Below are 143,447 nucleotides of genomic sequence, written 5' to 3' on the forward strand. Positions count from 1 at the left end.
ACATTTCGCCGGGAGAACTGCCAGTCAAGTGGAATGGCATGCTGGCCAAGATGTTTAATTAACTGAGAGTTAATCCTTAATTAACTGAGAGTTAATCCGTTGATGAAGTTCTCCTACCCTGCAGGTGTGTGAGTCACTCACCAGCACAACTGGCTTTAATTGTACTTCTTCTTCTCCCACACTGTGGCCAGGATTCAAAGCAATGGCTGGAGGAGAAAAGAGCTTGAACTGCTTGATGTCTGTACAGAAGTTGACGGCTCCCCAGTTTTTTGACATGCACACAAAGTCTCTGAATCCCAGTGCAAAGCCAGTTAGCTGGCTACATTAGATTCCTTTAACAGTTGGGTAGAAGAGGAAATGTAACATTGCTAGAGGGTTGCATCCCCTCTATCTTGCTTGAGAGTTCAAGCTCGTGCAAGAACTCTTACAAGAAGTTGAGACCAATGTGCCTGAAGTTTGTGGTCAGTAGCTCATCTAGGAACAGAATCAATGTAGCAACATAGGTTTCAACTTAATGGGCCTGAGGTTTGCAGTCAGTAGCTCATCTAAAAACAGATTTGAAGATTAATCAATGCAACAACATAGGTTTCGACCCAGCCAGCTTTTTCACTAAATTTTGTTCAATTCCCTTTCTTGCTACAGACTTGGTGTCATTGTTACTCATATGGGTCCCATGACCTCCAGCAAAGCCTTTTGGGTGATCAAAGAGGACCTCCCTCCCTCTTTCACTTGTGGAAAAGCCGGTTGATGCAACCCATAATCTGTTGTCAGACCATTCTCTGGGTTCTGAAGAAGGAACATGACCATCACCTCACCTCAGAAGTGGGCCTGTGGTTCAGTGATAGAGCATCTGCTTTGCAAGCCAAAGGTCCCAGGCTCAATCCCCAGCATCTCCAGCGAAAGAATCTGGCAGCAGATAGTGTAAAAAGTAGTCTGAGACCCTTGAAAGCTGCTGCCACTCTGAATAAGTGTTGACTTTGATGGACCAAAGGTCTGATTCAGCATAAGGTGGCTTCATGTGTTCATACCTGAGCCTGACATTCGAAAGGAAAGCCTATCCTTGGTTCTGTGACTAGAACAATCTGAGAGACATCTTTGCCAAGGATTCCTTGAGCAATTCATCATGCTTTCTTAAACTCAATGCCCTGTCTATCCAAAAAGGAAATAGGATCATCGTGGCACTATGAACAGTAATAAAGATTTCATGTCATTTGCTTCATGATTCTCTCATTGAGAGTCAAGGCAAATTCTAATTCAATCCTTGTAAATTAGTTTGATAATAATAATAATATTTTTATTGTTTCCCGCTCTTCTGATATTGCTCAGGGAGGGTAACAACGTTCAAACAATATACAAAAGTTAAAACATTAACAGTATTATTAATACCCCCAACTAAAATTCCCAGATGGGGAGGCAAGGTTTGTAAAGGAGCCAGATTGTCCAACTCTCCACCTCCCCACGGTGAGGCCAGCCTTTATTGGTGAATGTTATTTTAGGCCTTGACCATAAACCTGAAGGAGCTCTGTCTTACAGGCCCTGCAGAACTGTCCCACAGGGCCCTGATCTCTCCCAGGAGCGCATTCCACCAGGCTGGGGCCATATGCTGAAGAAATAAACAACCTCCACAGCAGAAACAACAGAGAAAAGGCAGATAGACAGAATGACCAAGTGGATTCCAGTGCCTGTGGATCAACTGCCAAGAAAATCAGGAGTGAGGTGAACATACAGATGTGTTCTTACGCTCCCCCACCACACACATTACCTTCACGTTCCATATTGTACATTTTTTACCTCCATGTTCCCTTGACTCAAGTGCTTCCATTTTGTCCCTTATCAGAATCTCGGCTCTCTGTATGCCCTTTCTTCCGGTTTCCTACTATTCGCCATTAGCAAAATCTCTTTTTCTGTCTCCTGTGTGGTTATTCTCCTGTGTGGTTATTGCTTTAGGATGCTTTGGACTGATCCTGCATTGAGCAGGGGGTTGGACTAGATGTCCTGTATGGCCCCTTCCAACTCTATGATTCTGTGATTCTATGATTCTATTCCTAATACATTTCATTTAAGGGTGGAACAGCATATGGCAACAATGGCAGGTTATTTCTGAAAATTGCAAGCCCACATTTAACCCCCCACTAATACTGTTCCCTGTAATTATAGAAATACATGAGAAGACGTCAACGTCATTGTATTGTGTATTTTTCCCAGCACACTCTACATTGCCGATTGCCTCAGGGGAAGGCAAGGAAATAAAGTTCATATCAAACCTTTCCAAAGCTAATACACAGTCCTAGCAATTTAATCCCCCCTGAGTAGCCAGCACTGCAGTTTCGGTAATGCACCTTATACTGCCTCTCTTTGCTTTGTTTGCTTTTCATGTGATCCGGATATCCTCGTAGTGAATAGACTGATTGTGTTAAACTAGGGAAAGTACTTTTGCTGGAGAATCCCATGGCTGTGATAAAAATTGTGAAATCACTGCTTTTATTTTTAGAAAAAGAAGAAGAGTTGGTTCTTATATGCCACTTTTCCCTACCCGAAGGAGGCTCAAAGCGGCTTACAGTCAGTCGCCTTCCCATTCCTCTCCCCACAACAGACACCCTGTGGGGGAGGTGAGGCTGAGAGAGCCCTGATATCACTGCCTTCCCTTTCCTCTCCCCACAACAGACACCCTGTGGGGTAGGTGAGGCTGAGAGAGCTCTGATATCACTGCTCAGTCAGAACAGCTTTATCAGTGCCATGGTGAGCCCAAGGTCACCCAGCTGGCTGCATGTGGGGGAGTGCAGAATCGAACCCGGCATGCCAGATTAGAAGTCCGCACTCCCAACCACTACACCAAACTGGCCAGTGAAGAAACACCCACTTACGTTTGCTGTCATGTTATGAAATCTGTACTGAATAGCAGCAGACAAGCAAGAGATGGGAAAGATAGTGGCCTCTGATGATTGAAATGGTCCTAATGCCACGTGAATGATTAATGAGCATTACCTGAATAACATTACCCTCAGAAGCAGAAACCAATGGATTTTAGAAGGGTGTAATTCTGTTTAGACATGCATGGTCAGAAAGAATCCTCAACAGATCTACTCAGGCCTAATCAATGGGGCTTACACCCAGGAAAGTGATTGTAGGATTGCACTGTGACAGAAATATAAGCTAGTGTATGTTACTTGTGTCTGATATTTTAAGGTTTGTATTGAAATCACAGAATGCTTTTAAAATTTCAACTGCAATTATGACACTAGAAGTGTGAGAAGCAAATTAGGGAATAAAAGTATTTTTTTTTTAAAGCCCTTTGCCGGAGAAGGATCTTGGGCATTAGAGAAGCAAAACACAGTTTGATTTTGCCCACTATACTCCCCTCTGAGTATAGTACTGTTGAGGATTAATCAAGTCAATTGTAATGCAAATATTTACATTTCACATTTTAATTTTGTATTAGGTGTTCTTAGGAATCTCTGGCCAGTTATACATGGGTGTTTTCCCTTGCTTTCACCATGCATGTCCATCAGGGTTTGTGTGTGTGTGTCATTTTACATTGATTTCTCTCCCTTCAGCACTCAGTTTGCTTTCTAGCTTTCCCCAGGTATTCTGAGAGTGCTTTTGTGCTGATTTTCCCCTTGTTTCACTTCCAAGCCAAAGGTAATTCAAAAGCACACAGATTCCCTTGGATTTCCCTCCACACACACACACACACATACTTTTTGCTGCCCCTTGAAGGTCACTTCCCACCCAAACCAAGGTCATTTTGCCCACTCTGCTTGCCAGTTGTTTTGAAAAATCTTGTCAGTTTCAATATTGGGTTTCCCTCCTTGGTTTGTGTTCCTTTCTGTTCCCTTTCATTCAGTGAATGAACGCTAAAACACATGCACAAAACCTGAAGCATGATGATTTAAATGGAAGGTGCTTGCTGAATGGTATTGCTGTGATAGAGCAATTGTATAATTTTTTAAAAGAAAAACTTTGGACACTTCCCCATACATCATGTGACATTCTATCCCGATTTAGAAAAGTACATGGTTTCTTTTATTCTGGCTCCACAATAAATACACTGGAGGGAAAAGAATGGTGTGTAAGATGGCCACAGAATCCCACAGCAAGGTTAAAGGCTTACTACTCTGAAAATCTGCAGTAAGATGTGCATGAATGATGGGCCTCTGTGAGAAATATTCCTAAATTTATTGAAACCATATTGGGATCCCTCAGAATACCTTATATGTTTCATCTCCAGATTAACTTAAAATTTTTGCATGTGGGAACCAGCACTAACCTCAGGATGTACAGAAGTTCCTTGAGATATTTCACTGACTGCTATGCATTTCATGAACTTTTGTTGTACCCTTGGCTTCCTTAAAAGGGGCAATTTACGAAATCCCCAGATGATTATGAGCATTTTGCCAAGGTGATACTACAACTACTACTATGACAGTATATTGGAAGAGCAACCACTGACGAAGATAAAACAGAAAGCGGGTCACTTAACCTAGGATCCCGTTTTGGTTGACTCTTTATGTTTGACCATTTAGACCAGGGGTAGTCAAACTGCGGCCCTCCAGATGTCCATGGACTACAATTCCCAGGAGTCCCCTGCCAGCGAATGCTGGCAGAGGGCTCCTGGGAATTGTAGTCCATGGACATCTGGAGGGCCGCAGTTTGACTACCCCTGATTTAGACTTTATGTTATAACCTTTTCACTTATAAACATAGAGAAGACTGCTATATCATTGTGCCTCGTGATTTCCTTTTTTCTTCCGAGTCAACATTGAGGAATCCACGGTTCTATACTTGATTCCTTAAAATTCCCCCATCATGAGGAGGAATCCCAAATGTGCTTCTTGTTAGTAGTTAAAATTTCCTTAGCGACCCCAGCACAGGTATTTTAATGTTGACATTTAGTTATTTGTCTTGTATGAATACACATTTTAAAGACAGATATCATGTTCTGATATCTCATAGTAAAACATCAAGTGTCCAATCTTCAAACCTGAGATTCATTAATACCTACTTTCAAAAAGCTTTGCCACTGATTAATGTTTGACTGAGATGACTTATACTGACTTAGCACTAATACGTGTAGCATACAAGGGCTGCAATTCTAAGAGCACTTCCCTAGAAGTAGACCCTGTTGAGTCAAAGGGCACTTACTTCTGAGTAGCTATGCTTAGGCTTGCTCTCAATAGAAGATGTTGATTGTTTTTATTACTGGCAGTTTCGAGCATGTATCCTGAATTGCTGTTTAATTAGGCATGTGGTGAAATTAAGTGAAGGGCTTAAGTGAAGGGCATTAACGCTTCAGAACTTGGTGATACAGCAGTTGCTCACCACTGCCGTAAAACAAATAACAGACCTTTGTAACAAACACACCGCTGTCTAATAATTGTGTGACGCAGTGAAGGGAGGTGCTGAAGGCACTTAGAGGAGCTTTAAACTGTTAGAGCACATGATTCCTGGCACCATTCTACACAGCAGTAAAATTTCCATACCAGCTTCAACGAACTGAGCCAATGGGCTTCATCTTGGGGTCAAATCACAGCTCAGTCGTGAAGCTCAGTGGCTGGCTTTGGCAGGGCCACCACAGGGACTCCCCTGTGACCCAGAGGTAGTAACCATTCACCCACCTCTCATCTTCCTAAAACCTGGCAAACTACTGCACACCCTCTTGCCCCTTTACCATGGGAGGAAATGGTTGCCCACCTTTTCCCCCCACAGTGAGGCAAGGCAAAGCATGGCACAGGGAAGTCATTGACTATCCCTTGCCCCCCCCCCCTTGTAGGAGTGAGTGGAGGCAGGTAGCCACCACCTGCCCTCCTCACTGCAAGGTGGAAAGGTGGAAGAAAGGAAGAAGAGGGCCATGCTGGGCTCCTCTCAACCCACCACCCTGACAGAAGGCTTGAAAGAGCAGGTGCCCTAAGCCACCCACTGGGGCCAGAAAGTAACTTTCAGGGCAGTCCCTGGAGCTGTGAGTAGGCAGAAAATGTAGCAACAGGGCTTGCAGCCCTCCACCTCTGGTGCCCAAGTCATCAATGAGCAATGGATGGACCAGCCCCAGGCCTTTTAAATTGGGAATGAAAGGGACTTACACTGCAGTTACCAGAAGAAGTTAGATGCATGCTGGTATCTACCATGTACTCTAAAAGGGCACATAAATGACCAGCATTGTAATCACCAATGTATACGCATGGCAACTTGATAAAATCATTTGTATACACCGTGTTTGTGTGTTTCCAGTGAAAATCTAAGAAAAGTAGATCAGAGGTCCCTACCCTTTTTAAGCCTGTGGGCACTTTTGGAATTCTGACCCAGAGGGGTGGGCACAACTATAACATGGTGGCTGCAGGAGGCAGGGCCAACCATAAAATAGCTGCCAGGGAAGATGGAGTCACACACACAGGAAGCCCAAGTGCAAGGGAGAAAAGAGGTGATGCACCACAAAAGAGGAAGAGTAATGGAGAATAAAACCACAACTGTGGTGGCAGGTGCTTCTGAAACAATTTTATTTTAATACGTACGGCAATCTAGTGGACAATCAGAACTTCTTCTAGGTAAGCACCCCACATGGCCTCACCTACTTTCTAAAAACACTTGGTGGATGCCAGGAAAGATTTGGAGCCCCTGAGCTAGAGGATAAGCCTAGCTTCTTCTTAGTCTCTTTGAACTTAAGGCTACTCTGATCACATTGATATAGCCTCAGAAGTACATAGTAGAGCCCATGCACTGCCAAGTTCATCGCACATATCAATTGGGACTGGCTCTTCCCTCCAAATGTGCATGTTTTCTGGGGAGGAGAGGTGTTGTTGCTGGTCCTGCCCAGTAGGCACATCAAGCAGAGAGACAAATTTCTAGAATCAAACTGGAAAACAAGGGATATGTACAGGGGTGGCCAATAATTCCCATAAACCCCTGCAAGCATATGCTTGGGAATTGACTCATGTGAATTGTAGCCCATGGACATCTGGAGAGCCAGTTTGACCACCCCTGGTCTAGTGTTTCTCTCTCTATCCTCACATTCTCTATCCAGCGATCTCTTATTGGTGGTCAGTATTACTGGTAGACTATTACAAGTGACCTCCAGATAACCAAGTTCAGCTCGGGGGGGGGGGGGATGGCTGCTCTGGAAAGTGGGCTGTATGGCATTATACCCTGATGAGGTCCCTCACCTCCCCAAACCCCTGGGCTCCGCCATCAAAATCTCTAAGCATTTCCCAACCTAAAGTTGGAAACTTTATCCATTGCCCCTCAGTTTCCCGGAATGAAGTAATCTGAATCAGTGACATCCTTTTGACCACTCCAATGAGCAAAGTCTGAAGATCTCCTGCAGTCTAAGGAGCTTTCCTGCAGGGGAAGAACTACTTAAATTAAAGCAAGACTCCTCCGTCTTAAGATGTAGTGCCCTTAGGCTGGAGAAACTTCCTCCAACTTAATAAACTTCCTCTAGCCGAAGATTGGAACATGCAAGTTAATGGGTTGCCTTTGGGGGCCACAACACTATGACCTTGACATGTTCAACCAATCTCCCCATGATTCAGTAACATTTGCTACCAAGATGAAAACTGAGACACTCTGTCTTCTGCAGTTGTCAGGGCAACCTCATCCCACCTCCAAGTGCTGGACCGGTGACAAATCCTCTTTGTTCTTCACTGCCCACACATCCCACAAGGCCTTGTCAGTATCTTCAACTCCATCACTGGTAAGCCTCACAATCAATAAGACCATCAAGAGCCAGGTGGGAGAGCTGAAGAAGAGCAGTTGGAGGTGGGGATTTTGTAGCTGGCCACTTGATGAAAGTGGAGCACGCCCACCTCAGACTATCTTAGCAAAATGGATCCATAAACCTAGTTGCTCAGTGGAGGTTTAAAATGGCATGCAGCTAATCACAGTCTGCTATATGAAGAAGACCCTGCAGGAAGAAGACAATTAAGACAGTGAAGTCAGCTCCTTCTTTCCTCTTATGTGTCATTTCTTGTCTATTTTCAGATCGCTACTCTTAGGGCATATCCTCCTCAGAGTTTTGCACTCATTTATTCCCTCTCTGTCAGCTAGTGATGTAATTAGGACACTGTCTTTGGCCTATTATGCATCGGTGTTTTTCCTTGCTTTTACCATGCATGTCTGTTGGGTTTTCTTTTTCATTCTGCACTGATTTTCCTCTTTTCAGCACTCAATTCGCTTTCTGGTCACTTTTTCACTGGGTTTGGTGGTTTGGTGCCGGGTTTTCCCCTTTGCTTTGTTTCCAAGGTCAAGGTCAAGGTAATTCAAAAACATATCGATTCCGTCAGATTTCAAAAACACACACACACATATTCTGTCCTTCAGAGGCCACTTCTCCCCCACCCGCATTGAGGTTGTTCCTCTCACATTGCAGTTTACACCATCCTCCCCCCTTCACCAATGCTTTTATGTTAACAGATGGAATGAGTTTCATACTATGAGTTTATTACTAAAATTGGGTTGCTGGGGGGGAGTGGAATTATTCCTAGGGAGCCAATCCTGCAGGCTGTGCTGGGCAGTCCAGTTTAGACTGTTCAAAATAGTTCTCCCCTCAGACTCAGCTGGGACTCTGTATGTATAAATAATTTGGTAAATTTCAGGATGTTCTTTGCCTGTGTTCCTCTGTGTTCCCTTCCATTCAAAGAACTGAGCCATGAGGATTGAAATGGAAGGTGCTTACTTGCCACTACTGTGCAGCTGTGATAGGGCAATTGTGTAACTTTAAGAAAACCTTAGATGCCACTCCCGCATGTCATGTGACATTCTCACACCAATTAAGAAAAACTGCACTTTTGGGGTATAGCTGCAGAATAAATACATTGGAGACAAAAGAACGGCACATAGGGCTGGAGCAGAAATCCAAAGTCAAGCTTTAAGGCTCGACCGCTCAGATTCACTGCAGTAAGCCGTGTGTGCATAATGGGCCTTTGCCTCAGCTCTTTGCTATCAAGTATGCTAGTTCCTAATACACCTTTATCTGCACTTTTATTAGGTTGTGCACTTTTGTTGCATTACTTTCTCTGCCAATAGCTTGGTATGGTGGTTAAGACTGACAGCTTCTAATCTGGCAAGCTGGATTTGATTCCCACTCCTCCACATGCAGCCAGCTGGGTGACCTTGGGTTAATTGCAGTCCTTTTAGAGCAGGGGTAGTCAACCTGTGGTCCTCCAGATGTCCATGGACTACAATTCCCATGAGCCCCTGCCAGCGTTTGCTGGCAGGGGCTCATGGGAATTGTAGTCCATGGACATCTGGAGGACCACAGGTTGACTACCCCTGTTTTAGAGCTGTCCTCACAGAGTAGTCCTGTTAAATCCCCCTCAGCCCCACATACCTCACAAGGTGTCTGTTGTGGGAGGAAGGTGGGGAAGGCAATTGTAAGCCCTTTGAGGCTCCTTTGGGTAGTGAAAAGCAGGGTATAAAAAACAACTTTTCTTCTTCTAACTCCCCATTTTCACACCAGATTGACTGACTGTGTCAGTCTCTTTAATATTTATGGGTCCCCCAGCATGAACAATTTTAACCTGAACAGCAAATAACATTTTGTACAACAGTCTCTAAGCCTTTTCTTCAGACAAAATAAAGCCCTGTGTTCTGAAGCAAGTCCATAAATTAACACTTCTTTCACAGGGTGACATATAAGGGAACATCTTTATTTTTTAAAATTCTGTCACCAGGTTTTGTATTACAGAATGCTAAAATCACCACTGCTTACTGTATTAATTAACTCTGCCCGCCCTCCATTGACTTGAAAGCCTAAGAAACTGGCATTTGTCCTACCTTAGGCTGAAGGAACTTCCTTCTCCAAGAACCCTTTCTTCAACCTAAGTAGCTCTTCTGTTCGTGGAGGAGGCATTTAGGGGAGAGGAAGATTCCTTAGGCTGCAGTAAGGCTTCAGAACTTGACAAGCAGAGTGGTAGGATGCATGTCAGTGTTTTCTCCATTGCTTAAAGATATATAAGAATAGCATATTGTCTGATGCTATGCAAACACCCTTCAAAATAGACCTCAGCATCTGCAGCATAATGAGTGTTAAGTTATGGACCATCTTAGTATACAAGCATATGTACACAACATGTACAAATGGAGACAAAATGCATCCACATATCCACTCAGTCTGAAGACCCCAGGAAGGCTACCTTAGATTGCTAAGTCACAATAAGAAAAATGTTAAAGGGAGTCCCGAAAAGGGAAAAGCAGGCAAAAATAATGCCAATGGATCAGATCCAGGAGAAAATTTCTGCTGAGGGGAAAGTGATTTTATCCAGTTCTTCTCCCCTCCCCTCCCCCATTCCTGGGATCCTCTTGAACCCAGGAGTAGCACATCAGGAAACATTTGTGGCTGTAGTGGGAAGTGGAAATAGAAAAAGGGTTGCTGTTTATACTCTGCTTTTCACTGCCAAAAGGAGTCTCAAAGCAGCTTACAATCGCCTCCCCTTCCTCTCCCCACAACAGCTTGAACAGCACTATCAGCTGGTTGCATGTGGAGGAGCAAAGAATCAAACCCAGCTCACCAGATTAGAAGCTGCTGCTCTCAACCACTACACTATGCTGGCTCTCTGGTGTTGGCAGAGTTTAAATATGTAAGAAGGTAGAGTACCAAGTTGCTTAAAATAATAACATAGTTTTATTTAGAAGAGGAATGGAGAGAGAGAGAACGGGTCTTAACTAACTGTTTTCACTCAGTCTGTTGTGGAAGCAGGCAGGGAGGAAATGTGCTCAAAGGAGCAGGAAGTTGCCAATTGAACCAATCAAGACTCGAGGAGATTATTCGGGGAAAATCAGGAAGTTCCTATTCTAACTATGCTAAATATGCAACTCCCCAGATGCCCACTGTAGGATTTTCTTCATATGCTTTTGAATCATGCACACTACAGATCTTGCAACAGTAGGGACACCCGACTTGTGCTGTAGCCCTGCCCTGTGATATTCTAGGAATCCCCCAAACTCTGGGTAAACATTAATGGGTGGAGTAAGACAAATGGTAATTTTGTGTCTCCCTTGTGTGTCCCTCCCCCTTTGTCTGAGGACAGGCAACAGAGGGCAAGAGAGGGAATTTCTGTACCTTCAATGGGCACCCGGCAACCCTAGGTTGAATGAGGGGAATCCCATTCAGCTGATTGAAATTCCCGGTCAAAAGAGATTACCCAAACCAGTGACTTACCTGCAGCAGCTCACCTACGAGAAAAACGCTCTCCCTGATACATAGGGTTGGAGAGTCTATTATCTCTCTATCATTCTCTACCTTGTTCGTTACCAGCTTGGTGTTTTTTCCCTCCTTGAATTTTGCAAGGCATTGTATTGTTCCCAGTGAGGGAAAATGGCCAAGCTCTCAAGATCTCTTTCCTAAGTGGTGACAGATGAATAACTCCCAAAGGGCCTTGTTCTCCACTAACTTCGACTTGTTTCCGAGTTAGTGTGCCTTTACCTTTCAAGTTCGCTTCGTTCCACCTGTGCTGTGGAGAAACACCTTGCTGCAAAAACATCTTGGACCAGCCTCTGTTTACTTTTCATGCTTGTCTGGTTAATTGGTTTTTATTGCTCAGGAAATGGAGCCGGGATTCTCACCTGTGAGGAATGAGGACCTGTCACATAAAAGAAACATCAGCCTGCCCTTAATGTCTGACCTTGGGGGTGATGACAGGCAGGGTCAAGTTAAGGACACCTGTATGGCGGCTTGGCAAGTTTAACCCATGCTGGTGTTAGGGCTCGGACACAGGTACCCAAGTGCATTGAGCACAGGAGATTTTGTCTTGGCAGGATAGGGATGAAGATCTTACAATTTAGAAAGCCCTTTAGAAAGCAACAGGATGCCAGTCCCCCTTTGGAGTTATACCTCATCTCCAGGTGAGGCGGCTCCTGCGGCCAGGAGAAGCCAGAGATCCCTCCACCCCCCCAGCGGAGCCTGGCCGGGGCTTCTGCCTACGACGCAGCGCGGCCGCTTGTTACCCACGTGTCACGTATTGACACGTTCATAGCTGGATGGGGAACGTGCCAATACAGACTGGTATCCCCATCCCTATGTGAGCCTGTGGCCAGTATTATACTATTAATATATATAAGGACTTGTCACTGATGAAAGAACTGAAAACGGAGATTACCTGGATTCCGTTTTGACAGAAGTCCTAAAGAATAAAGAAACAAGGAGAACCACAAAAATAGGACATTTTTCTTTATTTATCATATTGCCAGTGGATAGGTCTGTTTCTCTCTGATTACTTAGAAATACTTAGACAAGACATCCTTCTTTGGCCAACCACTAAATGAGCACAAGCTGGCACTGCTTGTGCAATGAGTGGACCTTAAAACGTATTCCCAGTATTCTCTGCAACAAAGTTGGGATTTCATGACAGATGCTAAATTTTTACTCAGCTGATGAATCAACATGGAAGAACATTAGAACATAAGAAGAACCCTACTGGATTAGACCAGTGGTCCATCTAGTCCAGCATACTGTTTTACACAGTGGCCAACCAGTTCCTCTGGAGGTCAAGGGACAGGACAAAGAGGTCTATGCCTACTCCTGGATGATGCCTCCTGTTTATATTATATAGAAGTTTGCTACCTCTGAACATGGAGGTTCCCTTTCATCAAAACAGCTAGTAGTCACTGAAATCTGTATAATCTCTTATAAAGCAGTTCTTCAAACATCACTACCTCCTCTGGCAGCAAATTCCACATTTTACTCAATTGCTGTGTGAAGAAGTATTTTCTTTTGTCTGTTCTGAATCTACGGCCCATCAGCTTCACTGGATGCCCTTTAGGAAGATTTTCAAAGTCAGTGATGGAAGAACTGGTGACCATATTCAAAGTTTTGATGAGATACAGGAGCCATCTATGAGCACATAGCATAAATGCTCTTTGAATAGCCAAGCATATAGTTAACTCTTGCTTGTGTTTTTATCATGGAACGGCCATGATTTTTATGAGGCCACCAGGGGATCTCTACGTCATCACCTTGGATAGCTTAATACCTTTTTGATATTGAAATGAATTGACTGATGTGGATGAAAACCCAGCCAATAATTTACTATTGCTGACACTGAATCTAAACATATGACCTTTCTGGCAGCTGGCTAAAGTCTCTGCACTGTACCCACACTAAAGTTCAGGGCGTTTCTGCCCGTAGGCCTTGCCCATTGTATGATCCCTTTGTTTAACTGCCACCTAAAGGCTTTGGAAACAATATCCTGCTGGAACGGGACAGGCCTTTAATAAGTAGGTGTATTATGCGTGCCAGTGATAAAGAAAACTTCCTGAACATCTCAGCAAAACTGGCATCGTTTCCACAACAAATCTGAGCCGCAGTTTTTAAGTTCATGGCGCCATTGCTGTGGGGATCTCAGGGTCACGTCACATAGGACACCTGTATCATGGGATTTCCGGTCCCATGCATCCAGCTCAGATCTGGAAAAGTTAAAGATCACCGTTTTAGAGAATGAGCCGTGATATGGGAGATCCTGAGTTCACTTCCCACCTCTGATGTGATTCTACTAAGTGACTTAAAGGCAATCCACTTTCTCTTTTTCCCTGCCTGAGCCCAATACATGCACTTTGGGGATAAAGGTAATGGCCTCTTCAATTCAGCATCCAACCTGCGTGGGTATGTATGTATGTATGTATGTATGTATGTATGTATGTATGTATGTATGTATGGATGGATGGATGGATGGATGGATGGATGGATGGATGGATGGATGGATGGATGGATGGATGGATGGATGGATGGGCGGGTGGGCAGATGGATTGATGGATAGATTGCATTTCTATACCGCCCTCTCTTGTGGCTCAGGGCAGTATACACAAAACACAGGGATAGTACAGCATAATTCATAACATCAGGTAAACAACAATAAACAGTGTTTTCCGTAACTGAAGATAACATTTCCTATAACATTTCCAATGACAACATTAATTTGTTAACTATGATTCCATAGGTTAGACGGTTTGGGATTCAGTTCATGGGGAGGGTTTTCTGGGAACCCAGAAGATGCTGTTGGTTCAGTCAACCTCAACCAAATGCCTGGGGGAAGAGCTTCATTTGTGAATGAATGTGGAACTGTGCTAGCTCTGGCAAGGCTCTGATCTCTACAGGGAGCTCATTCCACTGTTAGATCTGTCGGTCACCTTTGATGTGGTCGACCATGAACTGCTGGCCCACCACTTTGCCAGGACGGGGAAATGGGGCATTTATTGGTTTGTCACCCCTTAATGTAGAACTGAAGCATCTTCCTTTGGTGATTCTACAGGCTCTAAAACAAGCCATCATCTTTGAGCTGAAGTCTTATCTTCTCCTGCCTCCCAGAAGCTTACTGCCAACTTGGAGAAACATCTTAGCAGGTCATCAATGGAGAAAGGCACCAAGTAGTAGGAGATGCCGAGTACCAGGAAAGTCAACCTCTGGATTCAAGTATTGAACCTCAGCCCTTTTATCTGCTCCAAAAGATGGGCTTGGTCACACAGGGGCAATGAGGAGTCATTGCATTTATAAGCCTGTTTATGTGCAGTATAAAGCTTCACAAGGTGTTTTCCTAATGCTGCCTTTTGTTGGCAATACAGTTCTGTAAACCTAATAAAAGAATTGACTAAGATAGCCAGGTCATCATGATCCTCCAAGATACCAGGTTTGCTTGAATTTTATTAATGTTTCAGCAGTAGCAATCTATCTAATAAGGGAAATATGGCTTGAGAGACTCATAGAACGCTAATAGATTGGCAGCCAGTGAAGCTTCTTCAAAATAGGTGACACATTTTCCAGCAACAGACCCCTTGACAACAGTCTATTTCAAGTCATACTTTATTGCACTAGGCCATAGACCAGGGGTAGTCAAACTGCGGCCCTCCAGATGTCCATGGGCTACAATTCCCAGGAGCCCCTGCCAGCATTCGCTGGCAGGGGCTCCTGGGAATTGTAGTCCATGGACATCTGGAGGGCCGCAGTTTGACTACCCCTGCCATAGACCATCACAAGATCAGATAACACTAAAATTGTTCAAAACAAACACAGATCTGTCATGGTTATCACTTAACCAGAATAAAAATTACACTTAACCCATACATTCTGCTCACTATCCCACAGTATTTGCCACAAGGCCAACTCGAATCTTTCTTGCGGCCAAAGCAAAGGTGGCAATCTGTTGTGTCACAAATGGGTCCATATCAGAGAGCAAATGCCTTAATTTATCATGAGCTGAAGAAAATACCCCTGGAATAATTTTATTTAGAAATTTCTTGCTTGGATCTGCGTAAAGTGGACATGCCGATAGTTAGTGTGGCAGATCTTCAACTACTGGGTTCTCACAGATACATAGACGTTGTAAAAAAAGGAATTTGAGCATATCTCCCAGTCAGAACAGGGAATTGACTGAAATCTCAAGGCTGAAAACGCTACCCTTCCTTGACAACAATCAGGTTTCCACATTCTGGACCAGTTGTCATTTCTGGGTTAACCAATAACATTACAAGGAAACAAAAACCCTACTTGGGAAACAGGAGAGAACCAAAAAGGTTAGGGATAAGACCATGTGTACAAGAATAAAACAATTTATTATTAGAGCTCAAAAATGTTTTAAAGACATAAAATAATAGCTCTAATACCCAGAGGAGGAATAAGAAATATTTGCCAGTTGAGGATTCTGCAGGACCAGAACTAGCCATACCAGACAAAAGATGGGGGGTTTTTATCCCCCTGTTGAAAACTGTAAAAACAAAAACCCAAAAAACTGTTATATACAACTGTATATTGACCTCTGATGAAGATCAATATGATCAAAAGGTGCTAGGTCTCAACTTGCTGGCATTCTAAACATTTTTGTAGTTTCTTTGTCTGCAAGGGCAGCCCCACTTCACATGTATTGCAGTAATCCAGCCAGGAGGTTACATGAACAAAGAGTTTCATTTTAGATACAAGAAAGAGGATTTTAAGAATGGATGACAAACCCAATCAGCATAGGACCTCATCAGGAGTTCCTAATTTAGAATATCACTCTGATTTAGGCCAGGTATAAACATCAAGATACTGGCCTCCCTTTTGGAGAACCCATCCACCAATATAAGGCCCCTCCAAGCCCTGATCAACTTCAGTTGTTACTAGGAGGAGGCGGTTCATTGTTTTAATGCTTTTATTGATTTAGATGTTTTTTAAGTTGGTTGTTGTTTTTAAGTTGATAGAAATTTTATTATTATTATTATTATTATTATTATTATTATTATCATCATCATCATCATTATCATTATCATTATTATTAAACCAAATTTCCCTGAAAGATTTCCTGTATCCCATGGCAACCTGGTTGTGTCTGTCAAAAAAGGAGAGGCAGGGAGCCCCACTACATCTGTCATAATGCTTTGTGTGATGTAACTGTATCGTCATGGCAATGCTGAGACTAAGCATTTGGCTTGGTTCCATCATACTCACACATTTCCTCCAATGGGGACACAAAGCAGCTGACATTCTTCTCTTCTCCATTTTATCTTTACAAGAATCCTCTGAGAAGGTAGGTAATGCTGAGAGTGTGTGACTGGACCAAAATTACCCAGCAAGTTACCACAGTGGAGTACAGATGCCAAGGCTAGAGAGAAAGGAATATGGGCAGAGAATGAGAGAACTGCACCCTGGGAGCAAGCTGGGCTTCTACAGGATGAAATACAGCAGAATGAAAACTAAGGTAGCTCTTTGACTGTTAGATAAGATCCCAAACAAGAAGCTAGATTTTGGGGGGGGAAGAGATGGATCAGTGATAGAGCCTCTGCTTTGCATGTGGAAGGTCCCAGGTTCAATCCCTGGCATCTCCAGCAAAAGTTTCAGACAGTTGAATATCTGCTTGCCCAACTCCCTCCCCTGACTCTGGGTCTTCCCTTTGTTCTGCACAAGGGTTTCTGAGATGGGGGAGCTCTATGTAGACCAGAGAACTACTGCCAGCTTCAAATTTATAAAGGATTTATAAATAGAACTAGGTTCATAAGCATATCTTTGGCACAGCACAGATTTAAGCAAATGTGTCAAAAGAAATTGGATAAACCACAATCCTTCTTATCCCACTACTAAAACATAACTATCTGATGTTAAAATTTGAGTAGACACCTCACTCCAAAAGCTTCCCTAGCAGCCACAAGGTCCAAGATGGCTGACTACCTCTTCCCAAACCAGAACAAACTGCGTTTTTGATGGTCAGCAGGCAAAAGAGCTCCCCCTGGTTCCAGCGGCTTAAAATCACCTGTGTCCTACCTCCTCCAGGGCATTCTGGAAAGAAGACAACCTGTTCGCCTTTCAAATGCCTGCCTCCAGGAAGTGGAAGCAGCTGGAAGAACCCCTGTGTATCCTGATTAGATCAACCCGCAGCTGAAGGAAGGTGAGCAAGTGATTAATGTCACCTCTCTCCAGAGCTCAGAGAAGAAGAAGAAAACACTTCCCAGTGGTCATTTTGAAATAGTCTAGAAGGGGGCATTTTGCTCCAGGATGTATGTATGAAGTCGTCTTAAGACTGAGTCAGGTTGTGGGAAAGAGACTCAGCCTCCATGGCAGAGTATCTATTTGGCACACGGGAGGTCCCAGGTTCATTCCTCGACATCTCTACTTGAAAGGATCAGGCCATAGATATTGTGAAAGACTTCGGCCTGAGTCCATGGACAGCCATTCCCAGTCTCAGGAGACAATCAAGATACTGACCTTGATGGACCAAGGGTCTGGATCCGTAGAAGGCAGCTTCACATGTTCACGGGTCTGTCTAAGGCAATATGTTCAGCTGGCACTGGCACCAGCACTCTGGCATAGAAAGGTCTTTCCCAGTCACCTAGATTGATCTTTTATACACAATGCATAGGTTCCACCATACAGCAACAACCATTCCTCCAAGAGGACAGGTGAAGCAGGGCAGACACATCTCCAGGGTATGGAGGGAGCACTGCAATCCCAATCAGGTCTGTTTCTAAAAGGGCTGCATATACTTATGATCTCTGCATTGTATATTCCCCCCAGGGCCACCACAGGTATTTTGCCCAGAAAATTCTATTCTCTGGGACTCAGTTCTTGAGCACACAGGGTCCCAATTCAAATTAAGACCATGGCGCATTGGGAGATGGCGCTTAAGCTTTTTCCCCACACTGCTTTCCTGAACTGCAAAAATGATATCTATGTTTTAGGTTATTTCCTCTTTCGAATTCAAATGTGGTTAAATGACACAGCAAAGTTATCTGTTTTATATATGTTTTATAACTTTTCTCCAGACAACTGTGCAGAGAAAACAATCTGCTTTGAGGGGTAGACTGTATGGCAAAGTACCCCTCTGAGATCCCTCCCTCCTGAAATCCTGCCTTCAACAGGCTCCACCCCCAAATCTCCTAGAATTTCCCAATCCCCAGGTTGGCACCTATATGAGGACCTCGGGACCCTGACAATTCTCTGAGCCCAGCACACACAAATCACACCCAATCAAAAGGACTTGTGGCTGAGTCTCTCTTTTTAAAAAATGGGGCTGAATGTGGCTGCCATGTTGGGGAAGAAAGGTGGGAGGAGGAACCAGAATGAGTGACAGCTGCTAAGAACGCTTTGTTGCCATGGAGACAAAAGACTGTTGGAGGGAGGGGCTGGACAATGGCAGTTGGTGCCTAGAAAGGAACAGGGCTGGAGAGGGGAGAGCCAAGAGGGCAGGGAGGAGATGGAGGCGGAAATAAAAAGAGAAACAAAAACAATGGAGATCTTCTGGTAATTCATCTCCTTCCCTCTACAAGATGAATCCCTGCCTCTGAGCCTAAGTAAGCCTTTCTCAACTTTTTTACCCTTGAGAAACGCCTAAAACCTTCTTCAGGCTTCAAGAAACCCCAGAAGTGGACAAAGCGTGAAGAATCTGGTTGGGAAACTTAGCTGTGGACACGCCCACCCGGGGCCCCTCCCCTTCCACCCCCCTCAGGCCCATCACTGGCCATTTGGGGAGGCTGGGTCAACATGACCATATACAGTCATAGCACCCCAATAACATTTAACAAATTTAAAAATATATTAAAACTAGTAGTAGAGCCCGTTGAAACCAAAATTCAGCGGGCGCTAGGGGCCTGGGGAGCTGTTTTCTCCCCCCCCCCGTTCCGGAAAAAAGCTCCCCAGGCCCCGGGGAAGGCGCTCCGCTGACCTTGTGGCAGCTCCGCGGGAGTGGGAGCGGACGTCTTCGGGGGCTTGTCCGGGTGAGGCGTCCGCAACGTGCGGGAGAAGGCTGCAGGGCCCCCGCCCCGGCAAGGGTAGCCATCTTCTGGCGGCTCCCGGAGCAGCCATCCAGTTTTCGAAGGAGAAGCCGGCCAGGGAGGATTCTCTTTAAAAAGGCTCTCTGGCTCTCTCGGGCGGCAGCCTGACGTGGCGAGAGGCGCTTTGCGCCTCTTACCGCGTCAGGCCAGGAGCAACTGCGAGCCGCGCGCAGCGCGGATCGCAGTTGCTGGGGCTGGGAATCAGAGGGACCAATCGGCAGGCGCTTTGCGCCTGCCGATTGGTCCCTCCGATTGTCTGTCATGAGGAAGGGTCCGGATCATCCCAGACACATCCCGCCCTAGAACGTCTTACTCCTTTATTTAGTCCGTGGCGCCCGCAGCGCCACGGGCGGTTTACAGATTAATTAATTCCAACCCATTTGGGAAACCCTATTAGAACGATCAAGAAATTCCCTGGTTTCCATGAAACCCTGATTGAGACAACCCAGCCTAAGTAGACACCATTATTTATTTATTTATTTAGATTTATATACCGCCCTTCCCGAAGGCTCAGGGCGGTTTACATTAAAACTAGTCAACGATACATGAAACGATACATCTCAGAGGAATCGCCAGTAGTGGGGACGGACATGGGCCCTACCCCCATGGGCCCTACCCCATGACATTTACATTTCTCTTTATCAATGGGAGCAGGGCCACTAGGGGGGTGGGGGGACAAAGATCCCAGGGCCCATGTCAGCTGGAGGGCCTCTGGATAAGGGTTGGCAGGAGCCTCCAGGCCCCTGGTGGAGGATGGTAGGGAAGGGTTGCCAGATCCAGGCTGCGATACTCCTGGAGATTTGGGAGTGATGGATCTTAGGGAGAACGGTAACCTTGGTGGGGTGCAGTGACACAGACTCTACCCTCCAACAGGATCATTTTCTCAAAGGGAACAATCTTTAGTCTGGAGATGAGCTGTAATTCCAGGGGATGCCCAGGCCCCACCTGGAGGCTGGCATCCCTACCCTGGCGCCACAGGCAGCATCTGTCAAAATAACAAAAATGTAGTTTACTTCTACTGCAGTTCTGCACTGCAGCCACTGGGGGCTCACGGAAGGCTGAGCACAGTCAAGAGCAGGGACAGCTCTGGCTATCTACTCAGCAGGGCTGCCAAGAGCAACCCTGAGCCCCTGGCAAAAATGGCACCAGGGCCCACCAGTGGAACCCTGATCCAAAGCACAAATCAGAACAAAACAAATCAATTGGTTTGGGGTTACCAGGAATCCGTAGTGCTAAAAGATTGGGCCTGATTGTCCGCCTGCTTAATTGATATGCCTCCATTCTCCCAGTGGGGAGAGGGTTGCTAGCTATATGTTGGGAAATACCTGGAGATTTTGGGGGGTGAAGCCTGGTGAAGGCAGGAACCTCAGCAGGGTATAATGCCATAGAGTCCACCTCCAAAGCCGCCATTTTCTCCAGGGGAAATGATTTGGGTCATTTGTAATAGCAGGAAATCTACAGGTACCACCTGAAGGTTGGTAACCCATTCTTAAACTTAAAAAAAAACTTTTTAAAAAAGGGGGGAAATCTTAAAATCCAGCATAAAATAAAGTTTGTATAAAAATAATAACAAAGAAGAAGAGTTGTTTTTGATATCCCCCTTTTCACTACCGGAAGGAGTCTCAAAGCGACTTACAATCGCCTTGCTTTCCTCTCCCTGTGAGGTAGGTGGGGCTGAGCAGAGAACTGCTACCTTGGACTGCTTTACCTGCAAATGCCAGGGCGTTGAGCCTGAGATATTGTACCCACACATTGAGAAGGAAATAGAGATTAGTATTCCATTAACATGCATGTAAAGGGTGGGGGGAGCATCTTTGTATTCCTTGGTTAGATCCTGGAGAAATATTAACTGCCCCCCCCCACCGGCTCATAATAATATTAAGAGAGGTTTGCTACTGTACTAGAATTAAGTGCTTTCTGCTGCCTAGCAAGATAGGGATGAGAAAGGCTGGAGACCAAGACTTGAAAATAAATGGGTGGGGACATGGAAAAATTAAGTGGAGGGAGGGAGAAATGCATGAGAAAAGTGTTGGAAAGGTAGAGACAAATTAAGGTAAAGAAAGGTACAACAGCCTAACTCACTCTCTGCAATATCTGGCTGAGCTGGGTGCAAAGGAAGGAAGAGGAAAAGGCTAGATCAGCCCTTTTCAACCTTTGCACCATGAAGGAGCTCCTGAAATTATTTTTCAGATTTTGAGGAGCCCTGCAAGTGATGTCAGCGGATCATGCCTCCCTGCATAACCCTGTCCCAAAGAAGTTAACCCACATTAACAGGTAGGCTCAAGGAGGATGGGGGGGGGGGGGCGGGAGAGATGGGAGGTGGTTTCAGCGGGGAGTAGGATGAAGGTTCTGCTCTCTCCCAGATGCGGAAACCATGAGAGAACTCTCTCACACAAGTCCATTAAGGCAGGAGGGAAAGGCTGCAGACCCCTTCCAGAGGTCCTGTGAACCCCTAGTTGGGAACCCCTGGGCTAGACTGAGAAAATGACCTGTTGCTGGCTGAGAATTACTGTATTGCTTCAGAGTTGTCTGGCTTGATGATCTATTAGACAAATGTGCTTCAGTCTTGGAGAAGGCCAAGACTGGCCTATGATAGAGTACCATTAACTGTCTCAGACTTCCCAAAGCATCTAGTGGGTGCCGCCAGGCCAGAGATGCTTAAAAATGGCTTGATTCTAGAAGTTTTCTACTAGTGTTCTGTTCTGCTGAGCTCATCAACCAAGTCAGCATGGGAGCAAGACAAAATCCGTACAGCTCTTGGCTTCTACAGTAATTGTTAGTCTCCAGCGTCCTAACAAAAGAATAACTCCATTATTTCCTACGAACAGACGAGAGAGTCTGTCCCCCCCCCCCCATCTTATGAAATAATGGAAATCAGATAGGACATCCTCTTGGGTTGCCCCTAGAATTGGACCACCTGGTCCGATCTTTTTGTAACTTGGGAGTTCTTTTGAGAAGAGGCCTCTGCAGCTATGCCACAGGTTTGCTACTTTTATCTCCACCACGCCCCCTCCCCCAAGCCCAGGAAAGGGAAAAAGGGGAACTTTTCCCGCTTTCTCTTTCTCTTTAAAGTTTAATTTGACGATCTGAGCAAGATTTATTCAGCCTTTTATATGTATTGGTAAGTGGCTATTTGGACTGATGTTGGCTGATTCAGGCACTTTTGGGCCAGATCAAATCAAATTGCACATGCCTAAATTGTGTACCACAAGCCTAATGTGCACCAGTATAAAATTACAAAATTACTTGCATGGTTTGGATCAGGGGCCTATGGGGGGAGGGAGTTGGAATCTTTCTCCAGGGACCCATGGTGGTCCTTCGCAGGCCTGAATGGCAGGGAACCTGGCCAAGGGGGCAAGTCAGGCTGGATAAGTACTTAAAAACTGGTGAGCAGGGCAGGAAATCAGGATGCTGTCTCTCCCAGGGAAGGAAGGAAGGGACAATATTGCCCAAACCAGGCTTTTTTCTCCAAAACCAATACATACGACGCTTGTTCTGTATTAACAGTCCTAAGACTGTGACTCCTCCAAACCATAATGTCAATAATTAGTAGTTGGAAATGTCCAGGAAGATCCTACTTTCTCTTTCTGTACAAACAGGAAGGGGCTGGCTTGTTGGGGACTGAGGGGGGGATGTCACAATGAGCAACCAACAGCTGGGAAGTGTTGTTTCCCATACAGCCCAAAGAACATTGTAGGGAGTGACAGTTGGTGAATGCTTTGGAAGTAGGTTGAAGAGAGAGTAGCCAAAAGAACAGCAGGGGCTGAGAAGGGGAAAGAGGAGGAGGAGGAGGAGGAGACAGAGCACCTAAGTGGAGTAGAAAGAGAAGTATGGGACTCTAAAAGGCAGATTGTGAAAAGGGTGTTTATTCCTTGGCTGAGTAATAATTGATAGCATCCCCAGTGTCATCTGAGTTACTTCCCTAGCAACCAAACTATCTGAAATTAGTATTCTAGGAGGGGATAGGTTCATATCTCAACCTGGGCTGGGGAAAGAGGGGAAATTTCCCCAACAGATAGCCCCCTACAGGATGCTATCGGTTCCCAAATGGAGGGGAAGGTATTTAAAAGTATGTGTGTGTGTGGTTTTTTTTTCTCTGCCAACACTCAGAAGGAGGGACAGGCCAACTGCCAAATCCAGGAAAAGCAGCAGGGGAGGCTGACCGTGGCAGATTACAGCGTAAGAGTTCAAGCAACTGGCACAGGACCTTCAGTGGAACACCTCAGCACTCTGAGGTCAATACCTGGAGGATTTCAATGAGGGTGTTCTGGATGAGGAGGCCACCTTGACTGACTTGATGGTTCTGTGTCTCTGCATAGATAGATAGACTGTTGGAGAAATGACAGTGGACCAGGGGCAGAACTAGGATGTAGGTTTGAAACTGTACCACCCCAGTCCCATCTGTCACTGCCCCAAGAACCAACAGAACCTATGCAGTTTGGGGCTGCCTGGCCACACCTCACACCAGAGGAAAAGGAACACGAGTGGGGCTGGACACTTTGCTCATGCCTGCCCCAAGGAGCAATGGCATCTGTTAAACAACTGGCCCCAAGTGAATGTGAGCCTCTTAGCTTGGGGAGACTCATCATGCCAGAGGCTCTGACTCCTGCAGCCTCTAGCACACCCTGATATCAGTCTGGATTCTGCTCCCTGAAAACCATTGGCTCAGCTCAGGCCCTCATTTATTCTGACGCTTCCCAGATGTATATGGATGTCTCCTTCACCAAACAACACCAGTACCTCTGAAGGTGAAGAAACAGGTGATCAAAGTGGAAGTCAACAATGGATGGCTCCTCGTCAGGCCTGGCAACCCAGGAAACTGTACCTATCACCCTGTGTGTGCAGCAACAGAAGGAACAGATGTCCCTGGACACTACCTCACATGCCGTGCTTTCACTTGATTTTATGCATGAACTGACTGATCCAGAACAACCCCTGGATCAACTGGGAGAGCCAGGAACTCAAGTTCCTCCCACTGCCAATATGTGTGTGTTACTCAGTACTGAGTGTTACTGAGTGTTACTGAGCTCAAACCAACCTGAGATAGAGGCTCAGCTACCTCAAAATATCTAAGCTACAAAGACATATTTGAAGACCAAGGGGTGGACCAATTGCTGTGACATCGCCCATACGATTGTAGGATCAACCTCAAGCCTGATGTCCCCTTACTAGTGGGGTGCTTGTATTCCCAAATGCACTGCCCACTGTGAAAGTCTGATCCATACCACACTGGCAAGCACCAAGCAACTTGAAGGAATTTCAAGCGTTCTTGGGGTTCTTGGCCATTTGCAGAACAGCCTCACTCATTGACCCAGATTTTCCAAGCAAAGATTCCCTACCACTAGACCCCTGAAACCAAGAAAGCCTTCTACTCATTGAAGGATTGTTTTGCCTGTGAACCAATTATGGCCCAACCAGATCCAGTGTTCTTTTCATGGTCAAGATTGATGCCTTCAACCAGGTGATAGAGGCCCACTTGCCCCAACTAGCAGCTGATATCATAACCCAGTGACCAAGTATATTCCATTCCTGGCAACGCTCCTCAGTGAAGAAGAACTATACAATCTGGGAGAAGGAACTCCTCACCATCAAGGTGGTGTGTGATGTCTGGTGCCACCACCTACAGGTCTCCTTGGAATCCATCACTGTCCCGATGGAGCATAAAAACTTGAAACACCTACAGATACACACTGCCTCAGCCAAAGCCTGGTTAGCTGGTCCCTGTTCTTAACCCAGTTTAATAGGATCTAATATATCCCAGAGACTAAGAACAAATCAGCAGATGCTCTCTCCCAAAAGAGTGACTTTGGAAAAAGCCAGTCTCATGATCTCCCAATTGTACCTGTCTGGCTCCAGAGGTCTTTGCCACCACAGGTGAAGCCCAGATACTAGAAGACTGAATCTGGGCACAGCAATGGGTAGAACTCCATACTCAGGCCAAAGTCAAGGAGCTTCAAGAGAACCTCAGAAAGACCTCTGATTTTACCATAGAGGGGAATGATGTGGTTATCCACTGCAATACGTGCCCCCAGCTCCTTGTGGAAAGATCATCCTGCTGCACCAGGACACATCTGCAGCCAGACATTTTGGCCATTTCAAGACCACTCATCTGATCAGCAATGCAGTCAACTGGTGAAGCCTGCAGAAGGATGACTTCCGACACATCCAGAGGTATTCCACTTGTCACCAGACCAAGTACACTGTCAGGAAACCATCCAGTTTACTAGAGCCACTTCCAGTTCTGCTACAGCCATGGCATACTCTGAACTTCATCACAGACCTCCAAAAAGTCCAGATGCACACTATCATCCAAGAAGTGGTGGAATACTTCACAAGAGGGCACACTTTGTCCCATGCACTGGATTCAGTTTACCTCACATTTCTGGAGAGCCCTGCACAAGCATCCAGAAATTCAACTATATCTCTCCTTGGCCCACCATCCACAAACTGATGGGCAGACCTTCCTGGAACAGTACCTCCAACGCTACAGTAATTCTTAGTAGGACAATTGGGTGCAACTGTTACCCCACCCCCTGAATTCACATACAGCAATGTGGAGCACACCTCCATTGGACAATCGCCATTTTATGCCAACTTTGGCTATCATCCTAATTTCTGGCAAGCAGCATCCATGACCTACTTTGTGCCTCTGGTCAAGAGTTCAAAGCCCAGCATGCCTTGTTATGAGAACATTTAAACAGGGCCAAGGATGTCTTCTATCAAGTTGAGACACCACCTCCAGAACAACCAGTACTGGTTGACAGGCAAGAAGAGTTTTAAGTAGTACATAACCTGGAATCCTGGATGTGATAGGGAGTCCAGCAGTGCCTGGTAGATTGGAATGGTTATGGCCCAGATTATCACTCCTACTAAGGCCTCCTCTCAGGTGGTGCAGATCCCATGAGGGTCTGAGCTGCCACTGGCTCCCCTCTTAGGATATGTGGGTGAGAGAGTCAATCAGAGCTGCCACTGGTCCCCTTCCCAGGTGGTGCAGAGCAGATGAGAGTCTGAGATGCCACTGGCTCTCCTCCCAGGATATGAGAGAGTTAATCTGAGCAGCCATTGTCCCCCTGTGAGGTGGGGCAGAGCAGATGGGAGTCTGAGATGCCCCTGGCTCTCCTCCCAGGATATGAGAGAGTTAATCTGAGCAGCCATTGTCCCCCTGTGAGGTGGGGCAGAGCAGATGGGAGTCTGAGATGCCACTGGCTCTCCTCCCAGGATATGAGAGAGTCAATCTGACGTGCCATTGGTCCCCCTCCCAGGTGGTGCAGAGCAGATGAGAGTCCGAGAAGCACGAAGTGGGTGAGAGAGTCAGTCCAAACGGCCATTGGTCCCCCTCCCAGCTGGTACAAAGTGGTTGATACAATCAGTCTCAGTTGCCACTCCTACTTGTTGGCACAAAGCTATTTAGTCAGTCCAAATTCCTACTCGACCCCCTCCCAGATGTTGTAATGTGGGCGAAGAGTCCTTCTGAGCTGCCTTTGGGCAGCCTCCCTTTTGGTGCAAAGTAGGCAAGAGAGTAAATCTGAGCTACCCATGGGGCCTCTCCCTAATGGTACAAACCAGGTGAGAAAGTTAGACTAAGCAGCCAGGGGGTTTCTTCCTTAGCGGCATAAAGCAGGTAAGAGTGTAAGGCTAAGCTGAAACTCAGCCGACCTTCTGGAGGTGCAAAGCAGTAGAGAGCAGCCACTGCCCTAGTGGTACTAAGCAGGAGTGTCACTCTGATATGCCATTGGGACCCCTCCCAGGTGGTGCAAAGCACATAAGAAGGCTGACCTGTAACTAGGATCACTTCCTGGTGGTACAAAGCAGTTGAGAGGGTCACTGCGAGCAACCACTGCAACTCGGCCCCTTCCCTGGCGGTAGAAAGGTACTGAGAGAGTCTGAGCACCCACTAGTAGTGCAATTCAGCAGAAACATTGGGCCCCTTCCCAGGTGGTCCCAAGAGGAAGGAAGATAAGGGTGAGCTGCCTCTTGGTCCCCTCCCTGGTGCTGCAATTCAGGAGAGATGGTCAGTCTGATATGCTCCCTCCCAGGTGGGGCAAAGAATGTAAGGCTGAGCTTCAACTAGGACCCCTTCTGGGTGGGTCGAAAAGTGGTTGAGAGTCACTGAGAGCGATCACTAAGCCCCCTTCCTGGTGGTTATTTATTATTTCAATTTATATACCGCCGCATTTCCTAGGAACCCGCAGCGGTTCACAGAATAAAACATTAAAATACAAAAAAAACCCCATAAAACCCCAATTTACAATAAAACAAGCAGGTGGTGAAAACACAAATAATCCATCCCATCCCACCTCGTTCAGACGGTTCCGATGGAGGCTGAGTCTTCTTCCACTAGGGGTGAGTGGGTGCTGGTCTAATAGACAGGGGTAGTCAAACTGCAGCCCTCCAGATGTCCATGGACTACAATTCCCAGGAGCCCCCTGCCAGCACTCGCTGGCAGGGGGCTCCTGGGAATTGTAGTCCATGGACATCTGGAGGGCCGCAGTTTGACTACCCCTGCTCTAGTGGACTTTGATAGACTTTGCCAAGTAGGTAATAGCATAAGGCTGAGCAGCAGCTAGATCCACTTAATGGGGGTAAAAACCAATTCTGAGTGTCACTCAGAGAACCACTGGGCCTTTTCCCTGATGGTATAAAGAAAGAAACAGCAAAAGGCTAACCTGCAACATGGCCACACTCCTGCAAGTGCAAATCGGAGGCCACTGGCCCCCTCCAGAGTGCTATAAAGAAGGCAAGAGCATAGCGCTCTATGTACCATCACTGGTAGTGCTAAATTGTTGAGACAGAGAGTCCGAACACCCACTGGTAGTGTTCTTCAGCAGAGAGTGTCACTCCTATATTGGGTTGTGCCCCTTCATAGGTGGTGCAATGAGGCAGGAGCATAATGCTGAGCTGCAACTAGGGCACATTCCTGGTGGAACAAAGCACTTGAGTCACAGAGGGGCCACAGGGCCCCAACCTGGTGATTCAGGGCGGTAAAGAGAGACAGACACTCAGCACCTACTGTTATTCAGCAGAGACTATTACTCTATATCAGTGGGCCATAATGCGGGTAGAGAAAAAAGGGTAAGAGAGTAAGGCTGAGCTGCCACTAAGACCCCTTCCTGGTGGTACAAAATGGCTGAGAGACTCGTTGAGAGCAGTCATCCCGATTCTGGAGGAGCTGTCACTCTGAGAAGCGAACAGGTCCTTTCCCACGTTGTGCAAAGCAGGGAATAGAGTAAGCCTCAGCTGCAACTAGAACGCCATCATGATGGTGCAAAATAGTTGATAGACTCACTGAGAACAGTCACTGGGCCCCCTCAGGAGACATTGTCACACCGCTATGCCCATGGTCTCCTTCCAGGAGATCCAAATGAAGAAAAAGTATAATGCTGAGCTACAACTAAGACACCTTGGTAGTGGTGCACGAGGATAAAAGACACACATAGAGAGGCCAATAGGAACCATGCTTAGGGGTAAAATTCAGGAGTAGGACCCATTCTTAGTGGTACAAAGCGGAAGAAAGTCACTCAGAGATAGGCCAGTGAGCCTTCTCCTTAAGGGTGAAATTTTGGAAAGATTATCACCTTAATATGCCCATTTCCCCATTCTGGAGGTCCACAGGAGGTAAGAATTTTAGGCTGAGCTGAAAGTAGGACACCTTCTTAGTGGTACAAAGCAGAACAAATTCACACAGAGATAGGCAACTGACCATTAACCTTAAGGGTGAAATTTTGGAAATACTGATACCCTAATATGCCCATTTCCCCATTCTGGAGATCCACAGCAGGTAAGAATTTTAGGCTGAGCTGAAAGCAGGACCCCTTGTTAGTGTTACAAAGCAGAAGAAAGTCACTCTGAGATAGCCCAGTGATCCTTCACCTTAATGGTGAAATTCGGGAAAGATTGTCACCCTAATATCCCCATTTATCCTTCCTGGAGTTCAAAAGCAGGTAAGAATTTTAGGCTGAGCTGAAAGTAGGACCCCTTTTAGTTGTACAAAGCGGAAGAAATTCACTCAGAGATATGGCAGTGAGCCTATACCTTAAGGGTGAAATTCTGGAAAGATGGTCACACTAATATCCCCGTTTCAGTTCCTGGAATTCCAAAGCAAGTAACAATTTTAGGCTGAGCTGAAAGCTGGACCCCTTCTTAGTGTTACAAAGCAGAAGAAATACACTCAGAGATAGGCCATTGAGCCTTCAACTTAATGGTGAAATTCTGGAGAGATTGTCACCCTAATATCCCTATTTCCCCTTCCTGGAGTTCCAAAGCAGGTAAGCATTTTAGGCTGAGCTGAAAGCAGGACCCCTTCTTAGAATTACAAAGCAGAAGAAAGTCACTCAGAGATAGGCCAGTGAGTCTTCAGTTTAAGGGTGAAATTCGGGAGAGATTGTGACCCTAATAAGCCCATTTCGCCTTCCTGGAGTTCCAAAGCAGGTAAGAATTTTGGACTGCGCTGCAAATAGGACCCCTTCTTAGTGTTACAAAGCAGAAGAAAGTCACTCAGGGCAGCGAGCCTTCACCTTCAGGGTGACATTCTGGAAAGATTGTCACCCTAATACACCCTTTCCCCTTCCTGGAATTCCAAAGCAGGTAAGAATTTTACGATTGTGGGCCAAAGGGCCAATTAGAGTGACAATCTTTACAGAATTGCACTCTTAATTGGGGGGGGGGGCAGTGGCATCTACCAGTCTTTCTTCGAATTTTCACCACTAAGAAAGTCACTCAGAAAGTCACTCACCTTCTTACTGGTACAAAGGGGAAGAAAGTCACTCAGAGATAGGGCAGTGAACCTATATCTTAAGGGTGAAATTCTGGAAAGATTGTCACCCTAATATCCCCATTTCCTTCTCCTGGAATTCCAAAGCAGGTAAGAATTTCAGGCTGACCTGAAAGTAGGACCCCTTCTTAGTTGTACAAAGCGGAAAAAAGTCACTCAGATATAGGCCAGTGAGCCTATAACTTAAGGGTGAAATTCCGGAAAGATTGTCACCCTTATATACCCATTTCCCCTTCCTGGAGTTCCAAAGCAGGTAAGAATTTTAGGCTGCGTTGCAAATAGGACCCCTTCTTAGTTGAACAAAGGAGAAGAAAGTCACTCAGAGATAGGCCAGTGAGCCTTCACCTTAAGGGTGAAATTCTAAAAAAATTGTCACCCAGATATCCCCATTTAACCTTCCTGGAGTTCCGAAGCAGGTAAGAATTTTAGGGTGAGCTATAAGCAGGACCCATACTTAGTGGTACAAAGTGGAAGAAAGTCACTCAGATATAGGCCAGTGAGCATTCACCTTAAGGGTGAAATCATTTAAAGATTGTCACCCTTATATGCCCATTTTGCCTTCCTAGAGTTCCAAAGCAGGTAAGAATTTTAGGCTGCGCTGCAAATAGGACCCCTTCTTAGTTGTACAAAGCAGAAGAATCTTACTCAGAGATAGGCCAGTGAGCCTTCACCTTAAGGGTGAAATTCTGGAGAGATAGTCAACCTAATATTCCCATTGCCCCTTCCTGGAATACCAAACAGGTAAGAATTTTAGGCTGAGCTGCAAATAGGACCCCTTCTTAGTGGTACAGAGCAGAAGAAGGTCATTCAGATATAGGGCAGAGAGCCTATACCTTAAGGGTGAAATTCTGGAAAGATTGTCACCCTAATATCTCCATTTACCCTTCCTGGAGTTCCAAAGCAGGTAAGAATTTTAGGCTGAGCTGAAAGCAGGACCCCTTCTTAGTGGTACAGAGCAGAAGAAAGACACTCAGAGATAGGCCAGTAACCCTTCACCTTACGGGTTAAATCCTGGAGAGATTGTCACCCTAACATGCCCATTTCCCCATCCTGCAGTTCCAAAGCTGGTAACAATTTTAGTCTGAGCTGAAAGTAGGACCTTTTCTTAGTTGAACAAAGGGGAAGAAAGTCACTCAGGCCACTGAGCCTTCACTTTAATGGTGAAATTCTGGAGAGATTGTCACCCTCATATGCCCATTTCCCCTTCCTGGAGTTCCAAAGCAGGTAAGAAGTTTAGGCTGAACTGAAAGCAGGACCCCTTCTTAATGGTACAGAGCAGAAGAAACTTACTCAGAGATAGGCCAGTGAGCATTCACCTTAATGATGAAATTCTGGAAAGATTGTCACCCAAATATCCCCATTTAACCTTCCTGGAGTTCCAAAGCAGGTAAGAATTTTAGGCTGCGCTGAAAGCAGGACCCCTTCTTAGTGGGACAAATCAGAAGGAAGTCACTCAGAGATAGGCCAGTGAGCCTTCACCTTAATAGTGAAATTCTGGAAACATTGTGACCCTAATATCCCCATTTCCCCTTCCTGGAGTTCCGAAGCAGGTAAGAATTTTAGGCTGAGCTGAAAGTAGGACCCCTTATTAGTGGTACAAAGTGGAAGAAAGTCACTCAGAGATAGGCCAGTGAGCCTTCAGCTTAATGGTGAAATCCTGGGGAGATTGTCACCCTAATATCCCCATTTCCCCTTCCTGGAGTTCCGAAGCAGGTAAGAATTTTAGGCTGAGCTGAAAGTAGGACCCCTTCTTAGTGGTACAAAGCGGAAGAAAGTCACTCAGAGATAGGCCAGTGAGCCTTCACATTAAGGGTGAAATTCCGGAAAGATTGGCACCCTTATATGCCCATTTCCCCTTCCTGGAGTTCCAAAGCAGGTAAGCATTTTAGGCTGAGCTGAAAGTAGGACCCCTTCTTAGTGGTACAAAGCAGAAGAAAGTCACTCAGAGATAGGCCAGTGAGCCTTCAGCTTAAGGGGCAAATTCTGAAGAGATTCTCAACCTAATATGCCCATTGCCCCTTTCTGGAATACCAAACAGGTTAGAATTTTAGGCTGAGCGGCAACTAGGACCCCTTCTTAGTTGTACAAAGGGGAAGAAAGTGCCACAGAGGTAGGCCAGTGAGCCTTCACCTTGACGGTGAAATTCTGGAAGGAGTGTCACCCTAATATCCCCATTTAACCTTCCTGGCCCCCTTCAAGGACCCCTGCAAACTTAAATGGACTCCGGGGAATGGTAGAGGACAGGAAGGCCTGGAGGATCATTGTCCATAGGGTCGCGATGGGTCGGACACGACTTCGCACCTAACAACAACAACAACAACCTTCCTGGAGGTCCAAAGCCGGTAAGAATTTTAGGCTGCGCTGAAAGTAGGACCCTTCTTAGTGTTACAAAGGGGAAGAAAGTGCCACAGAGGTAGGCCAGTGAGCCTTCACCTTAATGTTGAAATTCTGGAAAGATTGTTACCCAAATATCCCCATTTCCCCTTCCTGGAATTCCAAAGCAGGTAAGAATCTTAGGCTGCGCTTCAAATAGGACCCCTTCTTAGTGGTACAAATCAGAAGAAAGTCACTCAGAGATATGCTAGTGAGCCTTCACCTTAATGCTTAAATACTGGAGAGATTGTCACCCTAATATGCCCATTTCCACTTCCTGGAGTTCCAAAGCAGGTAAGAATTTTAGGCTGCGTTGCAAATAGGACCCCTTCTTAGTTGAACAAAGGGGAAGAAAGTCACTCAGAGATAGGCCAGTGAGCCTTCACCTTAAGGGTATAATTCTGGAAAGATTGTCACCCTAATATCCCCATTTCTCCATCCTGGAAGTCCAAAGCAGGTAAGAATTTTAGACTTAGCTGAAAGCAGGACCCCTTCTTAGTGGTCCAAAGCGGAAGAAAGTAACTCAGAGATAGGGCAGTGAGCCTATACCTTAAGGGTGAAATTCTGGAAAGATGGTCACCCTCATATGCCCATTTCCCCTTCCTGGATTTCCAAAGCAGGTAAGAATTTTAGGCTGATCTGCAACTAGGACCCATTCTCACTGGTACAAAGCGGAAGAAAGTCACTCAGAGATAGGCCAGTGAGCCTTCACCTTAAAGGTGAAATAGTGGAGAGATTGTCACCCTAATATCCCCATTTCCCCTTCCTGGAGTTCCAAAGCAGGTAACAATTTTAGCCTGAGCTGAAAGCAGGACCACTTCTTAGTGGTACAAAGCGGAAGAACTTCACTAAGAGATAGGGCTGTGAGCCTATAACTTAAGGGTGAAATTCCGGAAAGATTGTCACCCTTATATGCCCATTTCCCCTTCCTGGAGTTCCAAAGCAGGTAAGAATTTTAGGCTGCGTTGCAAATAGGACCCCTTCTTAGTGGTACAAAGCAGAAGAAAGTCATTCAGAGATAGGCCAGTGACCCTATACCTTAACGGTGAAATGCTGGAGAGATTGTCACCCTAATATGCCCATTTCCACTTCCTGGAGTTCCAAAGCAGGTAAGAATTTTAGGCTGAGCTGAAAGTAGGACCCTTCTTAGTGTTACAAAGGGGAAGAAAGTGCCACAGAGGTAGGCCAGTGAGCCTTCACCTTAATGTTGAAATTCTGGAAAGATTGTTACCCAAATATCCCCATTTAACCTTCCTGGAGGTCCAAAGCAGGTAAGAATCTTAGGCTGCGTTGCAAATAGGAACCCTTCTTAGTGGTACAAAGCGGAAGAAAGTCATTCAGAGATAGGGCAGTGAGCATTCACCTTAAGGGTTAAATTCTGGAAAGACTGTCGACCTAATATCTCCATTTACCCTTCCTGGAGTTCCAAAGCAGGTAAGAATTTTAGGCTGAGCTGCAACTAGGACCCCTTCTTAGCGGTACAGAGCGGAAGAAATTCAGTCAGAGATAGGGCAGTGAGCCTATACCTTAAGGGTGAAATTCTGGAAAGGTTGTCACCCTAATATCCCCATTTACCCTTCCTGGAGTTCCAAAGCAGATAAGCATTTAAGGCTTAGCTGAAAGTAGGACCCCTTTTTAGTGGTACAGAGCGGAAGAAAGTCACTCAGATATAGGCCAGTGAGCCTATAACTTAAGGGGGAAATTCCGGAAAGATTGTCACCCTTATATGCCCATTTCCCCTTCCTGGAGTTCCAAAGCAGGTAAGAATTTTAGGCTGCGTTGCAAATAGGACCCCTTCTTAGTTGAACAAAGGGGAAGAAAGTCACTCAGAGATAGGCCAGTGAGCCTTCACCTTAAGGGTATAATTCTGGAAAGATTGTCACCCTAATATCCCCATTTCTCCATCCTGGAAGTCCAAAGCAGGTAAGAATTTTAGACTTAGCTGAAAGCAGGACCCCTTCTTAGTGGTCCAAAGCGGAAGAAAGTAACTCAGAGATAGGGCAGTGAGCCTATACCTTAAGGGTGAAATTCTGGAAAGATGGTCACCCTCATATGCCCATTTCCCCTTCCTGGATTTCCAAAGCAGGTAAGAATTTTAGGCTGAGCTGAAAGTAGGACCCCTTCTTAGTTGTACAAAGGGGAAGAAAGTCACTCAGAGAGAGGCCAGTGAGCCTTCACCTTAAGGGTATAATTCTGGAAAGATTGTCACCCTAATATCCCCATTTCTCCTTCCTGGAAGTCCAAAGCAGGTAAGAATTTTAGGCTGAGCTGAAAGTAGGACGCCTTCTTAGTTGTACAAAGGGGAAGAAAGTCACTCAGAGATAGGCCAGTGAGCCTTCACCTTAAAGGTGAAATAGTGGAGAGATTGTCACCCTAATATCCCCATTTCCCCTTCCTGGAGTTCCAAAGCAGGTAAGAATTTTAGGCTGAGCTGAAAGCAGGACCACTTCTTAGTGGTACAAAGCGGAAGAACTTCACTAAGAGATAGGGCTGTGAGCCTATAACTTAAGGGTGAAATTCCGGAAAGATTGTCACCCTTATATGCCCATTTCCCCTTCCTGGAGTTCCAAAGCAGGTAAGAATTTTAGGCTGATCTGCAACTAGGACCCATTCTCACTGGTACAAAGCGGAAGAAAGTCACTCAGAGATAGGCCAGTGAGCCTTCACCTTAAAGGTGAAATAGTGGAGAGATTGTCACCCTAATATCCCCATTTCCCCTTCCTGGAGTTCCAAAGCAGGTAACAATTTTAGCCTGAGCTGAAAGCAGGACCACTTCTTAGTGGTACAAAGCGGAAGAACTTCACTAAGAGATAGGGCTGTGAGCCTATAACTTAAGGGTGAAATTCCGGAAAGATTGTCACCCTTATATGCCCATTTCCCCTTCCTGGAGTTCCAAAGCAGGTAAGAATTTTAGGCTGCGTTGCAAATAGGACCCCTTCTTAGTGGTACAAAGCAGAAGAAAGTCATTCAGAGATAGGCCAGTGACCCTATACCTTAACGGTGAAATGCTGGAGAGATTGTCACCCTAATATTCCCATTTCCCCTTCCTGGAATTCCAAAGCAGGTAAGAATTTAAGGCTGAGCTGAAAGTAGGACCCCTTCTTAGTGGTACAAAGCAGAAGAAAGTCATTCAGAGATAGGGCAGTGAGCCTATACTTTAAGGGTGGAATTCTGGAACGATTGTCATCCTTATATGCCCATTTACCCTTCCTGGAGTTCCAAAGCAGATAAGAATTTTAGGCTGGGTTGCAAATAGGACCCCTTCTTAGTGGTAGAAAGCGGAAGAAAGTCACTCAGATATAGGCCAGTGAGCATTCAACTTAATGGGGAAATTCTGGAGAGATTGTCACCCTCATATGCCCATTTCCCCTTCCTGGATTTCCGAAGCAGGTAAGAATTTCAGGCTGATCTGCAACTAGGACCCCTTCTCACTGGTACAAAGCAGAAGAAAGTCACTCAGAGATAGGCTAGTGAGCCTTCACCTTAAAGGTGAAATAGTGGAGAGATTGTCACCCTAATATCCCCATTTCCCCTTCCTGGATTTCCAAAGCAGGTAAGAATTTTAGGCTGAACTGAAAGCAGGACCACTTCTTAGTGGTACAAAGCGGAAGAACTTCACTAAGAGATAGGGCTGTGAGCCTATACCTTAAGGGTGAAATTCCGGAAAGATTATCACCCTTAGATGCCCATTTCCCCTTCCTGGAGTTCCAAAGCAGGTAAGAATTTTAGGCTGCGTTGCAAATAGGACCCCTTCTTAGTGGTACAAAGCAGAAGAAAGTCATTCAGAGATAGGCCAGTGAGCCTTCACCTTAAGGGTGACATTCTGGAAGGATTGTCACCCTAATATCCCCATTACCCCTTGCTGGAGTTCCAAAGCAGGTAAGAATTTTAGGCTGAGCTGAAAGCAGGACCCCTTCTTAGGGGTCCAAAGCGGAAGAAAGTAACTCAGAGATAGGGCAGTGAGCCTATACCTTAAGGGTGAAATTCTGGAAAGATTATCATCCTTAGATGCCCATTCCCCCTTCCTGGAGTTCCAAAGCAGGTAAGAATTTTAGGCTGAGCTGAAAGTAGGACCCCTTCTTAGTGTTACAAAGCGGAAGAAAATCATTCAGAGATAGGGCAGTGAGCCTATATCTTAAGGGTGAAAATCTGGAAAGATTGTCACCCTATTATCCCCATTTCCTTCTCCTGGAATTCCAAAGCAGGTAAGAATTTTAGGCTGCGTTGCAAATAGGAACCCTTCTTAGTTGAACAAAGGGGAAGAAAGTCACTCACAGATAGGCCAGTGAGCCTTCACGTTAAGGGTATAATTCTGGAAGGATTGTCACCCTAATATCCCCATTTCCCCTTCCTGGAGTTCCAAAGCAGGTAAGAATTTTAGGCTGAGCTGAAAGTAGGACCCCTTCTTATTTATTTATTTATTTATTTATCATACTTTTATACCGCCCTCCCCGGAGGCTCAGGGCGGTTTACATTATAACAGAGAACCATACATAAAACAGTTGTAGAACAAGTACACCAATAACCAACAATTGCAACCAAACACAACACAGTATAAACAAAGTTGAACAAAGGGGAAGAAAGTCACTCAGAGATAGGCCAGTGAGCCTTCACCTTAAAGGTGAAATAGTGGAGAGTTTGTCACCCTAATATCCCCATTTCCCCTTCCTGGAGTTCCAAAGCAGGTAAGAATTTTAGGCTGAGCTGAAAGCAGGACCCCTTCTTAGTTGTATAACGGGGAAGAAAGTTACTCAGAGATAAGCCAGTGAGCCTTCACCTTAAGGGTGAAATTCTGGAAAGATTATCATCCTTAGATGCCCATTCCCCCTTCCTGGAGTTCCAAAGCAGGTAAGAATTTTAGGCTGAGCTGAAAGCAGGACCCCTTCTTAGTTGTATAACGGGGAAGAAAGTCACTCAGAGATAAGCCAGTGAGCCTTCACCTTAAGGGTGAAATTCTGGAAAGATTATCATCCTTAGATGCCCATTCCCCCTTCCTGGAGTTCCAAAGCAGGTAAGAATTTTAGGCTGAGCTGAACGTACGACCCCTTCTTAGTTGTACAAAAGGGAAGAAAGTCACTCAGAGATAAGCCAGTGAGCCTTCACCTTAAGGGTGAAATTCTGGAAAGATTATCATCCTTAGATGCCCATTCCCCCTTCCTGGAGTTCCAAAGCAGGTAAGAATTTTAGGCTGAGCTGAAAGTAGGACCCCTTCTTAGTGTTACAAAGCGGAAGAAAATCATTCAGAGATAGGGCAGTGAGCCTATATCTTAAGGGTGAAAATCTGGAAAGATTGTCACCCTATTATCCCCATTTCCTTCTCCTGGAATTCCAAAGCAGGTAAGAATTTTAGGCTGCGTTGCAAATAGGAACCCTTCTTAGTTGAACAAAGGGGAAGAAAGTCACTCAGAGATAGGCCAGTGAGCCTTCACGTTAAGGGTATAATTCTGGAAGGATTGTCACCCTAATATCCCCATTTCCCCTTCCTGGAGTTCCAAAGCAGGTAAGAATTTTAGGCTGAGCTGAAAGTAGGACGCCTTCTTATTTATTTATTTATTTATTTATTTATCATACTTTTATACCCCCCTCCCCGGAGGCTCAGGGCGGTTTACATTATAACAGAGAACCATACATAAAACAGTTGTAGAACAAGTACACCAATAACCAACAATTGCAACCAAACACAACACAGTATAAACAAAGTTGAACAAAGGGGAAGAAAGTCACTCAGAGATAGGCCAGTGAGCCTTCACCTTAAAGGTGAAATAGTGGAGAGATTGTCACCCTAATATCCCCATTTCCCCTTCCTGGAGTTCCAAAGCAGGTAAGAATTTTAGGCTGAGCTGAAAGCAGGACCCCTTCTTAGTTGTATAACGGGGAAGAAAGTCACTCAGAGATAAGCCAGTGAGCCTTCACCTTAAGGGTGAAATTCTGGAAAGATTATCATCCTTAGATGCCCATTCCCCCTTCCTGGAGTTCCAAAGCAGGTAAGAATTTTAGGCTGAGCTGAAAGCAGGACCCCTTCTTAGTTGTATAACGGGGAAGAAAGTCACTCAGAGATAAGCCAGTGAGCCTTCACCTTAAGGGTGAAATTCTGGAAAGATTATCATCCTTAGATGCCCATTCCCCCTTCCTGGAGTTCCAAAGCAGGTAAGAATTTTAGGCTGAGCTGAACGTAGGACCCCTTCTTAGTTGTACAAAGGGGAAGAAAGTCACTCAGAGATAAGCCAGTGAGCCTTCACCTTAAGGGTGAAATTCTGGAAAGATTATCATCCTTAGATGCCCATTCCCCCTTCCTGGAGTTCCAAAGCAGGTAAGAATTTTAGGCTGAGCTGAACGTAGGACTCCTTCTTAGTTGTACAAAGGGGAAGAAAGTCACTCAGAGATAAGCCAGTGAGCCTTCACCTTAAGGGTGAAATTCTGGAAAGATTATCATCCTTAGATGCCCATTCCCCCTTCCTGGAGTTCCAAAGCAGGTAAGAATTTTAGGCTGAGATGAAAGTAGGACCCCTTCTTAGTGTTACAAAGCGGAAGAAAGTCACTCAGAGATAGGCCAGTGAGCCTTCACCCTAATGGTGAAATTCTGGAAAGATTGTCACCAAAATATCCCCATTTACCCTTCCTAGAGTTCCAAAGCAGGTAAGAATTTTAGGCTGAGCTGAAAGTAGGACCCCTTCTTAGTTGTACAAAGGGAAAGAAAGTCACTCAGAGATAGGGCTGTGAGCATTCACATTAAAGGTATAATTCTGGAAAGATTCTCACCCTGATATGCCCATTTCCCCTTCCTGGAGTTCCAAAGCAGGTAAGCATTATAGGCAGAGCTGAAAGCAGGACCCCTTCTTAGGGGTACAGAGCGGAAGAAAGTCATTAAGATATAGGGCAGTGAGCCTATAACTTAAGGGTGAAATTCTGGAAAGATTGTCACCCTTATATGCCCATTTCCCCTTCCTGGAGTTCCAAAGCAGGTAAGAATTTTAGGCTGAGCTGAACGTAGGACCCCTTCTTAGTTGTACAAAGGGAAAGAAAGTCACTCAGAGATAGGCCAGTGAGCCTTCACCTTAAGGGTGAAATTCTGGAAAGATTGTCATCCTAATATCCCCCTTCCCCCTTCCTGGAGTTCCAAAGCAGGTAAGAATTTTAGGCTGAGCTGAAAGCAGGACCCCTTCTTAGTGGTACAGATCGAAAGAAAGTCACTCAGAGATAGGCTAGTGAGCCTTCACCTTAATGGTGAAATTCTGGAAAGATTGTCACCCAAATATCCCCATTTACCCTTCCTGGAGTTCCGAAGCAGGTAAGAATTTTAGGCTGAGCTGAAAGTAGGACCCCTTCTTAGTGTTACTAAGCGGAAGAAAGTCATTCAGATATAGGGCAGTGAGCCTATAGATTAAGGGTGAAATTCGGAAAGATTGTCACCCTAATATGCCCATTTCCCCTTCCTGGAATTCCAAAGCAGGTAAGAATTTTAGGCGGAGCTGAAAGTAGGACCCCGTCTTAGTTGTATAACGGGGAAGAATGTCACTCAGAGATAGGCCAGTGAGCCTTCACCTTAAGGGTGAAATTCTGGAACGATTGTCACCCAAATATCCTCATTTACCCTTCTATGAGTTCCAAAGCAGGTAAGAATTTTAGGCTGAGCTGAAAGCAGGACCCCTTCTTAGTGGTACAGAGCAGAAGAAAGACACTCAGGGATAGGCCAGTGACCCTATACATTAATGGTGAAATTCTCTAAACATTGTCACCCAAATATCCCCATTTCCCCTTCCTGGAGGTCCAAAGCAGGTAAGCATTATAGGCTGAGCTGAAAGCAGGACCCCTTCTTAGTGGTACAGAGCGGAAGAAAGTCACTCAGAGATAGGCCAGTGAGCATTCACCTTAAGGGTTAAATTCTGAGAAGATTGTCACCCTAATATCCCCATTTCCCGTTCCTGGAGTTCCGAAGCAGGTAAGAATTTTAGGCTGAGCTGAAAGTAGGACCCCTTCTTAGTTGTACAAAGGGAAAGAAAGTCACTCAGAGATAGGGCTGTGAGCCTATACCTTAATGGTGAAATTCTGAAGAGATTGTCACCCTAATATCCCCATTTCCCCTTCCTGGAATTCCAAAACAGGTAAGAATTTTAGGCTGAGCTCCAACTAGGACCCCTTCTTAGTGTTACAAAGCAGAGGAATGTCATTCAGATATAGGGCAGAGAGCCTATACCTTAAGGGTGAAATTCTGGAAAGATTGTCACCCTAATATCCCCATTTCCCCTTCCTGGAATTCCAAAGCAGGTAAGAATTTTAGGCTGAGCTGAAAGCAGGAACCCTTCTTATTGGTACAGAGCAGAAGAAAGACACTCAGGGATAGGCCAGTGACCCTATACCTTAAGGGTGAAACATTGTCACCCAAATATCCCAATTTCCCCTTCCTGGAGGTCCAAAGCAGGTAACCATTATAGGCTGAGCTGAAAGCAGGATCCCTTCTTAGTGTTACAAAGCGGAAGAAACTCACTCAGAGATAGGCCAGTGAGCCTTCAACTTAATGGTGAAATTCTGAAGAGATTGTCACCCAAATATCCCCATTTCCCCTTCCTGGAATTCCAAAGCAGGTAAGCATTTTAGGCGTAGCTGAAAGTAGGACCCCTTCTTAGTGGTACAGAGCAGGAGAAAGTCACTCAGGGATAGGCCAGTGATCCTATACCTTAAGGGTGAAATTCTGGAAACATTGTTACCCAAATATCCCCATTTCCCCTTCCTGGAGGTCCAAAGCAGGTAAGCATTATAGGCAGAGCTGAAAGCAGGACCCCTTCTTAGTGGTATAGAGCGGAAGAAAGTCACTCAGAGATAGGCCAGTGAGCATTCACCTTAAAGGTATAATTCTGGAAAGATTCTCACCCTGATATCCCCATTAACCCTACCTGGAGTTCCAAAGCAGGTAAGAATTTTAGGCTGAGCTGAAAGTAGGACCCCTTCTTAGTTGTATAACGGGGAAGAATGTCACTCAGAGATAGGCCAGTGAGCCTTCACTTTAAGGGTGAAATTCTGGAAGGATTGTCACCCTAATATCCCCATTTCCCCTTCCTGGAATTCCAAAGCAGGTAAGCATTTTAGTCTGAGCTGAAAGCAGGACCCCTTCTTAGTGGTACAGATCGAAAGAAAGTCACTCAGAGATAGGCCAGTGAGCATTCACCTTAAGGGTGAAATTCTGAGAAGATTGTCACCCTAATATCCCCATTTCCCTGGAGTTCCGAAGCAGGTAAGAATTTTAGGCTGAGCTGAAAGCAGGACCCCTTCTTAGTGGTACAAAGCAGAAGAAAGAAACTCAGGGATAGGCCAGTGACCCTATACCTTAAGGGTGAAACATTGTCACCCAAATATCCCCATTTCCCCTTCCTGGAATTCCAAAGCAGGTAAGAATTTTAGGCTGAGCTGAAAGCAGGACCCCTTCTTAGTGGTACAGAGCGGAAGAAAGTCACTCAGAGATAGGCCAGTGAGCATTCACATTAAAGGTATAATTCTGGAAAGATTCTCACCCTGATATGCCCATTTCCCCATCCTGGAGTTCCAAAGCAGGTAAGCATTATAGGCAGAGCTGAAAGCAGGACCCCTTCTTAGTGGTACAGAGCGGAAGAAAGTCACTCAGAGATAGGCCAGTGAGCATTCACATTAAAGGTATAATTCTGGAAAGATTCTCACCCTGATATGCCCATTTCCCCTTCCTGGAGTTCCAAAGCAGGTAAGCATTATAGGCAGAGCTGAAAGCAGGACCCCTTCTTAGTGGTACAGAGCGGAAGAAAGTCATTAAGATATAGGGCAGTGAGCCTATACCTTAAGGGTGAAATTCTGGAAAGATTGTCACCCTTATATGCCCATTTCCCCTTCCTGGAGTTCCAAAGCAGATAAGAATTTTAGGATGAGCTGAACGTAGGACCCTTCTTAGTGGTACAAAGCAGAAGAAAGTCATTCAGAGATAGGCCAGTGAGCCTTCACTTTAAGGGTGAAATTCTGGAAGGATTGTCACCCTAATATGCCCATTTCCCCTTCCTGGAATTCCAAAGCAGGTAAGCATTTTAGGCTGAGCTGAAAGCAGGACCCCTTCTTAGTGGTACAGAGCGGAAGAAAGTCACTCAGAGATAGGCCAGTGAGCCTTCACCTTAATGGTGAAATTCTGGAAAGATTGTCACCCAAATATCCCCATTTACCCTTCCTGGAGTTCCAAAGCAGGTAAGAATTTTAGGCTGAGCTGAAAGTAGGACCCCTTCTTAGTTGTATAACGGGGAAGAATGTCACTCAGAGATAGGCCAGTGAGCCTTCACCTTAATGGTGAAATTCTGGAAGGATTGTCACCCTAATATCCCCATTTCCCCTTCCTGGAGTTCCGAAGCAGGTAAGAATTTTAGGCTGAGCTGAAAGTAGGACCCCTTCTTAGTGTTACATAGCGGAAGAAAGTCATTCAGAGATAGGGCTGTGAGCCTATACCTTAAGGGTGAAATTCTGGAAAGATTGTCACCCTTATATGCCCATTTCCCCTTCCTGGAGTTCCAAAGCAGGTAAGAATTTTAGGATGAGCTGAAAGCAGGACCCCTTCTTAGTTGTATAACGGGGAAGAATGTCACTCAGAGATAGGCCAGTGAGCCTTCACTTTAAGGGTGAAATTCTGGAAGGATTATCACCCTAATATCCCCCTTCCCCCTTCCTGGATTTCCAAAGCAGGTAAGAATTTTAGGCTGAGCTGAAAGCAGGACCCCTTCTTAGTGGTACAAAGCGGAAGAAAGTCATTCAGAGATAGGGCTGTGAGCCTATAACTTAAGGGTGAAATTCGGGAAAGATTGTCACCCTAATATGCCCATTTCCCGTTCCTGGAATTCCAAACAGGTAAGCATTTTAGGCTGAGCTGAAAGCAGGACCCCTTCTTAGTTGTATAACGGGGAAGAATGTCACTCAGAGATAGGCCAGTGAGCTTTCACCTTAATGGTGAAATTCTGGAAGGATTGTCACCCAAATATCCCCATTTCCCCTTCCTGGAGTTCCGAAGCAGGTAAGAATTTTAGGCTGAGCTGAAAGTAGGACCCCTTCTTTGTGTTACTAAGCGGAAGAAAGTCATTCAGAGATAGGGCAGTGAGCCTATAGCTTAAGGGTGAAATTCTGGAAAGATAGTCACCCAAATATCCCCATTTACCCTTCCTGGAGTTCCAAAGCAGGTAAGAATTTTCGGCTGAGCTGCAAGCAGGACCCCTTCTTAGTGGTACAGAGCAGAAGAAAGACACTCAGGGATAGGCCAGTGACCCTGTACATTAATGGTGAAATTCTGGAAACATTGTCACCCAAATATCCCCATTTCTGCTTCCTGGAGGTCCAAAGCAGGTAAGCATTATAGGCTGAGCTGAAAGCAGGATCCCTTCTTAGTGTTACAAAGCGGAAGAAACTCACTCAGAGATAGGCCAGTGAGCCTTCACCTTAAGGGTGAAATTCTGGAAAGATTATCATCCTTAGATGCCCATTCCCCCTTCCTGGAGTTCCAAAGCAGGTAAGAATTTTAGGCTGAGCTGAAAGCAGGACCCCTTCTTAGTTGTATAACGGGGAAGAAAGTCACTCAGAGATAAGCCAGTGAGCCTTCACCTTAAGGGTGAAATTCTGGAAAGATTATCATCCTTAGATGCCCATTCCCCCTTCCTGGAGTTCCAAAGCAGGTAAGAATTTTAGGCTGAGCTGAACGTAGGACCCCTTCTTAGTTGTACAAAGGGGAAGAAAGTCACTCAGAGATAAGCCAGTGAGCCTTCACCTTAAGGGTGAAATTCTGGAAAGATTATCATCCTTAGATGCCCATTCCCCCTTCCTGGAGTTCCAAAGCAGGTAAGAATTTTAGGCTGAGCTGAACGTAGGACTCCTTCTTAGTTGTACAAAGGGGAAGAAAGTCACTCAGAGATAAGCCAGTGAGCCTTCACCTTAAGGGTGAAATTCTGGAAAGATTATCATCCTTAGATGCCCATTCCCCCTTCCTGGAGTTCCAAAGCAGGTAAGAATTTTAGGCTGAGATGAAAGTAGGACCCCTTCTTAGTGTTACAAAGCGGAAGAAAGTCACTCAGAGATAGGCCAGTGAGCCTTCACCCTAATGGTGAAATTCTGGAAAGATTGTCACCAAAATATCCCCATTTACCCTTCCTAGAGTTCCAAAGCAGGTAAGAATTTTAGGCTGAGCTGAAAGTAGGACCCCTTCTTAGTTGTACAAAGGGAAAGAAAGTCACTCAGAGATAGGGCTGTGAGCATTCACATTAAAGGTATAATTCTGGAAAGATTCTCACCCTGATATGCCCATTTCCCCTTCCTGGAGTTCCAAAGCAGGTAAGCATTATAGGCAGAGCTGAAAGCAGGACCCCTTCTTAGGGGTACAGAGCGGAAGAAAGTCATTAAGATATAGGGCAGTGAGCCTATAACTTAAGGGTGAAATTCTGGAAAGATTGTCACCCTTATATGCCCATTTCCCCTTCCTGGAGTTCCAAAGCAGGTAAGAATTTTAGGCTGAGCTGAACGTAGGACCCCTTCTTAGTTGTACAAAGGGAAAGAAAGTCACTCAGAGATAGGCCAGTGAGCCTTCACCTTAAGGGTGAAATTCTGGAAAGATTGTCATCCTAATATCCCCCTTCCCCCTTCCTGGAGTTCCAAAGCAGGTAAGAATTTTAGGCTGAGCTGAAAGCAGGACCCCTTCTTAGTGGTACAGATCGAAAGAAAGTCACTCAGAGATAGGCTAGTGAGCCTTCACCTTAATGGTGAAATTCTGGAAAGATTGTCACCCAAATATCCCCATTTACCCTTCCTGGAGTTCCGAAGCAGGTAAGAATTTTAGGCTGAGCTGAAAGTAGGACCCCTTCTTAGTGTTACTAAGCGGAAGAAAGTCATTCAGATATAGGGCAGTGAGCCTATAGATTAAGGGTGAAATTCGGAAAGATTGTCACCCTAATATGCCCATTTCCCCTTCCTGGAGGTCCAAAGCAGGTAAGCATTATAGGCAGAGCTGAAAGCAGGACCCCTTCTTAGTGGTACAGAGCGGAAGAAAGTCACTCAGAGATAGGCCAGTGAGCATTCACCTTAAAGGTATAATTCTCGAAAGATTCTCACCCTGATATCCCCATTAACCCTACCTGGAGTTCCAAAGCAGGTAAGAATTTTAGGCTGAGCTGAAAGTAGGACCCCTTCTTAGTTGTATAACGGGGAAGAATGTCACTCAGAGATAGGCCAGTGAGCCTTCACTTTAAGGGTGAAATTCTGGAAGGATTGTCACCCAAAAATCCCCATTTCCCCTTCCTGGAGGTCCAAAGCAGGTAAGCATTATAGGCAGAGCTGAAAGCAGGACCCCTTCTTAGTGGTACAGATCGAAAGAAAGTCACTCAGAGATAGGCCAGTGAGCATTCACCTTAAGGGTTAAATTCTGAGAAGATTGTCACCCTAATATCCCCATTTCCCCTTCCTGGAGTTCCGAAGCAGGTAAGAGTTTTAGGCTGAGCTGAAAGTAGGACCCCTTCTTAGTTGTACAAAGGGAAAGAAAGTCACTCAGAGATAGGGCTGTGAGCCTATACCTTAATGGTGAAATTCTGAAGAGATTGTCACCCTAATATCCCCATTTCCCCTTCCTGGAATTCCAAAACAGGTAAGAATTTTAGGCTGAGCTCCAACTAGGACCCCTTCTTAGTGTTACAAAGCAGAGGAATGTCATTCAGATATAGGGCAGAGAGCCTATACCTTAAGGGTGAAATTCTGGAAAGATTGTCACCCTAATATCCCCATTTCCCCTTCCTGGAATTCCAAAGCAGGTAAGAATTTTAGGCTGAGCTGAAAGCAGGAACCCTTCTTATTGGTACAGAGCAGAAGAAAGACACTCAGGGATAGGCCAGTGACCCTATACCTTAAGGGTGAAACATTGTCACCCAAATATCCCAATTTCCCCTTCCTGGAGGTCCAAAGCAGGTAACCATTATAGGCTGAGCTGAAAGCAGGATCCCTTCTTAGTGTTACAAAGCGGAAGAAACTCACTCAGAGATAGGCCAGTGAGCCTTCAACTTAATGGTGAAATTCTGAAGAGATTGTCACCCAAATATCCCCATTTCCCCTTCCTGGAATTCCAAAGCAGATAAGCATTTTAGGCGTAGCTGAAAGTAGGACCCCTTCTTAGTGGTACAGAGCAGGAGAAAGTCACTCAGGGATAGGCCAGTGATCCTATACCTTAAGGGTGAAATTCTGGAAACATTGTTACCCAAATATCCCCATTTCCCCTTCCTGGAGGTCCAAAGCAGGTAAGCATTATAGGCAGAGCTGAAAGCAGGACCCCTTCTTAGTGGTATAGAGCGGAAGAAAGTCACTCAGAGATAGGCCAGTGAGCATTCACCTTAAAGGTATAATTCTGGAAAGATTCTCACCCTGATATCCCCATTAACCCTACCTGGAGTTCCAAAGCAGGTAAGAATTTTAGGCTGAGCTGAAAGTAGGACCCCTTCTTAGTTGTATAACGGGGAAGAATGTCACTCAGAGATAGGCCAGTGAGCCTTCACTTTAAGGGTGAAATTCTGGAAGGATTGTCACCCTAATATCCCCATTTCCCTGGAGTTCCGAAGCAGGTAAGAATTTTAGGCTGAGCTGAAAGCAGGACCCCTTCTTAGTGGTACAAAGCAGAAGAAAGAAACTCAGGGATAGGCCAGTGACCCTATACCTTAAGGGTGAAACATTGTCACCCAAATATCCCCATTTCCCCTTCCTGGAATTCCAAAGCAGGTAAGAATTTTAGGCTGAGCTGAAAGCAGGACCCCTTCTTAGTGGTACAGAGCAGAAGAAAGAAACTCAGGGATAGGCCAGTGACCCTATACCTTAAGGGTGAAACATTGTCACCCAAATATCCCCATTTCCCCTTCCTGGAGGTCCAAAGAAGGTAAGCATTATAGGCTGAGCTGAAAGCAGGACCCCTTCTTAGTGGTACAGAGGGGAAGAAAGTCACTCAGAGATAGGCCAGTGAGCATTCACATTAAAGGTATAATTCTGGAAAGATTCTCACCCTGATATGCCCATTTCCCCATCCTGGAGTTCCAAAGCAGGTAAGCATTATAGGCAGAGCTGAAAGCAGGACCCCTTCTTAGTGGTACAGACCGGAAGAAAGTCACTCAGAGATAGGCCAGTGAGCATTCACATTAAAGGTATAATTCTGGAAAGATTCTCACCCTGATATGCCCATTTCCCCTTCCTGGAGTTCCAAAGCAGGTAAGCATTATAGGCAGAGCTGAAAGCAGGACCCCTTCTTAGTGGTACAGAGCGGAAGAAAGTCATTAAGATATAGGGCAGCGAGCCTATACCTTAAGGGTGAAATTCTGGAAAGATTGTCACCCTTATATGCCCATTTCCCCTTCCTGGAGTTCCAAAGCAGATAAGAATTTTAGGATGAGCTGAACGTAGGACCCTTCTTAGTGGTACAAAGCAGAAGAAAGTCATTCAGAGATAGGCCAGTGAGCCTTCACTTTAAGGGTGAAATTCTGGAAGGATTGTCACCCTAATATGCCCATTTCCCCTTCCTGGAATTCCAAAGCAGGTAAGCATTTTAGGCTGAGCTGAAAGCAGGACCCCTTCTTAGTGGTACAGAGCGGAAGAAAGTCACTCAGAGATAGGCCAGTGAGCCTTCACCTTAATGGTGAAATTCTGGAAGGATTGTCACCCTAATATCCCCATTTCCCCTTCCTGGAGTTCCGAAGCAGGTAAGAATTTTAGGCTGAGCTGAAAGTAGGACCCCTTCTTAGTGTTACATAGCGGAAGAAAGTAATTCAGAGATAGGGCTGTGAGCCTATACCTTAAGGGTGAAATTCTGGAAAGATTGTCACCCTTATATGCCCATTTCCCCTTCCTGGAGTTCCAAAGCAGGTAAGAATTTTAGGATGAGCTGAAAGCAGGACCCCTTCTTAGTTGTATAACGGGGAAGAATGTCACTCAGAGATAGGCCAGTGAGCCTTAACTTTAAGGGTGAAATTCTGGAAGGATTATCACCCTAATATCCCCCTTCCCCCTTCCTGGATTTCCAAAGCAGGTAAGAATTTTAGGCTGAGCTGAAAGCAGGACCCCTTCTTAGTGGTACAAAGCGGAAGAAAGTCATTCAGAGATAGGGCTGTGAGCCTATAACTTAAGGGTGAAATTCGGGAAAGATTGTCACCCTAATATGCCCATTTCCCGTTCCTGGAATTCCAAACAGGTAAGCATTTTAGGCTGAGCTGAAAGCAGGACCCCTTCTTAGTTGTATAACGGGGAAGAATGTCACTCAGAGATAGGCCAGTGAGCCTTCACCTTAATGGTGAAATTCTGGAAGGATTGTCACCCAAATATCCCCATTTCCCCTTCCTGGAGTTCCGAAGCAGGTAAGAATTTTAGGCTGAGCTGAAAGTAGGACCCCTTCTTTGTGTTACTAAGCGGAAGAAAGTCATTCAGAGATAGGGCAGTGAGCCTATAGCTTAAGGGTGAAATTCTGGAAAGATAGTCACCCAAATATCCCCATTTACCCTTCCTGGAGTTCCAAAGCAGGTAAGAATTTTAGGCTGAGCTGCAAGCAGGACCCCTTCTTAGTGGTACAGAGCAGAAGAAAGACACTCAGGGATAGGCCAGTGACCCTGTACATTAATGGTGAAATTCTGGAAACATTGTCACCCAAATATCCCCATTTCCGCTTCCTGGAGGTCCAAAGCAGGTAAGCATTATAGGCTGAGCTGAAAGCAGGATCCCTTCTTAGTGTTACAAAGCGGAAGAAACTCACTCAGAGATAGGCCAGTGAGACTTCAACTTAATGGTGAAATTCTGAAGAGATTGTCACCCAAATATCCCCATTTCCCCTTCCTGGAATTCCAAAGCAGGTAAGCATTTTAGGCGTAGCTGAAAGGAGGACCCCTTCTTAGTGGTACAGAGCAGGAGAAAGTCACTCAGCGATAGGCCAGTGACCCTATACCTTAAGGGTGAAATTCTGGAAACATTGTCACCCAAATATCCCCATTTCCCCTTCCTGGAGGTCCAAAGCAGGTAAGCATTATAGGCAGAGCTGAAAGCAGGACCCCTTCTTAGTGGTACAGAGCGGAAGAAAGTCACTCAGAGATAGGCCAGTGAGCATTCACCTTAAAGGTATAATTCTGGAAAGATTCTCACCCTGATATCCCCATTAACCCTACCTGGAGTTCCAAAGCAGGTAAGAATTTTAGGCTGAGCTGAAAGTAGGACCCCTTCTTAGTTGTATAACGGGGAAGAATGTCACTCAGAGATAGGCCAGTGAGCCTTCACTTTAAGGGTGAAATTCTGGAAGGATTGTCACCCAAATATCCCCATTTCCCCTTCCTGGAGGTCCAAAGCAGGTAAGCATTATAGGCAGAGCTGAAAGCAGGACCCCTTCTTAGTGGTACAGAGCGGAAGAAAGTCACTCAGAGATAGGCCAGTGAGCATTCACCTTAAGGGTATAATTCTGGAAAGATTCTCACCTTGATATCCCCATTAACCCTACCTGGAGTTCCAAAGCAGGTAAGAATTTTAGGCTGAGCTGAAAGTAGGACCCCTTCTTAGTTGTATAACGGGGAAGAATGTCACTCAGAGATAGGCCAGTGAGCCTTCACTTTAAGGGTGAAATTCTGGAAGGATTGTCACCCTAATATCCCCATTTCCCCTTCCTGGAATTCCAAAGCAGGTAAGCATTTTAGTCTGAGCTGAAAGCAGCACCCCTTCTTAGTGGTAAAGATCGAAAGAAAGTCACTCAGAGATAGGCCAGTGAGCATTCACCTTAAGGGTGAAATTCTGAGAAGATTGTCACCCTAATATCCCCATTTCCCCTTCCTGGAGTTCCGAAGCAGGTAAGAATTTTAGGCTGAGCTGAAAGCAGGACCCCTTGTTAGTGGTACAATGCGGAAGGAAGTCACTCAGAGATACGGCTGTGAGCCTATACCTAAATGGTGAAATTCTGAAGAGATTGTCATCCTAATATCCCCATTTCCCCTTCCTGGAATTCCAAAACAGGTAAGAATTTTAGGCTGAGCTCCAACTAGGACCCCTTCTTAGTGTTACAAAGCAGAAGAATGTCATTCAAATATAGGGCAGAGAACCTATAACTTAAGGGTGAAATTCTGGAAAGAATGTCACCCTAATATCCCCATTTCCCCTTCCTGGAATTCCAAAGCAGGTAAGAATTTTAGGCTGAGCTGAAAGCAGGACCCCTTCTTAGTGGTACAGAGCAGAAGAAAAACACTCAGGGATAGGCCAGTGACCCTATACCTTAAGGGTGAAATTCTGAAGAGATTGTCACCCAAATATCCCCATTTCCCCTTCCTGGAGGTCCAAAGCAGGTAAGCATTATAGGCTGAGCTGAAAGCAGGATCCCTTCTTAGTGTTACAAAGCGGAAGAAACTCACTCAGAGATAGGCCAGTGAGCCTTCAACTTAATGGTGAAATTCTGAAGAGATTGTCACCCTAATATCCCCATTTCCCCTTCCTGGAGTTCCAAAGCAGGTAAGAATTTTAGGCAGAGCTGAAAGCAGGACCCCTTCTTAGTTGTATAACGGGGAAGAATGTCACTCAGAGATAGGCCAGTGAGCCTTCACCTTAATGGTGAAATTCTGGAAGGATTGTCACCCTAATATCCCCATTTCCCCTTCCTGGATTTCCAAAGCTGGTAAGAATTTTAGGCTGAGCTGAAAGTAGGACCCCTTCTTAGTTGTATAACGGGGAAGAATGTCACTCAGAGATAGGCCAGTGAGCCTTCACCTTAATGGTGAAATTCTGGAAGGATTGTCACCCTAATATCCCCATTTCCCCTTCCTGGAGTTCCGAAGCAAGTAAGAATTTTAGGCTGAGCTGAAAGTAGGACACCTTCTTAGTGTTACATAGCGGAAGAAAGTCATTCAGAGATAGGGCTGTGAGCCTATACCTTAAGGGTGAAATTCTGGAAAGATTGTCACCCTTATATGCCCATCTCCCCATCCTGGAGTTCCAAAGCAGGTAAGAATTTTAGGCTGAGCTGAAAGTAGGACCCCTTCTTAGTTGTACAAAGGGAAAGAAAGTCACTCAGAAATAGGGCTGTGAGCCTATACCTTAATGGTGAAATTCTGAAGAGATTGTCACCCTAATATCCCCATTTCCCCTTCCTGGAATTCCAAAACAGGTAAGAATTTTAGGCTGAGCTCCAACTAGGACCCCTTCTTAGTGTTACAAAGCAGAAGAAGGTCATTCAGATAGAGGGCAGTGAGCCTATACCTTAAGGGTGAAATTCTGGAAAGATTGTCACCCTAATATCCCCATTTCCCCTTCCTGGAATTCCAAAGCAGGTAAGAATTTTAGGCTGAGCTGAAAGCAGGACCCCTTCTTAGTGGTACAGAGCAGAAGAAAGACACTCAGGGATAGGCCAGTGACCCTATACCTTAAGGGTGAAACATTGTCACCCAAATATCCCCATTTCCCCTTCCTGGAGGTCCAAAACAGGTAAGCATTATAGGCTGAGCTGAAAGCAGGATCCCTTCTTAGTGGTACAGAGGGGAAGAAAGTCACTCAGAGATAGGCCAGTGAGCATTCACATTAAAGGTATAATTGTGGAAAGATTCTCACCCTGATATGCCCATTTCCCCTTCCTGGAGTTCCAAAGCAGGTAAGCATTATAGGCAGAGCTGAAAGCAGGACCCCTTCTTAGTGGTACAGAGCGGAAGAAAGTCATTAAGATATAAGGAAAGCATTATAGGCTGAGCTGAAAGCAGGATCCCTTCTTAGTGTTACAAAGCGGAAGAAACTCACTCAGAGAGAGGCCAGTGAGCCTTCAACTTAATGGTGAAATTCTGAAGAGATTGTCACCCTAATATCCCCATTTCCCCTTCCTGGAATTCCAAAGCAGGTAAGCATTTTAGGTGTAGCTGAAAGTAGGACCCCTTCTTAGTGGTACAGAGCAGGAGAAAGTCACTCAGCAATAGGCCAGTGACCCTATAACTTAAGGGTGAAATTCTGGAAACATTGTCACCCAAATATCCCCATTTCCCCTTCCTGGAGGTCCAAAGCAGGTAAGCATTATAGGCAGAGCTGAAAGTAGGACCCCTTCTTAGTGTTACAAAGCAGAAGAATGTCATTCAGATATAGGGCAGAGAGCCTATACCTTAAGGGTGAAATTCTGGAAAGATTGTCACCCTAATATCCCCATTTCCCCTTCCTGGAATTCCAAAGCAGGTAAGAATTTTAGGCTGAGCTGAAAGCAGGACCCCTTCTTAGTGGTACAGAGCAGAAGAAAGACACTCAGTGATAGGCCAGTGAGCCTTCAAATTAATGGTGAAATTCTGAAGAGATTGTCACCCTAATATCCCCATTTCCCCTTCCTGGAGATCCAAAGCAGGTAAGCATTATAGGCAGAGCTGAAAGCAGGACCCCTTCTTAGTGGTACAGAGCGGAAGAAAGTCATTAAGATATAGGGCAGTGAGCCTATACCTTAAGGGTGAAATTCTGGAAAGATTGTCACCCTTATATGCCCATTTCCCCTTCCTGGAGTTCCAAAGCAGGTAAGAATTTTAGGCTGAGCTGAAAGTAGGACCCCTTCTTAGTTGTATAACGGGGAAGAATGTCACTCAGAGATAGACCAGTGAGCCTTCAACTTAATGGTGAAATTCTGAAGAGATTGTCACCCTAATATCCCCCTTCCCCCTTCCTGGAGTTCCAAAGCAGGTAACAATTTTAGGCTGAGCTGAAAGCAGGACCCCTTCTTAGTGGTACAGATCGAAAGAAAGTCACTCAGAGATAGGCCAGTGAGCATTCACCTTAAGGGTTAAATTCTGGAAAGATTGTCACCCAAATATCCCCATTTACTCTTCCTGGAGTTCCAAAGCAGGTAAGAATTTTAGGCTGAGCTGAAAGCAGGACCCCTTCTTAGTGGTACAGAGCAGAAGAAAGACACTCAGGGATAGGCCAGTGACCCTATACCTTAAGGGTGAAACATTGTCACCCAAATATGCCCATTTCCCCTTCCTGGAGGTCCAAAGCAGGTAAGCATTATAGGCTGAGCTGAAAGCAGGATCCCTTCTTAGTGTTACAAAGCGGAAGAAACTCACTCAGAGATAGGCCAGTGAGCCTTCAACTTAATGGTGAAATTCTGAAGAGATTGTCACCCTAATATCCCCATTTCCCCTTCCTGGAATTCCAAAGCAGGTAAGCATTTTAGGCGTAGCTGAAAGCAGGACCCCTTCTTAGTTGTACAAAGGGAAAGAAAGTCACTCAGAGATAGGCCAGTGAGCCTTCACCTTAATGGTTAAATTCTGGAAGGATTGTCACCCTAATATCCCCATTTCCCCTTCCTGGAATTCCAAAGCAGGTAAGCATTTTAGTCTGAGCTGAAAGCAGGACCCCTTCTTAGTGGTACAGATCGAAAGAAAGTCACTCAGAGATAGGCCAGTGAGCATTCACCTTAAGGGTGAAATTCTGAGAAGATTGTCACCCTAATATCCCCATTTCCCCTTCCTGGAGTTCCGAAGCAGGTAAGAATTTTAGGCTGAGCTGAAAGCAGGACCCCTTATTAGTGGTACAAAGCGGAAGGAAGTCACTCAGAGATAGGGCTGTGAGCCTATACCTTAATGGTGAAATTCTGAAGAGATTGACACCTTATTAGTGGTACAAAGCGGAAGGAAGTCACTCAGAGATAGGGCTGTGAGCCTATACCTTAATGGTGAAATTCTGAAGAGATTGACACCCTAATATCCCCATTTCCCCTTCCTGGAATTCCAAAACAGGTAAGAATTTTAGGCTGAGCTCCAACTAGGACCCCTTCTTAGTGTTACAAAGCAAAAGAATGTCATTCAGATATAGGGCAGAGAGCCTATACCTTAAGGGTGAAATTCTGGAAAGATTGTCACCCTAATATCCCCATTTCCCCTTCCTGGAATTCCAAAGCAGGTAAGAATTTTAGGCTGAGCTGAAAGCAGGACCCCTTCTTAGTGGTACAGAGCAGAAGAAAGACACTCAGGGATAGGCCAGTGACCCTATACCTTAAGGGTGAAACATTGTCACCCAAATATCCCCATTTCCCCTTCCTGGAGTTCCAAAGCAGGTAACAATTTTAGGCTGAGCTGAAAGTAGGACCCCTTCTTAGTTGTACAAAGGGAAAGAAAGTCACTCAGAAATAGGGCTGTGAGCCTATACCTTAATGGTGAAATTCTGAAGAGATTGTCACCCTAATATCCCCATTTCCCCTTCCTGGAATTCCAAAACAGGTAAGAATTTTAGGCTGAGCTCCAACTAGGACCCCTTCTTAGTGTTACAAAGCAGAAGAAGGTCATTCAGATAGAGGGCAGTGAGCCTATACCTTAAGGGTGAAATTCTGGAAAGATTGTCACCCTAATATCCCCATTTCCCCTTCCTGGAATTCCAAAGCAGGTAAGAATTTTAGGCTGAGCTGAAAGCAGGACCCCTTCTTAGTGGTACAGAGCAGAAGAAAGACACTCAGGGATAGGCCAGTGACCCTATACCTTAAGGGTGAAACATTGTCACCCAAATATCCCCATTTCCCCTTCCTGGAGGTCCAAAACAGGTAAGCATTATAGGCTGAGCTGAAAGCAGGATCCCTTCTTAGTGGTACAGAGGGGAAGAAAGTCACTCAGAGATAGGCCAGTGAGCATTCACATTAAAGGTATAATTGTGGAAAGATTCTCACCCTGATATGCCCATTTCCCCTTCCTGGAGTTCCAAAGCAGGTAAGCATTATAGGCAGAGCTGAAAGCAGGACCCCTTCTTAGTGGTACAGAGCGGAAGAAAGTCATTAAGATATAAGGAAAGCATTATAGGCTGAGCTGAAAGCAGGATCCCTTCTTAGTGTTACAAAGCGGAAGAAACTCACTCAGAGAGAGGCCAGTGAGCCTTCAACTTAATGGTGAAATTCTGAAGAGATTGTCACCCTAATATCCCCATTTCCCCTTCCTGGAATTCCAAAGCAGGTAAGCATTTTAGGTGTAGCTGAAAGTAGGACCCCTTCTTAGTGGTACAGAGCAGGAGAAAGTCACTCAGCAATAGGCCAGTGACCCTATAACTTAAGGGTGAAATTCTGGAAACATTGTCACCCAAATATCCCCATTTCCCCTTCCTGGAGGTCCAAAGCAGGTAAGCATTATAGGCAGAGCTGAAAGTAGGACCCCTTCTTAGTGTTACAAAGCAGAAGAATGTCATTCAGATATAGGGCAGAGAGCCTATACCTTAAGGGTGAAATTCTGGAAAGATTGTCACCCTAATATCCCCATTTCCCCTTCCTGGAATTCCAAAGCAGGTAAGAATTTTAGGCTGAGCTGAAAGCAGGACCCCTTCTTAGTGGTACAGAGCAGAAGAAAGACACTCAGTGATAGGCCAGTGAGCCTTCAAATTAATGGTGAAATTCTGAAGAGATTGTCACCCTAATATCCCCATTTCCCCTTCCTGGAGATCCAAAGCAGGTAAGCATTATAGGCAGAGCTGAAAGCAGGACCCCTTCTTAGTGGTACAGAGCGGAAGAAAGTCATTAAGATATAGGGCAGTGAGCCTATACCTTAAGGGTGAAATTCTGGAAAGATTGTCACCCTTATATGCCCATTTCCCCTTCCTGGAGTTCCAAAGCAGGTAAGAATTTTAGGCTGAGCTGAAAGTAGGACCCCTTCTTAGTTGTATAACGGGGAAGAATGTCACTCAGAGATAGACCAGTGAGCCTTCAACTTAATGGTGAAATTCTGAAGAGATTGTCACCCTAATATCCCCCTTCCCCCTTCCTGGAGTTCCAAAGCAGGTAACAATTTTAGGCTGAGCTGAAAGCAGGACCCCTTCTTAGTGGTACAGATCGAAAGAAAGTCACTCAGAGATAGGCCAGTGAGCATTCACCTTAAGGGTTAAATTCTGGAAAGATTGTCACCCAAATATCCCCATTTACTCTTCCTGGAGTTCCAAAGCAGGTAAGAATTTTAGGCTGAGCTGAAAGCAGGACCCCTTCTTAGTGGTACAGAGCAGAAGAAAGACACTCAGGGATAGGCCAGTGACCCTATACCTTAAGGGTGAAACATTGTCACCCAAATATGCCCATTTCCCCTTCCTGGAGGTCCAAAGCAGGTAAGCATTATAGGCTGAGCTGAAAGCAGGATCCCTTCTTAGTGTTACAAAGCGGAAGAAACTCACTCAGAGATAGGCCAGTGAGCCTTCAACTTAATGGTGAAATTCTGAAGAGATTGTCACCCTAATATCCCCATTTCCCCTTCCTGGAATTCCAAAGCAGGTAAGCATTTTAGGCGTAGCTGAAAGCAGGACCCCTTCTTAGTTGTACAAAGGGAAAGAAAGTCACTCAGAGATAGGCCAGTGAGCCTTCACCTTAATGGTTAAATTCTGGAAGGATTGTCACCCTAATATCCCCATTTCCCCTTCCTGGAATTCCAAAGCAGGTAAGCATTTTAGTCTGAGCTGAAAGCAGGACCCCTTCTTAGTGGTACAGATCGAAAGAAAGTCACTCAGAGATAGGCCAGTGAGCATTCACCTTAAGGGTGAAATTCTGAGAAGATTGTCACCCTAATATCCCCATTTCCCCTTCCTGGAGTTCCGAAGCAGGTAAGAATTTTAGGCTGAGCTGAAAGCAGGACCCCTTATTAGTGGTACAAAGCGGAAGGAAGTCACTCAGAGATAGGGCTGTGAGCCTATACCTTAATGGTGAAATTCTGAAGAGATTGACACCTTATTAGTGGTACAAAGCGGAAGGAAGTCACTCAGAGATAGGGCTGTGAGCCTATACCTTAATGGTGAAATTCTGAAGAGATTGACACCCTAATATCCCCATTTCCCCTTCCTGGAATTCCAAAACAGGTAAGAATTTTAGGCTGAGCTCCAACTAGGACCCCTTCTTAGTGTTACAAAGCAAAAGAATGTCATTCAGATATAGGGCAGAGAGCCTATACCTTAAGGGTGAAATTCTGGAAAGATTGTCACCCTAATATCCCCATTTCCCCTTCCTGGAATTCCAAAGCAGGTAAGAATTTTAGGCTGAGCTGAAAGCAGGACCCCTTCTTAGTGGTACAGAGCAGAAGAAAGACACTCAGGGATAGGCCAGTGACCCTATACCTTAAGGGTGAAACATTGTCACCCAAATATCCCCATTTCCCCTTCCTGGAGTTCCAAAGCAGGTAACAATTTTAGGCTGAGCTGAAAGTAGGACCCCTTCTTAGTGTTACATAGCGGAAGAAAGTCATTCAGAGATAGGGCTGTGAGCCTATACCTTAAGGGTGAAATTCTGGAAAGATTGTCACCCTTATATGCCCATTTCCCCATCCTGGAGTTCCAAAGCAGGTAAGAATTTTAGGCTGAGCTGAAAGTAGGACCCCTTCTTAGTTGTACAAAGGGAAAGAAAGTCACTCAGAGATAGGGCTGTGAGCCTATACCTTAATGGTGAAATTCTGAAGAGATTGTCACCCTAATATCCCCATTTCCCCTTCCTGGAATTCCAAAACAGGTAAGAATTTTAGGCTGAGCTCCAAGTAGGACCCCTTCTTAGTTGTATAACGGGGAAGAATGTCACTCAGAGATAGGCCAGTGAGCCTTCACTTTAAGGGTGAAATTCTGGAAGGATTGTCACCCTAATATCCCCATTTCCCCTTCCTGGAATTCCAAAGCAGGTAAGAATTTTAGGCTGAGCTGAAAGCAGGACCCCTTCTTAGTGGTACAGAGCAGAAGAAAGACACTCAGGGATAGGCCAGTGACCCTATAAGGGTGAAACATTGTCACCAAAATATCCCCATTTCCCCTTCCTGGAGGTCCAAAACTGGTAAGCATTATAGGCTGAGCTGAAAGCAGGATCCCTTCTTAGTGGTACAGAGGGGAAGAAAGTCACTCAGAGATAGGCCAGTGAGCATTCACATTAAAGGTATAATTGTGGAAAGATTCTCACCCTGATATGCCCATTTCCCCTTCCTGGAGTTCCAAAGCAGGTAAGCATTATAGGCAGAGCTGAAAGCAGGACCCCTTCTTAGTGGTACAGAGCGGAAGAAAGTCATTAAGATATAGGGCAGTGAGCCTATACCTTAAGGGTGAAATTCTGGAAAGATTGTCACCCTGATATGCCCATTTCCCCTTCCTGGAGTTCCAAAGCAGGTAAGCATTATAGGCAGAGCTGAAAGTAGGACCCCTTCTTAGTGTTACATAGCGGAAGAAAGTCATTCAGAGATAGGGCTGTGAGCCTATACCTTAAGGGTGAAATTCTGGAAAGATTGTCACCCTGATATGCCCATTTCCCCATCCTGGAGTTCCGAAGCAGGTAAGAATTTTAGGCTGAGCTGAAAGTAGGACCCCTTCTTAGTTGTACAAAGGGAAAGAAAGTCATTCAGAGATAGGGCTGTGAGCCTATACCTTAATGGTGAAATTCTGAAGAGATTGTCACCCTAATATCCCCATTTGCCCTTCCTGGAGTTCCGAAGCAGGTAACAATTTTAGGCTGAGCTGAAAGTAGGACCCCTTCTTAGTGTTACATAGCGGAAGAAAGTCATTCAGAGATAGGGCTGTGAGCCTATACCTTAAGGGTGAAATTCTGGAAAGATTGTCACCCTTATATGCCCATTTCCCCATCCTGGAGTTCCAAAGCAGGTAAGAATTTTAGGCTGAGCTGAAAGTAGGACCTCTTCTTAGTTGTACAAAGGGAAAGAAAGTCACTCAGAGATAGGGCTGTGAGCCTATACCTTAATGGTGAAATTCTGAAGAGATTGTCACCCTAATATCCCCATTTCCCCTTCCTGGAATTCCAAAACAGGTAAGAATTTTAGGCTGAGCTCCAAGTAGGACCCCTTCTTAGTGTTACAAAGCAGAAGAAGGTCATTCAGATATAGGGCAGTGAGCCTATACCTTAAGGGTGAAATTCTGGAAAGATTGTCACCCTAATATCCCCATTTCCCCTTCCTGGAATTCCAAAGCAGGTAAGAATTTTAGGCTGAGCTGAAAGCAGGACCCCTTCTTAGTGGTACAGAGCAGAAGAAAGACACTCAGGGATAGGCCAGTGACCCTATACCTTAAGGGTGAAACATTGTCACCCAAATATCCCCATTTCCCCTTCCTGGAGGTCCAAAACAGGTAAGCATTATAGGCTGAGCTGAAAGCAGGATCCCTTCTTAGTGGTACAGAGGGGAAGAAAGTCACTCAGAGATAGGCCAGTGACCATTCACATTAAAGGTATAATTGTGGAAAGATTCTCACCCTGATATGCCCATTTCCCCTTCTTGGAGTTCCAAAGCAGGTAAGCATTATAGGCTGAGCTGAAAGCAGGACCCTTTCTTAGTGGTACAGAGCGGAAGAAAGTCATTAAGATATAGGGCAGTGAGCCTATACCTTAAGGGTGAAATTCTGGAAAGATTGTCACCCTGATATGCCCATTTCCCCTTCCTGGAGTTCCAAAGCAGGTAAGCATTATATGCAGAGCTGAAAGTAGGACCCCTTCTTAGTGTTACATAGCGGAAGAAAGTCATTCAGAGATAGGGCTGTGAGCCTATACCTTAAGGTTGAAATTCTGGAAAGATTGTCACCCTGATATGCCCATTTCCCCATCCTGGAGTTCCAAAGCAGGTAAGAATTTTAGGCTGAGCTGAAAGTAGGACCCCTTCTTAGTTGTACAAAGGGAAAGAAAGTCACTCAGAGATAGGGCTGTGAGCCTATACCTTAATGGTGAAATTCTGAAGAGATTGTCACCCTAATATCCCCATTTCCCCTTCCTGGAATTCCAAAACAGGTAAGAATTTTAGGCTGAGCTCCAACTAGGACCCCTTCTTAGTTGTATAACGGGGAAGAATGTCACTCAGAGATAGGCCAGTGAGCCTTCACTTTAAGGGTGAAATTCTGGAAGGATTGTCACCCTAATATCCCCATTTCCCCTTCCTGGAATTCCAAAGCAGGTAAGAATTTTAGGCTGAGCTGAAAGAAGGACCCCTTCTTAGTGGTACAGAGCAGAAGAAAGACACTCAGGGATAGGCCAGTGACCCTATAAGGGTGAAACATTGTCACCAAAATATCCCCATTTCCCCTTCCTGGAGGTCCAAAACTGGTAAGCATTATAGGCTGAGCTGAAAGCAGGATCCCTTCTTAGTGGTACAGAGGGGAAGAAAGTCACTCAGAGATAGGCCAGTGAGCATTCACATTAAAGGTATAATTGTGGAAAGATTCTCACCCTGATATGCCCATTTCCCCTTCCTGGAGTTCCAAAGCAGGTAAGCATTATAGGCAGAGCTGAAAGCAGGACCCCTTCTTAGTGGTACAGAGCGGAAGAAAGTCATTAAGATATAGGGCAGTGAGCCTATACCTTAAGGGTGAAATTCTGGAAAGATTGTCACCCTGATATGCCCATTTCCCCTTCCTGGAGTTCCAAAGCAGGTAAGCATTATAGGCAGAGCTGAAAGTAGGACCCCTTCTTAGTGTTACATAGCGGAAGAAAGTCATTCAGAGATAGGGCTGTGAGCCTATACCTTAAGGGTGAAATTCTGGAAAGATTGTCACCCTGATATGCCCATTTCCCCATCCTGGAGTTCCAAAGCAGGTAAGAATTTTAGGCTGAGCTGAAAGTAGGACCCCTTCTTAGTTGTACAAAGGGAAAGAAAGTCATTCAGAGATAGGGCTGTGAGCCTATACCTTAATGGTGAAATTCTGAAGAGATTGTCACCCTAATATCCCCATTTCCCCTTCCTGGAATTCCAAAACAGGTAAGAATTTTAGGCTGAGCTCCAAGTAGGACCCCTTCTTAGTGTTACAAAGCAGAAGAAGGTCATTCAGATATAGGGCAGTGAGCCTATACCTTAAGGGTGAAATTCTGGAAAGATTGTCACCCTAATATCCCCATTTCCCCTTCCTGGAATTCCAAAGCAGGTAAGAATTTTAGGCTGAGCTGAAAGCAGGACCCCTTCTTAGTGGTACAGAGCAGAAGAAAGACACTCAGGGATAGGCCAGTGACCCTATACCTTAAGGGTGAAACATTGTCACCCAAATATCCCCATTTCCCCTTCCTGGAGGTCCAAAACAGGTAAGCATTATAGGCTGAGCTGAAAGCAGGATCCCTTCTTAGTGGTACAGAGGGGAAGAAAGTCACTCAGAGATAGGCCAGTGACCATTCACATTAAAGGTATAATTGTGGAAAGATTCTCACCCTGATATGCCCATTTCCCCTTCTTGGAGTTCCAAAGCAGGTAAGCATTATAGGCTGAGCTGAAAGCAGGACCCTTTCTTAGTGGTACAGAGCGGAAGAAAGTCATTAAGATATAGGGCAGTGAGCCTATACCTTAAGGGTGAAATTCTGGAAAGATTGTCACCCTGATATGCCCATTTCCCCTTCCTGGAGTTCCAAAGCAGGTAAGCATTATATGCAGAGCTGAAAGTAGGACCCCTTCTTAGTGTTACATAGCAGAAGAAAGTCATTCAGAGATAGGGCTGTGAGCCTATACCTTAAGGTTGAAATTCTGGAAAGATTGTCACCCTGATATGCCCATTTCCCCATCCTGGAGTTCCAAAGCAGGTAAGAATTTTAGGCTGAGCTGAAAGTAGGACCCCTTCTTAGTTGTACAAAGGGAAAGAAAGTCACTCAGAGATAGGGCTGTGAGCCTATACCTTAATGGTGAAATTCTGAAGAGATTGTCACCCTAATATCCCCATTTCCCCTTCCTGGAATTCCAAAACAGGTAAGAATTTTAGGCTGAGCTCCAACTAGGACCCCTTCTTAGTGTTACAAAGCAGAAGAAGGTCATTCAGTTATAGGGCAGTGAGCCTATACCTTAAGGGTGAAATTCTGGAAAGATTGTCACCCTAATATCCCCATTTCCCCTTCCTGGAATTCCAAAGCAGGTAAGAATTTTAGGCTGAGCTGAAAGCAGGACCCCTTCTTAGTGGTACAGAGCAGAAGAAAGACACTCAGGGATAGGCCAGTGACCCTATACCTTAAGGGTGAAACATTGTCACCCAAATATCCCCATTTCCCCTTCCTGGAGGTCCAAAACAGGTAAGCATTATAGGCAGAGCTGAAAGCAGGATCCCTTCTTAGTGTTACAAAGCGGAAGAAACTCACTCAGAGATAGGCCAGTGAGCCTTCAACTTAATGGTGAAATTCTGAAGAGATTGTCACCCTAATATCCCCATTTCCCCTTCCTGGAGTTCCAAAGCAGGTAACAATTTTAGGCTGAGCTGAAAGTAGGACCCCTTCTTAGTGTTACATAGCGGAAGAAAGTCATTCAGAGATAGGGCTGTGAGCCTATACCTTAAGGGTGAAATTCTGGAAAGATTGTCACCCTTATATGCCCATTTCCCCATCCTGGAGTTCCAAAGCAGGTAAGAATTTTAGGCTGAGCTGAAAGTAGGACCCCTTCTTAGTTGTACAAAGGGAAAGAAAGTCACTCAGAGATAGGGCTGTGAGCCTATACCTTAATGGTGAAATTCTGAAGAGATTGTCACCCTAATATCCCCATTTCCCCTTCCTGGAATTCCAAAACAGGTAAGAATTTTAGGCTGAGCTCCAAGTAGGACCCCTTCTTAGTTGTATAACGGGGAAGAATGTCACTCAGAGATAGGCCAGTGAGCCTTCACTTTAAGGGTGAAATTCTGGAAGGATTGTCACCCTAATATCCCCATTTCCCCTTCCTGGAATTCCAAAGCAGGTAAGAATTTTAGGCTGAGCTGAAAGAAGGACCCCTTCTTAGTGGTACAGAGCAGAAGAAAGACACTCAGGGATAGGCCAGTGACCCTATAAGGGTGAAACATTGTCACCAAAATATCCCCATTTCCCCTTCCTGGAGGTCCAAAACTGGTAAGCATTATAGGCTGAGCTGAAAGCAGGATCCCTTCTTAGTGGTACAGAGGGGAAGAAAGTCACTCAGAGATAGGCCAGTGAGCATTCACATTAAAGGTATAATTGTGGAAAGATTCTCACCCTGATATGCCCATTTCCCCTTCCTGGAGTTCCAAAGCAGGTAAGCATTATAGGCAGAGCTGAAAGCAGGACCCCTTCTTAGTGGTACAGAGCGGAAGAAAGTCATTAAGATATAGGGCAGTGAGCCTATACCTTAAGGGTGAAATTCTGGAAAGATTGTCACCCTGATATGCCCATTTCCCCTTCCTGGAGTTCCAAAGCAGGTAAGCATTATAGGCAGAGCTGAAAGTAGGACCCCTTCTTAGTGTTACATAGCGGAAGAAAGTCATTCAGAGATAGGGCTGTGAGCCTATACCTTAAGGGTGAAATTCTGGAAAGATTGTCACCCTGATATGCCCATTTCCCCATCCTGGAGTTCCAAAGCAGGTAAGAATTTTAGGCTGAGCTGAAAGTAGGACCCCTTCTTAGTTGTACAAAGGGAAAGAAAGTCATTCAGAGATAGGGCTGTGAGCCTATACCTTAATGGTGAAATTCTGAAGAGATTGTCACCCTAATATCCCCATTTGCCCTTCCTGGAGTTCCGAAGCAGGTAACAATTTTAGGCTGAGCTGAAAGTAGGACCCCTTCTTAGTGTTACATAGCGGAAGAAAGTCATTCAGAGATAGGGCTGTGAGCCTATACCTTAAGGGTGAAATTCTGGAAAGATTGTCACCCTTATATGCCCATTTCCCCATCCTGGAGTTCCAAAGCAGGTAAGAATTTTAGGCTGAGCTGAAAGTAGGACCTCTTCTTAGTTGTACAAAGGGAAAGAAAGTCACTCAGAGATAGGGCTGTGAGCCTATACCTTAATGGTGAAATTCTGAAGAGATTGTCACCCTAATATCCCCATTTCCCCTTCCTGGAATTCCAAAACAGGTAAGAATTTTAGGCTGAGCTCCAAGTAGGACCCCTTCTTAGTGTTACAAAGCAGAAGAAGGTCATTCAGATATAGGGCAGTGAGCCTATACCTTAAGGGTGAAATTCTGGAAAGATTGTCACCCTAATATCCCCATTTCCCCTTCCTGGAATTCCAAAGCAGGTAAGAATTTTAGGCTGAGCTGAAAGCAGGACCCCTTCTTAGTGGTACAGAGCAGAAGAAAGACACTCAGGGATAGGCCAGTGACCCTATACCTTAAGGGTGAAACATTGTCACCCAAATATCCCCATTTCCCCTTCCTGGAGGTCCAAAACAGGTAAGCATTATAGGCTGAGCTGAAAGCAGGATCCCTTCTTAGTGGTACAGAGGGGAAGAAAGTCACTCAGAGATAGGCCAGTGACCATTCACATTAAAGGTATAATTGTGGAAAGATTCTCACCCTGATATGCCCATTTCCCCTTCTTGGAGTTCCAAAGCAGGTAAGCATTATAGGCTGAGCTGAAAGCAGGACCCTTTCTTAGTGGTACAGAGCGGAAGAAAGTCATTAAGATATAGGGCAGTGAGCCTATACCTTAAGGGTGAAATTCTGGAAAGATTGTCACCCTGATATGCCCATTTCCCCATCCTGGAGTTCCAAAGCAGGTAAGAATTTTAGGCTGAGCTGAAAGTAGGACCCCTTCTTAGTTGTACAAAGGGAAAGAAAGTCATTCAGAGATAGGGCTGTGAGCCTATACCTTAATGGTGAAATTCTGAAGAGATTGTCACCCTAATATCCCCATTTGCCCTTCCTGGAGTTCCGAAGCAGGTAACAATTTTAGGCTGAGCTGAAAGTAGGACCCCTTCTTAGTGTTACATAGCGGAAGAAAGTCATTCAGAGATAGGGCTGTGAGCCTATACCTTAAGGGTGAAATTCTGGAAAGATTGTCACCCTTATATGCCCATTTCCCCATCCTGGAGTTCCAAAGCAGGTAAGAATTTTAGGCTGAGCTGAAAGTAGGACCTCTTCTTAGTTGTACAAAGGGAAAGAAAGTCACTCAGAGATAGGGCTGTGAGCCTATACCTTAATGGTGAAATTCTGAAGAGATTGTCACCCTAATATCCCCATTTCCCCTTCCTGGAATTCCAAAACAGGTAAGAATTTTAGGCTGAGCTCCAAGTAGGACCCCTTCTTAGTGTTACAAAGCAGAAGAAGGTCATTCAGATATAGGGCAGTGAGCCTATACCTTAAGGGTGAAATTCTGGAAAGATTGTCACCCTAATATCCCCATTTCCCCTTCCTGGAATTCCAAAGCAGGTAAGAATTTTAGGCTGAGCTGAAAGCAGGATCCCTTCTTAGTGGTACAGAGGGGAAGAAAGTCACTCAGAGATAGGCCAGTGACCATTCACATTAAAGGTATAATTGTGGAAAGATTCTCACCCTGATATGCCCATTTCCCCTTCTTGGAGTTCCAAAGCAGGTAAGCATTATAGGCTGAGCTGAAAGCAGGACCCTTTCTTAGTGGTACAGAGCGGAAGAAAGTCATTAAGATATAGGGCAGTGAGCCTATACCTTAAGGGTGAAATTCTGGAAAGATTGTCACCCTGATATGCCCATTTCCCCTTCCTGGAGTTCCAAAGCAGGTAAGCATTATATGCAGAGCTGAAAGTAGGACCCCTTCTTAGTGTTACATAGCGGAAGAAAGTCATTCAGAGATAGGGCTGTGAGCCTATACCTTAAGGTTGAAATTCTGGAAAGATTGTCACCCTGATATGCCCATTTCCCCATCCTGGAGTTCCAAAGCACTTAAGAATTTTAGGCTGAGCTGAAAGTAGGACCCCTTCTTAGTTGTACAAAGGGAAAGAAAGTCACTCAGAGATAGGGCTGTGAGCCTATACCTTAATGGTGAAATTCTGAAGAGATTGTCACCCTAATATCCCCATTTCCCCTTCCTGGAATTCCAAAACAGGTAAGAATTTTAGGCTGAGCTCCAACTAGGACCCCTTCTTAGTGTTACAAAGCAGAAGAAGGTCATTCAGTTATAGGGCAGTGAGCCTATACCTTAAGGGTGAAATTCTGGAAAGATTGTCACCCTAATATCCCCATTTCCCCTTCCTGGAATTCCAAAGCAGGTAAGAATTTTAGGCTGAGCTGAAAGCAGGACCCCTTCTTAGTGGTACAGAGCAGAAGAAAGACACTCAGGGATAGGCCAGTGACCCTATACCTTAAGGGTGAAACATTGTCACCCAAATATCCCCATTTCCCCTTCCTGGAGGTCCAAAACAGGTAAGCATTATAGGCAGAGCTGAAAGCAGGACCCCTTCTTAGTGGTACAGAGCGGAAGAAAGTCATTAAGATATAGGGCAGTGAGCCTATACCTTAAGGGTGAAATTCTGGAAAGATTGTCACCCTTATATGCCCATTTCCCCTTCCTGGAGTTCCAAAGCAGGTAAGAATTTTAGGCTGAGCTGAAAGTAGGACCCCTTCTTAGTTGTACGAAGGGAAAGAAAGACACTCAGGGATAGGCCAGTGACCCTATACCTTAAGGGTGAAACATTGTCACCCAAATATCCCCATTTCCCCTTCCTGGAGGTCCAAAGCAGGTAAGCATTATAGGCTGAGCTGAAAGCAGGACCCCTTCTTAGTGGTACAGATCGAAAGAAACTCAGTCAGAGATAGGCCAGTGAGCCTTCAACTTAATGGTGAAATTCTGAAGAGATTGTCACCCTAATATCCCCATTTCCCCTTCCTGGAGTTCCAAAGCAGGTAACAATTTTAGGCTGAGCTGAAAGTAGGACCCCTTCTTAGTGTTACATAGCGGAAGAAAGTCATTCAGAGATAGGGCTGTGAGCCTATACCTTAAGGGTGAAATTCTGGAAAGATTGTCACCCTTATATGCCCATTTCCCCATCCTGGAGTTCCAAAGCAGGTAAGTATTTTAGGCTGAGCTGAAAGTAGGACCCCTTCTTAGTTGTACAAAGGGAAATAAAGTCACTCAGAGATAGGGCTGTGAGCCTATACCTTAATGGTGAAATTCTGAAGAGATTGTCACCCTAATATCCCCATTTCCCCTTCCTGGAATTCCAAAACAGGTAAGAATTTTAGGCTGAGCTCCAAGTAGGAACCCTTCTTAGTTGTATAACGGGGAAGAATGTCACTCAGAGATAGGCCAGTGAGCCTTCACTTTAAGGGTGAAATTCTGGAAGGATTGTCACCCTAATATCCCCATTTCCCCTTCCTGGAATTCCAAAGCAGGTAAGAATTTTAGGCTGAGCTGAAAGAAGGACCCCTTCTTAGTGGTACAGAGCAGAAGAAAGACACTCAGGGATAGGCCAGTGACCCTATAAGGGTGAAACATTGTCACCAAAATATCCCCATTTCCCCTTCCTGGAGGTCCAAAACTGGTAAGCATTATAGGCTGAGCTGAAAGCAGGATCCCTTCTTAGTGGTACAGAGGGGAAGAAAGTCACTCAGAGATAGGCCAGTGAGCATTCACATTAAAGGTATAATTGTGGAAAGATTCTCACCCTGATATGCCCATTTCCCCTTCCTGGAGTTCCAAAGCAGGTAAGCATTATAGGCAGAGCTGAAAGCAGGACCCCTTCTTAGTGGTACAGAGCGGAAGAAAGTCATTCAGAGATAGGGCTGTGAGCCTATACCTTAATGGTGAAATTCTGAAGAGATTGTCACCCTAATATCCCCATTTGCCCTTCCTGGAGTTCCGAAGCAGGTAACAATTTTAGGCTGAGCTGAAAGTAGGACCCCTTCTTAGTGTTACATAGCGGAAGAAAGTCATTCAGAGATAGGGCTGTGAGCCTATACCTTAAGGGTGAAATTCTGGAAAGATTGTCACCCTTATATGCCCATTTCCCCATCCTGGAGTTCCAAAGCAGGTAAGAATTTTAGGCTGAGCTGAAAGTAGGACCTCTTCTTAGTTGTACAAAGGGAAAGAAAGTCACTCAGAGATAGGGCTGTGAGCCTATACCTTAATGGTGAAATTCTGAAGAGATTGTCACCCTAATATCCCCATTTCCCCTTCCTGGAATTCCAAAACAGGTAAGAATTTTAGGCTGAGCTCCACGTAGGACCCCTTCTTAGTGTTACAAAGCAGAAGAAGATCATTCAGATATAGGGCAGTGAGCCTATACCTTAAGGGTGAAATTCTGGAAAGATTGTCACCCTAATATCCCCATTTCCCCTTCCTGGAATTCCAAAGCAGGTAAGAATTTTAGGCTGAGCTGAAAGCAGGACCCCTTCTTAGTGGTACAGAGCAGAAGAAAGACACTCAGGGATAGGCCAGTGACCCTATACCTTAAGGGTGAAACATTGTCACCCAAATATCCCCATTTCCCCTTCCTGGAGGTCCAAAACAGGTAAGCATTATAGGCTGAGCTGAAAGCAGGATCCCTTCTTAGTGGTACAGAGGGGAAGAAAGTCACTCAGAGATAGGCCAGTGACCATTCACATTAAAGGTATAATTGTGGAAAGATTCTCACCCTGATATGCCCATTTCCCCTTCCTGGAGTTCCAAAGCAGGTAAGCATTATAGGCTGAGCTGAAAGCAGGACCCTTTCTTAGTGGTACAGAGCGGAAGAAAGTCATTAAGATATAGGGCCGTGAGCCTATACCTTAAGGGTGAAATTCTGGAAAGATTGTCACCCTTATATGCCCATTTCCCCTTCCTGGAGTTCCAAAGCAGGTAAGCATTATAGGCAGAGCTGAAAGTAGGACCCCTTCTTAGTGTTACATAGCGGAAGAAAGTCATTCAGAGATAGGGCTGTGAGCCTATACCTTAAGGGTGAAATTCTGGAAAGATTGTCACCCTGATATGCCCATTTCCCCATCCTGGAGTTCCAAAGCAGGTAAGAATTTTAGGCTGAGCTGAAAGTAGGACCCCTTCTTAGTTGTACAAAGGGAAAGAAAGTCACTCAGAGATAGGGCTGTGAGCCTATACCTTAATGGTGAAATTCTGAAGAGATTGTCACCCTAATATCCCCATTTCCCCTTCCTGGAATTCCAAAACAGGTAAGAATTTTAGGCTGAGCTCGAACTAGGACCCCTTCTTAGTGGTACAGAGCAGAAGAAAGACACTCAGGGATAGGCCAGTGAGCCTTCACTTTAAGGGTGAAATTCTGGAAGGATTGTCACCCTAATATCCCCATTTCCCCTTCCTGGAGGTCCAAAACAGGTAAGCATTATAGGCAGAGCTGAAAGCAGGACCCCTTCTTAGTGGTACAGAGCGGAAGAAAGTCATTAAGTTATAGGGCAGTGAGCCTATACCTTAAGGGTGAAATTCTGGAAAGATTGTCACCCTTATATGCCCATTTCCCCTTCCTGGAGTTCCAAAGCAGGTAAGAATTTTAGGCTGAGCAGAAAGTAGGACCCCTTCTTAGTTGTACAAAGGGAAAGAAAGTCACTCAGAGATAGGACTGTGAGCCTATACCTTAATGGTGAAATTCTGAAGAGATTGTCACCCTAATATCCCCATTTCCCCTTCCTGGAATTCCAAAACAGGTAAGAATTTTAGGCTGAGCTCCAAGTAGGACCCCTTCTTAGTTGTATAACGGGGAAGAATGTCACTCAGAGATAGGCCAGTGAGCCTTCACTTTAAGGGTGAAATTCTGGAAGGATTGTCACCCTAATATCCCCATTTCCCCTTCCTGGAATTCCAAATCAGGTAAGAATTTTAGGCTGAGCTGAAAGAAGGACCCCTTCTTAGTGGTACAGAGCAGAAGAAAGACACTCAGGGATAGGCCAGTGACCCTATAGGGGTGAAACATTGTCACCAAAATATCCCCATTTCCCCTTCCTGGAGGTCCAAAACTGGTAAGCATTATAGGCTGAGCTGAAAGCAGGATCCCTTCTTAGTGGTACAGAGGGGAAGAAAGTCACTCAGAGATAGGCCAGTGAGCATTCACATTAAAGGTATAATTGTGGAAAGATTCTCACCCTGATATGCCCATTTCCCCTTCCTGGAGTTCCAAAGCAGGTAAGCATTATAGGCAGAGCTGAAAGTAGGACCCCTTCTTAGTGTTACATAGCGGAAGAAAGTCATTCAGAGATAGGGCTGTGAGCCTATACCTTAAGGGTGAAATTCTGGAAAGATTGTCACCCTGATATGCCCATTTCCCCATCCTGGAGTTCCAAAGCAGGTAAGAATTTTAGGCTGAGCTGAAAGTAGGACCCCTTCTTAGTTGTACAAAGGGAAAGAAAGTCACTCAGAGATAGGGCTGTGAGCCTATACCTTAATGGTGAAATTCTGAAGAGATTGTCACCCTAATATCCCCATTTCCCCTTCCTGGAATTCCAAAACAGGTAAGAATTTTAGGCTGAGCTCCAACTAGGACCCCTTCTTAGTGTTACAAAGCAGAAGAAGGTCATTCAGATATAGGGCAGTGAGCCTATACCTTAAGGGTGAAATTCTGGAAAGATTGTCACCCTAATATCCCCATTTCCCCTTCCTGGAATTCCAAAGCAGGTAAGAATTTTTGGCTGAGCTGAAAGCAGGACCCCTTCTTAGTGGTACAGAGCAGAAGAAAGACACTCAGGGATAGGCCAGTGACCCTATACCTTAAGGGTGAAACATTGTCACCCAAATATCCCCATTTCCCCTTCCTGGAGGTCCAAAACAGGTAAGCATTATAGGCAGAGCTGAAAGCAGGACCCCTTCTTAGTGGTACAGAGCGGAAGAAAGTCATTAAGATATAGGGCAGTGAGCCTATACCTTAAGGGTGAAATTCTGGAAAGATTGTCACCCTTATATGCCCATTTCCCCTTCCTGGAGTTCCAAAGCAGGTAAGAATTTTAGGCTGAGCTGAACGTAGGACCCCTTCTTAGTTGTACAAAGGGAAAGAAACTCACTCAGAGATAGGCCAGTGAGCCTTCACTTTAAGGGTGAAATTCTGGAAGGATTGTCACCCTAATATGCCCATTTCCCCTTCCTGGAATTCCAAAGCAGGTAAGCATTTTAGGCTGAGCTGAAAGCAGGACCCCTTCTTAGTTGTATAACGGGGAAGAATGTCACTCAGAGATAGGCCAGTGAGCCTTCACCTTAATGGTGAAATTCTGGAAGGATTGTCACCCAAATATCCCCATTTACCCTTCCTGGAGTTCCAAAGCAGGTAAGAATTTTAGGCTGAGCTGAAAGCAGGACCCCTTCTTAGTGGTACAGAGCAGAAGAAAGACACTCAGGGATAGGCCAGTGACCCTATACATTAATGGTGAAATTCTGGAAAAATTGTCACCCAAATATCCCCATTTCCGCTTCCTGGAGGTCCAAAGCAGGTAAGCATTATAGGCTGAGCTGAAAGCAGGATCCCTTCTTAGTGTTACAAAGCGGAAGAAACTCACTCAGAGATAGGCCAGTGAGTATTCACCTTAAAGGTATAATTCTGGAAAGATTCTCACCCTGATATCCCCATTAACCCTACCTGGAGTTCCAAAGCAGGTAAGAATTTTAGGCTGAGCTGAAAGTAGGACCCCTTCTTAGTTGTATAACGGGGAAGAATGTCACTCAGAGATAGGCCAGTGAGCATTCACCTTAAGGGTGAAATTCTGAGAAGATTGTCACCCTAATATCCCCATTTCCCCTTCCTGGAGTTCCGAGGCAGGTAAGAATTTTAGGCTGAGCTGAAAGCAGGACCCCTTCTTAGTGGTACAAAGCGGAAGGAAGTCACTCAGAGATAGGGCTGTGAGCCTATAACTTAAGGGTGAAATTCGGGAAAGATTGTCACCCTAATATGCCCATTTCCCCTTCCTGGAATTCCAAAGCAGGTAAGCATTTTAGGCTGAGCTGAAAGCAGGACCCCTTCTTAGTGGTACAGATCGAAAGAAAGTCACTCAGATATAGGCTAGTGAGCCTTCACCTTAATGGTGAAATTCTGGAAAGATTGTCACCCAAATATCCCCATTTACCCTTCCTGGAGTTCCAAAGCAGGTAAGAATTTTAGGCTGAGCTGAAAGTAGGACCCCTTCTTAGTTGTGTAACGGGGAAGAATGTCACTCAGAGATAGGCCAGTGAGCCTTCACCTTAATGGTGAAATTCTGGAAGGATTGTCACCCTAATATCCCCATTTCCCCTTCCTGGAGTTCCGAAGCAGGTAAGAATTTTAGGCTGAGCTGAAAGTAGGACCCCTTCTTAGTGTTACTAAGCGGAAGAAAGTCATTCAGATATAGGGCAGTGAGCCTATAGCTTAAGGGTGAAATTCTGGAAAGATTGTCACCCAAATATCCCCATTTACCCTTCCTGGAGTTCCAAAGAAGGTAAGAATTTTAGGCTGAGCTGAAAGTAGGACCCCTTCTTAGTTGTACAAAGGGGAAGAAAGTCACTCAGAGATAGGGCTGTGAGCCTTCACCTTAAGGGTGAAATTCTGGAACGATTGTCACCCAAATATCCCCATTTACCCTTCTATGAGTTCCAAAGCAGGTAAGAATTTTAGGCTGAGCTGAAAGCAGGACCCCTTCTTAGTGTTACAGAGCAGAAGAAAGACACTCAGGGATAGGCCAGTGACCCTATATATTAATGGTGAAATTCTGGAAACATTGTCACCCAAATATCCCCATTTTCCCTTCCTGGAGGTCCAAAGCAGGTAAGCATTATAGGCTGAGCTGAAAGCAGGATCCCTTCTTAGTGTTACAAAGCGGAAGAAACTCACTCAGAGATAGGCCAGTGAGCCTTCAACTTAATGGTGAAATTCTGAAGAGATTGTCACCCTAATATCCCCATTTCCCCTTCCTGGAATTCCAAAGCAGGTAAGCATTTTAGGCGTAGCTGAAAGCAGGACCCCTTCTTAGTGGTACAGAGCGGAAGAAAGTCACTCAGAGATAGGACAGTGAGCATTCACCTTAAAGGTATAATTCTGGAAAGATTCTCACCCTGATATCCCCATTAACCCTACCTGGAGTTCCAAAGCAGGTAAGAATTTTAGGCTGAGCTGAAAGTAGGACCCCTTCTTAGTTGTATAACGGGGAAGAATGTCACTCAGAGATAGGCCAGTGAGCCTTCACTTTAAGGGTGAAATTCTGGAAGAATTGTTACCCTAATATCCCCATTTCCCCTGCCTGGAATTCCAAAGCAGGTAAGCATTTTAGTCTGAGCTGAAAGCAGGACCCCTTCTTAGTGGTACAGATCGAAAGAAAGTCACTTAGAGATAGGCCAGTGAGCATTCACCTTAAGGGTGAAATTCTGAGATGATTGTCACCCTAATATCTCCATTTCCCCTTCCTGGAGTTCCGAAGCAGGTAAGAATTTTAGGCTGAGCTGAAAGCAGGACCCCTTCTTAGTGGTACAAAGCGGAAGGAAGTCACTCAGAGATAGGGCTGTGAGCCTATACCTTAATGGTGAAATTCTGAAGAGATTGTCACCCTAATATCCCCATTTCCCCTTCCTGGAATTCCAAAACAGGTAAGAATTTTAGGCTGAGCTCCAACTAGGACCCCTTCTTAGTTTTATAACGGGGAAGAATGTCACTCAGAGATAGGGCTGTGAGCCTATAACTTAAGGGTGAAATTCGGGAAAGATTGTCACCCTAATATGCCCATTTCCCCTTCCTGGAATTCCAAAGCAGGTAAGCATTTTAGGCTGAGGTGAAAGCAGGACCCCTTCTTAGTGGTACAGATCGAAAGAAAGTCACTCAGAGATAGGCCACTGAGCATTCACCTTAAGGGTTAAATTCTGAGAAGATTGTCACCCTAATATCCCCATTTCCCCTTCCTGGAGTTCCGAAGCAGGTAAGAATTTTAGGCTGAGCTGAAAGTAGGACCCCTTCTTAGTTGTACAAAGGGAAAGAAAGTCACTCAGAGATAGGGCTGTGAGCCTATACCTTAATGGTGAAATTCTGAAGAGATTGTCACCCTAATATCCCCATTTCCCCTTCCTGGAATTCCAAAACAGGTAAGAATTTTAGGCTGAGCTCCAACTAGGACCCCTTCTTAGTTGTATAACGGGGAAGAATGTCACTCAGAGATAGGGCTGTGAGCCTATAACTTAAGGGTGAAATTCGGGAAAGATTGTCACCCTAATATGCCCATTTCCCCTTCCTGGAATTCCAAAGCAGGTAAGCATTTTACGCTGAGCTGAAAGCAGGACCCCTTCTTAGTGGTACAGATCGAAAGAAAGTCACTCAGATATAGGCTAGTGAGCCTTCACCTTAATGGTGAAATTCTGGAAAGATTGTCACCCAAATATCCCCATTTACCCTTCCTGGAGTTCCAAAGCAGGTAAGAATTTTAGGCTGAGCTGAAAGTAGGACCCCTTCTTAGTTGTGTAACGGGGAAGAAAGTCACTCAGAGATAGGGCTGTGAGCCTTCACCTTAAGGGTGAAATTCTGGAACGATTGTCACCCAAATATCCCCATTTACCCTTCTATGAGTTCCAAAGCAGGTAAGCATTTTAGGCTGACCTGAAAGCAGGACCCCTTCTTAGTGTTACAGAACAGAAGAAAGTCACTCAGCGATAGGCCAGTGACCCTATACATTAATGGTGAAATTCTGGAAACATTGTCACCCAAATATCCCCATTTCCCCTTCCTGGAATTCCAAAGCAGGTAAGCATTTTAGGCGTAGCTGAAAGCAGGACCCCTTCTTAGTGGTACAGAGCGGAAGAAAGTCACTCAGAGATAGGCCAGTGAGCATTCACCTTAAAGGTGAAATTCTGGAAGGATTGTCACCCTAATATCCCCATTTCCCCTGCCTGGAATTCCAAAGCAGGTAAGCATTTTAGTCTGAGCTGAAAGCAGGACCCCTTCTTAGTGGTACAGATCGAAAGAAAGTCACTTAGAGATAGGCCAGTGAGCATTCACCTTAAGGGTGAAATTCTGAGAAGATTGTCACCCTAATATCCCCATTTCCCCTTCCTGGAGTTCCGAAGCAGGTAAGAATTTTAGGCTGAGCTGAAAGCAGGACCCCTTCTTAGTGGTACAGATCGAAAGAAAGTCACTCAGAGATAGGCCAGTGAGCATTCACCTTAAGGGTTAAATTCTGAGAAGATTGTCACCCAAATATCCCCATTTCCCCTTCCTGGAGTTCCGAAGCAGGTAAGAATTTTAGGCTGAGCTGAAAGTAGGACCCCTTCTTAGTTGTACAAAGGGAAAGAAAGTCACTCAGAGATAGGGCTGTGAGCCTATACCTTAATGGTGAAATTCTGAAGAGATTGTCACCCTAATATCCCCATTTCCCCTTCCTGGAATTCCAAAGCAGGTAAGAATTTTAGGCTGAGCTGAAAGCAGGAACCCTTCTTAGTGGTACAGAGCAGAAGAAAGACACTCAGGGATAGGCCAGTGACCCTATACATTAAGGGTGAAACATTGTCACCCAAATATCCCCATTTCCCCTTCCTGGAGGTCCAAAGCAGGTAACCTTTATAGGCTGAGCTGAAAGCAGGATCCCTTCTTAGTGTTACAAAGCGGAAGAAACTCACTCAGAGATAGGCCAGTGAGCCTTCAACTTAATGGTGAAATTCTGAAGAGATTGTCACCCTAATATCCCCATTTCCCCTTCCTGGAATTCCAAAGCAGGTAAGCATTTTAGGCGTAGCTGAAAGTAGGACCCCTTCTTAGTGGTACAGAGCAGGAGAAAGTCACTCAGGGATAGGCCAGTGTTCCTATACCTTAAGGGTGAAATTCTGGAAACATTGTTACCCAAATATCCCCATTTCCCCTTCCTGGAGGTCCAAAGCAGGTAAGCATTATAGGCAGAGCTGAAAGCAGGACCCCTTCTTAGTCGTACAGAGCGGAAGAAAGTCACTCAGAGATAGGCCAGTGAGCATTCACCTTAAAGGTATAATTCTGGAAAGATTCTCACCCTGATATCCCCATTAACCCTACCTGGAGTTCCAAAGCAGGTAAGAATTTTAGGCTGAGCTGAAAGTAGGACCCCTTCTTAGTTGTATAACGGGGAAGAATGTCACTCAGAGATAGGCCAGTGAGCCTTCACTTTAAGGGTGAAATTCTGGAAGGATTGTCACCCTAATATCCCCATTTCCCCTTCCGGGAATTCCAAAGCAGGTAAGCATTTTAGTCTGAGCTGAAAGCAGGACCCCTTCTTAGTGGTACAGATCAAAAGAAAGTCACTCAGAGATAGGCCAGTGAGCATTCACCTTAAGGGTAAAATTCTGAGAAGATTGTCACCCTAATATCCCCATTTCCCCTTCCTGGAGTTCCGAAGCAGGTAAGAATTTTAGGCTGAGCTGAAAGAAGGACCCCTTCTTAGTGGTACAGATCAAAAGAAAGTCACTCAGAGATAGGGCTGTGAGCCTATACCTTAATGGTGAAATTCTGAAGAGATTGTCACCCTAATATCCCCATTTCCCCTTCCTGGAATTCCAAAACAGGTAATTTTAGGCTGAGCTCCAACTAGGACCCCTTCTTAGTGTTAAAAAGCAGAAGAATGTCATTCAGATATAGGGCAGAGAGCCTATACCTTAAGGGTGAAATTCTGGAAAGATTGTCACCCTAATATCCCCATTTCCCCTTCCTGGAATTCCAAAGCAGGTAAGCATTTTAGGCTGAGGTGAAAGCAGGACCCCTTCTTAGTGGTACAGATCGAAAGAAAGTCACTCAGAGATAGGCCACTGAGCATTCACCTTAAGGGTTAAATTCTGAGAAGATTGTCACCCTAATATCCCCATTTCCCCTTCCTGGAGTTCCGAAGCAGGTAAGAATTTTAGGCTGAGCTGAAAGTAGGACCCCTTCTTAGTTGTACAAAGGGAAAGAAAGTCACTCAGAGATAGGGCTGTGAGCCTATACCTTAATGGTGAAATTCTGAAGAGATTGTCACCCTAATATCCCCATTTCCCCTTCCTGGAATTCCAAAACAGGTAAGAATTTTAGGCTGAGCTCCAACTAGGACCCCTTCTTAGTTGTATAACGGGGAAGAATGTCACTCAGAGATAGGGCTGTGAGCCTATAACTTAAGGGTGAAATTCGGGAAAGATTGTCACCCTAATATGCCCATTTCCCCTTCCTGGAATTCCAAAGCAGGTAAGCATTTTACGCTGAGCTGAAAGCAGGACCCCTTCTTAGTGGTACAGATCGAAAGAAAGTCACTCAGATATAGGCTAGTGAGCCTTCACCTTAATGGTGAAATTCTGGAAAGATTGTCACCCAAATATCCCCATTTACCCTTCCTGGAGTTCCAAAGCAGGTAAGAATTTTAGGCTGAGCTGAAAGTAGGACCCCTTCTTAGTTGTGTAACGGGGAAGAAAGTCACTCAGAGATAGGGCTGTGAGCCTTCACCTTAAGGGTGAAATTCTGGAACGATTGTCACCCAAATATCCCCATTTACCCTTCTATGAGTTCCAAAGCAGGTAAGCATTTTAGGCTGAGCTGAAAGCAGGACCCCTTCTTAGTGTTACAGAACAGAAGAAAGTCACTCAGCGATAGGCCAGTGACCCTATACATTAATGGTGAAATTCTGGAAACATTGTCACCCAAATATCCCCATTTCCCCTTCCTGGAGGTCCAAAGCAAGTAAGCATTATAGGCTGAGCTGAAAGCAGGATCCCTTCTTAGTGTTACAAAGCGGAAGAAACTCACTCAGAGATAGGCCAGTGAGCCTTCAACTTAATGGTGAAATTCTGAAGAGATTGTCACCCTAATATCCCCATTTCCCCTTCCTGGAATTCCAAAGCAGGTAAGCATTTTAGGCGTAGCTGAAAGCAGGACCCCTTCTTAGTGGTACAGAGCAGAAGAAAGTCACTCAGAGATAGGCCAGTGAGCATTCACCTTAACGGTATAATTCTGGAAAGATTCTCACCCTGATATCCCCATTAACCCTACCTGGAGTTCCAAAGCAGGTAAGAATTTTAGGCTGAGCTGAAAGTAGGACCCCTTCTTAGTTGTATAGCGGGGAAGAATGTCACTCAGAGATAGGCCAGTGAGCCTTCACTTTAAAGGTGAAATTCTGGAAGGATTGTCACCCTAATATCCCCATTTCCCCTGCCTGGAATTCCAAAGCAGGTAAGCATTTTAGTCTGAGCTGAAAGCAGGACCCCTTCTTAGTGGTACAGATCGAAAGAAAGTCACTTAGAGATAGGCCAGTGAGCATTCACCTTAAGGGTGAAATTCTGAGAAGATTGTCACCCTAATATCCCCATTTCCCCTTCCTGGAGTTCCGAAGCAGGTAAGAATTTTAGTCTGAGCTGAAAGCAGGACCCCTTCTTAGTGGTACAGATCGAAAGAAAGTCACTCAGAGATAGGCCAGTGAGCATTCACCTTAAGGGTTAAATTCTGAGAAGATTGTCACCCTAATATCCCCATTTTCCCTTCCTGGAGTTCCGAAGCAGGTAAGAATTTTAGGCTGAGCTGAAAGTAGGACCCCTTCTTAGTTGTACAAAGGGAAAGAAAGTCACTCAGAGATAGGGCTGTGAGCCTATACCTTAATGGTGAAATTCTGAAGAGATTGTCACCCTAATATCCCCATTTCCCCTTCCTGGAATTCCAAAACAGGTAAGAATTTTAGGCTGAGCTCCAACTAGGACCCCTTCTTAGTGTTACAAAGCAGAAGAATGTCATTCAGATATAGGGCAGAGAGCCTATACCTTAAGGGTGAAATTCTGGAAAGATTGTCACCCTAATATCCCCATTTCCCCTTCCTGGAATTCCAAAGCAGGTAAGAATTTTAGGCTGAGCTGAAAGCAGGAACCCTTCTTAGTGGTACAGAGCAGAAGAAAGACACTCAGGGATAGGCCAGTGACCCTATACCTTAAGGGTGAAACATTGTCACCCAAATATCCCCATTTCCCCTTCCTGGAGGTCCAAAGCAGGTAACCTTTATAGGCTGAGCTGAAAGCAGGATCCCTTCTTAGTGTTACAAAGCGGAAGAAACTCACTCAGAGATAGGCCAGTGAGCCTTCAACTTAATGGTGAAATTCTGAAGAGATTGTCACCCTAATATCCCCATTTCCCCTTCCTGGAATTCCAAAGCAGGTAAGCATTTTAGGCGTAGCTGAAAGTAGGACCCCTTCTTAGTGGTACAGAGCAGGAGAAAGTCACTCAGGGATAGGCCAGTGTTCCTATACCTTAAGGGTGAAATTCTGGAAACATTGTTACCCAAATATCCCCATTTCCCCTTCCTGGAGGTCCAAAGCAGGTAAGCATTATAGGCAGAGCTGAAAGCAGGACCCCTTCTTAGTGGTACAGAGCGGAAGAAAGTCACTCAGAGATAGGCCAGTGAGCATTCACCTTAAAGGTATAATTCTGGAAAGATTCTCACCCTGATATCCCCATTAACCCTACCTGGAGTTCCAAAGCAGGTAAGAATTTTAGGCTGAGCTGAAAGTAGGACCCCTTCTTAGTTGTATAACGGGGAAGAATGTCACTCAGAGATAGGCCAGTGAGCCTTCACTTTAAGGGTGAAATTCTGGAAGGATTGTCACCCTAATATCCCCATTTCCCCTTCCGGGAATTCCAAAGCAGGTAAGCATTTTAGTCTGAGCTGAAAGCAGGACCCCTTCTTAGTGGTACAGATCGAAAGAAAGTCACTCAGAGATAGGCCAGTGAGCATTCACCTTAAGGGTAAAATTCTGAGAAGATTGTCACCCTAATATCCCCATTTCCCCTTCCTGGAGTTCCGAAGCAGGTAAGAATTTTAGTCTGAGCTGAAAGCAGGACCCCTTCTTAGTGGTACAGATCGAAAGAAAGTCACTCAGAGATAGGCCAGTGAGCATTCACCTTAAGGGTTAAATTCTGAGAAGATTGTCACCCTAATATCCCCATTTTCCCTTCCTGGAGTTCCGAAGCAGGTAAGAATTTTAGGCTGAGCTGAAAGTAGGACCCCTTCTTAGTTGTACAAAGGGAAAGAAAGTCACTCAGAGATAGGGCTGTGAGCCTATACCTTAATGGTGAAATTCTGAAGAGATTGTCACCCTAATATCCCCATTTCCCCTTCCTGGAATTCCAAAACAGGTAAGAATTTTAGGCTGAGCTCCAACTAGGACCCCTTCTTAGTGTTACAAAGCAGAAGAATGTCATTCAGATATAGGGCAGAGAGCCTATACCTTAAGGGTGAAATTCTGGAAAGATTGTCACCCTAATATCCCCATTTCCCCTTCCTGGAATTCCAAAGCAGGTAAGAATTTTAGGCTGAGCTGAAAGCAGGAACCCTTCTTAGTGGTACAGAGCAGAAGAAAGACACTCAGGGATAGGCCAGTGACCCTATACCTTAAGGGTGAAACATTGTCACCCAAATATCCCCATTTCCCCTTCCTGGAGGTCCAAAGCAGGTAACCTTTATAGGCTGAGCTGAAAGCAGGATCCCTTCTTAGTGTTACAAAGCGGAAGAAACTCACTCAGAGATAGGCCAGTGAGCCTTCAACTTAATGGTGAAATTCTGAAGAGATTGTCACCCTAATATCCCCATTTCCCCTTCCTGGAATTCCAAAGCAGGTAAGCATTTTAGGCGTAGCTGAAAGTAGGACCCCTTCTTAGTGGTACAGAGCAGGAGAAAGTCACTCAGGGATAGGCCAGTGTTCCTATACCTTAAGGGTGAAATTCTGGAAACATTGTTACCCAAATATCCCCATTTCCCCTTCCTGGAGGTCCAAAGCAGGTAAGCATTATAGGCAGAGCTGAAAGCAGGACCCCTTCTTAGTGGTACAGAGCGGAAGAAAGTCACTCAGAGATAGGCCAGTGAGCATTCACCTTAAAGGTATAATTCTGGAAAGATTCTCACCCTGATATCCCCATTAACCCTACCTGGAGTTCCAAAGCAGGTAAGAATTTTAGGCTGAGCTGAAAGTAGGACCCCTTCTTAGTTGTATAACGGGGAAGAATGTCACTCAGAGATAGGCCAGTGAGCCTTCACTTTAAGGGTGAAATTCTGGAAGGATTGTCACCCTAATATCCCCATTTCCCCTTCCGGGAATTCCAAAGCAGGTAAGCATTTTAGTCTGAGCTGAAAGCAGGACCCCTTCTTAGTGGTACAGATCAAAAGAAAGTCACTCAGAGATAGGCCAGTGAGCATTCACCTTAAGGGTAAAATTCTGAGAAGATTGTCACCCTAATATCCCCATTTCCCCTTCCTGGAGTTCCGAAGCAGGTAAGAATTTTAGGCTGAGCTGAAAGAAGGACCCCTTCTTAGTGGTACAGATCAAAAGAAAGTCACTCAGAGATAGTGCTGTGAGCATATACCTTAATGGTGAAATTCTGAAGAGATTGTCACCCTAATATCCCCATTTCCCCTTCCTGGAATTCCAAAACAGGTAATTTTAGGCTGAGCTCCAACTAGGACCCCTTCTTAGTGTTAAAAAGCAGAAGAATGTCATTCAGATATAGGGCAGAGAGCCTATACCTTAAGGGTGAAATTCTGGAAAGATTGTCACCCTAATATCCCCATTTCCCCTTCCTGGAATTCCAAAGCAGGTAAGCATTTTAGGCGTAGCTGAAAGTAGGACCCCTTCTTAGTGGTACAGAGCAGGAGAAAGTCACTCAGCGATAGGCCAGTGACCCTATACCTTAAGGGTGAAATTCTGGAAACATTGTCACCCAAATAACCCCATTTCCCCTTCCTGGAGGTCCAAAGCAGGTAAGCATTATAGGCAGAGCTGAAAGCAGGACCCCTTCTTAGTGGTACAGAGCGGAAGAAAGTCACTCAGAGATAGGCCAGTGAGCATTCACCTTAAAGGTATAATTCTCGAAAGATTCTCACCCTGATATCCCCATTAACCCTACCTGGAGTTCCAAAGCAGGTAAGAATTTTAGGCTGAGCTGAAAGTAGGACCCCTTCTTAGTTGTATAACGGGGAAGAATGTCACTCAGAGATAGGCCAGTGAGCCTTCACTTTAAGGGTGAAATTCTGGAAGGATTGTCACCCAAAAATCCCCATTTCCCCTTCCTGGAGGTCCAAAGCAGGTAAGCATTATAGGCAGAGCTGAAAGCAGGACCCCTTCTTAGTGGTACAGAGCGGAAGAAAGTCACTCAGAGATAGGCCAGTGAGCATTCACCTTAAAGGTATAATTCTGGAAAGATTCTCACCCTGATATCCCCATTAACCCTACCTGGAGTTCCAAAGCAGGTAAGAATTTTAGGCTGAGCTGAAATTAGGACCCCTTCTTAGTTGTATAACGGGGAAGAATGTCACTCAGAGATAGGCCAGTGAGCATTCACCTTAAAGGTATAATTCTGGAAAGATTGTCACCCTAATATCCCCATTTCCCCTTCCTGGAGTTCCGAAGCAGGTAAGTATTTTAGGCTGAGCTGAAAGCAGGACCCCTTCTTAGTGGTACAAAGCGGAAGGAAGTCACTCAGAGATAGGGCTGTGAGCCTATACCTTAATGGTGAAATTCTGAAGAGATTGTCACCCTAATATCCCCATTTGCCCTTCCTGGAGTTCCGAAGCAGGTAACAATTTTAGGCTGAGCTGAAAGTACGACCCCTTCTTAGTGTTACATAGCGGAAGAAAGTCATTCAGAGATAGGGCTATGAGCCTATACCTTAAGGGTGAAATTCTGGAAAGATTGTCACCCTAATATCCCCATTTCCCCTTCCTGGAGTTCCAAAGCAGTTAAGAATTCTAGGCTGAGCTGAAAGCAGGACCCCTTCTTAGTGGTACAGAGCGGAAGGAAGTCACTCAGAGATAGGGCTGTGAGCCTATACCTTAATGGTGAAATTCTGAAGAGATTGTCACCCTAATATCCCCATTTCCCCTTCCTGGAATTCCAAAACAGGTAAGAATTTTAGGCTGAGCTCCAACTAGGACGCCTTCTTAGTGTTACAAAGCGGAAGAATGTCATTCAGATATAGGGCAGTGAAATTCTTAAGGGTGAAATTCTGGAAAGATTGTCACCCTAATATCCCCATTTCCCCTTCCTGGAATTCCAAAGCAGGTAAGAATTTTAGGCTGAGCTGAAAGCAGGACCCCTTCTTAGTGGTACAGAGCAGAAGAAAGACACTCAGGGATAGGCCAGTGACCCTATACATTAATGGTGAAATTCTGGAAACATTGTCACCCAACTATCCCCATTTCCCCTTCCTGGAGGTCCAAAGCAGGTAAGCATTATAGGCTGAGCTGAAAGCAGGATCCCTTCTTAGTGTTACAAAGCGGAAGAAACTCACTCAGAGATAGGCCAGTGAGCCTTCAACTTAATGGTGAAATTCTGAAGAGATTGTCACCCTAATATCCCCATTTCCCCTTCCTGGAGTTCCAAAGCAGGTAAGAATTTTAGGCGTAGCTGAAAGCAGGACCCCTTCTTAGTGGTACAGAGCAGAAGAAAGTCACTCAGAGATAGGCCAGTAAGCATTCACCTTAGAGGTATAATTCTGGAAAGATGCTCACCCTGATATCCCCATTAACCCTACCTGGAGTTCCAAAGCAGGTAAGAATTTTAGGCTGAGCTGAAAGTAGGACCCCTTCTTAGTTGTATAACGGGGAAGAATGTCACTCAGAGATAGGCCAGTGAGCCTTCACTTTAAGGGTGAAATTCTGGAAGGATTGTCACCCTAATATCCCCATTTCCCCTTCCTGGAATTCCAAAGCAGGTAAGCATTTTAGTCTGAGCTGAAAGCAGGACCCCTTCTTAGTGGTACAGATCGAAAGAAAGTCACTTAGAGATAGGCCAGTGAGCATTCACCTTAAGGGTGAAATTCTGGAAGGATTGTCACCCTAATATCCCCATTTCCCCTTCCTGGAATTCCAAAGCAGGTAAGCATTTTAGTCTGAGCTGAAAGCAGGACCCCTTCTTAGTGGTACAGATCGAAAGAAAGTCACTCAGAGATAGGGCTGTGAGCCTATACCTTAATGGTGAAATTCTGAAGAGATTGTCACCCTAATATCCCCATTTCCCCTTCCTGGAATTCCAAAACAGGTAAGAATTCTAGGCTGACCTCCAACTAGGACCCCTTCTTAGTGTTACAAAGCGGAAGAATGTCATTCAGATATAGGGCAGTGAGCCTATACCTTAGGGGTGAAATTCTGGAAAGATTGTCACCCTAATATCCCCATTTCCCCTTCCTGGAATTCCAAAGCAGGTAAGAATTTTAGGCTGAGCTGAAAGCAGGACCCCTTCTTAGTGGTACAGAGCAGAAGAAAGACACTCAGGGATAGGCCAGTGACCCTATACATTAATGGTGAAATTCTGGTAACATTGTTACCCAAATATCCCCATTTTCCCTTCCTGGAGGTCCAAAGCAGGTAAGCATTATAGGCTGAGCTGAAAGCAGGATCCCTTCTTAGTGGTACAGAGCGGAAGAAAGTCACTCAGAGATAGGCCAGTGAGCATTCACCTTAAGGGTTAAATTCTGAGAAGATTGTCACCCTAATATCCCCATTTCCCCTTCCTGGAATTCCAAAGCAGGTAAGCATTTTAGGCGTAGCTGAAAGTAGGACCCCTTCTTAGTGGTACAGAGCAGGAGAAAGTCACTCAGGGATAGGCCAGTGATCCTATACCTTAAGGGTGAAATTCTGGAAACATTGTTACCCAAATATCTCCATTTCCCCTTCCTGGAGGTCCAAAGCAGGTAAGAATTTTAGGCTGAGCTGAAAGTAGGACCCCTTCTTAGTTGTACAAAGGGAAAGAAAGTCACTCAGAGATAGGGCTGTGAGCCTATACCTTAATGGTGAAATTCTGAAGAGATTGTCACCCTAATATCCCCATTTCCCCTTCCTGGAATTCCAAAACAGGTAAGAATTTTAGGCTGAGCTCCAACTAGGACCCCTTCTTAGTGTTACAAAGCAGAAGAATGTCATTCAGATATAGGGCAGAGAGCCTATACCTTAAGGGTGAAATTCTGGAAAGATTGTCACCCTAATATCCCCATTTCCCCTTCCTGGAATTCCAAAGCAGGTAAGAATTTTAGGCTGAGCTGAAAGCAGGAACCCTTCTTAGTGGTACAGAGCAGAAGAAAGACACTCAGGGATAGGCCAGTGACCCTATACCTTAAGGGTGAAACATTGTCACCCAAATATCCCCATTTCCCCTTCCTGGAGGTCCAAAGCAGGTAACCATTATAGGCTGAGCTGAAAGCAGGATCCCTTCTTAGTGTTACAAAGCGGAAGAAACTCACTCAGAGATAGGCCAGTGAGCCTTCAACTTAATGGTGAAATTCTGAAGAGATTGTCACCCTAATATCCCCATTTCCCCTTCCTGGAATTCCAAAGCAGGTAAGCATTTTAGGCGTAGCTGAAAGTAGGACCCCTTCTTAGTGGTACAGAGCAGGAGAAAGTCACTCAGGGATAGGCCAGTGATCCTATACCTTAAGGGTGAAATTCTGGAAACATTGTTACCCAAATATCCCCATTTCCCCTTCCTGGAGGTCCAAAGCAGGTAAGCATTATAGGCAGAGCTGAAAGCAGGACCCCTTCTTAGTGGTACAGAGCGGAAGAAAGTCACTCAGAGATAGGCCAGTGAGCATTCACCTTAAAGGTATAATTCTGGAAAGATTCTCACCCTGATATCCCCATTAACCCTACCTGGAGTTCCAAAGCAGGTAAGAATTTTAGGCTGAGCTGAAAGTAGGACCCCTTCTTAGTTGTATAACGGGGAAGAATGTCACTCAGAGATAGGCCAGTGAGCCTTCACTTTAAGGGTGAAATTCTGGAAGGATTGTCACCCTAATATCCCCATTTCCCCTTCCTGGAATTCCAAAGCAGGTAAGCATTTTAGTCTGAGCTGAAAGCAGGACCCCTTCTTAGTGGTACAGATCGAAAGAAAGTCACTCAGAGATAGGCCAGTGAGCATTCACCATAAGGGTGAAATTCTGAGAATATTGTCACCCTAATATCCCCATTTCCCCTTCCTGGAGGTCCAAAGCAGGTAAGCATTTTAAGCTGAGCTGAAAGCAGGACCCCTTCTTAGTGGTACAAAGCGGAAGGAAGTCACTCAGAGATAGGGCTGTGAGCCTATACCTTAATGGTGAAATTCTGAAGAGATTGTCACCCTAATATCCCCATTTCCCCTTCCTGGAATTCCAAAACAGGTAAGAATTCTAGGCTGACCTCCAACTAGGACCCCTTCTTAGTGTTACAAAGAAGAAGAATGTCATTCAGATATAGGGCAGTGAGCCTATACCTTAGGGGTGAAATTCTGGAAAGATTGTCACCCTAATATCCCCATTTCCCCTTCCTGGAGTACCAAAGCAGTTAAGAATTCTAGGCTGAGCTGAAAGCAGGACCCCTTCTTAGTGGTACAGAGCGGAAGGAAGTCACTCAGAGATAGGGCTGTGAGCCTATACCTTAATGGTGAAATTCTGAAGAGATTGTCACCCTAATATCCCCATTTCCCCTTCCTGGAATTCCAAAACAGGTAAGAATTTTAGGCTGAGCTCCAACTAGGACGCCTTCTTAGTGTTACAAAGCGGAAGAATGTCATTCAGATATAGGGCAGTGAGCCTATACCTTAAGGGTGAAATTCTGGAAAGATTGTCACCCTAATATCCCCATTTCCCCTTCCTGGAATTCCAAAGCAGGTAAGAATTTTAGGCTGAGCTGAAAGCAGGACCCCTTCTTAGTGGTACAGAGCAGAAGAAAGACACTCAGGGATAGGCCAGTGACCCTATAAATTAATGGTGAAATTCTGGAAACATTGTCACCCAAATATCCCCATTTCCCCTTCCTGGAGGTCCAAAGCAGGTAAGCATTATAGGCTGAGCTGAAAGCAGGATCCCTTCTTAGTGTTACAAAGCGGAAGAAACTCACTCAGAGATAGGCCAGTGAGCCTTCAACTTAATGGTGAAATTCTGAAGAGATTGTCACCCTAATATCCCCATTTCCCCTTCCTGGAATTCCAAAGCAGGTAAGCATTTTAGGCGTAGCTGAAAGTAGGACCCCTTCTTAGTGGTACAGAGCAGGAGAAAGTCACTCAGCGATAGGCCAGTGACCCTATACCTTAAGGGTGAAATTCTGGAAACATAGTCACCCAAATATCCCCATTTCCCCTTCCTGGAGTTCCAAAGCAGGTAAGCATTATAGGCAGAGCTGAAAGCAGGACCCCTTCTTAGTGGTACAGAGCGGAAGAAAGTCACTCAGAGATAGGCCAGTGAGCATTCACCTTAAAGGTATAATTCTGGAAAGATTCTCACCCTGATATCCCCATTAACCCTACCTGGAGTTCCAAAGCAGCTAAGAATTTTAGGCTGAGCTGAAAGTAGGACCCCTTCTTAGTTGTATAACGGGGAAGAATGTCACTCAGAGATAGGCCAGTGAGCATTCACCTTAAGGGTGAAATTCTGAGAAGATTGTCACCCTAATATCCCCATTTCCCCTTCCTGGAGTTCCGAAGCAGGTCAGAATTTTAGGCTGAGCTGAAAGCAGGACCCCTTCTTAGTGGTACAAAGCAGAAGGAAGTCACTCAGAGATAGGGCTGTGAGCCTATAGCTTAATGGTGAAATTCTGAAGAGATTGTCACCCTAATATCCCCATTTCCCCTTCCTGGAATTCCAAAACAGGTAAGAATTTTAGGCTGACCTCCAACTAGGACCCCTTCTTAGTGTTACAAAGTGGAAGAATGTCATTCAGATATAGGGCAGTGAGCCTATACCTTAAGGGTGAAATTCTGGAAAGATTGTCACCCTAATATCCCCATTTCCCCTTCGTGGAATTCCAAAGCAGGTAAGAATTTCAGGCTGAGCTGAAAGCAGGACCCCTTCTTAGTGGTACAGAGCAGAAGAAAGACACTCAGGGATAGGCCAGTGACCCTATACATTAATGGTGAAATTCTGGTAACATTGTTACCCAAATATCCCCATTTTCCCTTCCTGGAGGTCCAAAGCAGGTAAGCATTATAGGCTGAGCTGAAAGCAGGATCCCTTCTTAGTGGTACAGAGCGGAAGAAAGTCACTCAGAGATAGGCCAGTGAGCATTCACCTTAAAGGTATAATTCTGGAAAGATTCTCACCCTGATATCCCCATTAACCCTACCTGGAGTTCCAAAGCAGGTAAGAATTTTAGGCTGAGCTGAAAGTAGGACCCCTTCTTAGTTGTACAAAGGGGAAGAAAGTCACACAGATATAGGCCAGTGAGCCTTCACCTTAAGGGTGAAATTCTGGAACGATTGTCACCCAAATATCCCCATTTCCCCTTCTATGAGTTCCAAAGCAGGTAAGAATTTTAGGCTGAGCTGAATGTAGGACCCCTTTTAGTTGTACAAAGTGGAAGAAATTCAATCAGAGATAGGGCAATGAACCTATACCTTAAGGGAGAAATTTTGGAAATATTGTCACCCTAATATGCCCATTTCCCCATTCGGGAGTTCCAAAGTAGGTAAGAATTTTAGGCTGAGCTGAAAGTAGGAAAACTTCTTAGTGGTACAAAGCAGAACAAAGTCACACAGAGATAGGCCACTGACCGTTAACCTTAATGGTGAAATTCTGGAAACATTGTCACCCAAATATCCCCATTTCCCCTTCCTGGAATTCCAAAGCAGGTAAGAATTTTAGGCTGAGCTGAAAGCAGGACCCCTTCTTAGTGGTACAGAGCAGAAGAAAGACACTCAGGGATAGGCCAGTGACCCTATACCTTAAGGGTGAAATTCTGGAAACATTGTCACCCAAATATCCCCATTTCCCCTTCCTGGAATTCCAAAGCAGGTAAGAATTTTAGGCTGAGCTGAAAGCAGGACCCCTTCTTAGTGGTACAGAGCAGAAGAAAGACACTCAGGGATAGGCCAGTGACCCTATACCTTAAGGGTGATATTCTGGAAACATTGTCACCCAAATATCCCCATTTCCCCTTCCTGGAGTTCCAAAGCAGGTAAGAATTTTAGGCTGAGCTGAAAGCAGGATCCCTTCTTAGTGTTACAAAGCGGAAGAAACTCACTCAGAGATAGGCCAGTGAGCCTTCAACTTAATGGTGAAATTCTGAAGAGATTGTCACGCTAATATCCCCATTTCCCCTTCCTGGAGGTCAAAGCAGGTAAGCATTATAGGCTGAGTTGAAAGCAGGATCCCTTCTTAGTGTTACAAAGCGGAAGAAACTCACTCAGAGATAGGCCAGTGAGCCTTCAACTTAATGGTGAAATTCTGAAGAGATTGTCACCCTAATATCCCCATTTCCCCTTCCTGGAATTCCAAAGCAGGTAAGCATTTTAGGCGTAGCTGAAAGCAGGACCCCTTCTTAGTGGTACAGAGCAGAAGAAAGACACTCAGGGATAGGCCAGTGACCCTATACCTTAAGGGTGATATTCTGGAAACATTGTCACCCAAATATCCCCATTTCCCCTTCCTGGAGTTCCAAAGCAGGTAAGAATTTTAGGCTGAGCTGAAAGCAGGACACTTCTTAGTGTTACAAAGCGGAAGAAAGTCATTCAGAGATAGGGCTGTGAGCCTATAACTTAAGGGTGAAATTCGGGAAAGATTGTCACCCTAATATTCCCATTTCCCCTTCACGGAATTCCAAAACAGGTAAGAATTTTAGGCTGAGCTGCAACTAGGACCCCTTCTTAGTTTTACAAAGCGGAAGAAAGTCATTCAGAGATAGGGCTGTGAGCCTATACCTTAAGGGTGAAATTCTGGAAAGATTGTCACCCTAATATCCCCATTTCCCCTTCCTGGAATTCCAAAGCAGGTAAGAATTTTAGGCTGAGCTGAAAGCAGGACCCCTTCTTAGTGGTACAGAGCAGAAGAATGACACTCAGGGATAGGCCAGTAACCCTATACCTTAAGGGTGAAATTCTGGAAATATTGTCACCCAAATATCCCCATTCCCCCTTCCTGGAGGTCCAAAGCAGGTAAGCATTATAGGCTGAGCTGAAAGCAGGATCCCTTCTTAGTGTTACAAAGCGGAAGAAACTCACTCAGAGATAGGCCAGTGAGCCTTCAACTTAATGGTGAAATTCTGAAGAGATTGTCACGCTAATATCCCCATTTCCCCTTCCTGGAGGTCCAAAGCAGGTAAGCATTATAGGCTGAGTTGAAAGCAGGATCCCTTCTTAGTGTTACAAAGCGGAAGAAACTCACTCAGAGATAGGCCAGTGAGCCTTCAACTTAATGGTGAAATTCTGAAGAGATTGTCACCCTAATATCCCCATTTCCCCTTCCTGGAATTCCAAAACAGGTAAGAATTTTAGGCTGAGCTCCAACTAGGACCCCTTCTTAGTGTTACAAAGCAGAAGAATGTCATTCAGATATAGGGCAGAGAGCCTATACCTTAAGGGTGAAATTCTGGAAAGATTGTCACCCTAATATCCCCATTTCCCCTTCCTGGAGTTCCAAAGCAGGTAAGAATTTTAGGCTGAGCTGAAAGCAGGACCCCTTCTTAGTTGTACAAAGGGAAAGAAAGTCACTCAGAGATAGGCCAGTGAGCCTTCACTTTAAGGGTGAAATTCTGGAAGGATTGTTACCCAAATATCCCCATTTCCCCTTCCTGGAGATCCAAAGCAGGTAAGCATTTTAGGCTGAGCTGCAACTAGGACCCCTTCTTACTGGTACAAAACGGAAGAAAGTCACTCAGAGATAGGCCAGTGAGCATTCACCTTAAGGATTTAATTCTGAGAAGATTGTCACCCTAATATCCCCATTTCCCCTTCCTGGAATTCCAAAACAGGTAAGAATTTTAGGCTGAGCTCCAACTAGGACCACTTCTTAGTGTTACAAAGCGGAAGACTGTCATTCAGATATAGGGCAGTGAGCCTATACCTTAAGGGTGAAGTTCTGGAAACATTGTCACCCTAATATCCCCATTTCCCCTTCCTGGAGTTCCGAAGCAGGTATGAATTTTAGGCTAAACTGAAAGTAGGACCCCTTCTTAGTGAGACAAATGAGAAGAAAGTCACTAAGTCATAGGCCAGTAAGCATTCACCCTAAGCGTTAAATTCTGGAGAGATTGTCAACCTAATATTCCCATTGCCCCTTCCTGGCATACCAAACAGGTAAGAATTTTAGGCTGAGCTGAAAATAGGACCCCTTCTTAGGGTTACAAAGCGGAAGAAATTCACTCAGAGATAGGCCAGTGAGCCTTCACCTTAAGGGTGAAATTCTGGAAAATTTGTCACCATTATATACCCATTTCCCCTTCCTGGAGTTCCAAAGCAGGTAAGAATTTTAGGCTGCACTGCAAATAGGACCTCTTCTTAGTGGTACAAAGCGGAAGAAATTCACTCAGAGATAGGCCAGTGAGCCTTCACCTTAAGGGTGAAATTCTGGAAAATTTGTCACCCTTATATGCCCATTTCCCCTTCCTGGAATTCCAAAGCAGTTAAGCATTTTAGGCTGAGCTGCAACTCGGACCCCTTCTTAGTGGTACAGAGCGGAAGAAATTCACTCATAGAAAGGCCAGTGAGCCTTCACCTTAAGGGTGAAATTCTGGAAGGATTGTCACCCTAATATCCCCATTTCCCCTTCCTGGCTTTCCAAAGCAGGTAAGAATTTTAGGCTGAGCTGAAAGCAGGACCCCTTCTTAGTGGTACAGAGCGGAAGAAAGTCACTCAGAGATAGGCCAGTGAGCCATCACATTAAGGGTATGATTCTGGAAAGATTGTCACCCTTAGATGCCCATTTCCCCTTCATGGAGTTCCAAAGCAGGTAAGAATTTTAGGCTGCGCTGAAAGTAGGACCCCTTCTTAGTGTTACAAAGCAGAAGAAAGTCACGCAGAGATAGGCCAGTGAGCCTTCACCTTAAAGGTGAAATAGTGGAGAGATTGTCACCCTTATATCCCCATTTCCCCTTCCTGGAATTCCAAAGCAGGTAAGAATTTTAGGCTGAGCTGAAAGCAGGACCCTTCTTAGTGTTACAAAGCAGAAGAAAGTCACGCAGAGAAAGGCCAGTGAGCCTTCAGCTTAAGGGTGAAATTCTGGAGAGATTGTCACCCTTAGATGCCCATTTCCCCTTCGTGGAGTTCCAAAGCAGGTAAGAATTGTAGGCTGAGCTGAAGGCAGGACCCCTTCTTAGTGGTACAGAGCGGAAGAAAGTCACGCAGAGAAAGGCCAGTGAGCCTTCACTATAAGGGTATAATACTGGAAAGATTGTCACCCTTAGATGCCCATTTCCCCTTCCTGGAATTCCAAAGCAGGTAAGAATTTTAGGCTGCGCTTCAAATAGGACCCCTTCTTAGTGTTACAAAGCAGAAGAAAGTCACTCAGAGATGGACCAGTGAGCCTTCACCTTAAGGGTGAAATTCTGGAGAGATTGTCACCCTAATATCCCCATTTCCCCTTCCTGGAGTTCCGAAGCAGGTAAGAATTTTAGGCTGAGCTGAAAGTAGAACCCCTTCTTAGTGTTACAAAGTGGAAGAAAGTCACTCAGATATAGACCAGTGAGCCTTCACCTTAAGGGTGAAATACTGGAAAGATTGTCACCCTAATATGCCCATTTTCCCTTCCTGGAGTTCCAAAGCAGTTAAGAATTTTAGGCTGAGCTGAAAGTAGGTCCCCTTCTTAGTGGTACAAAGGGGAAGAAAGTCACACAGATAGGCCAGTGAACCTTCACCTTAAGGGTGAAATTCTGGAGAGATTGTCACTCTTATATGCCCATTTCGTCTTCCTGGAGTTCCCATGCAAGTAAGAATTTTAGGCTGAATTGAAAGTTGCACCCCTTCTTAGTGCTACAAAGCGGAAGAAAGTCACACAGAGATAGGCCAGTGACCCTTCACCTAAAGGGTTATATTCTGGAGAGATTGTCCCCCTAATGACCCCATTTCCCCTTCCTGGAGTTCTAAAACAGGTAAGAATTTTAGGTTCAGCTGAAATTAGGAGCCCTTCTTAGTGGTACAAAGCGGAAAAAAGTCACACAGAGATAGTCCAGTGAGCCTTCACTTTAAGGGTGATATTCTGTAGAGATTTTCACCCTCATATCCCCATTGTCCCTTCCTTTAGTTCCAAAGCAGGTAAGAATTTTAGGCTCAGCTGAAAGTATGGCCCCTTCTTATTGGTGCAAAGCAGAAAGATAGGCCAGTTGGACCCCTCCTTAGGGTTGATATTCTGGATTATTGCCTTCCTAATATGCCCATTGCCTCCTTCCATGAGGTCCAAAGCAGGTAAGAGTTTAAGTCTGAGCTGCAACTAGTACCACTTCTTAGTGGTGCAAAGCGGAATATGTTCTCACAGAGACAGGCCACTCAGACTCCTCCTTAGATGTGAAATTCTCAATTATCGTCCCCCTAATATGCCCATTGCTTCTTCCAGGAGATTGAAAGCAGGTAAGAGTTTAACGCTGAGGTGCAACTAGGACCCCTTATTGGTGCAGATCGGAAGAAATTCCCACAGAGATAAACCAGTGAGCCCCCTCTCTAGAGAGATTATCACCCTATTATACCCCTTTATTGCCCCTTTCCAGGAGGTCCAAAGCAGCTAAGAGTTTTTGGCTGAGCAGCAATTACGACCTCTTCTTAGGCCGTTTATGCACTGGGAACTTCACTGCCCCAGCTCCCATGCAGGAGCAAAAATTGGGGGCAGATGAGGTGGATCAGGCCAAATGCTCCCCCGTGTGGGTGCAGGAAGAGGTGGGGCAACCTGCCACGACCAAAACTCCAGCCTGCAACTCGGCATGAAACCTCCAGTGCATAAACAGTCTTAGTGGTGCAAAGCAGATTCAAGACCCATAGAGATAGGCCACTTAGCCTCTTCCTTTTGGGTGAAATTCTGGAGAGATTGTTACCCTGTTATGCCCGCTGCCCCCTTCCAGGAGGTCCAAATCAAGTAAGAGTTTAAGGCTGAGCTGAAAGTAGGCCCCTTTCTCAGCCCTGCACAGCAAATGAAAGATTTGCAGATATAGGCCACTTGGACCCCTCTTTAGGGGTGAAATTCTGGAGAGACTGTCACCCTAATATGCCCATTGCACTTTTCCAGGAGGTTCAAAGCAGCTAAGAGTTTTAGGCTGAGCTGCAACTTGGCCCCCTTTCTAGTAGTGCAAAGAGAGTCAGTTAAAGCAGCAACTAGGCCCCCTCCCTGGTGGAGCAAAGCCGTTGATACAGTCAGTCTGAGCTTCCGGTGGACCCCATTCTTGGTGTTGCAAGTCAGAGTTTTAGTCTTAGCTGAGTGGTGATGTAAAGAGGGCAAGAGCGTCCCTCTGAGCTGCCACTGTCCCCCCTCCCGAGTGGTGCATAGCGGTGGAGAGGGTCAGTTTGAGCTGCCCCGGGGCCCCCTCCCTAGTAGTGCCAAGTGGCTCTCATCTGCTGCTGGCCTCCCACCTGCTGGTACAAAGCAATTACCAAAGTCAATCCAAATTGCCACTGGACCCCCTCATGAACACTGCAGTGTGGGTAAAGAGTCCTTCTGAGCAGCCATTGGCCCCCCTCCCAAGTGGTGCATAGCAGTAGAGAGAGACAGTCTGAGCTGCGCCTGGGGCCCCTCCCTGGTAGTGCCAAGTGGCTGATACAGTCACTCTCATCTGCTACTGGCCTCCCACCTGCTGGTGCAAAGCGACTGAGAAAGTCAGTCCGAACTGCCACTGGCCCCCTCCCGAGCATTGCCGTGTGGGTAAAGAGTCCTTCTGAGCAGTTCTTCTGGGCCCCCTCCCTAGTGGTGCAAAGTAGGCGATCAGGTCAGTCTGAGCTGCCCCTGGGCTCCCTCCCAGCTGGTGCAACACAGCAAAGTCAGTCAGTCTGAGATACCACAGAACCCACTTCCTGGAGGCGCAAAGCAGGCGATGGAGTCAATCCAAGCTGCCCCTGGGCCCCCTCCTGGGTGGTGCTACATAGGCAAGAAAGTCAGAGTCATGGCCCACCTTGCCAGCAATGACCGTTCATCTGATGGGAGCTGAAACAGCTGTGAGTTCTTCAGATGAGGGAATCCAGCCACCTGTTTCAATAAAGGCAGATCTTTCTCAGCTCAAGGCAGAAGCATCCATCTGCATTTCCAGTAGAGTTTCAACACCCAAATGAAGCAGCTCGTCAGACTCACCCAAATCCGTCAGGCTCTGTAGGCAGAAAGGGGCACATTGCATGAGAGGAGACATTCAGCAGGCAGACTGAGCCACTGGTGTGCAAAGGATCCTCTTGACAGTGAGTGATTGCAGAACGTCTTCATGCAGACAGCTCAGCACGATTTAAGGAACGGCCATGAAGAATGCACTGTGGATGCCACTGGCTCAGTGTCTAATGCACAAGGAAAACCAAGATGGATTACTGTCATTATTATATTGTTGTTATTGTTACTGTTGTTACCACATTACTATACATTGAGTTAATTGTATTGTTCCCATTTCATGTAAACCGCCCTGAGCCTAAAAAATAATGAAATAAATAAATATTCCATGTGGGCTGCAGAATGCTAGAAAACTATGTTATCAAATAAATCTGTTATCAAGATGAGCCCTGTCTTCAATTTCCCCCCCACTCCTGTTGATGCCAATAGCAAGCAGTAACAGAGTACTAGCAACCTGGTGGGCAGCCAGTTTCGATCCAGAAAAAATATTTTCCAACTTGCTTTTTAAACTGGAACTGTAAACACAAAAGCTACGTTTGACCAAACTCCTACAAATACGGAAAGGACCAATGTCCAACATAGGGCAAGACTCCCTCACCCCACAACCTAAACAACTCAGCCACGGAACAGAGTCTGTTGCAAGGGCTGGTTTCCTTGGGGGTCAGCGTACAGCAGTGATTCCCAAAGTGGGCGCTACTGCCCCCTGGTGGCTGCTGCAGCGATCCAGGGGGTGGCGATGGGCCACAGGTGCATTTGGGGGCGATGAATAACTATTAAAATAATAATTAAAAAAAAATTTCCAGGGCGCTGAATAATATTTTTTCTGGAAAGGGGGCGATAGGCTAGATAAGTTTAGGAACCACTGGCGTAGAGGAAACTAGACCAGTGCATAGGAGCCTGTATCAGTCTAGCCTAGTCCATAACAGCCATGCGGATTTATATAAAGATTTTACCGTGATTACATAAAATCAAATTGTTTACAAAAAGCAGATTGTTCCCCAAAGGCCTCTGCCTCATAAACCAGAGCACTAGAACAGGGGCAGCAGCCACAATAGGCATATATACCGTATATACTCGCATATAAGCCGAGTTTTTCAGCCCTTTTTTTAAGCTGAAAAAGTCCCCCTCGGCTTATATGCGGGTATAAAAAAACAGCTGCCACACAAGACAGGAAGGTGGGAGACAAGTCTACTTGCCTGAAGAGCAGAAGCAGGAACCAAGGAGAGACCCAGCAAGCCCCAGAAGGAAAGAACAGTCTCCGTCTCCCCCTCTCCCTGCCTTAAGGAGGCCAGCAGGAGGCTGGCATGGGCAGGAAGCTCTGAAGCCCTCTGAACAGAGAGCAGAAGGAGGAAGCGCCCCTGGAGGAAGGCATGAGAAGTGGACAGAACACCGGGCTAAGAAGAAGGGAAGCAGCACAGGATGGGATATCAAAAGGCAAGGCTGTTCAGAGGGAAAGTGGGAGGAGGAAGGTGGGAAGAAAAAGGGGGGGAAAAGATCCTGCCCAAAACAGGAGGGGTGAGGGGAGGAAAGGAGAAAAGGCCACTATCCAGACACCACCCTCGGCTTATATGTGAGTCAATAAGTTTTCCAGCATTTTGGGGTGAAATTAGGTCCCTCGGCTTATATGCGGGTTGGCTTATATGCGAGTATGTACGGTAAGTTCCTAAAGCTATTTTACACACACCTTGCGGGGCAATAATGAGATTTGACAAAAGGCATTTTTGCCTTTTCAAAGCCAACTCTGTTTGTGCAGCAAATGATGCACTTCTGAGGAAAAGAGTGAAAATAGGAACATAACCGGCAACCTATTTAAGTGCTTATTTTTTCCAGGGAAACTATTGTCTCATTAAGTATCATGTTACTTTTGTCAGCACTCGGTGAGGAGCCTTTTACGTTCTCCTGTTCCTTTCTCAAGGAAAACAACTGTCATTACAGTGAAGTTACTTTTTCAAGTATATCCACTCAAGAAAATATATCCAGTTACTACGTGAAGCTTATTGCTATTACTTTAAAAATACATAATTTCACTGCCAGAGGATGTATTGATGGCCACAGGCACAAAGAACTTGAAACAGGATTATACAGATTCATGGATTTAGGGCTACAAGTTATAGTGACTAAAGGGATGCTAGGAGGCCACATCAGGGAAGTCTTCAGGCTGATTGTTAGCCCTCTGGGGCAGCTGGTTGACCACTATGTGAGAAGGATGTTGGACTTGAAGGACCTTTGGTCTGATCCAGAAGGGCTCTTCTTTGTTCTTAGCCTGCATACTTGAGGGACCGCCTATCTCCTTATGCCCCCCGCAGGGCACTTCGCTCTGCGGGTAAGAATCTGCTGATGATCCCAGGACCCCGGGAGGCACGCCTGGCCTCGACAAGGGCCAGGGCCTTTTCGGTCCTGGCCCCTACCTGGTGGAATGAGCTCCCTGAAGAGCTGCGGGCCCTGTCGGAGCTCTCTGAGTTCCGCAGAGCCTGCAAAACAGAGCTCTTCCGCCAGGCGTTTGTCTAAGGCCGGGTGATGGCCCGGGGCTAAGATCGGACCCCTCTCCCCGAAGGGGGGAGGCCAGTACTAAACTGACCTGGTTCCCCAGAGTGTTCCATCCTATGCCCAATTATCCTCCGTTCCCTTCTGCTCATCCAGTGGGCCTGTACGGGAATAGTTTTAATCGCCATCATTGTGACTTAGTCATTGTTTTAATGGGGTTTTAATGGGGTTTTAATGGGGAATTTTAATGGTTAATATATTGTATTTGTATTAAAATGTTGTGAACCGCTGCGAGCCGGTTTCCGAGAGCGGCGGTCATACAAATCAAATAAATAATAATAATAATAAATAATAATAATAGCCCATACCATTGTTAATCTCCCACCTTCAACTGCTCTTCTAGTGATCTAGTTGATGCACTACAAGTATTTTTCAGAGTAGCCCTCTTTCACATAGATTCTCATACAGGATTTCTTATTTTCATACAGGACTTCTTATTCTTGTGCAGTCTGAGAACTGAACATAATACAGGTGAAGATGAACCCAACTTAAAAAAAATATTTATAAGATCACCCTTTTTTTTGCATAAGCTAGCCTTTCGTTAATAGCAGATCAAGACAACAATGGCTGTTTTCACATTCTAAGAATAGACTTAGTGAAAGCCCTGATGCATTCCTGAGAACAACCCTAAACTAACACAAAAAGAATCATGACCTCTTACCTTTTCCTATGAGTGAATTGCAGTTTCCTTTATAAGCTTTCTGTCCAAGACATACAACAAAGCTATGCTATTCAGTTTCTCTTCAGTTTATTGAGAATGTCTGCAATAGTATATATATAAATCTAGTGTATAAATCTATGGTGCAGCTTCATTTGTACAGTTCTGGTCACCGCATCTCAAAAAAACGATATTTTAGCATTGCAAAAGGTACAGAAAAGGGCAACTAGAACAATTAAGGAGGATGAAACACCTTCCCTGTGAAGAACGATTCAAGAGGAACCACAACGCCAGGTTGCCACCTGGTGAGCTCAGTTTGGTTGCTGTGGTTGAGGCAAGGAAATGACAGCAGATGCTGGTCCTCAGGGCGCTGGGCATGCCATGTCCCAAGACTGCAGGCTTTTGAATAACATCTTGACATACGTGTGGATATATCAGGATCTGTCCTGGGGCCTGTGTTGTTCAACATATTTATAAATGATTTGGATGAGGGATTAGAGGGGATACTTATTAAATTTGCAGATGATACCAAACTGGGAGGGGTAGCAAACAAAACAGAAGACAGAATCAGAATACAGGGTGATCTTGATAGGCTCAAGAAGTGGGCTAAACTGAATAAAATGAAGTTAAATAGGGACAAATGTAAAGTTCTGCATTTAGGTAGGAAAAAAAACAAATACACCAATATAGGATGGGGGAGACTTGTCTTGGCAGTAGATAGACCATACATTGAACATGAATCAACAGTGTGACTTGGTGGCTAAAAAGGCAAATGGGATTTGGGGCTGTATCAAACGGAGTATCATGTCCAAATCATGGGAGGTGATGGTACCGCTTTGCTCTGGTTCGGCCTCACTTGGAGTATTGTGTTCAGTTTTGGGCACCCCAGTTGAAGAGGGATGTAGACAAACTGGAGCGTGTCCAGAGGAGGGCAACAAAGATGGTGAGGGGTTTGGAGACCAAGACATATGAAGAAAGGTTGGGGGAGCTTGGTCTGTTTAGCCTGGAGCAGAGACGACTGAGAAGGGATCTGATAATCATCTTCAAGTATTTCAAAGGCTGTCATATAGAGCAGTGGTCCCCAACCTTTTTATCACCACTTGACGTTTTACTGAGGCCCGGGGGGGGGGTAGTCTTTTGCCGAGGGACATCACCCCCGCCACCTGAGCCCCTGCTTCCACTTTATTCCTTATCCTACCAGTTCATATCATTCGTCTTTGATAGACTTTGGAAGACATTAGTCGAGGTAAATGTAAGACTCAGGATTGCAGAAGAACTAGCTTTGAAGAGAGCTTCCATTGCTTCAAGCCCCCATCCCTTTTCTGACAAATGTGTATCGCTGGGAACAACCTGAATAATCCAAATCCAACACATTCACTGTCCATCAAAAGCAAGGGATGGGAAACCCTGACAAGGGTATATGTTGGGTCTGTAGCAAGATGCTGGGGGAGTGGAAATCAGCTCCTGGCTTTAATGAGCTGGGTTTGCCGTGCTCATTGCTGCCAGACCACGGATGCTGGAGGACCTCTCTGACATCCAAGTCCGGATTGTTTCTGTGCTACACCGACACCCTGTGGAGAGAGAAGAAAACACACCTGTCACCCCACATCCCCACACAGACATCTATGCTACGCTCGCTCTCTTGTCCTCAGTCAGTTTGCTAACTGGCCTGGAGAAAAATATCATGTCCCTTCAACAGAGTCCTAAGCTGTGGAAATGGGAAGGTGAAGTTTTTCATGGCACAGAGCTGTTGTGGTAATGGTGGTAGTTTACAATTATTTCTGGGCTGAAGACGGTTTACAGCGTGATTAAAACATGGGATCAACACACTTTATTCAATTTAGAATTTTAAAAGTTTAAAATTAAACCAGTTCTCTAATTTAACTACTATCTATCTTTCCTGCCAATTGACTATGGTAGGTAGCTTTGTTAGTGGCATGGAAGAAGGTGGTGGTAGGGAAACCCTGAGAGGGGCAGAGGGAGGCCCATGTTGGGTCGCTTTGGCCTGGTGGAAGAGCACCACCTTGCAGGTCCTGCGGGACTGTAACTGCTCCATCAGGGGGTTTAGCTGCAGTTGGTAGCTCATCCCACCAGGCTGGAGCCAAGGGCAGGGACTACCAATACCTTTGCACCAGATGAATGGAGTGCACTCCGGGGGGCATATTAGGAGAGGTGGCACCTCAGCTTGGTGTAGTGGTTAGGAGTGCAGATTTATAATCTGGGGAGCCGGGTTTGATTCCCCACTCCCCCACATGCAGCCAGCTGGGTGACCTTGGCTCACCATGGCACTTCTTCTGTCCCACAGCTCAAGTGGCTGTATAGCTGCTTCCAGAAAGTGTTCAACTCAAACCAAACGTTTTAGATCACTTTAATTAGGCATCGCTTACACAATTGCAAAGGTTCTTCTAAAGTAAAAGTGATTCTTTATAAGTTCAGGTAGGTGAAAAAGAATGAGGCATCCATCTGCTGGGTATGGCTGAAGACTAAGAAAGAGTTTGCAAAGAAAGAGGAAGGGGTATTTTTCCGCCTTGGCTATTACCAGGAAATTGGGCTTAAGTTCCAATCGCATTTGAGGAACACAGGAAAGAGCAAGCCTACTACAATACCCAGAATCCTTTTTCTTAAAGCGGCAGGGGAGAATGTCTCCTGTTTCTCAGAACTCCAGCCAATAGCTGTCTGGCTGGACAGAACAGCACTGATCAAACTGTTCTGACTGAACAGTAATATCAGGGCCCTCTAAGCCTCACCTCCCTCACAGGCTGTCTGTTGTGGGGAGAGGAAAGGTAAGGTGATTGTAAGCCACTTTGAGACTTCTTCAATTAGAGAAAAGCGGCATATAAGAACCAACTCCTTCTCCTTCTTCTTCACCTTTCTGCTTTCTTCTTCTTCTTTGTTTTAAGTCTTAATCAGTAACACACAATCATCGGGGCCCAGTTACCATGGTCAGCCTCTCACAAATCTACCTGAAGATCATCATCAAATTTATTTGCGGTCTTAGACCAAAGATAAGATATACTACCCAAACATAAAGAAAGACCATTATACAGAGAATCCCCAAAAGGGATCTAACGAAATGTTTTATTGTTGTGGCATGATCCCGAAGCAATGTGGAAGTTTTTTTTTTAAGTTTTTTTTATTGTAGCGTTTCCCCATAGCCATGTGGAAGTGTATATTTTTTTTACATTACTTCTGAGATTCAGGGTGGGGGGGGGGAAGTTTGAGTCCCCAAAACACCAACAACCACCACCAGCAGCCTGTTTCAAGTAAAGGTCATGCACCAGGACTTTGAAGATTGATTGATTGATTATGGGATTTGTAGGCCACTGCTCTCCAAAAAATGGTCTTGGGATGGCTTACATCAGGGTATAAAACATGTTGAATACAGATTCAAATGAAACAGGCTTTAGGCTAAAACAATACTAAATTTTTTACTCTGTCCCATAACTGCCTAACAAGCCAGGAGTGCCAACTATAAAGACTTACTGTATGGCCTGGCTCGAGATGGGGGGCTCACAACTGGGCAGTAACCCCAGGTGTGGGGTAGGCAGGGAGCCCAGTAAGTTGTCAGAGGTGTGACCAACGAACTCAACCAAATGCCTGGTGGAAGAACGCCATCTTGCAGGCTCTCTGGAGCTTTGGAAGTTCTGTGAGGACCTGCATTTCCACTGGCAGCTCATTCCACCAGGCTGGAGACAGAGCCAAAAAAGCCCTAGCTCCAGTCATGACCAGGTGCATGTTTTTAGGTCGGGGGATCATCGACAGATTGGAATTTGCTGTACGGAGCGCTCTTCGGGGAAGTATGGAAAGGTGATCCTTCAGGTACGCTGGTCCCAGACTGCGTAAGGCCTTGAAGGTTCTGCTAACCTGCCTTGATCGAAGAGGAAAGGTGGGATATAAATGCTTTAATAAAATGAATAATAAATGAATGAATAGGTCTCCAAGGATTTGTATATGCTTTCACCTTGGCCATAGAAAGTTGTATTTCTTCTTTGTTCCTCCAGAATTTCTGGAACTCATTTCGCAATCAACACAGTACGGTACCACCTGATCCCATCAGATCTCAGAAGCTCAGCAGGGTCATTACTCAGATGGGGGACATCCAAAGAAAGTCCCTGCAGAGGAAGTCTCTGGCAAGCCACCCCTGTTTCTCAGTCACCTCAAAAGCCCCTCACCATAAGTCAGTTGTGACCTGACAGAAAATACATACATCATTACATCATTCTATCATGCCTCATTCCTGCAATGGCTCAGGATTAACATGCCAGATTAAAACAAGGTGGACGTAACATAATTTGGTAGGACACATAAACAGAGAAGCCGAACGATGCACTAAAAGATCAATAGGAAGTCCAGTTCACCAAAGGTGATGCTAATGAACCTATTACGCAAGCATTTTGACAGGCTCTTAATGCTTGCGCCACAGAGGGACACCTAATTAGCAAGAAGTTTCCTCTGCTTCACCTCTACAGTGATATTTTGGAAATGGTGGATGAAAGGAAACTAATTGCTTCATTAGAAAGCGAGTGTGTCCAGAATGGAATATAGTGAGTGTCAGAGAAGTTCAGAATTGGGACAGCTGCCTTGGTACTCAGACCAAGACTGGCAGAACTCAAGAGGGAGCATCCAGGCAAAAGGCGGAAGGCACCAAATCACAACTTCCGCTTGGTTTTAATTAACAGCATCATGATGACTGGTAATGAGCAGTAATCCAAAAGGTCCCCAGTTCAAATCTCAGTTCCTTAACAAATGAAGAAAGCCAGCAATGTAGAGATTATGATGATAGTGATCTACCTTATAGGGTTGATCTGACAGTCTTTCCCACCTGCCTTTTTTTATTGTGGTCACCTAAAATATTTTCATTTCCGAGTGCTGGGGGACTTTCAGCAACAGCACAAGGAGCTGTGGAAGGTGCAAGCTGCACCCCTTGTTGTCCGAAGGGAAGTTGGTTATCATCAGAGGTCTTGCTTCAGATACCCCCTTCGCCCAAGGGTAGGCACATGACAACCTGAGAAAAGGCCTTCTTGGTCCTGGAACTGACATTTTGAAGCACAAGGAGATTCATCAGTCTCTCTGTCATTGGGTTCCATCAACCCAATCAGTCATTGGGTTCCATCAACCCAATCAGTCATTGGGTTCCATCAACAGGTGAAGACTGTTTGGTTTGGTATACCCCCCAATGAACTTTTATTGGCCCTACTCCCTGCTTATGTTGAATGTATGTGTGCATATATAATGGAATTTATTAGTGTATTAAAAACATACTTGATATAACTGATGGATGATCTCTTTCCAGAAAGTATCAAAGACCCTATCCATGAAAACTTTTTAAATCAAAAGACTCTAAATGTTAATGTAGGAACACCCACAACTCCCATGGCAATTTAAATGCTAGCAAATGAATTTTGGTACAACCGTCAATAGATCAGAGTCTACTTCATCAGGTGTAGGACATGGTATCATTGTCAGGTCCTGGCGAGTTAAAGCTCTGAAGAGAGATCCAAATGTTCTTACTGGTTTCCAGGTTATTACTATTTCTAAATGTGTTTGGAACAGCAGTCCGGAAGGAACAGAAAAAATGAAAGAGAGAGAAAGAGGATAAGAGATTCTGCCGGCAAGAAAGAACTGCAGAGTTGACTTGATGCATTTGAACACCAAGGAGAAGATGGTGCCAGAGGCAATGCTGGGGAGTCCTGCCATGGCTACATCCTCCCTCTGGACCCGCGTTTTCTGAAAACAAGAAAGATCCGGAAATGATTCATAAATGACCCATCCCACTAAAAACAAGGACACCAGTGACCTACCTGTCATCTTCAAGAATTCCACTAGCCAGCTTAAAAGCAGTAGGAAGGAATAGTGTGAAAGCCACAAAAGAACTCCGTCGAAGAAAAAAGGGCATACGATTTAAAGAGAAACTTGCATCCTTGGGAAGGTAAGTAACATTTTCCTCAACATCTACCCCTTCCGAAACAATCAGTCTTCACCGCTCTGAGAGGGGAACATTCACAGGGTCACTGAGAAAGATAGTCTATCTGTCATCTGCTGATCAAGGAGAAAACTTCAAACTGGTTTTCATCATTCTCACCTGGGAAGAATTTGTGATTATTTTCAGTTTAGAAAAAGCTTGAAGGAATTCTGATGAAGGGGAAGTGAGACATTTCTAAAATGTTCTTTTGAAATTTGGGGCTGGGGATCTTTAGTGTAAACGACTCACTAAAAAAGTGTATACTTAAGAATAAGACTCTTCTTCAGCATTTGGACGGTGAATCACATTCAGTGCCTGGAAAGACTGACGGTAACTTTTAAGAGACTTAAAGATTGTGTGAGAGATGTATGGCTTGCTTCAGACCAGGAACATCTTTGCTTACGTGTACTTATATTTGCTGGGCATCTTTCAGAAGAGACTAAGGAAATAGACAACTGGGTGATAAAATCATATTACCATCAATAAGGGAAGTGTTTCTTCTTCTCTTCATCTCTCTCTCTCCCCTCTAGACAAGAAAGTTTAGCAGGTTTTGATGCATTAATAAAACCTGTGGGCAGAAATGACTTTGGGATGGAGATCTGCAGCACAGGGAATATTGGCATCCTATCATTGTCACCTCAGTTCTGAATTCACCCAAGTCACAGAGCCATTGAAATGAGTTTAGGAGACTGGTTAATTGGACTGAAAGGAATAAAATCTGCTTCAGATCAATTATTCTAGCCAGCTATTTTGGCTGGTGTGGGCTTTGGAGAATTAGGATCCATAGCGTTCAAAAGCAGAATCATTGGGTTTGCTGGTTTATTGGTAGAAAAGGAAGGATGGGTTCCCTTTGACACTGCAAATAGATTATGGGATGGATCGGAGAATCTGCATAGACCAAACCCATGCCAGTTGGGACTGCAATGAAAAGGGGAAACAGGTGAGATTGAATGAAAAAAATCTGGCTGGATTAAACTGATTACCTAGCTTCCTGATCCTGGGATTTGACCCTCATTTTTGCAAATAATGGAACTCTAAGAAATGTACCATCTTGTCTTGTTCTAAATTGGTGATAAACTCCATCACTGAAGGTTACTGTTTGGATCTATATTTTGTGCAGAAGGCTAGATGAAGAACACCTGGTGGCTTTGCGTTTGTGGGCTGCTTACGGCAATTTTACTTCCCGTGAGCCGGCAAATGGTCCTGAAAGATTCCACTAACGAGACAAGGTGAATGAGAAATGTCATTGACTTCTGCTGGGCAGGGGTGGGGGGATTTTAGCGATGGAGATCCAGGTTATTGCTCACAGGAATTTGTAATCTATATTTATTGGGATATTTGGTTGATAGACCAGAGTTGGACCAGTCATAAGAGCATGAGACTGAGTTCCGTAAATAAATCTCCCAAGACGTTTAGTGCCAAAAAGGTGAACTTATATTTAATCAAGTAGATCAAGCTCATGTTCAAGTTGCAGACAAAGAAAGAGAAAGAAGAATTCCCTGTTGCGAATGGCCAGCTTGTCCGGAATCGTGTAAAAGGGAGTATGAGGGGAATGTCTCTACAGCAGGGATCCTCAACCTGCGGTCCTCCAGATGTTCATGGACTACAATTCCCATGAGCCCCTGCCAGCAAATGCTGGCAGGGGCTCATGGGAATTGTAGTCCATGAACATCTGGAGGACAAAGGTTGAGGATCCCTGCTCTACAGGAAAGACCTGCGGAAACATGTGTCTCCATGGAAGATCCTGCAAAAGAGTTAGAGGACAAGGGAGAGAGGAAGGATCAGAGGGCAGCTCCCAGGTTAAGACAAAGAGAGGTATTCCATTCAAGGAAATAACACCTATAAACGCACACACACCGTGTTCAGGCAGACTGAGTTGCCCATTCCAACAAGAATCTGGCTTTTCAAAATTGGAAAACTTGCCCTGTGTTAGAAGCAAATAGTTTAAAGTACTGTTAGGAGACACCAAGTGTACTGCTAGCCCGCCCACTTAAAGCAGAAAAAGCCGGATCTGCACAAATTGAAATATGTATCATTGCAGCAAGAAGCAAACTGAAGATTTAAACCGATTGCAAGAGATCCACAAAAGGTTTAGGTAAAACTGGGTTTTTGTAAGATGCAAGAATCTGAGATGTGGAACAGGAAGCAGGATTTCTACTCTTCCTGTGTTTAAAACTCAAGGAGGAAAAGAGCTCTTGAGCATCCATCTTGTGCCTCTTCCCCTGGTTGCCCCATCTTTTAATTGGATTTTCTACAGTTTTGAGATATTTATATTGTATTTTATTGTAATTTTATGTTGTATTTAATTACATTGTTAGCTACCCTGAGATGCTGGTGAGGTGCAAGGTACAAATCTAATAGATGATGATGATGATGATGATGATGATGAGTAGCCTGAATGATGTTGTTTTGGAAGAAGGCAATTTTCAATGTCTTCCTTCTATAGGCTTCTTTTCCCCTCAAAATAGTGCTTCTGTGAGTCGGAGCACCCCCGGAAACAGTGTGGAGAGCAACTGGGGTACTTCACCTGACAAAACTGCCTGTTTCTCCATCTTCGGCCTTCCCTCCTGCACCATTTTCCCCCTACTGAAAACAGCTGTCGGATGGGGACAGTTAGCCTACTTCCTTGCCTCCATATGTGATGTGGGGCCCTAGAAAGAGGCAAACAGGTCCTCTGTCGCTGTTTCCACTTGAGAAAATGGTGCAGGAGAGAAGCCTGAAAGCCCTCCTCCCCTCTTGTGATGCTCATGAGCCTTCCTGGGCAACAGGCTCTTCATCAGGGGAGTCTCTCAATGGTAGAAGTGACTGCAAGGTAGGTCATGGGACAGACCAGATCCAATGGGATGAAATTAATTCAAAAGAAATTCCGTCTAAACATCTGGAAGAAGTTCCTGACAGTTAGAGCGGTTTCTCAGTGGAACAGGCTTCCTCAGGAGGTGGTGGGTTCTCCATCTTTGGAGATTTTTAAACAGAGGCTGGATAGCCATCTAACGGAGAGGGTGATTCTGTGAAGGTTCAGGGAGGTGTCAGGTTACAGTGGATGAGCGATTGGGATGTGAGTGTCCTGCATAGCGCAGCGGGTTGGACTAGATGACCCATAAGGTCCCTTCCAACTCTATGACTGTATGACTCTATGATTCTATTGTGGACATAATCAGTATTTAGCCCCAAATAGAGGCAAAGCTTTGGTTTGTGGGCTACAAAGATATCCTGACTATCCTTTGGCTACTCTCCAACAGGTGGAAATCTTATGCTACAGAAAGTGCCCATAGCTTTTCCTCCAACGTCAAGCGACATTCGGAAGGTACTTTTACCAGTGACTTCACACAGTATCTGGACAAGATGAAAGCCAAAGATTTTGTTCACTGGCTCATAAATACCAAACGCTACAGGTATCCATCATTCCCTTCTCCTTTGAACTTAAGGGCAAAACATGAATTAATTTTCAAGGCAGAGAGACGTAGTTTCAGGTGCAGGGCAGCTGCTCTGGGCTCTGCACTGGGGTGGGGGTACTGCCCTGCAGCCAACCGCCCCCACTGTGGCCCTGAAGACCTTACCATCTGGGAGTCACAGTGACAGTGACTGAGTCAGGCAGCGGCTGGTGATCCCCTTCAAATCCTGAGATTCAGGGGAAATGGGGGGATTGAACAGCTACAGAGAAGTGAGGGGTTGGGCCAAATCTGTTCAATAAGGAGGAGGCGCTAGATCTTCCAAACCCCACACAAGAGGATGTATCCACTTGGCCGAACCCCTCTTGATGATCTGGGGCTCATGGTAATTGTAGTCCCTGGACGCCTGGAGATCTAAAGCTTGGCCACCCCTCATGTCATAATTTAAAGCTTGCAGCTGTTGTTATAGCCACAACACCCTCCTCCACAAATAAGAACAGCCTGGGTGATAATATATATCCACAGTTCAGGGAGACGTCTTTAATATGGTTTAGATCAGGGGTAGTCAACCTGTGGTCCTCCAGATGTTCGTGGACTACAATTCCCATGAGCCCCTGTCAGCAAATGCTGGCAGGGGCTCATGGGAATTGTAGTCCACGAACATCTGGAGGACCACAGGTTGACTACCCCTGTTTTAGAGCTGTTCTCACAGAGCAGTCCTGTTAAAGCTCCCTCAGCCCCACATACCTCACAAGGTGCCTGTTAGATATCTGGTAGATCAGGGCTGATCATACACTGTTACTAGCGGGGTGTTTCATTTGTGTCCTGCCTTTCTTTTACAGAGTTCAAGATAGTGTGTGTGATTCTCACCACCAGCACCAGAGCTCTGTGAGAATGGTTAGGCCAATGCAAGAGAGTGGCTGGCCCAAGATCACTCAGGGAGTCACAGGGCCAAGTGGGAGATTTGAACTACAGGCTACCTGGTCCTTGCCTAGCATCTTCTGAAACATGAAGGCTTTCATGCATAGCATTTTCATTTTCACTAACACCCCCTGTTGTCCTTCTTATTCACAGCTCTACAAAAAGATTCATTAAGGAAAAACCGAGCATTGTAAGTTTCCTACCTGGCTTCTGGTAAGCACAGCTGCATTTGGAAATGCAATATTTGTCCTTTTAGGTCCTGGCGAATTGTTCTGTTTCTGTTCCTTATTTAAATGCGATTTATGTGATAGTTAAATGTACATTGTGTGACAATTATATGTACCTGTATAATGCATAATACTGATTTACTGACTGCCACTCCACTCATAATGAATTAAACCAGAGCATCAAGAGGAACGAAGCTCAGACAAATGTGCTCTGTTGGGAGGGGGGGGAAAAACAGTCCTCCTGGAGTTAGATTCTTCAAGCCTTGACATTCGGTGTCTTTTAGTGGAAATAACAGATTTCAAATTTAGCCAGTGCTGATTAAATCATTTTTGCGGAATCGTTCAATGTTCATGTGTTAGAGAACATAAAGATGGCGCCCCAGTGGTCAAGGTAGGAGCTTTCAGTAGGCATTCTGAAATGCCTACTGAGCAGGGGGTTGGACTAGATGGCCTGTATGGCCCCTTCCAACTCTATGATTCTATGATTCTATGATTCTATGATTCTATGATTCTAAGCCCACTCCGGAATGGAGAGTGAAAGGGGACAGCTGCTAGCTGGCTTCCATAGCACAAACATCTGGGCTACACTCCTCTGGATGCCTGGATGCTCTAGTTCAGGGGTAGTCAAACTGCGGCCCTCCAGATGTCCATGGACTACAATTCCCAGGAGCCCCCTGCCAGCAAATGCTGGCAGGGGGCTCCTGGGAATTGTAGTCCATGGACATCTGGAGGGCCGCAGTTTGACTACCCCTGCTCTAGTTTAATTAGCGTAGTGAAGCAGGTCTAGGGAAAGATGGCCCTCCCAAAAGCACTTGATGACAAAATCTAGACGATGCACAAGATCACCATGAAGTGTGCGAGGAATTCACGTTCATTTCTATTTGGATGTTTATTTTTATGTCATAATTTTCTTTACGCTTTTTTTTTCACAGATTTTTTTGGGCAGAGAATCCAGAAATCGGAATCCCCATCTTTTGATGCCTGGCCTCATCTCACGTGGGAATCTTAATTTTAAAACATGGGCTGAGCCACGGATCCCTCTTTAACTTGTTATTAATAATGCCTACCATAAACAATGTCATAGTAAACGATATTAAAACTTATTGCTTTTCAGCCTTCCCTTTCCTTGTTGTTTTCCAATATTTTTCGGAAGGCTTTCTAGGATCTTAAGGAAAAGGTTAATGGGGCAAGAAAGATTCCAGTTTTCCTAGGATGCGGATGCTAAATGGTACAGCAGCAAGTGCTTTTAGCACCATCTCGTTGCAGAGAAAGGGCACGGGGTCATTGTGGCTTGCAGGAAAATTGAAATTCTCAGCCTCATCTCTTGCAACAAGACTGGCGAACCTACCATCAAGTCCTCTCAACGCTCAGAGAATCTCCCACAGAAGCCAGCCCTATGGATTCATATAGTAAAGTCCCTTCCAAATAAAGTGTGATTATGTTTGTGACATCAAAAAGCCATTTCCATTCTTGAAAATGTTTGGCAACTAGTTTTAAAATTTCTCTTTGCTGTACGTTACAGATTAAGGAAATATTTAGAGGAACAAGTCTACACACAATACGTCAAATACAATATTTGTTAAAGCTCAGGTGGCCGTATGGGAGGGCGGTATAAAAATCTAATAATGAATGAATGAATGAATGAATGAATGAATGAATGAATTATTATTATTATTATTATATTTATATTTATACCCTGCCTCCCCCCGAAGGCTCGAGGCGGCTTACATAACCCCGTCCCCTAAAACCATAAAATGACAATAAAAACCAATAATTTACAGTAATTGTAACAGCGATGGCGTAATCTACTCATTTGCTCTCCGCATCCTCATCTACGGCGGGGGGTGACGCTCTCTACCGCCAGTTTGTGAGGGGGGGCTGATCTTCTTTCCGCCCGGCCTCAGTTATAAGCCTGGCGGAAGAGCTCCGTCTTACAGGCCCTGCGGAATGAATGAATGAATGAATGAATGAATGAATGAATGAATGAATGAATGAATGAATGAATGAAATTTTCTTGGATGCACATTACTGGTTTAAGCTACAGAGCTAGGTAGAAGTCAGACTCCTCATCGTCAGTGGAGAAAAAACCCCAGCATATAGCTACAAGGGTCAGTGGGATTTCTATCAGGACTCTATCAGCAAGCCTTTTCCAGCTGTGCCTTGCTTCTATTGGAAGAGCTGGCAAATGAATGTCAGTTCCCAGGTGGGATCTGGGGATCCTCAGGTTTTACAGTTCATCTCCAGGTAACAGAGATCAACTCCCCTGGAGAAGATGGCTGCTTTGGAGTGTGAACTCTATAGCAGGGGTAGTCAACCTGTGGTCCTCCGGATGTTCATGGACTACAATTCCCATGAGCCCCTGCCAGCATTTGCTGGCAGGGGCTCATGGGAATTGCAGTCCATGAACATCTGGAGGACCACAGGTTGACTACCCCTGCTCTATAGCATTATACTCCACTGAGTGCCCTCCCTGCCCCAAATACTGCTCAATCCCGGCTCCTCCCCTAAAGTCTCCAGGTATTCCCCAACCCAGAGCTGGCAGCCCTAAGCAGGCACCTCCTTTCAGCACTGTTTTGACTAAGGGGCTTCAGAAAAAAAGCATCCTTGGGCAAGATCAGGGCATACAAGAGATCCATGACTGCAAAGAAAAAGCAAAAAGCAACTTCTGCCCAAAAGGGAAGGGGGTGTTGATGATGACGACAGACCAGCCTGGCCTTTAGCATCTGTTCAATATCTTTGTCTCAAATGGTTTTTGGTTGTACACAGGATCCCTCCTCCAGTGGTTCTTCAGTCGTTCTCCCCCTCCTCCAGTGGTTCTTGAGACAGGTCTCTGGCTCCTGAAGCTAATCTGTAGGGTTCTGACCGTTATCACCGCTGGTCCACCACTGGCAAAGACCTCAGCTTTCTGTTCATTTCACCTTTGCTCCCAATAGAATGCATGGGTTTTCACAATACGTATGCACGCATCTCACAAAGATACATGCACCTGATCACCCCTATCGACTCTGTTATAATTATATAGTGGAAACAGCTTGTGCTTACCCATGGATGGCCGTATCCTAATGAGTTTCCCCATTCCATCATGTTTTGGAAACATTCACTAGATCTGTAGCGCTAAATACCAAGCGCTACAGCTCTCCCCATGGCCTTCCCCACCCAGCTTGGCTTTGGGGGATGTGAGGGAGGGGGTAGGGAGAAGGAAGCCCCACTGTAGACTTCCCTGCGTGGCCCAGCCTTTGGGGAATGAGGGAGGGCAGGAAAGTGGCAGTCCACCCCCTTGTGCCCTTCCCAGCCTGGTCTCTAGTTGTTCCTGCCATTGTCCGCAGAGATCCCCTGACACCCTCCAAGGCCACTCCCAACCGGCCCCATGGACCGTGCCCGCCACCGCCACCACCACCGCCACGCCCCCCCCTTTCATAGCCCACTCATAAGAGCGGGCTTTGAAGCCAAGTATAACATAAATTCAAAAATATAGTAAATACAGAATAACACCAACCATGTTCACACATGTACTACATGTCAATAAGAAACACAGGGAAATAAACTGAAGCTTACCCCACCAATAACTTTCTACTGCTCAGGCCTCTCCATCACATTCATGTCCTAATAGCAACCTTCATGCTTCTACAAAAATACAAGGAACGATGCTTGCTATACAAACTGTTTTAAATATACAATATAATTAATTGGAATATAATCCCAACTCAAAGGTTTCTTCCCCTTCTCTTCCCCCCTTTTCTGGAGGGAGGTGGTGCTGTGGGTGATTGAGGCCATGCCCAGCCTAGGTCCCATGGCTGAGGCTGACCCTGCCTGATGTTGGGGAAGTAGCTGTGACTTGGGGCTGGTGTTATATCTTCCAGGCACTAGATGGCATGGTTTCATTGTACGTCTTCTTTCAAGGTACTCTATGTGTCATTTGCTTTCCGCATTAAAGATGGCTGAAACTGGACTGCTTAAGCCAGGGGTAGTCAAACTGCGGCCCTCCAGATGTCCATGGACTACAATTCCCAGGAGCCCCCTGCCAGCGAATGCTGGCAGGGGGCTCCTGGGAATTGTAGTCCATGGACATCTGGAGGGCCGCAGTTTGACTACCCCTGGCTTAAGCACTCCGCCTTGCTAGTTTGCTAACAAGGTGAGCGAGCAAGACACCCTGTTGGGATATAAATCTTTTAATAATGGGGACATGACAAGCCATTAATCATTCTGAATCATAACGTCTGTGGGCTGAACTCATTTCTAGCGCGTTTTTATCCACCCTTCCTCCTAGTCTGACACACTGACCACTCCACCACAGAGACATTTCTTCCTATCAGAAGAAGCAAAACAAAACAGAAAAAGATTTTCCAGATTCTAAGACAAGAGTGACACAATGCACATTTCTACAGAAGACCTACCTGAACGATGATAAGGGCAGATTGCTAAACTTACCAGGGCTTGAGGTTCGTGGGATCTCCAAGACCAAAGATGTGGCAATGGTTTTAGCAACACATCTGTCATTGACTAAACATGTTGTTCTGAGGGACATGGAGGAAGGATAAATTACATTCATATAACTTACACTCTGTTCAGTGGATTCTCCAAACACCGAGCAGAAGAAACCCTTTTTGAAAGCCAACCCTTCAAAGCCAACCATAGGAGAGTGCCTAAGAGGCAGCTGGTCACTAGCATGGAATTTTAAAAGGACCACTCAAAAAGATGACTTAAAAACCAGAAACAAAATCCTCTTGTGGCGCAGGGTGGTAAGGCAGCAGAAATGCTGTCTGAAACTGTCTGCCCATGAGGCTGGGAGTTCAATCCCAGCAGCCGGCTCAAGGTTGACTCAGCCTTCTATCCTTCCGAGGTTGGTAAAACGAGTACCCAGCTTGCTGGGGGGTAAGCGGTAATGACTGGGAAAGGCACTGGCAAAGTTTGGTGTAGTGGTTAGGAGTGTGGACTTCTAATCTGGCATGCCGGGTTCGATTCTGCGCTCCCCCACATGCAGCCAGCTGGGTGACCTTGGGCTTACCATGGCACTGATAAAGCTGTTCTGACCGGGCAGTAATATCAGGGCTCTCTCAGCTTCACCCACCTCACAGGGTGTCTGTTGTGGGGAGAGGAAAGGGAAGGCGACTGTAAGCCGCTTTGAGCCTCCTTCGGGTAGGGAAAAGCGGCATATAAGAACCAACTCTTCTTCTTCTTCTTCAAACCACCCCGTATTGAGTCTGCCATGAAAACGCTGGAGGGCGTCACCCCAAGGGTCAGACAAAACAAAATGTAGAATATTAGACACGATATGTTACCCAGTGCAGAAAAACATATCACATCAGTAAAAATCAATGCAATGAGAGAAAGGTCATAAATAAAGCAAACAGATGCAGTCATATATTTAACAATAAGGTTCCTTTGATAAAAGTACCTTCCATTTTGTAATAATACAGCCTTCCTATCTTTATGAAAATGCCCTCTTAAACAGTTTTATATTATGTTACTTGTGAAGAGCCAGGAGGGTGAGAGTCTTACCGATCTCTTCTGTCAGACCATTCCACAAGGTGCCAGGGGGAATCACCACAAAACATGTACATCAGGCTTTTTCAACATTTTTACCATTGAGAAGCCCCTGAAACATTCTTCAGGCTTCAGGAAACCCCAAAAGTGGCACTATCATGCAGAATATGGTTGGGAAGCATAGATGTGTACACAACCACTTGGGGCCCCTCCCCTTCCCACCCCCTCCAGGCCCATCATTGGCCGTTTTGGGAGTGGGGCGGGGGGTGAGCCAACATGACCATATATGGTCATATCACCATTAAATGTTTAACAAATTTGAAATATGTATTTAGAAATGAATTAAGTCCCACCCATTCAGGAAACCCTTCCAGGGCCATCAGGAAACCCCAGGGTTGCAGGAAACCCTGGTTGAGAAAGCTTGATGTAGACAGTTGTTGATCATGCCCATTTGCAGAGTGGCACCTGCCAAAGGCTTTTGCTATGCTCTATAGCTTTGCTTATCTGAGCAAAGCCTTTGGCAGGTGCCACTCTGCAAATGGGCATGATCAACAACTGTCTACATCAAGCTTTCTCAACCAGGGTTTCCTGCAACCCTGGGGTTTCCTGATGGCCCTGGAAGGGTTTCCTGAATGGGTGGGACTTAATTCATTTCTAAATGAACAGTCCTGCACTTAAAAGGTCCAAGGCCATGCAGGGCTTTGTATAATTGTGGTGGTGGTTATTATTATTATTTCAACTTACCTCATCTAGATAAAATATAGCAAGAAATGCATAAACAACATTAGAATCTAAACCCAGTTTCAGTCACCTGCCTGTAGGTCTTCTTGTACTAAAAAAGGAGAGAGGACCTCCCAGCCCTAGATAGCATATAAATAAGGGTTCAGTAGGGAGGCCAGAATAAATCAGATGTTACATGATAGTCAGTAGATTGAACTGAAACCAGTAGCTGATGGGCTAATGATAGACCGACTGCAGAATGGGTGTGATTTGCATGCCCCTCCACCTAGTTCCTGCTAATAACAGAGCTGCAGCATTCTGGACTAACTGGAGTCTCCAAGTTGACTTCAAGGGCAGACCCATGTAGATTGTTTTATAATAGTCTAGTTCTGGTGCTACAGCAGCATGGATCCAGGTAGCAAGTCCAGCCAAGTCAAGGTAAGGTGGATCCAGAGAGGTTTTTTGCACCCCACTTTTCTCTACCCCAAGAAGTGTCAAAGCAGCTTATGATCACCTTCTTCTCCACACAACAGGCACCCTGTTAGATAGGTGGAGCTTAGAGAGCTCTGAAAACTGTGAGTGACCCAAGGTCACCCAGTGGGCTGCTTGTGAAGGAGTGGGGAATCATACTTGGTTCTTGAGACTGCCACTTTTAGCCATTACACCAAGATCAGTCAACTAAAGCAAGTTGAGAGGGGCCGCCCTCCTGGTCCTGGCACAGATCAGACCCCAGAAGCCCCATGCCTAGGGAACACGGATTCTTCCATGGAAAACTATCCCACCTTCCATGGTGGAACTTCCCTGCCACCACTGTGTTTCCTGGGGGGGAAGATCTGGTGCTGAAATGTGTCCCCCGTGGGAATACAGCAAGCTGCACAGCATGCTTTAGGATGCTTAGGGCTGATCCTGCGTTGAGCAGGGAGTTGGACTAGATGGCCTGTATGGCCCCTTCCAACTCTATGATTCTATGATCTATGCAGCTCCGCGGCAATACACCAGCGGCAGCTCAGAATGGTGCTTTGTTGTTGAGGGCCATACATCCTACAAGAGGTTGGAGTGGATAAGTCCTACAAGACAATATGGCATTCCTTGAAATTCCATCTGCAGAGAGCATTTAATGAGTGCAGCGTCCTTTAGCAGGAGGATAAGAGAAAGTGAAAGACACCTCTAGGTGAGGTAGTCAGGTGGGAAGCCAGGTGTAAGCATAACTCATCTAACAGGATTTATGAACAACTAATTGCTGCACAGTAAGATTTTATAGACTACCACGAAAGATAAAAGGCTTTAATGTATTTCAGTTTAAAAAAAAATATTATGCAAAGGGTAACGACGATTACAAAGCAGATTGCCTTCTGCCTGGGTAACTAAATCCCACACAGAACAAAAATTAACATTAGCACAATAAATCGGGCGTTTGAATTTCAGGAGACTGGCGGTGGGGGGGGGGATGAACTGCTCTGAGTGTTAGGGGAGGGCGGTAAATAAATAAATAAATAAATAAATAAATAAATAAATAAATAAATAAATAAATAAATAAATAAATGCCTCCCTAGGCTGCTGACTGTCGCCCCTGTTTCTCTTGGCTTGACTTACTTTAGAGCGCAGCATATGGGATCAGAACAGAGATCTCACCATCATTTTCCTTAGCTTCCGCAAGCGTCGAGAAGGTAAGAGCACAAGGGTACACGGAGGAAGAATTCTGCTTTGTGCCACACCTTTTACCCTGGTGTTTATGGCCAGTGGGGGGGGCAGAAAAGGGGGAAGTGAATGACTCCACTTTCCTTTTCTCTCATGCTTAGTGCATAAGACTGTGGCTAGGCTCAGAGTAGTGGCATGGGAAAAAATGTCTCCACCAGGTACAACCTGCACTGGAAGTGACAAAGGCCTTTTTTTATAGTTACACCATGTCACTTTTGGTTTGTAGCAGTGTTGGTGAAGCTATGTACACCCCCCCCCATATGCTGCCCCCCACCCACATGACAGTTGTCATGCTTGACCTGGCAACCCTAATTGCAGCCTTGACCATATGAAATAGCTCTCAAGAGGGGAGACCCTTGGTGAAGAAGTCGCTAGGCCTTTGGGCTTATAGACTGAGGATCCACATTGTGGCCTAGAACAATGGTATTGTCCAAAGCAAACAATATAATTTCTGGTGTGTTTTCTTTTGTTCTGTTTTTACAGTGTTATGATGTTATAACATTACTGCATATGCCAAATAAGGAGATTCGGTCTCCTTATGACAAAGTACACGAGGACACATTTAGCATGCCTTATAATCTTTAAACCCCCCTGCCCCCCCCAAGTGGGGTTAGGGCGGGCCCTGTCCGGGATAAAAACTCGGAGAGCTCAAGCCCAAGCAAAGCGCGGCTCCCCATTGGATGGTTGGCCCAGCCTCGCCTGGGCCGGCCAGGGAGTCGCCGCTCAGAGGAAGAAGCCTTCCCCAGCGGTAAGTCCTCCAGCCGGCGTCCCCTCGCCCAGGGAGCCTTCTGCCGGGCCCTGGGGCAGGCTCGCCTGCCCTTGGGCCCGGCAAAAGGCCACAAAGCCCACTCTTGCTGTCCCGAGCCTTCTGCCAGGCCCTGGGGCAGCTGAGCCTACCCCTGGGCCCGGCAGTAGGCCGCAGAGCCCACCGCCCCCGTCCTGAGCCTTCTGCCAGCCCTGGGGCAGCCGAGACTGCTCCTGGGCCCGGCAGAAGGCCCCAAGGCCACCTACCTTACTCTGTTCTTCCCTTCCTCCCAGCATTCCCTTTGTTTTTCCCTTTCTCCCTTCGTCCCTCTCTTCCATCTGCCTCTTTCTGGCTACCCATTTCTCTCCCTCTTCTTCTGTCTCTATCTTCCTCCCTTTCTTTCTGTCTTTCTGTCTCTCTTTCTCCTTTTCCTCCTTCCTTCGCCCCATCCCTCCACCCACCCACCATGCTAGGGCCCACTGGGCACAGCGGGCTTAATATCTAGTTATTGAAAAATACTGTTCTGAATTGGCGCATCCAATTCAACAATCGCCAACTATTTCCTTAGTTGCCGATTAAGGACAAGGAGGGGACCTTTGAAATGGTGACAACCATGTTGTTTCCAATGGTACATCCAGCCTTTTTTTTTTTACCATGTTATGACATTATAACAGTACTGCATCTGCAAAAAAGGGAGGCTCCGTTGCTGACGAAGTACATGATAAGTGACTTAGTGTTCTTCGTAATTCTTGAATAGCAGTGTTATGAAGTGTTGTATTCAGTTCAAAGATTGCCAGCTATTTTCTTAGCAACTAAGGAGGAGCGGGGAACCTTTGAAATAGCAGCAACCATGCTGTTCCCCCCATACAGCAGCTTCCTACTTGCTTTGAACATGTCTTTTGTAGACTGGTGGCTAAAATGCATCTTGAAAAGTTATTCTTCGGATCAGTTTTGTGGGTTGAGTACGAGCTTGTTAAGAAAAAGGAGATGGAAAACATTTCATGGTTTTGTGTTTGTGTTCATGAATATTTTACTCCCTCTTTGCTGACAAATAGTTAGCTGGTAAATCTGTTATAGAACATTTATAATTGCTACTTATAATAGAATCGGTGGAAAGAGCTACAGCTATCAAGAGATTTGATGCTGGCAGAGAGGAATGAGATGCTAGGCACTATCTCGGTATGAATAGAAGGTAATAGTGGGAGTCTAGTGAATTATAACGTTTAGAGGCATATGAAGAGGCATTCTATTTGTGAGCATAGTTTCCATAAAGTACTACAGCAAGTCTTCAGAATAGCATGTAATTCTGCAGCAATGACAGAAGTCTGTCAAAGGTAACTGTGGAAAGATCTGAGTGACAGCCAGTATCTCACATCTATGATGACCAATAAACTTGGGCCCATTGGGGTTGGAGGTAGCTTAGAAGCAGAGCTCATCGCTTGCATGTTTATATCCCTGGGTCTATCATCATTATCTCCTGGAAGCAAGGCTGAGCATAAGAAGAAGAAGATGAGTTGGTTCTTGTATGCCACTTTTCTCTACCAGAAGGAATCTCAAAGTGGCTTACAATCGCCTTCCCTTCCCTCTCCCCACAACAGACACCCTGTTTAATAGGTGAGGCTGAGAGAACCCTGATATTACTGCTCTATGAAAATAGCTTTATAAGTGCTGGGCACGTCCAAGGTCACTCAGCTGGCTGCATGTGGGGGAGGGGGACTCAGACACTGATCAGATTAGAATTCGGTGCTCCTAACAACTGCACCAAGCTGGCTCTAACAGTGCCATTCCAAATCAGAATGAACTAGGGTTGCCATGTCTATCAGACCAGCCAGCAAGAGATGGGGATGAACCTGGAAAAGGAAGGGAAGAAGCCAGAAATAAACATGACACCCAAAAGTGACATAGATAGAATTAGCTTCTACCATAGATTTTTGCCCCCAAACTAGAGCATCTCCCCCTGATGTCACTGACGTGATGTAGGCACATTGTATTTATTTCCAGCTTCATTCCTGATGGGTTATTGGAGAGTAGCATCCAAAACCAGGGCTGGTTCTGTACTTTTTTCCACTGTAATTCATGCTGAATTCTGGTAAATTTGAACTCGTATCTACAGCCTTCCTCCCCCCCCCCCCTTTTAAATATGTCACAGCACTGAAGGAGCACAAGGCTGGAGAGTGCTTTATTTCCTGCCTTTTGACTCCCAATGATACAGCCAAAGCAAGCCAGGGGAGGGGCAAGTGGAGCACAAGGCTGCTTGTTTATCTTTCTTTTCCTGCATGAGTGGGGGGGAGGGGAGAGGAGAGGAGGCAGCAGGCTTATAGAGAATGAAGAGGGGAAAGTAAATCCAAGAGGCAAATCTCTGCTTATAGAAGTGTGGGCTTTTGGAGCACAGTTACTTTAAAACAGATCCCAAAATGAGGGCAAAAATAAGCCTTGTGAAGGAACAGCGACTGAGAACCAGGCAGTCTTTGAACCAACGCCGTGATCAATCAGTGACAGACTATTTCGCTACGTGAGCATTAGAGGCCCAGGGCAGGAATCCAGCATAATGCAGCATAATCCAGCATAATGCAGAGATCTACACAATACTAAGGCTCTCAGAGCAGCTTCCTCAAATTTTGTGAGTTATATCCACTCATAGATATTGTGGGACAAAGGTAGTATCACCACAGATCAATCATAGATGTTGCAGAGGGGAAATTTAAAGGGCTAAATATCAAAATGAAAATAAAATAACATGTAGATGACTTTCTTTAATTTGTGGTCACTGGAAATAAAAAGCCCTGTGCAGATTCACCCCAGGGGAACCCCACCCACACTGGGGGATATAGCATCCCTAGAATAGGCAGCACCACATGGTCAGTTTGTTCAAGGCTAGATGAACCAAAGTTCTTGCCCCATTTCATAGAGAGCAGTTTGGGAGAAACATTGCTGGGAGCTGTAACATCTGAGCTCTGCTTTAGTTTGTGTCTCCAAGCATGGATTTTGACTATGGCCAATGCCATGAGGCTTTGGTTAGAGCCAAAGGGTTCTTGGCCCTTGATTTCTAGTCCCTGACTTGATTTCCTTGACTGAGCAGACCCTTTCGCTCCAGAATCACCCAGAGATATGTTTGGCTTGTGTTATTTAAATTGTACTTTTTTTCTATTGCGTTTTGATTGCATTTTTGTACTGTTTTAAGCTAATTTGTGTCTCTTGTGGAGAGGGAAGCAAGAAATAAATATTCCCAGTAATCTTCAAATCTAGAATCTTCCCTTGAAATCCTTGGTATCGAGGGTCTGAATTAGCTTTACAAGTATCTTTACAATGTTCGAGAATAGTGCGGAACATCAACCAGGGGATAACAAAGCTCACTTTCTCACTCGGTCACGATGCTCGCCCAGTTGCCTTCAACTTCATTCTCTTCCCAATGTATCCTAAAGTTTGAAAATGACATTTAGGCTCCATCACACTATCTGAGATCTAGGACTGGCTGAGCTGGATTGGCTGCTGACTAAGTGGCATTGCGCCGTGCCAAGCTGTTAATTTCCACCTTGAACCTGTGGAGGCAGAAAACCTGCCCCCTTCCCCAGTGCAATCGGCAAGGAAGGCCTGTACAGCCACACCAATGCAGTGCATTGTGCAACGATCCAAATCCACCGACCATGATTGGCATCTCTTGTTTCCTGGCATTTCCAGCATTCACCATCCTTTCCATAGAATTTGGATACATGAGAAAGAATTTAATTTGATTGCATCATCATTGTATTCATTTATTATTTATTTATTTGTTGCTCCTCCTCCTCTGGGTGGGAGTCAAGGTGGCTAACGACACATAAAAGATATCTGATAAAACAGCATCAAAGATACAAGAAATAAACGTTTAAAATATGAAACAATTAAAGATCCATCCTGGCTAAAATTTATGCATTGTCAAGCAGGATAGGATGCATCAATATTGATGACACAGCCGGAGCATAATTTACCAGCTGCCTGGTGGATCACAATCACCCAAAGGCCACCTGGAAAAGTGGTGCCCGGCATGCCCTTGGGAACCTAGGAGGGATGCCAGCCTCCAGATGGGACCTGGGGTTACCCCAGAATCACATCTCATTTCAAGGCAACAGGTATCAGTTCCCCTGGAGAAAATGGCTGCTTAGAAGGTAGACAGTATGGCATTGTACTCCTTTGACACCCCTCCCCTCTCCTCCCCAAACCTTGCTCTCCTCAGACTTCACCTTCTAAATCTCCAAGTTTTTCCCAGCCCAGAGCTGTCAACCTAGAACCTAGGGAGGTCCCACAAGGCATGCACCTCTTCAGACAGCTGGCTCCACAGATCTGGCTCCACTCTTTTTTACACAAGGTGGCAGTTCATGGTCCACGGAGCTTCAATAAAGTCTGAGGTAAAAATTGTAGAAGACAGGGAGGATCATGCTAAGACAGGTGGTCATTGTGTAAATTTCTTCTTTTATGTTGAGTATTTGTTTTCTTCCTTGTGCCACTCTAGTTATTAACGAGCTACAACCACTGAAATCCTTTGCAGTTCATGAGCTTGTTTTAGTATGTAAAGCATTCTGTTATAGTGCCTACTATATGAAAATATCAGAACCAAATTCCTGGATAAAGGGAAGATTTCCGATAAACATAAGATGCTTCTGCTGCTAAACAGGCAGAATCCTGTTTTAATGAATAAAGTTTGCATTAAGTCACAGCTGATTTAGGGCCATGCCATAGAGTTTTCAAGGGAAGAAGAAGAAGAAGAAGAAAAAGAAGAAGAAGAAGAAGAAGAAGAAGAAGAAGAAGAAGAAGAAGAAGAAGAAGAAGAAGAAGAAGAAGATATATGCCACTTTTCTCTACCCGAAGGAGGCTCAAAGCTGCTTACAATCACCCTCCCTTTCCTCTCCCCACACAGACACCCTGTGGGGTGGGTGAGGCTGAGAGAGGTGGTTTGCTATTACCTGTCTCCAGGTTGAAACCCTGGTATTTCTTGGAAGTCTCCCTGGGCCAACCCTGCTTAACTTCCAAGATCTTATAAGATCAGACAAACCTGAGCTATCCTGGTCAAGGTGTCTAACATTACTTCAACATTATTACATTCCACCATTAAGCACCATGCCTAATCTTTGGGGGTTTCGGGTAAATTTCAATTGGTAAAAAACCAGCAGGAGTGGAAAGAGTTCTCCAATCTCCCTTCCCCTCCCCCCCATCCCACAACATACCCTTGATCCAAATCACAGTCTGTCTTTCCGATTAACAGGCTTGTTCAAGGGAAATTGAGGGTGTTCTTAACGTACAGTCATACTGCTCCAGTTTTTAATAATTAGCCTGAGGCCCCGACTGGAGGTTACCTCTGATGTGAACCGGGTTTCCTCTGACTCAGTGTGAAAGGTTACCTCTGACGTGAACGGGGTTTCCCCTGACTCACTGTGTACCTTTTACGTTCAGACACAATGTCGGAGAACTAAATGTTCCCAAGAGCACCTTGTTTTCCCAAGATGAAATGGCCTTGGGGGCAGGGCTATCTGGGAATGCCACCCCTCCTATGTATCATCCACTCTTAGCTTCTTGTTATTTCCCTGTATGGGCATGCTTACTGGTGGCTGTGAGACTTCAATTTGCACGCAATGCCTTTTATAACTTGGAAACAAAAATTAATTTGGGATAGACCGTTCATTTGAATTAACACAAGACATGGAGAAACAACTCCCACTATGCTTTCTTATGTGGTTAAATGTTGTTCAGATCCCTGTCAATTAACTGTGTGTGGAGGATGTTTGCAGTGCTCGGCTTATGGGACTGTTTGTAAGATTCGTGGTGCTTGTTTCAGGAGGTCACCTTGCTCATCCTTATAGAAGGAGTGTTGACTAACCTCACCACTCTTACCTTCCTCCCACCACCATGTTCTTCCCTTCTCTCTGTCTACTTCCTCTCCAAATAAGGCTTTGTATGGACAGCTTGTATCTGGGTAGTAGTATGGTGGGTCTAAAGTATACCGAGATGAACCCCAACGCAGAAGAAGCAATTCTGACCTCAGACTTTTGTAACATTACGGGCCCTCCAAAATTACAGCGATCAAGACCATCACCAATCAGCTGCATGGCTCACAGGGCATTTTCTCCACCCTTTATTCCTGGATATAAGTGATTTCAAATACTATGGTTGTATGTTGATGGTTCACAATTGCCTTGATCTGTGTCAGGCCACTGCTCCCTCTTGCTCACCTGTGTTGTCAGGGGGTGAGGAGCATCGAAGCATAGGCAAACCACAGTATGACAGCCTCCTCCCTCTTGGGCCAGAAGAAACTGGCCACCCGTCCAACGGAGAGTTTTAAGGGCACTTGAATCCTACATGATATCAGCAAGCTCAAGCATGAATGCTCCTGCTACTCTGAGCTGCTCTGACGTTTACCATTTGGCACTGAAGACCACAGTGGGGCTCAGTCAGAGATTTCTGAGTGCCAATTAGACATGCTGGCAACTGTTCAAATCTTTCTACCAAAGACAGACTTATGCCAATATTCCAGAACCATACTGTGGCGAGACTGCAATCTCAGCCATGTGAGTGGAGCGATTGTTACATGTGTGGAGATCTGGTATTGTTCCTGAATGACTTTAAAAGCTACTATATTTGCTTGAAAAGAAGTTTGGTTCCTGCACTCTCACACAAAATTTATCCTCAAGCAATAGAGATGGATGTCTTATGTTTGCATACTAGTTATCAATAGAGATGGGCACAATCCAGAAAATTCGGGTTCGGGTTCAGTGTTCCCAAATTGAACCCAGATGCCCCTCCCCCCAGACGAACTGATCCAATTTGGGCTGACCCAAATTAGAAGCAGGAGGAAGTGAAGCTGGGGCCTGAAATGATTTGCAACCATCTTGGCCTGACAGCTGAGAAGAAGCCCGTGGGCCCCACTGTCAAGCTGAAATGGCTTGGAAAGGAGGGGGGAGCAAATCGAGCTGTTTAAATGGCTCAGAGCTGAGTAGCGGACTACCCTTCTCAGTGGCTAGATTTAAATGGCCCAAACCCTGAACGCAATTGGCAGCAAGGTCCAGAAAATGTCCACGGGAGGTGCCTCAAATCTGGGCTCAGGAGCGCATGAACTGGTCAAATTCATAGCCATTATAAGGTCATGAACCAGTTCATGCCCATCCCCAGCTACAGACATGTACAGTAACTAAAGAAACTTTCCATGTGCAACATTTGGGAAAGGGATGCCATGGAGGAGGTGATCAGTCTCCCCTAAAAGGAAAGGGGGATGTGAAAGTGGAAAAGGAGCTGTTCAGAAAAAAGAAGGATAGAAACAGACAGACTGCTGTGACTTGGCTGAAGAATCTCTGTCACAAGGGATCTGAAGTCCGGTGCTGGATTGGCTGCTCCATAGTGCTTCGATGTGACCAACTGCACTCTATAATGGTAAATACAGCAAATCCTGCCAAATCCAGAGCTGTCTCCTCTAGAGGAAACCCACCTGAATAAAACGTTGCCCCAGGCACTTCCGCCAATGAGGGAGGCAAAGGTAATATGTCAATTGTAACAGGAAAGACCCATTTTTGTGCTCTTGTGAACCAGGGTGTCCAACTATAGCTCACGAGCTACCAGTAGCTCTTCAGAGGCTACGAACATTTGAGCAACACCATCAATAGGAAACACAGCTAAAATACTAGCTAGGTTTAAAAGTCCGATAAGCTATCACTGCTCTCAGGTATTTTGTGACCTGCAAAGTCTTTTTTGTTCTTTGTCACTGAGCAACTGCAAACCTCGGCCTCCACGGAAACAAAATGCTTTCCAGTCAACAAGCATATCAGCTCACTTCTAGTATCAGAAAACTAAGAGCCTTCAAGAAGAATATAATCAATTGACCTTGGACCAGTTATAATTCTTTCAGAGCTCTCTCGGTCTCTCCAACCTCACAGGGTGTCTGTTGCTGGAAGAGGAAGGCTGGGCAATTGTAAGCTGCTTTGAGACTCCTTTGGGTAGCAAAAAGCGGGGTACCCCAAACCAGCTGTTCTTCCAATCTATGGGTGCATAATCTATTAGAACATAGTATACCAAAGTACCATCCTGTCACAATTGTGGAAGAAAAGGCATTCAGAGGGGGCCAGCATATGAGCTCCTCCTTATCTCGGCACAGCCAAAACCCCAAAATACTTTTGGGATCTTCAGTGGGGGACCAGGTGCTTCTAAGGAGCTTGTGTATCCTAGGAATAGCAGCCTCCAGGTGGGACCTCGGGCTCATTTCCAGACTATTGAGATCTGTTCCCCTGGAAAATATGGATATTATGAAGGGTGGACTCTTTAGCACGGGACTCCATGGGTTCCCTGGCCTACCTAGGCTTTATCCCCAAATCTCCAGGAGTCTCCCAACCTGGATCTAGCACCTCTACCCCATCCCCCCATTTTTAAAAAAATGTTCTAGGCATCAAAAAATGCATAGAATTTTTCTTTGGGTTGATCAGCTGGAGCTCTTTGTAGTCCATGATCTTAGAGGTGAGGGGGAAGCAGCTGAGATATTTTTCATTCATTCATTCATTCATTAGGTTGACAACCTCTGCTCATGTAAAGCATTTCCTTTCTCACTCAGCCGGCTCGTCTGGCCTTTCCACCTCCCCACCCTTTCCTCCGTGCTACAACAAAAGCTCATAAGAAATGCTCAGAAATCAAAGCAATAGTATTGGCATGATTAGATTTTATTGATTAAACTCAGTGGCAGCTCACTAACTTGGAGACATGGTAGAGGGAGAGGAACAGCTGGAATCTTTTGTTAGAAATCGTCCTCCAATGTCAGAGAGGGCTTGTTCCACCGGACATCAGTGTTCATTTTGTCTATTGCTGCAAAAACAACAGACCAAGAAACAAGACATTTGAGATGAGATATGGCAGCTCTGTGACTCAATAGGGAGGTTCATGTTGAGTGGATCTACATACATGTGATCCTTGTAATAGAACTTTTTAAAAAGCTGGACAGTGCAGGCACTGGAGCTTGTATATACCATTACTGTCAGTGCACCCAGAAAAAGTAAGCTTTCCTTATTGGAAATTTCCTGCATTCTGTAGGGGGTTGGACTAGATGACCCTGGATGTCTCTTCTAACTCAATTATTCTATGGTTCATTGAGAATAAAAACAGCATATAAGGAAAGTGGAATGGACTAAGGGTCTTTCTTCCCCCATTTCACTGTTTTCCCCCAGACATTTACACTTCTGGGCTTGAGGAAATGATCCATGCCCTTACAGAACCATCTCAAAGTATCAGGACCATTAATGAGACTCAAATTGGTCAGACTACCCATCATATATTATTTGGCAGAGAAGCCAAGCCCATGAGAAGTCCAAGGAAATGGAGACCCCATTTTGATGGTGCTAGTTTATTGAATCAAATTTTCCAGTCATCCCTAAAGAGATTCAGCCAATCATAAGAGTGTTGCTATGGTTGAGCAACCAATGGGATTATTCTGGCTAAGTACACCCTTCCTCCAGTTGGATGCAGACAACATCTCAAGTTGATGGAATGCTCCCTTTGACCAGCCAGCCTATTACTGCTGAGGGTCAAGGATGTCTACTAGAAAGGACCGAAGTGGGCCAACCCACAGGAACGGTCTTGACTGGGTTCAGCTCAAATGCTGTTCTGAGCTGAAGTCAGGGAGAGAAAGAGGAAAAATGTGTCCAGTCACATCATTGAACAGCCTGGCAACCAACACTGTTCCACCTCTTGCCTCCCCCATCAAACGCTAATTTTTGGGTTGTGAGAGGAGCATGTGGGGGGAAGCAGTACATCAGAGATATACATGGATGCTTGGCAGGCCATCTTGGAAGAGTCTCCTGTCATTCTGGCTTCTCCCAGAAAGGCTCCTTCTTTTCCTTGGGAAAGATCTGGATCTTTTAGCTGTTTTGTCTTCTTTCCCCTTCTCTTAGTCAGAGAGATGAGACATCTGGCTGTTAGATATTTATTCCACACATACACACACATACCAGCTATGGGAGCCTTTCTAGGTATCAACTATCTCCCACCCGCAAAATTACTTTCTGATTACACTTCTCTGATTTTTTTTCTGGACTACTTTCCTTGCTCTGTCATAATGTATATCTCCTGTTTATCACTAGGAGATCAAGGAAGATCATAGTTTTATACCTCAGTTTTCCTTCAATAGCATGTTGCAAAAACTCCATTACTAAATCTTGATCCAGAGATTTCGAAAGGTCGCTGGTATATGTGCCGTCGCTGTGTCGCTTCGTCCTAGTTTTCAAGTCATGGACATTTTTGAAGACATCTGACTCCAACCTGAAATCAGAGATGAACAAAATGGAAATCTTCATAGGCTGGGTTTCATAACCTAACATACACTACATTCGTTTAAGCTACTGCCACATTTCTGAGTACCTTTAAGGTCACCAGGGCCCATTCTACACACATAGGACAATGCACTTTCAATGTGCTTTGGCAGCTGGATTTACCTGTGCAGAATAGGAAAATCTCCTTCTAAAGTGCATTGAATGTGCATTATCTGTTGTATGCAGAATAGGTCCAGGAGTGCCCCATTCCCAGAGCACAGTAGTGGGTTAAAACTTACTGGCTAATAGTCCATCCTAACATCTGGACCAACCAATGACGTTATCAAAGCCAGACCCAGGTCTCTGGAAGGCTGTCAGTAGGTTCTCACATATACTCAGGAAGGAATTACATGTGACACTCCTGTTTCCCCACCTTTTAAAGACAAAGTAGGCGTGGCTATAGGTAAGGGCTCAGCTAGAGACAAAGGGCAACTGTTGTGTAGGGTGGCTGATGGGCATTCCCCAGTGTCCACAGGACTACCCAAATGATTGATGGTTCCTGGCTGGCTTGCAAAGCATCCACATGTACTTCTTCCTGTATTATTTTTGTCTTACTAGCTTACTTCTTATGAGAACAATTTCCTTGACTGCAGTTGTGAAGTCACATGGCCTCGTGTTTTATGGGCACTCAGAAAAGAGCATTGCCTTCACCTTCTCTACCTGGAGATCAACTTATTTATATATATATCAATGTCCATACCGCCCTCTTTGTACTTGGGTAGCCACTATGACTAGCCTGGGATGAAAGGAGGGGAAATATTTTATTTGTTTGTTTGTTTGTTTTTGAATTTATACCCTGCTTCTCTTGACAAAGTCACCTCAAGGTGGCTTATGAAATAAAACCATAAAATAACATAACCCCTAAAATCCCTTTAAAACATAATACATTCATCATGAAATCAGCAGTCATAAAGACGGCGGTGCAAAACAGTTTCTCCCAACGGAGGGAGTGTATGGAGGAAGTGTTCTCTTACGGCAATGCTTGGCTTAGGGCTGGCCTGCTGTCCAGAGGAGTTACTGACCCATATCCTAGCCTTTCTACAACGTATCCCATTCCCTGGCTGGGAAAACCAGCCATGTGGTTTGGTAGAGCAGGAATGACTCCTCTACCACGGAGGCTCTGCCTAGTTCCGGCAGAGCTGGCTTTGAGGTTGGGTGTTTGCCCGACAACTGGCAAAGAGCCCTCCACTCCAGTGGCATCAACACTTTGCACGGAACACCCAAACAAGTCAGTGCTTCTCTCTTCCCTCTGGGAATCCCATCGTCTGACTCTGCAGTTAGTAGTTCTCATTCAGATTCAATCTATTCAAATTCCTGGACTTCCTCATCCGTGTTGCTGCTGCTGCTGCTGCTGCCTCCACACGCCATTCAAGAGATTTCCCATAAGGGCAGGCAGCTCTGTCTTCCCCCCCAAAGCATTCCAACAACATCAGCATTCTACCGAGTGCTTCAGTGCCAGTTAGTAATCCCTTCCCCAGGGAAGTGTGGTCCATGGCGATATCACACAGTTTGCCCAGTACATTTGTATCCCCGTCCTTCTCAAGGAGCTCGGGGCAATGCAGCTGGTTCTCAGCCCATTTGATTCTCAACGTTTTGTGAGATACATGAGGCTGGGAGAGAGGAACTGGCCCGTGGCCCCTCTGCGAGCTTCTGTGTCAGAGTTGAGATTCCAATCTTGTCTCCTTGGCCCTAGTCCAGCCCTCCGATCTCTATGCCACACGGGCTTGGCATTTTGCATCCAGTAGCTCTGCCACATTTGCCTGTGAGAGGTAGTACAAAGAATTCCATGTGATACCTCTGCTAAAATTTCGGACTGAACCGATTTGGCTTAAATCCAGTTTGGGCAATTTGCAGGTTTTAATTAACAGGTGTCTTAATGACGTAAGGAAGGGAGCAGTGCCAATATAATCTAATAGCGGCCATGTGGACACACACATAAAGTTGCCCTTATCGCAGACCCTTTATCACAACCGTTGCTGGTAGCAGCTTTCCAGATCTTTTATTGTATCTGAACAGTTTTAAGTGGAGAGGCCAGGGATTGAGCCTGGGACCTTCTGCGGACAAAGTAAATGCTCTACCACTGAGTCGTTGGCCATCCCCAAAGCCAGTTCTGTTGTAGGAAACAAATGGTACATTCCCCCCCCCCTCCCGGACCTGAATATTAGAGTTATACGTTAGGTAAGCGACTATACTGCTCTAGACTAATTAAACTCTCACAGTACATGACCTCACTGCAAAATCTTAAGTGACACAGTGCTGACTCAGGGCTGACATCTAATTCCTCTATGCCGGCATATCTTGATTCGTTATCAATTGTAAGTTCTCCTTACCCTGCTTGGCCAGCTGCTTGCTGGATAACAGGAAGCAAAGTCGCAATGACCAATTCCAAAAGGCAGAGCCATATTATCTTGTTCATCTCTCTGCTTCTCAACGAACACCCAACCGGCAAATCCGATCCAAGCAGCTGCTTCTCAAGAGGCAAGCTCCCCACCTGCCTAGAAAGGTAACTGGCAAAACAGCGTCGGCAGATGCCCTGAAATAAGGAGATGGCTGAGAGCTCCGCCCCTTCCTTAAACCAGCCCCTCCCACTCGCCCTGCCTTGAGGCGTGTTAGATTTAGAGAGGCTCTGTCACACCAGGGGATCTATAGGTGCACCAAAGGAGCCAATCTCAAAACCTGTTTGCCAACGTTTAATAACAGACTTGGTAGAGTTGTGGATCCAAGACTTGGTCAACCGCAGATTCCAGATTCCTCTCTTAGCTGTGGGCATAAAGGGAGACGTCCAAGTGCTGAGGGATTAACACCCGATACACAGACCACCACCCTTCACGTTGGGTGACCTTGGCTCAATCCTATTCTCTCAACCTAACCCACCTTGCAGGCTTGTTATATGGAGGAGAGGGAAATGGTGTGAGCTAATTTGGGTCCCTATTGAGGGGGGATGAGCAGGGTATAATGAGGGAATATGAATCTGTGATAATACCGAGGCAGCTTGGTGGCAGGTACCTACCTACTCCATTTTGCACATGGGGCAAGTTGGACAGCGGAGCTTGGTGATGTGGGAGCTGGGGACACAAATGCCTACACACAAACCTGACTCTGCCATGACACCTGATGCCCAAGAGGGGCAGCAGCAATTGGGGCTAAGAGTCCCTCGGCTTGTCCTCACCATCAGGAAGATGGTACAGGGGACTAGCGACCACCAGGGGGGTTGATGCTCTTGCCAGAGGGAAGGAAGGCTGCAGGGGTTCGTGCTGGTTGGCTGTCAGGCATCACTCCATCTGATGTAAACAACCACCACACCCAGCCGCAGGTCCATGGCATCACGGGGCCAGGCTGCCCACAACTTGCACACGCACCGCTGAACCATCCTACGCCCGCCGGGGCAAGTGTCACTGGGTGCATGATGGTCAGGGCACATAATCCCCACCACCCACAGGGGCTTGCCAGGACCCAGTGAATCCCCATCATGCCCGGGGCATGAGCCCCACTCACCATACCTTAAATACGCCATTGCTGATGTCCATCTAACACAGTATTATCTTTTTCAGACAGGCAAAAAATGGGGTTTTCCCAACAGTTGCTCCATAAGATCCTTTAGTGGGAGTTGCCAGGGATTGAACCTGCAAAGTAGGTGCTCTAACACTGAACCACAAGAGCCTCCCCCTTGTACACATATCTTCCAAGTGCCACTCACCAGGAAAATCACAGATTGTGGCTAGAGCTTAACTTGTGGAAGGGATCATCAGATTTCAGGACCAGTTTTGGAGCCTGTCTTGTTAGATGGGGACAGGTCGTGGCAAATGACCTCTGACTTTCTGTTGCCTTAAAAACCATATGGGGTCACCATGAAGCGGTTGAGATTTGATGACACTTTACTACACCTTCAGATAGACACCTTTGGCCACTGCTTTTTCTCCTGAGGGCCAGCGTGGTTAAAAGCAACAGACTTTAATCTGGAGAACTGGGTTTGATTCCTGTTCGTCCTCCACCTGAAGCCTTCTGGGTGACTTTGGTCCAGTCACAGTTTTCTCCTAACTCTATCGGCCCCGCCTGCCTCACAAGGTGCCTGTTGTTAGGAGAGGAAGGGAAGGAGATTGTAAATTGCTTAAAGAGTCCTCAAGGTATTTCTTCTCTTTGGCCTCTTACCTTGGATTTCCGGTGTTGTATTAGACTGAATGCTTCATGTTCTTTTGACTAGTTGAGTCTGTTCATTCTCCAGCACTGCTCTTTGTATTATTCCTCTTGATAAATGTTGTTTATGGTTTCAATTTAGCCAAATGTTAAGTATTCATTCCAAACATATAGAGGCACTTCACCTGCTTTTTCAGCAATCCCTTATAGCTGTTTCTAGGAGTCTCTGCTCAGAGGAGGGGCATTTCCTTAAATCAGGTGTAGGACCTAAGCCAGCAGCTCCTGTAGGGTAGGCGTGAGAGATGACAGAAGAAGGGTTTTCTTCCATATGCTTGTTATTACAATGTGGATTTGGGCTCAGCTGGAAAGTGAGTCACATTCCCACTGACAGATGTCTAATATACATCTGTCACCCTGACCACACATGACAAAACGGAGATTGCTGAGATAATTTCGCTGATGAAAGGGATCTTCATCAGCATAGGGGATTTTCTTTGCCTTCCCCTTCCTTCTGAAGCCCAAAATATTCCCCATATGCAGCTCCTGAGTGTCAGGAGGAAACACCCAAGAACAGCATCAGGGGAGAGCTCCTGATTGGCTGAAATTGTGAAAATGTATCTCAGCAATGTGCCAAGCACTTTCGTGCTTCCATACAAACCACTTGTGCTAAAGGATCCGGTAACGTTGGGTGATGACACTATATTTGAGTAAAACTTTTCACTCACCTGGAAAGAGGCACTGATTCCCTGAATTAAATTGATGTCATTTGATGTCATTTCAGTGCCTCGTCAGATACAGAGGTGCTCACAACTGAGTCTCTCTTTGTGTCTGGATAGCGGGATAGAGCCTTTCAACGACTGGCATGGAACAGGGAGTATTGCCTGCCTTGCACCTGCAAGAACATATCAAAACTTCACGGTCTGATAACAAGGGCAACCAGAGCAAACAAAGCCCCAAGTGTCAACTCAAAAATCTCAAATGATTTCCCCCACCCCCTTTTAACTATGTACCTTTTCACAATTGGAAGAGACAGCAGATTAAAGGAAGATGGAACAAAGCAGTAATTGTGAGAAAAAGGAGTCTAATAATTAAAAAATGGGTACAACCAAATTTATTTTAATATATGTTAACAGCTCAGGGGGGAAATGACTCATGCCCAGCAAGCAGGACACTAGTTGAACTGGCAGGTACCCAAATGTAATGAACATGCACATAAAAGTAGAATCTATTTTCCTGCTCAGTAAATTTACTCAAACTTGTTAATACATAACCTATGTATGGCTTTGTATTGTATGGTTTTCTGTTGCTGATCATTCTTTGAGAGCCAGCTTGATGTAGTGGTTAAGAACGACAGCTTCTAATCTGGAGAGCCGGGTTTAATTACCCACTAACATGCAGCCACCTTGGACCAGTCACAATTCTTTTAGAGCTCTCTCAGCCTTACCTAACTCATACCTGGAAGAAGAAGAAGAAGAAGAAGAAGAAGAAGAAGAAGAAGAAGAAGAAGAAGAAGAAGAAGAAGAAGAAGAAGAAGAAGAAGAAGAAGAAGAAGAAGAAGAAGAAGAAGAAGAGGGAGGTGAGGCTAAGAGAGCCCTGATATTACTGCTTAGTCAGGACAACTTTATCAGTACTGTGGCGAGCCCAAGGTCACCCAGCTGGCTTCATGTGGGAGAGTAGGGAACCAAACTCAGCTCGCCAGGTTAGAAGTCGGCACTCCTAATAACTACACCAAGCTGAAGAGTAGGCGATTGTAAACCACTTTGAGATTCCTTCAGGTAGTAAAAAACTGGGTACAGAAAACCAGCTCTTCTTGGGTCTGTTGCTTCTATGTTCCTTAATGCTCCATGTTGTTTGTCACAGATTCTACCCTTGTCTCCATCCTTCAGCTTCTGACCAACCACATTGAGGGTTTGGTCCATTTGCCAATTAATCAGAGGTGAGTTGGCAGAAGAGTAGGTAGGAATAGGACACATACAGCAGCCAGCTTCTAAAGTGTGCCATACACTCAAGAGAGAAGATCCCTGGAACAATGGATAGATATCCCAAAAGCAAACTCACTCAGTCACGTAGTGAATGTTCTTAAGATATTCAATTAAGATGCTTCTGGGCATAATACTCTGTTGACTTGGTGCATTCTTTTTTAACAAAAGAGATCCCAGTGATAACAACCTGTAATGATTGAAGTTTTCCCTTGCATGACTCTCCACATGCCAGTGTGGTAATTAAGTCTCCCTCTAGCACACCTCCTTCTTGCCCTAAGTCTTCCTCCCTTTCCTTATTTGCTGAAATAACTAGGGTCCAAGAACACCTTTTTCCCCCAACACAACCTCTTCCTCCTTTTCTCATTTAGAAGACTTCCTACACCAGGATGCCTTCCATACCAGATCTCCAATCAGTTAGCTGTCTGTTGTCTTCACTTGAGCACCCTTCCTCTCTCCCTGAGAAGGCAAAATGCATCCACCTCCTCCCATTATTATTATTATTTATTATTATTATTAAAATTTATTTCCCTCCACTCACAAGGCCAGCTCGTGGTGGGCTACAAGTTGCTAAAACCCCAATAAAACCCCATTAAAACAATACAAAGACATTTAAAAAATCATACAATGAAAAAACCAGAACAAACATGGCGGTATTACTCAATTTATCTACTCCATATAACAGCTGCCCTGGCTTCTTCACAAAATCTGGTCAGTCATTGGATGTTGCTTTTATGGTGCCCAGGGTCTTGACAAGGGGGCACAACTTTTATATTTGTATTTGTATTTGTATTTATATTTATATTTATATTTATATTTATATTTATATTTATATTTATATTTATATTTATATTTATATTTATATTTATATTTATATTTATATTTATATTTATATTTATATTTATATTTATATTTATATTTATATTTATATTTATATTTATATTTATATTTATATTTATATTTATATTTATATTTATATTTATATTTATATTTATATACCACCGCTCTCAAATGTCTCGCATAAGTACAATAAAATCCCGTAAAAACCCATTAAAACATAATTAAAATACCGAGAGAGGATAACCCTATCCTTTCCCCAACCATTAGATGCATGTTATATGAGGCCCTCTCAGGTTCCGGATGGCCACTTTCTTTTTGTTTTTGTTGGAGGGGGCTCCTCCTTAACTCAAAGAATCTCAGCCTACTGAAACAGAGTCCGTTGGTCTTTTGGAATATTTTCCTAAATCTTCTCAGCAGTCCCTAACCTCCTGTTTCCCTAAGACAGGCTTTCTCAACCAGGGTTTCATGAAACCCAGGGGTTTCTTGATGGCCCTAGAAGGGTTTCCCAAACAGGTGGGAGTTAATTAATTTTTAATATATTTTTAAAATTTGTTAAACATCATGTAATATGACCAATATATGGTCATGTCGACCTCCCCCCACTCCCAAAATGGCCAATGTTGGGTCTGGAGGGGGTGGGAAGAGGTGGGGCCCTGGGTAGGCATGTACACAACTATACCTCCCAATCATATTCTGCATGATAATACCACGCCTGGGGTTTCTGAAATCCTGAAGAATGTTTCAGGGGTTTCTCAATGGTAAAAAAGTAGAGAAAGGCTGCATCTACAGGAAATCAGTATCAACAAATAGTCATTGTCAAAGACGAAGAACTAAAGAGAGCATGACCAGTTATACCCTCAGACCCACACACACACCCTGAACCCACATTCATGCAGGAATTCCACTTTCTCACAGCAATTATGTTTGATCTAACCATGTTTGATCTATAAAAGGAGACAGTCGGCCTTTCTAGCACCCAGGTATCAGCTCCACTAGAGGATTGTTATGTAAACCACACAGGAACGCACATGAGCACCAAGAGTCTCTCTGTAATGTAAAGTAAGGAGAAAGGGGACTGCTTAGAACAGGCCTCAGATGGGCTGTTTCAACTCCAACATGGCACATGACACTTGCTTCTTTGAGATGCCCATGTTCTTGTGACTACATCAGAAGTCCCTCTCCTGTCTGTAGTACGTCAATAGGCACAGGAGATTAAACAACATAGAGTTCGCTTGGATGAAACTTCTCCGCATATGGAAGTACCAATGCTTGTTCTGGGATATAAGTAAATTTGACCCACTGTGCAATCTTAAGACTTCTGTAGATTTACAAGCGTACAGTTCTGTTTAGGATTACACTTCAAGTTGCACCAATGTGCCAACAGGCATTCAAGTAACATGCTTCCAAATTAGTTTCTTAAGTTCCATTAAGTGACTTCCATTTACATTGATGTAACTATCTGTTGACTGGGATCTTGAGCAGAAACACAGATCAGGGCTGTCTCTACCTGTAGCTTGCCTAATCCATTTACAATCTGTTTATGATCTTCCGTCTGTACTTGTTCCCACACCGATAGGATCGCAGCTGTCACCGTTGACCAGCGGCCAAGTGTGCAAGAGGGCATTTAACAAGAGTGCCCAATCATTGTTGTTTGGACACTGGCATAACTTCATGTGTTGGCCAGGACTTCAATATCTTTGGGGTTCAGTATACCCTCCCCAGTTCTTATGGGGCCCTTGTGTAATATCCAAGAGCCAGCGTGCTACAGTGATTAAGAGTGGTGCCCTCTAAGCTGGCACACTGGGTCTGATTCCCCACTCCTCCACATGCAGCCAGCTGAGTGACCTTAGGCTAGTCCCAGTCTTGTTAGAGCTGTTTTCACAGAGCAGTCCTGTCAGAGCTCTCCCAGCCCCTTCTACCTCACAGGGTGTCTGTTGTAGGGAGAGGAAGGGAAGGCGATTGTAAGTCGCTTTGGGACTCCTTTGGGTAGAGAAAAGCAGGGTATGAAAACCAACTCTTAACCCATCATAAATTCACCATGTCCTCTAGCTCAGATGCCTTCTCCGCACAGACTGGAAGAGCTTGTGACTCTCAAATCTAGACTGATTAGCTTCAGAAGACTCAAAGGCAAGGTCAGCATTACTTGCTCCCTTTGATTTTGTCATGTGCCTTTCAGCAAACCTCTGTGTCTTGTGTATCAGTGTCCGCAGCTAGTATGCTAGAACACAAGTGATTCTTGGGATGCTAAAGAAAATAAGATCTGCAAAGGGAGGTGATTGTGCTTGGGGAATCTACGGTATCAACTACTTTTCCCTATGGAAGTTTTCTTCTTCTCCATTCATGGTTGGCATGACTCCTTGGAACTCCAAGAATCTTTTATTTCCCCTGAGGCTATTTCCAAGGCAACCTGGAGACTACTGTTGCCTTGGGCAAGCTATTTAAAATCAAACGCTTCCGGGGAGTGTTCCTCTTGGCATGCATGAAGCAGACCAGCCACCTGTCTCTTTTGTTCCTAGACCAGGCTTTCTCAGCTAGGCTTCCTGAAACCCTGAGGTTTCTTGACAGCCATGGAAGGGTTTCCTGAATGGGTCAGAGTTAATTAGGTTTGCATATTTTTTAAAGTTGTTAAACATTTATTGGGTGATAGGACCATCTATGGCAGTGGTTCCCAACCTGGGGGTCGGGACCCCTTTGGGGGTCGAATGACCCTTTCACAGGGGTTGCGGCAGGGCAAGCAGCTTGGCTGGGGGCGCCGTCTATACAACAGCCTTGTGGGGCAGATCAAGATAGAGCATTCGTCTGTCTGGAGCAGCAGGAAAGAGCAAGATCAGCATGGTGGGACAAGAGGCAGAACTGAACTGAGAATACCTGGGGGGGAAACCAATTTATATACAATCATGAACAATGGATCTTCATGCCATTGGTCAGTTTCGGTTTAATTTCTGTGAAAGAACACTTGCATAATTTTATGGTTGGGGCTCACCACAAGATGAAGACCTGTATTAAAGGGTCGTGGGATTAGGAAGGTTGAGAACCACTGATCTATGGTCATTCTCCCCATCATGGTCATGCTCCCCATCCCCAAATGGCCAATGGTGGCCCAGGAGGGCTTAAGAAGGGGCAGGGCCCTTGGTGGGTTAAATGCCCTCTTGCACACTTGGCCTTGGTGGAACTGTACACCACTATGCTTCTCAAAGAGCCTCTTGTGGCGCAGAGTGGTAAGGCAGCAACATGTTGTCTGAAGCTGTCTGTCCATGAGGTTGGGAGTTCAATCCCAGCAGCCGGCTCAAGGTTGACTCAGCCTTCCATCCTTCCGAGGTGGGTAAAATGAGTACCCAGCTTGCTGGGGGCTAAATGGTAATGACTGGAGAAGGCACTGGCAAACCACCCCGTATTGAGTCTGCCATGAAAACGCTGGAGGGCGTCACCCCAAGGGTCACACATGACCCAGTGCTTGCACAGGGGATACCTTTACCTTTACCTTTATGCTTCTCAACCATATTCTTCATGATGGTGCCACTTCCGGGGCTTCTGAAAGCCTGAAGAATGTTTCAGGGGTTCCTCAATGGTAAAAAAAGTAGAGAAAGGCTGGTAGGACCCAGTGAAAAACCAGAACATTAGCCAAAACAGAGCAAACTGGGATGCCTGCATGAAAACATAAACTAGCTGAATCCAGGGTAGTAAGTTGACACACAAGTTTTCAATCTTCAATATAATATTTCTTTAATAGCTCCCAGCATGTTTCACTGCACATAATTTATGCTTCCATGCAGGCATCCCATTCGCTTGAGGCCGACCGACTGAGAACATCTGCTGGGCCCCCCTCAGACGCCCTTCCATGCTGGAACAAATTTGATCTCCCCAGTGCTGTTGTTATTTATGTTGTGTTATAAATTGTTACTTGGTTTTTGTGATGTTGTATTGAAACTTGTATGTTATAGATTAGATTATTATAATGTTCCATGTAAAATTACATAATGTTCCATGTAAACCACCCAGAGCTGTAAAGAATGGGCAATATAAAAATCCAAATAGATAGATAGATAGATAGAGAGAGAGAGAGAGAGAGAGAGAGAGAGAGGCAGTCAGACAAACAGACAGACAGACAGACAGATTAAATTTAAACCTTGCAATTGGCAGCCATCTATGCATGTCTAAAAGTTGTTCATTGCAAGCTATAAAAAGATGATGTTGATGTTGCTTGGGCAGAGTCCTTGGGTTTTTCTACTGAGGTCCCCTTTATTACAATAAAGTGCCATCTGCTGCCTGAATCTCACTTGTACTATTTTTCATTGGGTGTTGGCAACACCAGGCAATTGGCCCATTTGGCTAACACTCTCAATCCTCTTTCTCAGTGTACTTTTAAAATTACTCCTCTGCGCCCCAGCACTTGGACTCACTCTGTGTGGATGTGGCTCTGCTTCCTGTGGCAGCCATTTTGTGGTTGTACTCATTACCCTGTGGTGTTCTTCACTGGGTGTTGGGACACCAGGCACTTGGCCCATTTGGCTAACACTCTCAAACCTCTTTCTCAGTGTACGTTTTAAATTACCCCTCTGTGTCCGAGCACTGGGACTTCCTCTGTGTGGGTGTGGCTCTGCTTCCTGTGGCAGCCATTTTGTGGTTGTACTCATTACCCTGTGGTCTTCTTCATTGGGTGTTGGGACACCAGGCACTTGGCCCATCTGGCTAACACTCTCAATCCTCTTTCTCGGTGTACATTTTAAATTACCCCTCATTGCCCGAGCACTTGGACTCCCTCTGTGTGGGTGTGTCTCTGCTTCCTGAGGCAGCCATTTTGTGGTTGCACTCATTACCCTGTGTTAGAATTCCAAAGGTGTCCACAAGTTCAAAAACCTTGGGGGCCCTTGTTGTACAGAATGAAATACAAGAAACATTTTAAAAACTTTTTTAGTTAGAAATTTTTTTAATACAGTGCTACAAGGTTCTTTCAGTTGCTTACAATAAAGAATATAAATACAATACATTATGTTTTATCTGCTGCTTACACAACATCATCTACCAGCTAATTTCCCATGAATTAACCATTTTACATTGTTTCCATTCAATTAATTTCACCATTCTAATTACATCCCACACTCCTTTTAGCCAGTCTTTATTAGTAATATGTTTAGATATTACTAGTAATATATTTAGAGTTTCAAAACCATGCCACCATCATTATGTCTATTGTTTTTAAAATCACGTCCTGAACTGAAACATGAAACATTTTTACATAATTTGGGGGGCTCTAAAAGGATAGCAAATCCCTAATACTACAAATACCACTCCAGTGCTATTCCCCCTCCCCCCCCCCCAAAATTGTGCTCATTCACAGATCCACCACTCATGAAAAAGTCTACGTTCTCCTTAGAGCAGTATTAACATTAGCCTGGGGAATTATGTCAGGGCCTTGAACTCCTCCAGGAGCTCATCCCACCAGGTGGGGGCTAGGACAAAGAAGGCTCTGGCCCTGGTTGAGGCCAGGTGGGCTTCTTTAGGGCCAGGGACCATTAGCCGGTTGGTGGTGGTGGAGCATAGAACTCTTTGAGGGGCATAGGCAGGGAGGCAGTCCCAGAACCTTTAGTCTGATCAGGAATTCAACTAGCAACCACTGTAGTCGATGGAGAATGGAGGGCCAAATGTGGGCCCTCCATGGTCCTGCCGCGAGGACCCTGGCTGCTGAGTTTTGGACCAGCTGTAGTTTCCGGATCAAGGCTTATTCATGCCACGACGACAGTGTAGAAACGTTGTTTCCCACCGACACCCTCCATAGTCAATATCTAAAAAGCCAAGGAGATGCGGCCCCCCTCCCAAAAATGCATGCATGGTTTCCCCCGGCGGGAAACTAACATGACATAAGAGATCCTCTACTCGCCAGACAATTGAACAGGTGATTGTAGAGACGAAGGAAAGTTCCAGCTGTTGCGGAAGGTGGTTCCATGGCACTTTGCCACGCTCTCCACAGTCAAAAGGGTCAGTCACCTGAAGGGAACTTCGCTTCTCATTGCCCTCCTTGGTCCAGGTGCAGATCCATGGGTCTGATATGCATTTTTGTAGGAGAAATAAAACCTGTGTCTTTCCTTCATTCAGTTCCTCTAGTTGGCAGACTTTCAGATCACTTAGGACATTGCCTGCAAGACCATGGTGGTCAAGAAGTCCATAATACAGGAGCAGTATTTTCCACATTGGCAAAAAGTTCTCACTAGGAAAGTCATGCACAAAGGAGGGGAATAGGGAGAGAGAAATGGTCATCTAAAAACCTATATTCCCCCCCCCCCCCCCATTACTCATTATACCCACAATATAACAGGCAATGATTCCATCCCTGGTATCAAACCGCTAGCATCTGGTGGCCTTCATATTTCTGGTCCAGAGTGAGCCCTGCTTTTGTACATTGGTTTCTGCCCAACAATTTCCATGTCAAGTCTCCTTCATGCTCTCTCTTGTACAGAATTAACGTCCGACCTCTCTCTGAACAAGCGGGGAAAGTGGGGAAAGTTATAGAATAGAATGCCATCTTTTTATTGTAATAATGGGGTATTTATGGGATTTTATGTGATTATACTTTGATTTTATATTTTATTGTGAACCGCCATGAGACCTTTTGGCGAACGGCGGTATATAAATCCAATTATAAATAAATAAATCCCCATAGAAACTGTGGAGGATTATCTATCCTCCTTCCCATTCTAATGGTTTGTCGGCTTTGCAGGAACCTTGTGCAAAATGGTGAGCATTCCTCCATGTGGTTTATACCATCCTTTGCCTCACACAAACAAAAAACTGATAGGGTTTTAGCATTCTGGGATGTTCTTGGACATATTACCAGATATGACAATTTGGTGGAATTAGTTTATCATCATATGAGATAAAAAGTATTTCAGGCTGACTTAAATCTCAGTGGCCTAGAAAACTCATCTCCCAGCAAAATTTCTTCCGCTGAGAATCCTACTGTCTTGACCAGTGTCCAATTTAGAGAAGAAGAAGAAGAGTTGGGTCTTATATGCTGCTTTTTTCTACCTTAAGGAATCTCAAAGTGGCTTATATTAACCCTCCCTTTCCTCTCCCCACAACAGACACCCTGTGAGGGGGGTGAGGGAGCCCTGATATTCCTGCCTTCCCTTTCCTCTCCCCACAACAGACACTCTGTGAGGCAGGTGGGGCTGAGAGAGCCCTGATATTCCTGCCTTCCCTTTCCTCTCCCCACAACAGACACTCTGTGAGGTAGGTGGGGCTGAGAGAGCCCTGATATTCCTGCCTTCCCTTTCCTCTCCCCACAACAGACACCCTGTGAGGTGGCTGAGGCTGAGAGAGCCCTGATATTCCTGCCTTCCCTTTCCTCTCCCCACAACAGACACCCTGTGAGGGAGGTGAGGCTGAGAGAGCCCTGATATCACTGCCTCCCCTTTCCTCTCCCCACAACAGACACCCTGTGAGGTGGCTGAGGCTGAGAGAGCCCTGATATTCCTGCCTTCCCTTTCCTCTCCCCACAACAGACACCCTGTGAGGGAGCTGAGGCTGAGAGAGCCCTGATATTCCTGCCTTCCCTTTCCTCTCCCCACAACAGACACACTGTGAGGGAGCTGAAGCTGAGAGAGCCCTGATAGTACTGCCTTCCCTTTCCTCTCCCCACAACAGACACCCTGTGAGGTGGGTGAGGCTGAGAGAGCCCTGATATCACTGCCTCCCCTTTCCTCTCCCCACAACAGACACCCTGTGAGGGAGCTGAGGCTGGGAGAGCCCTGATATTCCTGCCTTCCCTTTCCTCTCCCCACAACAGACACCCTGTGAGGGAGGGGAGGCTGAGAGAGCCCTGATATTCCTGCCTTCCCTTTCCTCTCCCCACAACAGACACCCTGTGAGGGAGCTGAGGCTGAGAGAGCCCTGATAGTACTGCCTTCCCTTTCCTCTCCCCACAACAGACACCCTGTGAGGGAGGGGAGGCTGAGAGAGCCCTGATATTCCTGCCTTCCCTTTCCTCTCCCCACAACAGACACCCTGTGGGGGAGGGGAGGCTGAGAGAGCCCTGATATTACTGCCTTCCCTTTCCTCTCCCCACCACAGACACCCCGTGAGGGAGGTGAGGCTGAGAGAGCCCTGATATTCCTGCCTTCCCTTTCCTCTCCCCACAACAGACACCCTGTGAGGTGGGCGAGGCTGAGAGAGCCCTGATATTACTGCTCGGTCAGAACAGCTTTATCAGTTGTGGTGAGCCCAAGGTCACCCAGCTGGTTGCATGTGGGGGAGCGAGGAATAAAACCTGGCTTACCTGATTAGAATTCCATTCTCCTAAGCACTACATCAAGCTGGCTCTCTTTACCTTAAAACATCTGTCCTTCCCTTAAAACACTGGTCAAAGCACTAGTATCTATTAGCAGCTGAGGATATTACAGGCTTCTCCTGAGATTTACCTCAACACTGGCTCTCCCCCAGAGCCATACTACAAAGTAGGGGCTTTTCTGTGGGATCCATGACAGTCCCCATGGCCCCAGAAACAAGAAGAGTCCGTTTTCCATGTGGAGGAAACCTGCTACTGGTCTGGAAAACCGTTATCTTCAGGGCCAGATTAACATGGTACGCAACAACCATTTCCTCTGTCAAATCCTGTGGGATTTCCAGCCTCGTTTGTTTGTTAAATTATCAATGATAAATGCTCCGTGCTGAAGTTCCTCAATGATCTGCCAGCTAACAGAGTCTCAAGTTGCAACGAGGAGTCTCCAAACAGAAAACTGTGCTATATTTTTTCATCTTTTCTTGTGCATCGACCCACAACTCACCCCACCAGTCCAGACAGTCTTTTCTTCCAGATGCAGCTTCCCCACCGGTATCAGCTGCTGTCCCAAAATAGTGAAACTGCCAATGGCTCCACTTTGTCCTGCCTGCACTAGCCCTCCCTTTTTCCTCCACCCCTGCTCGGTCCACCGCACCATCATTTCAATATATTATTCCCCTTGAAAGGAGAATGTTTCCTGCTGCACACGAGAA

General features: G+C 45.3%; 2 protein-coding genes across 3 annotated transcripts; one reads left to right on the forward strand and one right to left on the reverse strand.

Moving 5' to 3' along the window:
- The first annotated feature begins 18,640 nt into the window (after positions 1-18,640).
- Positions 18,641-109,546, forward strand: LOC143831362 (exendin-3-like). 2 transcript variants are annotated; one of them, XM_077324367.1, is made up of 6 exons: positions 18,698-18,738; positions 21,409-21,492; positions 105,133-105,241; positions 107,252-107,404; positions 108,476-108,535; positions 109,482-109,546. In XM_077324367.1, coding segments are annotated over exons 3-6 (315 nt in total). In that variant the 5' UTR covers positions 18,698-18,738; positions 21,409-21,492; positions 105,133-105,140; the 3' UTR covers positions 109,483-109,546. The 2 variants fall into 2 exon arrangements, with proteins under 2 accessions (XP_077180484.1, XP_077180482.1); XM_077324369.1 differs by lacking the exon at positions 105,133-105,241 and having other exon boundaries at positions 18,641-18,738.
- A 16,343-nt stretch (positions 109,547-125,889) lies between these two features.
- Positions 125,890-129,922, reverse strand: LOC143831364 (exendin-3-like). Its single transcript, XM_077324370.1, has 3 exons — positions 129,837-129,922; positions 127,307-127,456; positions 125,890-126,007 (listed from the first exon to the last, which is right to left on the reverse strand). The coding sequence occupies exons 1-3, from the start codon at positions 129,920-129,922 to the stop codon at positions 125,986-125,988; spliced, it is 258 nt and encodes an 85-aa protein (XP_077180485.1). The 3' UTR covers positions 125,890-125,985.
- Between the last annotated feature and the right edge of the window lie 13,525 nt (positions 129,923-143,447).

Source organism: Paroedura picta, chromosome 3 (assembly GCF_049243985.1).
Source record: "Paroedura picta isolate Pp20150507F chromosome 3, Ppicta_v3.0, whole genome shotgun sequence".
In the NCBI taxonomy this organism is placed as follows: Eukaryota; Metazoa; Chordata; class Lepidosauria; order Squamata; family Gekkonidae; genus Paroedura; species Paroedura picta.

What these genes read in the sequence shown, in the direction of transcription:
- LOC143831362 (XM_077324367.1), top strand. Translation starts at nt 105,141, where the DNA reads ATGAAGAACACCTGGTGGCTTTGCGTTTGTGGGCTGCTTACGGCAATT. An exon ending in GATTCCACTAACGAGACAAG is followed by an intron (nt 105,242 to 107,251) that starts GTGAATGAGAAA and finishes ACTCTCCAACAG; the next exon opens with GTGGAAATCTTATGCTACAG. An exon ending in ATAAATACCAAACGCTACAG is followed by an intron (nt 107,405 to 108,475) that starts GTATCCATCATT and finishes TCTTATTCACAG; the next exon opens with CTCTACAAAAAGATTCATTA.
- LOC143831364 (XM_077324370.1), bottom strand. Translation starts at nt 129,922, where the DNA reads ATGAACAAGATAATATGGCTCTGCCTTTTGGAATTGGTCATTGCGACT. An exon ending in CAAGCAGCTGGCCAAGCAGG is followed by an intron (nt 127,457 to 129,836) that starts GTAAGGAGAACT and finishes CTCTGATTTCAG; the next exon opens with GTTGGAGTCAGATGTCTTCA. An exon ending in GCTATTGAAGGAAAACTGAG is followed by an intron (nt 126,008 to 127,306) that starts GTATAAAACTAT and finishes TTGTTTTTGCAG; the next exon opens with CAATAGACAAAATGAACACT.